This window comes from Zingiber officinale, chromosome 3B, assembly GCF_018446385.1.
Source record: "Zingiber officinale cultivar Zhangliang chromosome 3B, Zo_v1.1, whole genome shotgun sequence".
Classification (NCBI taxonomy): Eukaryota; Viridiplantae; Streptophyta; class Magnoliopsida; order Zingiberales; family Zingiberaceae; genus Zingiber; species Zingiber officinale.
The window spans coordinates 3776441-3895880 of NC_055991.1; the positions used below are offsets into that span (position 1 = coordinate 3776441).

General features: G+C 41.6%; 12 protein-coding genes and 1 pseudogene across 18 annotated transcripts; 7 read left to right on the plus strand and 6 right to left on the minus strand.

Moving 5' to 3' along the window:
* The first annotated feature begins 39599 nt into the window (after positions 1-39599).
* Positions 39600-45725, plus strand: LOC122055540 (uroporphyrinogen decarboxylase 1, chloroplastic-like). Of its 2 annotated transcripts, none has more exons than XM_042617016.1 (6): positions 39600-39780; positions 39882-40006; positions 41179-41561; positions 42896-43180; positions 43412-43647; positions 45382-45725. In XM_042617016.1, exons 1-6 carry the CDS (start codon positions 39752-39754, stop codon positions 45557-45559), a joined length of 1236 nt encoding a protein of 411 aa, XP_042472950.1. In that variant the 5' UTR covers positions 39600-39751; the 3' UTR covers positions 45560-45725. The 2 variants fall into 2 exon arrangements, with proteins under 2 accessions (XP_042472950.1, XP_042472951.1); XM_042617017.1 differs by having other exon boundaries at positions 39882-39990.
* A 2413-nt stretch (positions 45726-48138) lies between these two features.
* Positions 48139-50510, plus strand: LOC121968021 (aluminum-activated malate transporter 9-like). 3 transcript variants are annotated; one of them, XM_042518544.1, is made up of 7 exons: positions 48139-48276; positions 48378-48674; positions 48771-48911; positions 49006-49275; positions 49356-49495; positions 49558-49704; positions 49897-50510. In XM_042518544.1, exons 2-7 carry the CDS (start codon positions 48437-48439, stop codon positions 50473-50475), a joined length of 1515 nt encoding a protein of 504 aa, XP_042374478.1. In that variant the 5' UTR covers positions 48139-48276; positions 48378-48436; the 3' UTR covers positions 50476-50510. The 3 variants fall into 3 exon arrangements, with proteins under 3 accessions (XP_042374478.1, XP_042374477.1, XP_042374476.1); XM_042518543.1 differs by having other exon boundaries at positions 48211-48276; positions 48374-48674; XM_042518542.1 differs by lacking the exon at positions 48139-48276 and having other exon boundaries at positions 48362-48674.
* A 123-nt stretch (positions 50511-50633) lies between these two features.
* Positions 50634-52320, plus strand: LOC122055542 (magnesium-chelatase subunit ChlI, chloroplastic-like). Of its 2 annotated transcripts, none has more exons than XM_042617018.1 (3): positions 50634-50815; positions 50887-50999; positions 51051-52320. In XM_042617018.1, exons 1-3 carry the CDS (start codon positions 50698-50700, stop codon positions 52110-52112), a joined length of 1293 nt encoding a protein of 430 aa, XP_042472952.1. In that variant the 5' UTR covers positions 50634-50697; the 3' UTR covers positions 52113-52320. The 2 variants fall into 2 exon arrangements, with proteins under 2 accessions (XP_042472952.1, XP_042472953.1); XM_042617019.1 differs by having other exon boundaries at positions 50635-50815; positions 51063-52320.
* A 7187-nt stretch (positions 52321-59507) lies between these two features.
* Positions 59508-60132, plus strand: LOC121968023 (RING-H2 finger protein ATL70-like). Its single transcript, XM_042518545.1, has one exon. It carries the CDS (start codon positions 59533-59535, stop codon positions 60052-60054), a length of 522 nt encoding a protein of 173 aa, XP_042374479.1. The 5' UTR covers positions 59508-59532; the 3' UTR covers positions 60055-60132.
* Positions 60133-64306: 4174 nt separating this feature from the next.
* Positions 64307-64831, plus strand: LOC121967963 (RING-H2 finger protein ATL70-like). The gene has a single exon (XM_042518495.1). The coding sequence runs from the start codon at positions 64307-64309 to the stop codon at positions 64829-64831; it is 525 nt and encodes a 174-aa protein (XP_042374429.1).
* A 607-nt stretch (positions 64832-65438) lies between these two features.
* LOC122055543 lies at positions 65439-67804 on the minus strand. The gene has a single exon (XM_042617020.1). The coding sequence runs from the start codon at positions 67698-67700 to the stop codon at positions 65580-65582; it is 2121 nt and encodes a 706-aa protein (XP_042472954.1). The 5' UTR covers positions 67701-67804; the 3' UTR covers positions 65439-65579.
* Positions 67805-68954: 1150 nt separating this feature from the next.
* LOC122055545 (sodium/calcium exchanger NCL1-like) lies at positions 68955-73229 on the minus strand. The gene is made up of 7 exons (XM_042617023.1): positions 72751-73229; positions 71387-71575; positions 70484-70665; positions 70211-70356; positions 69864-70131; positions 69476-69778; positions 68955-69398 (listed from the first exon to the last, which is right to left on the minus strand). The coding sequence occupies exons 1-7, from the start codon at positions 73166-73168 to the stop codon at positions 69150-69152; spliced, it is 1755 nt and encodes a 584-aa protein (XP_042472957.1). The 5' UTR covers positions 73169-73229; the 3' UTR covers positions 68955-69149.
* Positions 73230-73851: 622 nt separating this feature from the next.
* On the minus strand, positions 73852-78401 carry LOC122055544 (putative pentatricopeptide repeat-containing protein At1g74580). 3 transcript variants are annotated; one of them, XR_006132896.1, is made up of 3 exons: positions 78128-78401; positions 74970-77611; positions 73852-74240 (listed from the first exon to the last, which is right to left on the minus strand). XR_006132896.1 is itself a non-coding variant. In XM_042617022.1 (2 exons), exon 2 carries the CDS (start codon positions 77529-77531, stop codon positions 75240-75242), a length of 2292 nt encoding a protein of 763 aa, XP_042472956.1. In that variant the 5' UTR covers positions 77532-77681; positions 78298-78401; the 3' UTR covers positions 73852-75239. The 3 variants fall into 3 exon arrangements, 1 of the variants encoding a protein (XP_042472956.1); XR_006132897.1 differs by having other exon boundaries at positions 73852-74448; XM_042617022.1 differs by having other exon boundaries at positions 73852-77681; positions 78298-78401.
* Positions 78402-83516: 5115 nt separating this feature from the next.
* Positions 83517-85006, plus strand: LOC121967965 (mitogen-activated protein kinase kinase kinase 17-like). The gene has a single exon (XM_042518496.1). It carries the CDS (start codon positions 83517-83519, stop codon positions 84537-84539), a length of 1023 nt encoding a protein of 340 aa, XP_042374430.1. The 3' UTR covers positions 84540-85006.
* A 1590-nt stretch (positions 85007-86596) lies between these two features.
* On the minus strand, positions 86597-87913 carry LOC122055546 (ribosomal L1 domain-containing protein 1-like). Its single transcript, XM_042617024.1, has one exon. The coding sequence runs from the start codon at positions 87885-87887 to the stop codon at positions 86916-86918; it is 972 nt and encodes a 323-aa protein (XP_042472958.1). The 5' UTR covers positions 87888-87913; the 3' UTR covers positions 86597-86915.
* Positions 87914-91188: 3275 nt separating this feature from the next.
* On the minus strand, positions 91189-102561 carry LOC122055547 (pyruvate kinase 1, cytosolic-like). Its single transcript, XM_042617025.1, has 16 exons — positions 102337-102561; positions 102159-102255; positions 101975-102072; positions 101156-101311; positions 100069-100146; positions 99780-99911; positions 99007-99087; positions 98784-98855; positions 98611-98700; positions 98198-98342; positions 97725-97813; positions 96884-96979; positions 94588-94655; positions 94384-94483; positions 94086-94145; positions 91189-91562 (listed from the first exon to the last, which is right to left on the minus strand). The coding sequence occupies exons 1-16, from the start codon at positions 102403-102405 to the stop codon at positions 91410-91412; spliced, it is 1584 nt and encodes a 527-aa protein (XP_042472959.1). The 5' UTR covers positions 102406-102561; the 3' UTR covers positions 91189-91409.
* Positions 102562-104267: 1706 nt separating this feature from the next.
* LOC121968024 (metallothionein-like protein 2C) lies at positions 104268-104961 on the plus strand. The gene is made up of 3 exons (XM_042518546.1): positions 104268-104406; positions 104489-104560; positions 104665-104961. The coding sequence occupies exons 1-3, from the start codon at positions 104342-104344 to the stop codon at positions 104774-104776; spliced, it is 249 nt and encodes an 82-aa protein (XP_042374480.1). The 5' UTR covers positions 104268-104341; the 3' UTR covers positions 104777-104961.
* A 9861-nt stretch (positions 104962-114822) lies between these two features.
* Positions 114823-118872, minus strand: LOC121967966 (annotated as a pseudogene).
* Positions 118873-119440: the final 568 nt, after the last annotated feature.

Sequence of the window (119440 nt, forward strand, 5' to 3'; positions counted from 1 at the left end):
TGTATTTGTATAATGATATTGTCGCATGTGCTGCTGACATTTCATGTATAACATTTATTGTAGAGTTAGCCCGTATACCACAAGGCGTGTTGGGATTTCGAGGCCAACCTCACATAAATATCTATTTTGACAGGATGTTCAGTCTAGAGGGTGACATATTTATTATAATGGAGCAAGAGATTAATTTTTAGTGGACCCATGTCACAAAAAAAAACTCTCTTACCCCCTAGCTAATTTAGCGGTCAACTATAAGTTAACCATGTAATTTACCTCCTGATCCGGCGGTAAGAATCTGGAATCCCATAAGGAGGGGTCAACGCCACGGGGAGGTCAAAGGGTCCAGTGGCTCGCCGGAAAGGGACGAGCCGACCGGACTCGGAAGAAAGGGAAATCTGATAGTAAAAGGCACCCTGGTAGGGACCAGGGTTCCGACGCTCAAATGAAGCAGTACATAATGACTGAGCGGAAGGACGTGCCTCCCGGCCGGCGCAAGGAATTAAGGCCGTCCGGACGCCGTTCTTCGCCCGCCCGGCCGACCGGACGTTCCGGTCAGGCGGTGGGTAAAAGACGGGAACATCTTCTGACAGCCGTCAAGTCGTATGACTACGCCATACTCCTAGTCTGACAACGGGGGGTCCTGTTGTCCCATCGAAGAACATGCTCGGACTGTAGCAGTATGGTGTCAGGTAAGCTCTCTGACAAGTGCATACCGGGGTATGGGTTGCTGACACGTATGCACCTCGGTGGACGTTCATTAGTTCCTTCTCCGTCCTATATAAAGAGCCTATTAATCCGCCAAAGGTACGCATAATACAAGCTTGGCAGCCACTTTTTCCACCACTTACCTGACTTGAGCGTCGGAGGGTCGCCGCCGGGAATCCCTTCCCGGCTCGACTTTGGTGCAGGATCGCCGGAGCTTCGTTTGACCAGCCGGAGATCCAGTCCATCGACTAGGAGCGCGCCACGTGCCCAGCGTCCTTTGGTTCAGCGATTCGGACAGGATCAATTTGGCGCCGTCCGCGCCGTCGAGCTCCGACGTTAAAGATCGAGAGACGAGCTGGCGTCTACAAACATCCGAGCGAAAGGCCGACGAGCCCCGTCGTTAAAGATCGAGAGCCGCGCCGACCGACTATAAATATCCGCGCCATCGAGCTCCGACGTTAAAGATCGATCTATAAACATCCGCGCCGACGAGCCCGTCGTTAAAGATCGAGAGCGACCGGCTATAAATATCCGCGCGAAAGATCGGCGAGCACCATCGTTACGCGCCGACGAGCCCGTCGTTAAAGATCGAGCCGACTATAAATATCCGCGTCGAGCTCGGCGTTAAAGATCGAGGCGTCTATAAACATCCGGCGAAGGCCGGAGCCCGTCGTTAAAGATCGAGAGCCGGCTATAAATATCCGCCGTCGAGCTCGGCGTTAAAGATCGATCTATAAACATCCGGCGAAAGGCCGGCGAGCCCGTCGTTAAAGATCGAGAGCCGCGCTGTCCCCGCGCCGTCGAGCTCCGGCGTTAAAGATCGAGAGACGAGCCGGCATCTAGACGAGGCCCGTCGTTAAAGATCGAGAGCCCGCCGGCTATAAATATCCGCGCCGTCGAGCTCCGGCGTTAAAGATCGAGAGCAGCGCCTCGGCTATAAACATCCGCGCCGGCGAGGCCCGTCGTTAAAGATCGAGCCGCCCGGCTATAAATATCCGCGCCGTCGAGCTCAGACGTTAAAGATCGAGGCGAGGCGGCGTCTATAAACATCCGGACGAAGGCCGACGAGCCCGTCGTTAAAGATCGAGAGCCGCGCCGGCTATAAATATCCGCGCCGTCGAGCTCAGACGTTAAAGATCGACGAGCCGGCGGCTATAAACATCCGAGCGGAAGGCCGACGAGCCCGTCGTTAAAGATCGAGAGCCGCGACCGGCTATAAATATCCGCGCCGTCGAGCTCCGGCGTTAAAGATCGAGAGCGAGCCGGCGTCTATAAACATCCGAGCGAGGCCGACGAGCCCGTCGTTAAAGATCGAGCCGGCGCCGGCTATAAATATCCGCGCCGTCGAGCTCCGGCGTTAAAGATCGAGAGCCGCCGGCGTCTATAAACATCCGAGCGAAGGCCGACGAGCCCGTCGTTAAAGATCGAGAGCCGCCCGGCTATAAATATCCGCGCCGAGCTCCGGCGTTAAAGATCGAGAGACCGGCGTCTATAAACATCCGAGCGAAGGCCGACGAGCCCGTCGTTAAAGATCGAGGCCGGCCGGCTATAAATATCCGCGTCGAGCTCCGGCGTTAAAGATCGAGAGACGAGCCGGCGTCTAAACATCCGCGCCGACGAGCCCGTCGTTAAAGATCGAGAGCGCGCCGGGCTATAAATATCCGCGTCGTCGAGCTCAGACGTTAAAGATCGAGAGCAGGCGTCTATAAACATCCGAGCGAAGGCCGACGAGCCCGTCGTTAAAGATCGAGAAGCCGGCTATAAATATCCGCGTCGTCGAGCTCCGGCGTTAAAGATCGAGGCGAGCCGGCGTCTATAAACATCCGAGCGAAAGGACGAGGCCCGTCGTTAAAGATCGAGACCGCCGGCTATAAATATCCGCGCCGTCGAGCTCGGACGTTAAAGATCGAGGCGAGCCGGCGTCTATAAACATCCGAGCGAAAGGACGAGCCCGTCGTTAAAGATCGAGCCGCCGACCGGCTATAAATATCCGCCGTCGAGCTCCGGCGTTAAAGATCGAGGGAGCAGGCGTCTATAAACATCCGAGCGAAGGCCGACGAGCCCGTCGTTAAAGATCGAGACGCGACCGGCTATAAATATCCGCGTCGAGCTCCGGCGTTAAAGATCGAGGCGAGCCGGCGTCTATAAACATCCGGGCGAAGGCCGACGAGCCCGTCGTTAAAGATCGAGAGCCGCGGCCGGCTATGAATACCCTCGCCGTCGCGCTCCGACGTTAAAGATCGAGGGACGAGCCGGCGTCCCCGCGCCGACGAGCCCGTCGTTAAAGATCGAGCCGCGCCGACCGGCTATAAATATCCGCCGTCGAGCTCCGGCGTTAAAGATCGAGGGACGATAAACATCCGCGCCGACGAGCCTTGTCGTTAAAGATCAAGAGCGCCCGGCTATAAATATCCGCACCGTCGAGCTCCGGCGTTAAAGATCGAGAGGCGAGCCGCTCCGAGCGAAGGCCGACGAGCCCGTCGTTAAAGATCGAGCGCCGCCCGACTATAAATATCCGCGCGTCGAGCTCCGGCGTTAAAGATCGAGAGACGCGCCGATCGCTATAAACAAGGTCGACGAGCCCGTCGTTAAAGATCGAGCCGCGTCGACCGACTATAAATATCCGCGCCGACGAGCTCCGTTAAAGACGAGCCGGCGTCTATAAACATCCGAGCGAAAGGCCGACGAGCCCCGTCGTTAAAGATCGAGAGCCGCGCCGACCGGCTATAAATATCCGCGCCGTCGAGCTCCGACGTTAAAGATCGAGAGACGAGCCGGCGTCTATAAACATCCGAGCGAAAGGCCGACGAGCCCCGTCGTTAAAGATCGAGAGCCGCGCCGACCGGCTATAAATATCCGCGCCGTCGAGCTCCGACGTTAAACATCCGAGCGAAAGGTCGACGAGCCCCGTCGTTAAAGATCGAGAGCCGCGCCGACCGGCTATAAATATCCGCGCCGTCGAGCTCCGACATTAAAGATCGAGAGATGAGCCGGCGTCTATAAACATCCGAGCGAAAGGCCGACAAGCCCCGTCGTTAAAGATCGAGAGCCGCGCCGTCGAGCTCCGACGTTAAAGATCGAGAGACGACCCGGCGTCTATAAACATCCGAGCGGAAGGCCTTGCGAAAATCCAGCAAAAACCCCTTTGAGGCGAGGCGCGAAGCAAAAGATGGTTAATCGGAATTAAAAATGCGAGCAAGTGAACGAGCGCCGTCCGTGCGCCGAGCGGCTGCTTAGTCGCATGATGAAAGACATTAAAGACAATTCGCTTATCTGGCATAGCGTGGTGCCAAGCGGAATAGTTTTAAAAAAACACTTAAAGTTGGGACGAGGGAAAAATTTCTTGCCAAAATAGAAAGTGAAAGGAACAGAAGATTATCTAATATGCAAGCCAAAAAAGTCATTACAGAGATAAGCGGGGCCGAACGGCGGGAATTCAAAAAAGTTTACAGAAACGCTCCTCACACATCAAAATCAAAAAGAGCGTCGGGGATGGTGTCCATCACGCTCGCTAAATCCTCGGGGGGGATGGTCAGCTCGGCAGACAGGTGGCCTTTGGTCTTCAGATAGCCCACCGCCGCCTTGATCGCCTCCTCGAAAGTGAGGGATATCTTGTCGGTAAACTTCTCTCCGAAGTTTTCCGAACGGAGGAACGCCTTCCTCACTTCATCCGAGCGGGCCGACTCCCCCTCTTGGTATTCCTTGAGCGCGGAGTGGGCGGCATCACTGGCAGCTTGAAGCTCCTTCAAGTCCCCATCAAATCTATGGAGATCAGCCGAGCGGCTCTCCTTCTCGGTGGTCAGCAGGGCGTCCAAGTCTTTGATGCGTTGCTCCAGCCCCCGGATCTCCACCTTCATGCGGTCCATATCATTGATGGCTTGTTGCTTACGAGTGGTCGCCGTCTTGATCTCCTTGTCTCGTTGTTTAATCATTGTTTCAAGCCGAACGACCTTGCTCGCCAGATCGGACACCCATTTCCGCTCGGCATCCAGCAGTTTTTGGGACTTCTCCAGAGCGGCCGTCGACTGCCTGGCCTCCCCCGTCGCTTTCTGTTTCTTCAGTTCATCCTCCAGTTCGACCAACCGATCGCTAATGGCGATCTGCTCCACCCAGTTCTGCTAGCAAACGGGGGCAGGTTAAAAACTTAATTCAAATATACGAAAAAAAAGGAGGGGGGAGAGCATACCCCTGTGGCTGACTGAAGGTTGCTGTCGTCGAGCTGCCCGAGAGTTAGCGCGGCTATTCGTCGCCGAGCATCCAACCAAGCTTGGGCGAGAGGGCCCGTCAGGGTGATCATCTGCTCAGGAAACACTGGCCGATCAGCAGCAGCCATGTACTCCTCCGAAGGAAGGCGCAGAACAGTTTTAAGTAAATTCTGGCCGCTCGGTTCGCTCTGAGACGGCCCACCAACAGACGAGGAGGGTAGCTCGCCTAAACGCCTGATACGGCTCAAAGTTCTTGGAGGGATGGAAGACGACACCTCCGAACTGGCCCTCGGAGAACCCTGAGGGGTCGGGGTACTCTCGAGGGAAACCGTCCCAGACTGCACCGGTGCATCCGCGCCTCGCTCGGGTTGTGACTCATCAAGTGTATAGGCAGGGGCGGATTCCGGTCGTCGGCGTTTCCTAGTGCGTAGCGGCACATCATCGGCCGAACGACCCTCCACCTCAGTTTCGGTAGGAGGTTCTATGTCGCCCACGGCCTCATCATGAGGAGTTGGGGCGTCTGAGGCTTCGGGGACAGTTGGCATCCCCTCACCTTCTTCGCCTGCCGGATCAGCCGGAGCAAGGCCCCGTTCGGCGGCCTCCTTGTTCGTCACCGCCTCAATCTGAGCGGCCTTCAGTTTGAGCTTCTCGGTAGCTTTGGCGCGCCACATGACTTCAGCTGCAGGAGCAAAAAATAAATCAGTTAGAACAAAACAAATGGGAAGATAAGGAAACTTACTCATGCTGCAGGGCAGATCGGCTGTGGTAGAGGACAAGCCGAATATGTGCATTACTCCCGGGAGGAGTAGTTTGTCAATATGATAGCGCTGGCCAACTAGCCGTTCGGCTGCATGAAGGTAGGCCGCGTTACCTTTAAATTTGCCGAGCTCCGGTTGCGATGGCATCGCCGTCTACCACTTGGTGCGAAAAGTTGGCCGGTCGGGAAAACGTATATAGAAAAAATGCTCCTTCCAATGTTTGTTGGAGCTCGGCATATTATCGAAAAGGACGAAGCCTATCCTAGAATGGAAAACAAAAGTGCCCCACTCGGCTTGCTTGGGATAGTAGAAGTAGTGGAATATTTTTGGGGTTAAGGGAACGCCGTTCAGTTTGAACAAAACTATCACTCCGCTCAGCAACCTAATAGAGTTGGGAACTACCTGGCCGAGCGGAATGCGGAAATAATTGCAAACTTCTAAGAAAAACTTGTGGGGTGGAAAACGTAGGCCGGCCAGAAATTGGTCCCGGAAGAAAACAACAGTGCCGGGCGGCGGATCGTGAGGCCGATCGGACGGTGTGGCTAACACTATTTGGTGGTCGATCGGTAGGTCATATGCTCGAGTGAGGCGCAAAGCGTCTTCCTCGTCGAACCGGCTTTCCATGTTCGAGTACCAAAGACCCGGAGTACCGCCGGTCGACTGCGAGGTACTGGTCATGATCGAAAGGCCAGAATGCGGGATAGAAGAGGAGGGTTCAAGCAATGGAGGAAAACCGACTGAAAAAGATGATTAACAGAAAGAAGAAAGCGTCGGGAGCGAGAAAAAGGTCTTACAAGCGAGGAAGATGATCGGAAGAAGCCGTATGGTCGTCGGAAAGACTGAGCACAAGGTCGCCGACAAAAGGAGGAACGACGGGGGTCTGGAAACGAAGATGGTGAAATGCGGCTGAAATGGAGTCAAGGGCTTTATATCGCCGCCCGGGAGCGATCTCCACCATCCGATCCAGGTCGTTGACATCGAGGTTGTCATCTAGCCGTCCATTTCAAACGGCGGCTGTCCCATCGGAAGTGATGCAACCGCCATACGCTGACAAATGCACGATCGCCACGCGTCAGCCGGTTACTAGTCGCATTTAATGAGCTCCCCTTACCGTGCACAGAGCACGTGATGGGTAGCATGGGAGAACAACGGGCGTGGATTCCAAGAAAACACAAGGCATGGACAAAATATCGCCGAACGGACAGATACCGCCGCACGGATAAGCATCCTTATGTCTGGCCGAGCGGCCTAATACAATGATCATTGCTCAGGCAGATCGGCAGTCCAGTCAGTCGGACTTTGCCTCCTTCGACTAGACTCGAGAGGAAGGCAAGTGATCCGGCGGTAAGAATCTGGAACCCCATAAGGAGGGGTCAACGCCACGGGGAGGTCAAAGGGTCCAGTGGCTCGCCGGAAAGGGACGAGCCGACCGGACTCGGAAGAAAGGGAAATCTGATAGTAAAAGGCACCCTGGTAGGGACCAGGGTTCCGACGCTCAAATGAAGAAGTACATAATGACCGAGCGGAAGGACGTGCCTCCCGGCCGGCGCAAGGAATTAAGGTCGTCCGGACGCCGTTCTTCGCCCGCCCGCCCGGCCGGACGTTCCGGTCAGGCGGTGGGTAAAAGACGGGAACATCTTCTGACAGTCGATTACGCCATACTCCTAGTCTGACAACGGGGGGTCCTGTTGTCCCATCGAAGAACATGCTCGGACTGTAGCAGTATGATGTCAGGTAAGCTCTCTGACAAGTGCATACCGGGGTATGGGTTGCTGACACGTATGCACCTCGGTGGACGTTCATTAGTTCCTTCTCCGTCCTATATAAAGAGCCTATTAATCCGCCAAAGGTACGCATAATACAATCTTGGCAGCCACTTTTTCCACCACTTACCTGACTTGAGCGTCGGAGGGTCGCCGCCGGGAATCCCTTCCCGGCTCGACTTTGGTGCAGGATCGCCGGAGCTTCGTTTGACCAGCCGGAGATCCACTTCATCGACTAGGAGCGCGCCACGTGCCCAGCGTCCTTTGGTTCAGCGATTCGGACAGGATCACGTCCCTTCACATAATCTGGGAACGGACTGTGAAGGGTGTTTGAGGTGAGCGTAATCACCTTTGCTACAATAGATTTTAAGATAAGATTGTGTATAATAAAATTTTATTATTGATCTTATTTGAAATCAGTGAAAATGGGACTATCAATGAGCTTGTAGAAATTAAGAGAAGGAAAAAACTAACCATATTATTGGATCTTAAAATTGATATAGAGTATAAGGTCTTATATAGTTAAGTTAAGAAACCCTAAACTCTATAAAAAAAGGAAAAGGTTCAAATTGCCCTAAAAACTATAAAAAAATAAATATATAATCTAACATCCCCCATCAAACTCACGATGCTACAGTTAGAAGCATTGAGAGCTTGTCAAATAAGAAATGAAAACGTGAAGCGGAATGTGCCTTGGTAAACATATCAGCAATATGTAGCTTTGAAGGAACAAAAGGCAATGTGATAGTGTCAATCTGAAGATGGTGACGAATAATGAGATAATCAATTTCAATATATTTCGTCCGCTCATAAAAAACTGAATTGCGTGTAATTTAAATAACACTATGATTATCATAATATAATGGAGTAGGTTGATGAAGAAAGATACTCATATCCGCAAGCAACCAGCGCAATCAAACTATCTCACAAGTAGTTGAGGTCATGACACGATACTCAGCTTCTGTGGAAGATTTTGAAATAACATATTACTTTTTACTCTTCTAAGAAATGAGGGAATCACAAAAAAAATGCAGAAGCCAGTGGTAGATTTACGATCCATAGGATCACCAGCCCAATCTGTATCAGAGTATGCGCGCAACTCAAGAGATGAAGTAGAAGGAAATAAAAGACTTTGAAGTTGAGTGCCCCGAAGATACCTGAGAATACGAAGAACAACAACCCAATGAACTGTGGTTGGTGCAACAACAAATTGACTAACCACATGAACAACATACGCAATATCTGGACGAGTCACGATGAGATAAACCAAGCTTTCAACAACAGTTCTGTACAAACTATGATCCGTCAAAGGTGAGCCATCAGATAGAGAATATCGAGCATTAGTCTCAATAGGAGTATCAACAATTCTATTATCAGTAAGACGAGTATGTTCAAATAGATTAGATATATACTTTGACTGAGATAAAAGATAATCTTTCGAGGAATAAGCAATCTCAATGCCCATAAAGTAGCGTAGTATATCCAAGTCTTTCGTACCAAAACAATGAGCCAACTCAGACTTCAAGGAAGCAATTCCATCAGAATCATCACCAGTAATAATTGTTGGTTGCTACTCGGAAAACCAAATGTTTCCACTGTACAAAAATTTTGTACAAAGGTCTGAATCTTTTCCTAGCTACCATTTGTTCTTTTAAATTAAACTCGGATCGTCTGCGGAACTTAACACGTTTGATCCTAAGTTTAATTTATTTGTTCTTTTAGGTTTAGACTTGGATCTCCTGCGGAACTTAACACTTTCGATCCAAATCACCTAGGTTATTAATTCTATTAAATATTAATTTCCAAAATTGGCTTCCAGTACTAACGTGGCGAGGCACATGACCTTCTTGGATATGGGAGCAACCATCACCGACTAGACAAAGCCTTTTAAGGAAAGCTAATATTTAATTTCCTTAAATAACTTTAGGTCAACCGAAAAGAATAATCAAATCACAAGGAAAAGAAAAAATAAAAGAACACAACATCGAAAATAAATTTGAAATACTAGAATCGCATGCCTCTTGTATTTGGTATTTTACAAAGAAATAAAACTAGCATGATGCGGAAAAACATTACTAGTTATACCTTTCTTTAGAAGACAAAGACCTCTTGATCTTCTACCGTATTCCTCTTCTAACCTCGGACGTTGTGTGGGCAATGATCTTCCGAGATGAGAACCACCTTTCCACCTTCCTTCTTTCTTCTAGATTTCGGCCACAATAAATTTCTTCAAGAATGAAGAATTTCGGCCACCACCAATGCTCCAAGGGATGCTAAAGACGAGGCTTGCTTTCTCTTCTTCTTCTCCTTCCTTGATCCGGCCACAAACAAGAGCTCCACCAAGAAGATAGGTTTCAGCCAACAAGAGGAGAGGAGAGAAATAGGGCCGGCCACCAAAACCAAGGAAGAGAGGGAGGAAAAGAATAGAGGTTGTTCACCCATGAAGGCTCCTCCACCTCCTCTTTTATAATCCTCGGTCTTGGCAAATAAGGAAATTTTAATAAAAACTTCCTTAATTCTTTTACCATGAAAAGGAAAAATTAATTTAATTAAAAATAATTTTTCTTCTCATTATTATAATGGTCGTCCACACCAAATCTCCAAGCAAATAAAAATTTTAAACACAAATTAAAACTTCCTTATTTGCTTCCGGAAATTTTATAAAAAATTTCTCCAATAATTTTATCCCTTCATGATTGGTTAATAAAAAGGAAATTTTATAAATTAAATCTTTCTTTAAACATGTGGATAATTTCCGGAAAGTTATCTCTAAAAATTAAAATCTTCTTTCAATCTACAAATAAGGAAAGTTATCAAATCTTTTCTTAATCTTTTGTAGAATCTTATAAAAGGAAAGATTTAAATTTTTAAACTCTCTTTTAAATCATGTTATCCACATAAGAAAAATTTAAAAAATAAAAATCCTTTTAATTTGGGCCGGCCACACCAAGCTTGAACCCAAGCTAGGGCCGGCCACCTTGAAGCACCCATGAACCAATACTTTGGCCGGCCCTTGCTTGGTCTCCAAGCTAGCTTGGTCGGCCCCTATGGGATGGGTAAGAAGGTGGGTATAGGTGGGTATAGTACTCTATAATTAAGAGGCTACGATAGGGACCGAGAGGAGGAATTGGTTTTGGTCTCCCGATAAAATTAAGCATCCCGTGTTCGCCCCGAACACACAACTTAATTTTATCAATAATAATTCATTCCACTAGAGAACTATTATTGAACTACCGCACCAATCCCAAATTACATTTTGGGCTCCTTCTTATTATGAGTGTATTAGTCTCCCTGTGTTTAAGATAACAAATGTCCACTAATTAAGTAAGTTACTGACAACTCACTTAATTAATATCTAGCTCCAAGAGTAGTACCACTCAACTTCATCGTCATGTCGGACTAAGTCCACCTGCAGGGTTTAACATGACAATCCTTATGAGCTCCTCTTGGGGACATTCTCAACCTAGATCACTAGGACACAGTTTCCTTCTATAATCAACAACACACAGTATAAGTGATATCATTTCCCAACTTATCGGGCTTATTGATTTATCGAACTAAATCTCACCCATTGATAAATGAAATAAATAAATATCAAATATATGCGCTTGTTATTATATTAGGATTAAGAGCACACACTTCCATAATAACTGAGGTCTTTGTTCATTCATAAAGTCAGTATAAAAGGAACGACCTCAAATGGTCCTACTCAATACACTCTAAGTGTACTAGTGTAATTATATAGTTAAGATAAACTAATACCTAATTACACTACGACCTTCCAATGGTTTTGTTCCTTTCCATCTTAATCAACAACACACACTATAAGTGATATCATTTCCCAACTTATCGGGCTTATTGATTTATCGAACTAAATCTCACTCATTGATAAATTAAAGAAATAAATATCAAATATATGCGCTTGTTATTATATTATGATTAAGAGCACACACTTCCATAATAATTGAGGTCTTTGTTCCTTCATAAAGTCAGTATAAAAGGAACGACCTCAAATGGTCCTACTCAATACACTCTAAATGTACTAGTGTAATTATATAGTTAAGATAAACTAATACCTAATTACACTACGACCTTCCAATGGTTTTGTTCTTTTCCATCTTAGTCGTGAGCTACTGTTTATAATTTATAAGGAACCGATAACATGATCTTCTGTGTGTGACACCACACACCATGTTATCTACAATATAAATTAATTGAACAATTATATTTATCATAAATGTAGACATTTTACCAATGTGATTCTTATTTATAGATAAATGTTTATACCAAAAGCTAGGCTTTTAGTATACATCTTAACAATCTCCCACTTATACTAAAAGACTAAGCTGCCACATCTGCTATCATACATCTGATTCCCAACCCTTCATCATGCCCATCAAAAGCTCTTGCCTTAAGGACCTTAGTGAAAGGATCTATAGGTCATCTCATGATGCAATCTAGGTAGCAACAACTTATCCTCGTTTATACGATTTCTCGTATTGGGTGGTACTTGCGCTCTATTGTGTTTACTTGCCTTATAGACTCATGGTTTCTTCGAGTTTGCTACTGCACCACTATTATTATAATACATTGTAATAATCTTTTGACAAACCAGAAATCATATCTGATCCGGTTGTGTAAGGGGCAGAGAAGGAATTAGGAGGAAAGTGGAGGGCATTTTAGACATTTGGGATCAAATTAGGTTTTGGGCTTGAAAGGGAGATCACGGTTCATGAGGAGAAGGGGGGCTGGGTTCGTGGGAGAGAGCCGCCGCCGCCAAACGGAGCAAGGACAGAAGCATTTTCTCCCCTTCTCGCTTCTCGCCGGCGCCGGCCACCACTGCCTTCCTCTCCTCCTGGCGATTCCGACCACAACCCTCCTTTCTCCTCACGGCATCACCCGACAGACCCGGTGGACGGCGACGAGGAGCACCACCACTGCTGCCGTCAGCGAGCACCGCTGCCGCCAGTGAGCGCCGTTGCCACCAGAACGCGCCGCCGCCCCCGACAGGCGCTGCTTCCGCCTCCTGCCACCAGCGCGCACCGCTGCCGCCAGTGAGCGCCGTTGCCACCAGCGACCATGGACACCTCTCCCATACTGCCGGCAGTGAGTGCCTCCGCCGGCCGTGACTTCCAATGGCCGTCAGCGCCTCCCTCCGGCCATGTGCCTCCTCCATAGGCTGCCGCTACCGGTATCTCCTGCGGTAGCCACTGCCACAGCGCCTTTGGCAGCCCGCGTCTTCGGCAGCCAGCGCCTCCGGCGTCTAGCGCCGTCACCTCCGGCCTCAGGTTTGCGTATTTAGGCCTTCGCGCCAAGATTATGTTCGGCTTGTGAGCCGATGTGGATCCGACCATCGTGCCGTTGTACTTCATTCTTCGTACCATTGTTGTTATCCGGCCTGTGTGCCGTGTGTCGGCCTATGAGTCGCTGTATTGTTCCACCAACTCATCCATCCATCCGAGGGCGCCCTGGGCCAGGGTACGTTCTCGTACCTTCTTTGCATTTATTTCAATATTCTATTATTATCCGGATATTTATGCATATGGGATTACCGAGCACGGGTACCGAGACCGGGGAACCCGCCGGATCTGTACTGACCTAAGAGGACTTCGACGATCCGTCAACGAACGGATGCATCATCCAGGTCATGGGGATGCGGTCAACCTTCCAAACACGCCACACCGGCAGTTCGTTTTCTCGCTTCGAGACGGATCAAAATGGCGCCGTGCAGTGGGAACGCTACCGATCCGAACGTGAAGATGAACGACGCCGGTTCTGCCATCCTCATGATCACGGTCGGTTTTTCCGGTATTTATCCCGCCGGTTATATGATCCGTATTAGTCCGAAGGCCCCGGCCGATCGGGGAGGTTTATATTCGAGCCGGGGCTCGGCAAAACCCGAGCCGACGGGAGGTTTATATCGAGCTGTGGGCTCGAACTCAAGGCCCCCGAGATCGCCGAGGTTTATATCCGAGCCAGGCGCGCGAGGCCCCCGAGCCGATCGGTAGGGAGGTTTATATCCGAGCCGGGGGCTCGAACCCGCGACCCGATCGGGAGGTTTATATCCGAGCCTCGAGTCAAGGCCCCCGAGCCGATCGGCCGAGGGGTTTATATCCGAGCCAGGGCTCGAACGAAGGCCCCGAGCCGATCGGCCGAGGTTTATATCCGAGCCAGGCGCTCGAAGCCGAGCCTCGGTAGTTATATGATCTGTATTAGTTCTTCGAGTCAAGGCCCCCGAGCCGATCGGCCGGGAGGTTTATATCCGAGCCAGGGGCTCGAACCCGAAGGCCCCCGAGCCGATCGGCCGGGAGGTTTATATCCGAGCCAGGGGCTCGAAGCCGAAGGCCCCCGAGCCGATCGGCCGGGAGGTTTATATCCGAGCCAGGGGCTCGAAGCCGAAGGCCCCCGAGCCGATCGGCCGGGAGGTTTATATCCGAGCCAGGGGCTCGAGGCCGAAGGCCCCCGAGCCGATCGGCCGGGAGGCCGGTTATGGTATCCGAGCCCAGCGCTCGATGTGAAGGCCCGAGCCGTTCGGCCGGGTATATGGTATCCGAGCCCAGCGCTCGATGTGAAGGCCCGAGCCGTTCGGCCGGGTATATGGTATATAGTCTCACTTGAAGACCGACGAGCACCGTCGTTAAAAATCGAGAGCCGCGCCGACCGGCTATAAATATCCGCGCCGACGAGCACCGTCGTTAAAAATCGAGAGCCGCGCCGACCGGCTATAAATATCCGCGCCGACGAGCACCGTCGTTAAAAATCGAGAGCCGCGCCGACCGGCTATAAATATCCGCGCCGACGAGCACCGTCGTTAAAAATCGAGAGCCGCCCCGACCGGCTATAAATATCCGCGCCGACGAGCACCGTCGTTAAAAATCGAGAGCCGCGCCGACCGGCTATAAATATCCGCGCCGACGAGCACCGTCGTTAAAAATCAAGAGTCGGACCGGCGACTATAAACCTCCCGGGCGACCGACCAAGAGTCGGGCCGCAGTCGGACCGGCGACTATAAACCTCCCGGGCGACCGACCAAGAGTCGGGCCGCAGTCGGACCGGCGACTATAAACCTCCCGGGCGACCGACCAAGAGTCGGGCCGCAGACGGACCGGTGTGAATCCCCCGGGCTGAAGACCTCTGCACGGACCAGCATATCATATATTCTATCTCCCCCGTTTGGGGTCGAGTAGCCGTCGCGAGCATCTATCTCCCCCGTTCGGGGTCGAGCGGCATCGTCCGCCCAGCATCTATCTGACCGATCGACGTCACCACGGTCGCACGTGCGGTATCGTCCGCCCAGCATTTATCCGACCGATCGCCATCATTCCGGTCGCACGCGCGGCATCGCCCGCCCCGCATGTATCCGACCGATTGACATTCCGGTCGCACGCACGACAGCGTCCTTCTAGCATCTATCCATCCGATCGGCATCATTTCGATCGCTCGCACGACAGCATTCGTCTAACATCTATTCATCCGATCGATAGCACTTCGATCGTCCGGTCGGTATCTTCGCGGATGCGCACTCGGCATTGGTTCGATTACAGACTTGGTCCGCTCGGTATCGTTACCGTCTCCTACGACACTATTATCATAGCGATCGCTCGAGTGACATTATATTATCGGTTCAGCGATTCGGCTTTGACATCGAGAGCGGTTCAGCTCTTTGCGATAGACTGTCCAATCAGTCGGACTCACGCCTCCTTCGACTAGACTTGAAGGGGAGGCTTGTGATCCGGTTGTGTAAGGGGCAGAGAAGGAATTAGGAGGAAAGTGGAGGGCATTTTAGACATTTGGGATCAAATTAGGTTTTGGGCTTGAAAGGGAGATCACGGTTCATGAGGAGAAGGGGGGCTGGGTTCGTGGGAGAGAGCCGCCGCCGCCAAACGGAGCAAGGACAGAAGCATTTTCTCCCCTTCTCGCTTCTCGCCGGCGCCGGCCACCACTGCCTTCCTCTCCTCCTGGCGATTCCGACCACAACCCTCCTTTCTCCTCACGGCATCACCCGACAGACCCGATGGACGGCGACGAGGAGCACCACCACTGCTGCCGTCAGCGAGTGCCGTTGCCGCCCGTGAGCGCCGTTGCCACCAGAACGCGCCGCCGCCCCCGACAGGCGCTGCTTCCGCCTCCGGCGACTACAGCTGCCGATTCCGGTGGCCGCCGTCAGCATGCGCCGCTGTCACCAGCGCGCACCGCTGCCGCCAGTGAGCGTCGTTGCCACCAGCGACCATGGACACCTCTCCCATACTGCCGGCAGTGAGTGCCTCCGCCGGCAGTGACTTCCAGTGGCCGTCAGCGCCTCCCGCCGGCCATGTGCCTCCTCCAGAGGCTGCCGCTACCGGCATCTCCTGCGGTAGCCACTGCCACAGCGCCTTTGGCAGCCCGCGTCTTCGGCAGCCAGCGCCTCCGGCGTTTAGCGCCGTCATACGACGGGCTCAGGTTTGCGTATTTAGGCCTTCGCGCCAAGATTATGTTCGGCTTGTGAGCCGATGTGGATCCGGCCATCGTGCCGTTGTACTTCATTCTTCGTACCATTGTTGTTATCCGGCCTGTGTGCCGTGTGCCGGCCTATGAGCCACTGTATTGTTCCGGGTCGCTACGACTCGATTGGCGACACGACCAGCTCATCCATCCATCCGAGGGCGCCCCCCTGGGCCAGGGTACGTTCTCGTACCTTCTTTGCATTTATTTCAATATTCTATTATTATCCGGATATTTATGCATATGTGGGATTCGCCTCGAGCACCGAGGTACCAGAGACCGGGGGAACCCGGTCGCTGGATACAGGTACAGTTGACCGGAAGAGGACTTCTGACGATCTGGTCAACGTAACGGACAGATCATCCACCGGGTCATGGGGATGCGGTCAACCTTCCAGACACGTCACACCGGCAGGTTCGTTTTCTCAGCTTCCAGACAGGATCAATATCTAAGTCTATCTTGAGGTTATTGAGTCATTCAGCTTTTATGACTACCTCAAATGTTTGCCATATACTCAGCTTCTATGGTGGAGTCCGAAAAGCACCTATGCTTATCACTCTTCTATAGTTATGACTTTACCTCCTAAAATAAACACAAAACCCCGAGGTTAACTTACTATTGTCCCTATCCGATTGGAAGTCAAAATCCGTGCAACCCACAGGGACCAAATTAACTGCCTTGTAAGCTAGCATATAATCTATAGTGCCTCTAAGGTACTTCAATATATGCTTTACTACAATCCAATGTCCTTGTCTAGGATTACTTTGATATCTGCTAACTATGCCCTTGGCAAAACAGATTTCTGATCTCGTGCATAGCATACATTAGGCTTCTGACAGCCGAAGCATAAAGAACTGCCTTCATATCCTCTATCTCCTTTGATGTCTACGGAGACATTTCTTTAGATAAAGTTACTCCATGCTAAAAAGGTAAGAAACCTTTCTTGGAGTTTTGCATGCTTAAAACGAGCAAGGATTATTTTCGATATATGAAGTTTGAGATAAATACAATATTCTTTTCTTGCGATCCCTTATTACTTTGATCCCAAGAATATATTCATTCTCCCAAGTCCTTCATATCGAATTGTTTGGACAACCATACCCTTACTTCTGACAATATTTTGATATTATTTCTAATTACCAAAAATGTTATCTACGTATAGTACAAGAAATACCACCACGTTTCCATCACACTTTTTGTATACACAAGACTTATCCGGTTACTAAATAAATCCACAGGTCTGGATTACTTTGATAAACCGGATATTCCAAGACCTTGAAGCTTTGCCTCAGTCCATAGACTGATTGAGCTTGCACACAAGATGCTCTTTGCCCTTTGTAATGAACCATTATGGTTGCTTTATATGGATGCTTTCTTCAAGACTTCCATTAAGGAAAGCTGTCTTGATATCCACTTGCTAAAAAGAAACTGGATAGACTTTAGCATGACTACCGATAAAAGATTTCCCCTTTTTCAACAAGCCTTGCTTTGAAAGTATACACTTTCCCGTCTATCCTTCCTTTTATATTGTAGACCTATTTAACACCCAATGACTTTTACACCATCTGGTGGTTCTACAAGCTTCTAGATTTTATTATAATACATATATTCTAATTCTGTTATTCATTACTCTTTGCCAAGATGCTGCATCTTTATCTTTGAGTGCTTCATCATATGTCCGGGATCAGGCTCATGTTCATTTGGAATCAAGTCCAAAGACTCTCCCAAAACATGAATCTCTTAGGTTGCTTGACAACCCTCCCACTACGATGATGCATTGTGTATCAATTGTGATACGTGTTGCAGTTTCTTGTGATATTTCATCTTGTACAGTTGGTTCTAGATTAGACGTGTCTTTTATTAAGAACAAATTTACTTATGGGCTTGTGGTTCATTATATAGTCCTCTTCTAAAAATCAGTCATTGATGCTAACAATGACCTTCTGATTTTTAAGACTATAAACATACTTTCGTTTCTCTAGGATAACCCACAAACAAGTGAATTCCTATCCAACTTATCATTGTCTCTCTTCAGCATATGTGTTGAACTACCCGAATCTGAATATGCTTCAAAATAGGCTTACGCCTATTCAACAATTCTATATGAGTAGAGAGTTCTGACTTTGGAAGGTACTATGTTCACTTTCTTTTTCAAAGTATATCCTTAAAACGAACTTGGTAATTTTCTGAATAACTCATCATCAATCTAATTATTTCCATAAGAGTCCTATACCTTCTTTCTACTACATCATTATGTTGGGGTGTACCAGGTGCAGTTAGTTGAGATTGAATCCCTACTTTTGATAAGTGACTCCTAAATTGTCCCAAGAGGTACTTGCCACTACGATCTTACTATAGTGACTTGATACTTTTACTTTAACGTTTCTCCGCATCAGCCGTGTACTCTTTGAACTAATCAAAGCACTTAGTCTTGCGGCACATTAAGTAAATGTATTTGTATCTTGAATAGTTGTCGAAATATTCGATACTACCTCTTGTCTGGATAGTATAGGATCGCACAAATCAGTATGAACCAATTCCAATGTATCTTTGGCTCCATACCCCTTATACTTAAAAGCTTATCGGTTATTTTTCCTTCCAAGTAAGACTCGCAGGTTGGAAAGATTTCCACTACTAATGAACCCAAAAGTTCATCAGCTACCAATGAATCCTACTCAAGTTAATATAACTTAGCCTTAGAAGCCAAAGATATAATTGGTTCATTTCCGAAGGTTGCTTTCTCTTAAAGTTAGAAGATGTGTTACTAATTTCCATTTGTTGCATCGTGAGAGTTATTGGATTTATAAATTGTCAACCAACGTACCAGAACATATAACTTCCCTCTTTTTCTTGATAACAACTTTATTAAAAGAGGCAGAATATCAAGTTTTTTGAATAGTTTAGAAACTGAAAACTAGTTCTTTCTAAACTTGGTACGTAAAGATAATTACTTAAAATCCATGTTTTATTCTTATCAAAGGATAAACATCTCCCACTGCAACTGCTGCCACTTTTACAGTAGTGGCCATGTGGACGGTGTTTTTATTTTCATTTAGTTGTCGGGTTTCCTAGAACCCTGCAATGAATTGCGGACATTATTAATGACATCTGTATCTACACTTCAGGTTCTGGTAGATAACACCACTAAACATGTTGCAACTAATGAATTAAATACACATATATTGTTCTTAGTTCTAAGAAGACAGTCTACCTTAATGTCCAAGTCCTATTTCCAATCATTACAATTGGGACTACTAAGTCTTTTCTATAGTATAACAACTAGGGAATTAACAAACATTTTAAATCCTAAGAATCACAAAAATATTTGGTCAAGATCAATTCTTTAAAATCCCCATGAATTTGTATGCCACGATAGTGTGGACGTATACAAAATCAAAGAGGAGATTTTATCCATTAATTTTATTATCTCGTCAACTTTACTTTATGACGAATAAAATTAATAGTTGATCTGTCTTTGATCAAATATTTGGTCAAAACTTTTTGAATTTAAAATAACATTGATTCCTCAAATAATATTATTTAAATTCACCAACACCTCAAACACCGTGAATTTTGCATGCCACGATATTGTGGACGTATACAAAATTTAAACATTTGTAAGAGGAGGATTTTACCCATTAATTATCTTGTCAATAAATCTTTATGACAAAATAAAATTACCTCAAACACCGTGAATTTTGTATGCCACGATAGTGTGGACGTATACAAAATCAAACATTTGTAAGAGGAGTTTTTAATTTTATTATCTTGTCAACCTATTTATTTGACAAATTAATAGTTGGTTTTCTTCGGTCACACAAATAATAGCAGTGCCTCCGATGGGGAGGATACTATTAGACGTGCCTAAGTGTATATCATTACTTGACACTAAGTCCATTAATAAGATTGTGCCCCTTCCGATGGGAAAGATCACACGCTCTTAATTAACTTCCTATAGTCATCCAAAATGGAAGTTTAAGCTAGTGATCCGCAAACAAGCTCATCCGATATGGAGGAAGGCACTAAGAGCCAACGCGCAAGCTTGTTGCATCACTTATAAACCAGTAATGGAGACCGTGGAATTTATTTAAAAATTAAATCTCTCTCCCACTTAGTTATTTAAAGTGAGGAATTTTGACTATGCTAGCCTACTTAGCATGCATACTAACAAGCACACACAACACAGCATAAAAAGTAATAAATAGAAAAACTAATTTTCAACTATTATGACTATTATCTATTGCTGTCCTCCGTGTGTCGCCAACCATAGCTGTTGCCTTCTTTGGCCACCGCCACCGGGTCTAGTTGTCGCATCCATCTTGCTCCTTGTTCCGCTGCGCCTCTGGTCCTTAAAAGGTTCCATGCCTTGCAAGATTCGATCCGCGACATAAATAGAATTTTATATTTTTCGATCCTATATTCCTTGAAGGAATGTACATGTAAAATAGATCGAACATAAAATAAAATTTACATCCATCGATCATATATTCCATAAAAGGAATGTACATGTAACTAGATCAAAAAAATAAAATCCTAATAAAACTAAATACATCTCCTGCTGTATTTTATAATACAATCATGAACACACAATAAAATTCCCTTGACATGTCCAAGGGTCCAATCACACACACAATATCTATAAGCCATAATAGTTGGATTCTGCATCCACAAAGTTAGCACATCCTACTATTATCCTGCCTAAATTATGTATGACATGTGCATAATTAAACTAATACCAAATACACAGAGGCAAAACCCTAGCTCTGATACCAATTGTTGGTTGCTACTCGGAAAACCTAATGGTTCCACTGTACAAAAATTTTTTACAAAGGTTTGAACCTTTTCCTAGCTACCATGTGTTCTTTTAAATTAAACTCGGATCGCCTGCGGAACTTAACACGTTTGATTCTAAGTTTAATTTATTTGTTCTTTTAGGTTTAGACTTGAATCTCCTGCGGAACTTAACACTTTCGATCCAAATCACCTAGGTTATTAATTCTATTAAATATTAATTTCCAAAATTGGCTTCCAGTACTAACGTGGCGAGGCACATGGCCTTCTTGGATATGGGAGCAACCACCACCCACTAGACAAAGCCTTTTAAGGAAAGCTAATATTTAATTTCCTTAAATAACTTTAGGTCAACCGAAAAGAACAATCAAATCACAAGGAAAAGAAAAAACAAAAGAACACAACATCGAAAATAAATTCGAAATACTAGAATCGCATGCCTCTTGTATTTGGTATTTTACAAAGAAATAAAACTAGCATGATGCGGAAAAACATTACTAGTTATACATTTCTTTTGAAGACAAAGACCTCTTGATCTTCTACCGTATTCCTCTTCTAACCTCGGACGTTGTGTGGGCAACGATCTTTCGAGATGAGAACCACCTTTCCACCTTCCTTCTTTCTTCTAGATTTCGACCACAATAAATTTCTTCAAGGATGAAGAATTTCGGCCACCACCAATGCTCCAAGGGATGCTAGAGACGAGGCTTGCTTTCTCTTCTTCTTCTCCTTCCTTGATCCGGCCACAAACAAGAGCTCCACCAAGAAGAAAGGTTTCGACCAACAAGAGGAGAGGAGAGAAATAGGGGCGGCCGGCAAAACCAAGGAAGAGAGGGAGGAAAAGAATAGAGGTTGTTCACCCATGAAGGCTCCTCCACCTCCTCTTTTATAATCCTTGGTCTTGACAAATAAGAAAATTTTAATAAAAACTTCCTTAATTCTTTTGCCATGAAAAGGAAAAATTAATTTAATTAAAAATAATTTTTTTTCTCATTATTATAATGGCCGGCCACACCAAATCTCCAAGCAAATAAAAATTTTAAACACAAATTAAAACTTCCTTATTTGCTTCCGGAAATTTTATAAAAAATTTCTCCAATAATTTTATCCCTTCATGATTGGTTAATAAAAAGGAAATTTTATAAATTAAATCTTTCTTTAAACATGTGGATAATTTCCGGAAAGTTATCTTTAAAAATTAAAATCTCCTTTCAATCTACAAATAAGGAAAGATATCAAATCATTTATTAATCTTTTGTAGACACTAATAAAAGAGAATTATTAATTTTAAACTTTCTTTTAAATCATGAACATGGTTAAAAGGAAAATTTTTACCAAAATTAAAATAAACCTTTTAATCTACAAATAAGGAAAGAGATTTAGTTCTTTTCTTAATCTTTTGTAGAATCTTATAAAAGGAAAGATTTAAATTTTTAAACTCTCTTTTAAATCATGTTATCCACATAAGAAAATTTTAAAAAATAAAAATCCTTTTAATTTGGGTCGGCCACACCAAGCTTGAACCCAAGCTAGGGCCGACCACCTTGAAGCACCCATGAACCAATACTTTGGCCAGCCCTTGCTTGGTCTCCAAGCTAGCTTGGCCGACCCCTATGGGATGGGTAAGAAGGTGGGTATAGTATTCTATAATTAAGAGGCTACGATAGGGACCGAGAGGAGGAATTGGTTTTGGTCTCCCGATAAAATTAAGCATCCCGTGTTCGCCCCGAACACACAACTTAATTTTATCAATAATAATTCATTCCACTAGAGAACTATTATTGAACTACCGCACCAATCCCAAATTACATTTTGGGCTCCTTCTTATTATGAGTGTGTTAGTCTCCCTGTGTTTAAGATAACAAATGTCTACTAATTAAGTAAGTTACTGACAACTTACTTAATTAATATCTAGCTCCAAGAGTAGTACCACTCAACTTCATCGTCATGTCGGACTAAGTCCATCTGCAGGGTTTAACATGACAATCCTTATGAGCTCCTCTTGGGGGCATTCTCAACCTAGATCACTAGGACACAGTTTCCTTCTATAATCAACAACACACACTATAAGTGATATCATTTCCCAACTTATCGGGCTTATTGATTTATCGAACTAAATCTCACCCATTGATAAATTAAAGAAATAAATATCAAATATATGTGCTTGTTATTATATTAGGATTAAGAGCACACACTTTCATAATAACTGAGGTCTTTGTTTCTTCATAAAGTCAGTATAAAAGGAACGACCTCAAATGGTCCTACTCAATACACTCTAAGTGTACTAGTGTAATTATATAGTTAAGATAAACTAATACCTAATTACACTATGACCTTCCAATGGTTTATTCATTTTCATCTTAGTCGTGAGCTACTGTTTATAATTTATAAGGAACCGATAACATGATCTTCTATGTGTGACACCACACACCATGTTATCTATAATATAAATTAATTGAACAATTATATTTATCATAAATATAGATATTTGATCAATGTGATTCTTATTTCTAGATAAATGTTTATACCAAAAGCTAGGCTTTTAGTATACATCCTATCGAGCATTAGTCTCAATAGGAGTATCAACAATTCTATTATCAGTAAGACGAGTATGTTCAAACAGATTAGATATATACTTTGACTGAGATAAAAGATAACCTTTCGGGGAATAAGCAATCTCAATGTCCATAAAGTAGCGTAGTATATCCAAGTCTTTCGTAGCAAAACAATCAGCCAACTCAAATTCAAGGAAGCAATTCCATCAGAATCATCACCGGTAATAATCATGTCATCAACATATAATGATATAAGAATATGACCTATACTCGTGCATTTGACAAACAATGTTGAATCATGATTACTAGGATAAAACCAAACGAAATAATCACTATAGAGAACTTCTCAAACCAAGCACGAGGTGCTTGTTTGAGACCATAAAGCGCTTTACGAAGCCTGTAAACTTCACCAGATTTGTGTGAAATGTCAGGAGGAGGTGTCATATAAACTTCTTCATGAAGATCACTGATCCTGTCCGAAAGTCGATGAGATGGATGCTAGGGATGTGGCGCTTCTGCTGACCTCCTGCGGACTTCTCTCCGGTCCTACAAAACAAGCAGTGTCGGTGCCGAGCCAGGGAAGGGGTCCCCGACGATGGCCCTTCAACGCTCAAGTCAGTCTCCGGCGAAGCAAGAAGAAAAAGAAGAAATGAGAGCTGTAGTGTAACAGTAAAAATCGCATGTAACGCATACCTCCGTCGATGCTTGGACCCCCTTTATATAGAGTTCCTGTAGCGCGAGTGCACGCTCCCCCAGGAGGGCATGCATCTCAAAGCTTTTCTTGAAAATGCGTGTCAGTAAAGTATCCCTGACACAGTATCTTAACGGGCCGAGCATATCTCTGAAGTGACAGTGAAAGCTTCCGTCGTACGATCTTCTGTCTGACCATGCCGCCTGTTAGCGACACTAGCTCCCAAAAGGTTGTCAAAAGATATCCCGCTGTTTTTGTTGCTGGGCCGAGCGGAATAGACGCTCAGTTAAAATTCGGCTGCCCACATGATGTTTGTTGTCGAGTCGAGCGGGATGACCGCTTGGCCGGAAGTCCACTCTCTGAGTGTTGTCTTTCACCGAACCGATCGGGATAGGTGCTTGGCCGGGAGCCCAATGTCCACGTGCTTGGCTGACGTCAAGTCTGCTGCTAGGCCGAGCGGAATAGCCGGTCGGTCAAAGTTGAACTCTATCGGTGCCAGGCCTCATTGCCTGGCCGATCGGGGTAGCCACTCGGCTTGACTTCTGCATATCGTCCCTTGAGCATCGTGTTTGAAATGCTCATGTCGAAGACGGTGGGTCGGAACTTAATCCCAGGCCAGAGTGTGATTCGCCCGACCAGCCGATACCGTCTACCGATTGACCGTCTTGACTTTGACCTCCATTGTGACAGCGGGGTGGGACCCTTCATCATCACCGCATCAATTACCATTTAGAAATGTATTCTTGACATCCATCTGAGATATTCTCCATCGATAAACAGAAACAACATCAATCAGAGTACGAACAATTATCATTTTTGCAATATGAGCAAATGTTTCTTCATAATCCATGTCATTCTCCTAAAATTAACCTTTAGCAACAAGACGAGCTTTGTATCGTTCGATAGATCCATCAGATTTAATTTTGATCTTATATACCCAACGAGAACCAATAGTATGTTTTCCTGGTGGCAATGGAACCAAATCTCATGTATGACTCTGATGCAAAGTGGTTAGTTTCTCAGCCATATCACTCTGCTAAAGTGAATTACAAACAACTTCTATATAGGATTCAAGCTCAGAGAGACAATGAATAGATGCAACAAATGAAGCAAAAGAACGAGAATAACAAGAGTAAGCAAAATCTGGTAGTTTAGTAGATGATCCGGCGATAAGAATAGGGGACCCCCTTTCCGGGGAGTCAACGCCACGTGTAAGTCTGAGGGCCAGGTGGTCGATCGGATAAGGGTGGACCGACCTGACGACCGAGAAAAGGTGGGATGGATCGGCCGACCGGAGAAGGGGGGCTGACCACCCGGCCGACCTACCGGTGTCTAACTGATGACAAAAGGTGCCCCGGCGGGAGTCGGGGTTCCGGCGCTCGTTGAACAGGATCGAAGGGCCGAGCGGATGGAACGCTCGGCCGAAGACATAAGATGGCATACTGCGGACAATCTCCATAGAGCACGTTACCGAGAATCTCCCAAGTAGACCACTATATATGACCGGCCGGACGTAAGGCGCGTGCTGGCCGACCGGACGCCCGACAGGGAATAAGGAGAAAAGGACAAGGGGCATCTTCTGACAGTGGGCATGCTCTATAATCCGGCCATACTCCAAATCTTACGACAAGGAGTTCCGCTGTCCCATCGAAGACGTGCTTGGACTGTAGCAGTATGATGTCAGGTAAGCTTGCTGACAAGCCCTTACTAAGGTATGGGCTGGGGACACGTATTCACCTCGGTATGTGTGCATGGACTCCTTCCCAGCTCTATATAAGGAGCCTCGCACTTCACCGGAGGTACGCATTCTTTGATACTTGGAGCCACTTCTTCGTTGTTCACTTACCTGACTTGGGCGTCGGAGGGTCGTCGCCGGGAACCCCTTCCCGGTCCGACTTCTGTGCAGGTTCGCCGGAGGTCCGTGCAGACAGTCAAGAGATCTGCGTCAGCCGCTTGGAGAGCGCCACGTGCCCAGTGTCCGTTGATTCAGATTTCGGACAGGATCAATTTGGCGTCGTTTGTGGGAACGCTCCTGCATCCGATCGGAAGCAATGGACGAAGCTGGACGACCGCATACAGTGACGCTCTCCACGAAGGAACTCGACGCTCTGATTGAGTCGAGGGCCGCTAAGCTTGTGGAACAAAAACAGAAGGCACAAGCCGAGCGGCTTGAGCAGCAAGCGACATCAGTATCAGGTGGCCGAGCGGAAGCACCTCAGGCCACGGTTCCGTTTCACCGAGCCCTATTCCGCACACCTCCAGAAGCAGCAGCAGTTAATCGTGATCGAGGATCTTCATCGGACGAAGTGCCAATACGAGACAATAGAAAAAGCAAAGCCCCCCGAGCGGACGCTTCTCCCGAGCGCATCAACCGTCAGTTTTCGGAGGCCATCTTGCGGGACCCTCTGCCAAAGCACTATGTGCCTCCGGCGATCGGTGAATACAATGGAGCCACCGACCCGGACGATCATTTGGGTAAGTTCGACAACACTGCTACTCTTCATCAGTACACAGATGGGGTGAAGTGTCGAGTTTTCCTTACCACCCTCTCGGGATCGGCTCAACGGTGGTTTTGGAGGCTTCCGGACGGATCCATCACAAGTTTCAAAGACTTCCGAACGACCTTCCTCCACCATTTTACAAGCAGTCGGTGCTACCAGAAGACTAGTGTGAGCTTATTCGCCATCAAGCAAGAGCCCAGAGAGTCGCTCAGAGCTTATATCCAGCGATTCAACCAGGTGGCCATGGACATTCCAACGGCCACCTCCGAGTCGATGATGAACGCATTTATGCAAGGCCTCGTGGACGGGGATTTCTTCCGCTCGCTCATTCGGAAGCCGCCCCGAGACTATGATCATATGCTACACCGGGCTAATGAATATATCAATGTGGAGGAAGCTCAGGCGACCCTGAGGAAGGAAGCTCCGACTGAGCGTCCACCACCTTCCGAGCGGAAGCCGCACACTGCTCATCACCCGCCCAGAGGACCTAGGGCCGAAGCAATCCGCTCCCCCCATACTAGGTCCCAGGTGCAAGAGGTAGCTGCCGAACGACCCAAGCAAAAGAAGAGATGGACTCCAATGTTCTGCTCATTCCACCGGACGGACACGCATAACACCAGAGATTGCCGAAGTCTTCCTCTAATCGCCCACCCCGTTCCCCGGAGTGGCGGTCGTCTATCGCCATCATCCAATAGGCGACAAAGACCTCGTGAAGCCGAGCGGATGAAACTCGACAAGCGACAAAGACAGACTCCCGAGCGGCGTCATACTCCGAGGTGTGAAGACAATCCCCGGAGGTCTAGGGAGCTGCCAAGGCCATCCGCTCGGGAAGAAGAAAATAGAAGCAACACTTCCCGAGGCGAAATCAACATTATTGCTGGGGGGCCGACCGGGGGCGATTCCAATCGAGCAAGGAAAGCGAGCGTAAGACAGCTCCAGATCCATGCGGTTGGCTGCAGTCAGGAACGGGCGAGCGGACCTGAAATCAGCTTCGGGCCCAAGGACTTGGAGGGAGTCGAAGTGCCGCATGACGATGCTCTCCTCATCAAAGCGGTAATAGCCAACTACACTATTCACCGCGTTTTCATTGATATAGGAAGTTCGGTCAATATCATATTCAAAAAGGCTTTCGACCAACTACAAATTGATCGAGCCGAGCTACTGCCCATGACAACCCCCCTTTATGGGTTTACGGGCAACGAAGTTCTGCCGGTCGGACAGATCCGGCTGGCGATTTCGCTGGGAGAGGAGCCACTCAGAAGGACGAGGACAGCAAATTTCGTCGTGGTCGACTCTCCTTCAGCATACAACGTCATTTTGGGGCGACCGGCGCTCAGCGAGTTCCGAGCGGCCGTCTCCACCTTCCACCAGAAAATCAAGTTCCCTGTTGAAGACAAAGTGGGAGAAGTACGAGGAGATCAACTGGCAGCTCGGCGATACTACGTCGAGATGGTACGAGAAGAAGCCAATTCTGCTCGGAAGGCGCCCCGGATTGAGGTAAACGCCATAACTGAAAAACCTCCCTCTTTGGTGTATGAAGAAAAAGAGGAAGTGCAGATTCACCCGACCCAATCGGAGGCCACCACGTTCGTTGCGGCCGATCTGGAGGCGAGTCGGAAAGACGAAGTGATCAAATGCCTCCAGAGAAATTGTGATGTCTTCGTCTGGTCGACGCATGAGCTGCCCGGAATTTCATCGAGCATAGTGCAGCACGAGCTACATGTCCGACCGGACGCTCGGCCGGTGAAGCAGAGAAAAAGGGATTTCAGCGCTGAACAGAATGCCATCATCCGAGCGGAGGTTGAGAAGAACAGCCGACAGCACCTATTGCTATAAGGTGATGCCGTTCGGACTGAAGAACGCGGGAGCCACTTATCAGCGCTTAATGAACAAAGTGTTCAGGGAGCAGATCGGGCGAAACCTCGAAGTATATGTGGATGACATTCTCATCAAGTCAGTCCGAGTGGCCGATCTCTTCGAAGACATGGAGGAAACTTTCCGAACGCTACGGAAATATGGAGTTAAGCTAAACCCTCAGAAGTGCCTGTTCGGAGCCAAAGGCGAGCGTTTCTTGGGATACATAGTGACCGAGCGGGGGCATCGAGGCAAATCCCAGCAAAGTGAAAGCGTTACAAGATATGGCGCCCCCAAGAAATCTGAGGGAAGTGCAGCGCTTGACCGGTCGGATAACTGCTTTGTCCAGATTCATCTCCAAGACCGCCGACCGGAACCTACCTTTTTTTAAAATATTGTGCAAAGCCACTAAGTTTCACTGGGACGCAGAATGCGATCGGGCGTTCTAAGAACTGAAGGCATATCTGAATTCTCTGCCTGTGCTAGCCAAGCCAGCCGTAGGTGAGTCGCTTTGTATCTATTTATCTTCAAATGAGCAAGCAGTCGGCTCGGCACTAGTGAGGGCGAGCGGAGAAGAGCCTGTATATTTTCTGAGTCATATTTTAAAAGATGCTGAATCTTGCTACACCGGGCTCAAGAAGCTGGCTTTTGCTTTGGTCCTCGCCGCTCGGCGCCTCCGTCCCTATTTCTTGGCTCATACTATCATCGTCCGGACGAATAGCCCATTGGGAAGAGTGCTGTTGAATCCAGAAGCGTCCGGGCGGCTCATCAAATGGACAACGGAGTTGAGCGAATTCGACATTCAATACCAGCCCCGATCGGCGATAAAAGCTCAGTCCTTGGCAGATTTTATCACCGAAGTGCAAAGGCTAGAGCACGAAGCCATGTGGAAGATATTTGTGGACGGATCATCCACCCGGCTCGGTAGCGGGATTGACGTGCTATTACTCTCCCCACAAGAAGAAAAGATGCACTTATCCGTCCGGCTGGATTATAGAGCTACAAACAATGAAGCGGAGTATGAAGCCCTCATAGCCAGCTTGCAGGCAGCTCGACATGTTGGGGCCGGTCGGGTAACGCTCCATTCGGATTCGCAGTTGGCTGCTCAGCAGCTCTCTGGTACTTTTGAGATTAACAACGCTCGGCTCAAACTCCATGCTGAGGCCTTTGAAAAGCTCAAGGCCAATTTCAGAGAAGTCATTATCCAGAAGATACCCCGAGCGGAAAACCAGGCTGTAGATGAGTTAGCCAAACTCGCAAGTTCAATAACGCCGGTCGTCATCCAGCAGCCAATTGAGCAAGTACTTTGGTGGCACACGTTGACCGGATGGAGGGCCTCGACTTTCCGAGCGACGGGAGAACAACCATCATGGAGTTTCTTCGATCGGGGACAACACCATCCGATCGGGACGAAGCCCAGCTGATGAGGAGGAGAGCCAGTCGGTTCACACTCATTGGAGACCAACTCTACAATAAGGCTTTCTCCCGCCCGCTTTTGAAATGCGTGAGCTCGGAAGATGCAGCGTACATCCTCCAAGAAGTGCATCAAGGATCGTGCGGAGGACATCCGGGCGGACGATCGCTGGCTAAGAAGATCCTGCTGGCCGGATACTTTTGGCCCACCCTGCAAGCAGACGCCGCTCGGACCGTCGCGACGTGCCTTTCTTGCCAAAAGTACCATAACTTCTCCCACCGACCGGCGGAGGAAATGAAAGCAGCCACCGTGTCCTGTCCGTTCGACCAATGGGGAATGGATATTGTGGGTCCGTTTCCTATGGCGACCGGGCAGCGGAAATTTCTACTAGTGGCGGTCGATTACTTTTCTAAATGGGTGGAAGCCGAGCCGCTAGCCAGAATCACCGAGCAGATGGTCAAGAAGTTTATCTGGCAGCACATCATCTGCCGATTTGGCATCCCTCGTCGACTTGTTTCCGATAACGGGCGGCAGTTCGCGGGAAAGTTGCTCGAAGATTGGTGCAAAAGCTATGGCATCGAGCAACACTTCACGTCCGTGGCGTACCCCCAAAGCAATGGTCAAGCCGAAGTAGCCAATCGGGAAATTCTTCGCATTCTGCGCGCTCGGCTCGACCATTTAGGAGGAAGCTGGGTGGATGAAGTGCCGGGCGTCCTATGGGCCATCCGAACGACCCCGAAGGAGGGAATGGGCGTCACACCATTTCACTTGGTGTATGGTGGCGAAGCAGTGATCCCGGTTGAAGTTGGGATCGAGTCCGTCCGAGTCCAGAATTATGACGATGATAACGCCGAGCGTAGGAACATGGAGCTTGATTTGGTCGACGAGGAGCGAGCCAAGGCGTTCGTCCGGCTGATGGCGTACCGGCAAAGAATGAAGCAGAATTACAACCGGCGCGTAATCCCTAGAGCATTCCAAGTTTGCGATCTTGTCTGGAAGAAAATAAAGTCGGTCGGCGATGTCGACAAACTGGAGGCTCCTTGGGCGGGCCCCTTCAAAGTCATTGAAAAACTCCGCTCGGGTGCTTACTACTTAGAGGATGAAGACGGACGGCGGCTAGATCGACCATGGAGCGCGAATCATCTCCAGCCGTACCGGGCTGGGTGAGAGGTGCGCTGATGTAATTTTATATATGTTTTGGTCGCCTATGTCCTTGTAATGCAGGAAGCAGAAATGATAAAAGGATGGAAAACAGACTCGCCGAACGGCTGTGTTAAAATTAGCTTTGAAGACCATCGAGCTCCGACGTTAAAAATCGAGAGACGAGTCGGCGTCTATAAACCCTCCGAGCGGAAGGCCGTCGAGCTCTGACGTTAAAAATCGAGAGACGAGCCTGCGTCTATAAACCCTCCGAGCGGAAGACTGTCGAGCTGCGACGTTAAAAATCGAGAGACGAACCGGCGTCTATAAACCCTCCGAGCGGAAGACCGTCGAGCTCCGACGTTAAAAATCGAGAGACGAGCCGGCGTCTATAAACCCTCCGAGCGGAAGACCGTCGAGCTCCGACGTTAAAAATCGAGAGATGAGCCTGCGTCTATAAACCCTCCGAGCGGAAGGCCGTCGAGCTCTGACGTTAAAAATCAAGAGACGAGCCGGCGTCTATAAACCCTCCGAGCGGAAGACCGTCGAGCTCCGACGTTAAAAATCGAGAGACGAGCCGGCGTCTATAAACTCTCCGAGCGGAAGACCATCGAGCTCCGACGTTAAAAATCGAGAGACGAGCCGACGTCTATAAACCCTCTGAGCTGAAGACCGTCGAGCTCCGACGTTAAAAATCGAAAGACGTGCCGGCATCTATAAACCCTCCGAGAGGAATAATGCGATCAAGAAGACTTGTACTCGCTGTCAACATCGCTTGACCACCTATGCGTTCCGCTCGGCCCAGTACCCAAAGGTACTTTATCAATATTCAGTGAATAACCTCTTCTGTTGAAGCAGGACATATTCGTCCGAGCGGAAATGTATCGCAAAATACTTCGTAAAAATACCTATCAAGCATGGGAGGTGTGATAGGAGGTGAGCGGACAACACACACATTGACTAGCAAAAGGACAAAGCAAACGAAAGGAAAGCGTTGCATTAAAAATAAAACTTTAGGCCGAGCGACCTAATTACAAAAAGGATCATTTTCTGGCCGAGCGGCCGAATTACATATAAAATGTCTACTCAATATAATCGTAAAGGTCCTTGGGGATGTTGTCCAGGAGCGCCACTTGATCTCCGGCCGGGATAGTAGTGGAATCCGGAAGAAGACCCTTAGACTTCAAATACGCTGTGGTGGCGGTCATAGCAAGGTCGAAGGCTGTGTACATACGCTCGCAAACTTTCTCCGAAAATTCGGGCGAGCGGATGTAATTCTGTCTCAGAGCAGCAACCCGGCTTGGCTCGGCCTCTTGGTATTCTTTGAAGGCCAATTGGGATGCGGCGAGGGACTCCTGCAGAGTTTTCAGCTCGTCTGCATGCTTGAGCGCGTCAGCCGAGTGACCCGTTTTCTCGCCATCGAGCTGGTCCATTAGCTCCTTTACTTTCTGCTCTAGGCCCCGAGCCTCCACATTCTTTTTCTCCAGGTCGGAGATAGCAGTATTCTTCCGCTCGGTCGCCAAGCTTATCTTGTGATCCAGAGATTTTTTCACTCGCTCGAGCTCGGCCAGATGGTGAGCCTGGTCGGCCGTCTTCTTCTGCTCGGCCGCCAGCAAATCCTGAGCCTTCTTAAGCTCCTTTTGCAGCTCAGAGTATGATGGGCCTCGAGAGCCGGACGGACCGACTGCCGCCTTCAGTTGCCTTAGTTCTTCATCCACCATGGCCAGGCGGTTGGAGACAGCAATCTCCTCCACCCATCTCTGACAAAAGAAATTAAAAGTTGTTAGTGGCCGATCGGAAAGAAGGCATACAAAACTTCGGAGAAAATAAACTTACCCCCGTGGCCTCCTGCATATGGCTATTGGCCAAATTTCGGAGGGGGATCAGCGCGACGCGCGCCCGAGCGTCGGCCCACATCTCAGCTAGGGGCCCCTTCAAGGTGATGGTATGCTCGGGCGCGGTTGGTCGGTCGGCCTCTGGCAGCAGCTCTTCAGTTGGGAGATGCAGAGTGACCCGTACAGTGCGGCCATGACCGGGGTCGTCTGACCGGTGGTCGGGAGAGGATCAGAGGTCGGCACCGAAAACTGAGATCGAATGGTTGAACGCTGGACTGGTTGAGTAGCAGGCGGAAGGGTGCTGACCGGAATAGCCTCAATAGGGGCTGCCAGCTCGTCCCATTCAGAGGGAGTCCGGTCGGACAAAATAGCTTCGACCTCTGGAGCCTTGCTGCGAGCACTTGTAGTGGCTCGAGCGGACGGTTGAACCGCAGACGTAGCTGATCGGAGGGGAGTCTCCACTCGGCGCCTTTTTTGTTGGAGATGCCGCTCTTCTTCCGGAGCGGAGCCCTTATCCCGAGCGGAAGGCTCTTGGCTGATAGTTGCTCCAGCCGTTGGCTCTTGGAGAGAAGCCTGAGCGACCGACTTCCCAGCATGTGTCCCCCTCTCTTCTTCGTTTGAGCCGACTGGCTGGATGCCGAGCGTCTCCATTTCTTTGGCTGCCGCGGCTTCGAGCGCCGCCGCCTTTCTCTTCAGAATACCAGCCATCACCGACTTCATGATAATATTCGCTGCAAAGGAAAAAAGGACAAAAATCAATTAGCAAGCAAGGCAAAGATACAAAGTGAAAATCTTACCGAAGCCGCTCGGGAGAGGTGTTCTGATCGGACTCAACCCGAATATATACATAACACCTTCTAGAAGAAATTTATTGATATCAAACCGCAGCCCGACGAGCATGCTGGCGGTGTGGAGATAATCCGGCCGGGTCTTGAACCTTTTGAGCTCTGGAGAGAGAGGAAGGCCGACGTGCCATTGGGTTCGGAAGGTAGGCCGTTCGGGAAGGCGAATGTAGAAGTAGAATTCCTTCCAATGCTTATTGGAGGAAGGCAGTTTATTGAAGAAGACCAAGCCGGGCCGAGCTTGGAACATATAGGTGCCCGACTCAGATTGTTTAGGGTAATAGAAGTAGTAGAAGACCTCCGGCCGGAGGGGAATGTATTGGGGACTAGGCTTCCGAGCGGAATGCCGAAAAAGTCGTAAACTTCTACAAAGAAGGGATGAATGGGGAGTCGCAGACCGGCTATGAACTGGTCGTGGAAAACACAAAACGCTCCGCGCGGCGGTTTGTGTGGCCGAGCGGAGTCTGTCGGTATGATGATTTCAAGGTTGGAAGAGATCCCAAAAGTATTAATTAGAAGGTCGGCGTCACGCCGATCGAATCGCGACTCTATGGTAGTGTACCATGGGTCGAGGGTTTGGTCTTGGGATTGAGAAGATTGGGCCATTGTCCGAGCGGATGAAAACAAAAGAGACGATAAAAAAGGATGGCAACAAAACAGTACCCCGAGGACTAGAACTTGGGAAAGAAATGCAAAGAAAACACCGGAAACAAAGAAGGAAAGAAATAGAACCTTACAACGACGAGGAGGATCGAAAAAGGAGCACCGGGGATCGCCGAAACCAGAGGAGCGAGATCGCCGGAAAGCTGGAACGCGAGAAGCTGGAAGGCACGCAAGAGCAAGTGTGCGGCGAAGGAAGAAAACAAAGATTTTATAGGGGGAGGCCGAGCGGCCTCCACCGTTGGATCCAGGTCACGGGAATCAAAGCGCGCATCGCGCCGTCCATTTCGAACCGCCTCGATCCCATCAGAGCACCACGCCGCCGTCGTACGATTACGACAGCTCCGCCACGTGGCAGTCAGCCGCTGGAACGCATTTAATGGGCACGTGCTCGACCTTAATGATAGAGATTGGCGAAAACTTCGAAGAGGCACCGAGTAAGGCGACCGTTGACTGGCGTTTTAGCTGCCCCCTGTGTTTCCGATCGGACTGTGGTTGCAGTAGGGCACTCGGTTAAACTAATGGTCCAATCAATCGGACTAATCGCCTCCTTCGACTAGACTTGAAGGGGAGGCAAGTGATCCGGCGATAAGAATAGGGGACCCCCTTTCCGGGGAGTCAACGCCACGTGGAAGTCTGAGGGCCAGGTGATCGATCGGATAAGGGTGGACCGACCTAACGATCGAGAAAAGGTGGGATGGATCGGCCGGCCGGAGAAGAGGGGCTGACCACCCGGCCGGCTGACCAGTGTCTAACTGATGGCAAAAGGCGTCCCGGCGGGAGTCGGGGTTCCGACGCTCGTTGAACAGGATCGAAGGGCCGAGCGGATTGAACGCTCGGCCGAAGACATAAGGTGACATACTGCGGACAATCTCCATAGAGCACGTTACCGAGAATCTCCCAAGTAGACCACTATATATGATCGCCCGGACATAAGGCGCGTGCTGGCCAACCGGACGCTCGGCAGGGAATAAGGAGAAAAGGACAAGGGACATCTTCTGACAGTGGGCATGCTCTATAATCCGGCCATACTCCAAATCTTACGACAAGGAGTTCCGCTGTCTCATCGAAGACGTGCTTGGACTGTAGCAGTATGGTGTCAGGTAAACTTGCTGACAAGCCCTTACTGAGGTATGGGCTGAGGACACGTATTCGCCTCGGTATGTGTGCATGGACTCCTTCCCAACTCTATATAAGGAGCCTCGCACTTCACCGGAGGTACACATTCTTTGATACTTGGAGCCACTTCTTCGTTGTTCACTTACCTGACTTGGGCGTCGGAGGGTCGTCGTCGGGAACCCCTTCCCGGCCTGACTTCTGTGCAGGTTCGCCGGAGGTCCGTGCGGACAGTCAAGAGATCTGCGTCAGCCGCTTGGAGAGCGCCACGTGCCCAGTGTCCGTTGATTCAGCTTTCGGACAGGATCAGTAGACTTACGAACACGAGTGGATTGACGACGGTGGATAGAAGAATCATCCGCAACCTCAAGAGATAATTAGGTAGTGGCAGAAGGAGGAACATGTAGAGCGGATATTTCGGAACCAAAGTACCATATTCAGTTGAACTACCAGTAGAATTTGTGGGTAAATCTTCCTCAGTATCAGTATTGAAAGGATCAATGCAAAGTAGATATGACTTTATCATATTATGTGAACTAGTCAAAATATAAAAGAATGGAATATGCTCAAGAAACACAACATGACGAGAGACATACAATTTTTGACTAACATGATCAAAGCAACGATATCATTTTTGACTAACACCATAATCCAGAAAGACAAAAAGAGCAAACCGAGAGGCTAACTTATTACGCTCTGCATGTGGACGAAGGGCAAAGTAAGTACAACAAAAAATACGCAAAGAGGAATAAACAAGAGCATACCCGTATAATTTTTCAAAAGGTGACAAATCTAAATTGTGTGAGGTTAAAATTCTATTAATGACATGAGCAGCAGTAAGGATTGCTTACCCCTAAAAGGCACTAGGAACATTGGTAGATAATAAAAATGAACGGGATGTTTCAACAAGATGTTTATGTTTCCGTTCAGCTACGCCATTTTGTTCAGGAGTATTTGTACACGAGGTTTAATGAATAGTGCCATCAGAAGCAAGTAAATATAAAAATTGATTCGAAGTGTATTTACTCCCAAATCACAACGAAAATACTTTATGACACTAGAATGTTGAGTTTTCACAAGAGCTCTAAAGTTATTGAAAATTATAAGATAATCATGCCTGTGTTTCATAAGATAGACCCAAGAGTAATGAGTGCAATCATAAATAAATGAAACATAATACCTTAACCCCCCTTTTGTAGGAATAGTAGAGGGTCCCCACACATCATAATGGATAAGATCAAATGGAGTAGAAGAAAAAGTAAGACTTTTAGAAGATGGTAAGACATAAAATTTGGCCAGTTTACAACCAATACAATCAGAAATATCAGAACTTTTTAAAGGTTCTAATGCTCTTGTAGAGGCTAAAAACTACAAACGATGCGCTGAAACATGACTTAAGCGAGAGTGTCACAAATAAAAATTAGAAGATGAACGACTCAGATGAAAATACGATAAATCCACACTCGAAGTTACAACTTCTGGTAATTTGAGTTGATCTAAAACATAGAGTCCTCCTTGCTTATGACCTGTCCCAATTAGCCTCTAAGATTGCGGGTCATGAACATAACAATTGAATGAAGAAAAAAAAACTAAGTATCCAGACTCACAAAATTGACTAATAGAAACAAGATTTAATGTAAGACTCGGAATATAATAAACATTAGTAAGAGATAAAAAAGATCTAATAATTGAATCAACACCTACTAATGACATAGAAATACCATCAGCAGTCATAATAGATATAGATGAATTGGGAGAAAAAGAAATAAAAATGACAAATTTGATGACATATGATGAGAGGCACCAGAGTCCAAAATCCACAAAGATGAAGATATACATGAAATACCAGACGACGACAAACCTATATGAGAGGAAGCTGACATGGCAGAGGGTTGTGAAGTAAAGAACTGTTGAAACTGCTCAAGCATATATGAATCAGATTTCCATGAAGTATCTGCATGACCAGACATGATGACAGAACGAATAATTATCAAAATAACCAAACTGTAAAGATACACATTTGTATGATTCGCAAAAACTGATGTCAGGACGACCCGTGGTTACACAAAGAATCTGAGGCAGAAAAAGATGTCAAATGTAGAAATCAGTAGCACAGAGCGTTAGTGTCAAAATTAGTAGAAAAGGACGTCAGTGCCAAAATTGACAACATAGGGCTTCAGCACAGAAATCGATAGAAAAGAGCGACAGGTGTAGAAATTGACAACACAGGACGTCGGTGCCGAAATCGACAGAAAATAGCGTCGGCATTGAAATCGACAGAAAATAATGTCGCGACGAAATCAACAGCAACATGACAGAAAATATATGTCGGCGTCGAAATCAATAGTAGCAGTAGGAGACGACAGTGACAACAAGAAGCAATAACATGCGACGGTAGAAAATATTAGGTCAGAGAAGGAGAACCGCTCTGATACCATATAGAAATTAAGAGAAGGAAAAAACTAACTATATTATTAGATCTTAAAATTGATACAGAGTATAAAGTCTTATATAGTTAAGTTAAGAAATACTAAACTCTATAAAAAAAGGGAAAAAAATCCAAATTACCCTAAAAGTTATAAACAAATAAATATATAATCTAACATAGCTAACTTCAAAGTTGACTTGGAAAAAGACATTGAAATAGGAATACCTGGAAATTCATAAGAGAAAGGAGTGTTGGCAAGTAGGCTAGGAGGTTTCTAACGCAGCTACTCTGATGCTCAAGTCAGTAAAGTGGATGAGATTTAGAAGATGAACAATAGTAAAAATATGAGATACATGCATAGTAAAAAGTGTACCTATATTAGTGGAGAAAGATTATTTTTATAATACCTTTGTAATCTCTCTCATTAATTAGACATCATATCATGTTAAGAAAAATGTTACATCATTGTATTTTTACTATATTGATAAAGCTCATTGTTGATATCTTGTATTTGTATAATGATACTTTTGCATGTGCTATCGACATTTTATGTATAACATTTATTATAGAGTTAGCCCGTATATCGTATACCATAAGGCATGTTGGGATTTAGAGGTCAAGCCCACATAAGAGAAGTTTTAGTGGAGGCAAGTGAGATGATACAATATATAAGGGCAGGAGCTCTGATCTAAAGCGAAATGATCTGATTTATAAGTTTGTTCATCTATTAGAGATAGAGAGGAGTTAAGTCCCTAGAGTTGGTGGAAATTGTTAGGGATGTAAACGAGTTGAATCAAGTTGAACAATATTAGGTTCGAGCTCGACTCGTTTAAGTTATATTCAGGCTCAAGCTTGAATCGAGCTTTTATCACAAAGCTCGAGCTCGGCTCGTTTTAGAATTATCAAGTTCGCGAACAGTTCGAGCTCGGCTCGTTATTAGCTCGATTATCAAAGTTAACGAGCCTAACTCGTTAAACGAGCTCGGGTTCGTTTTCGAGCTCGTTTAGAGCTCGTTTTTGGCTTGTTTTAGAGCTCATTTTTGACTCATTTTAAAGCTCATTTTAAGGCTCGTTTTTTTGATTCGTTTTAGAGCTCATTTTTTGGCTCGATTTAAGGCTCGTTTTTTTTTTGGCTCGCGAGCCTATAAACGAACATGTTCGTGAGCTTACGAGTCGAATATCCTTAAGCTCGAGCTCGGCTCGATAAAACCGTCGAGTTCGAAATCGAGCTTGAGCTTGGCTCGATAAGATACACGAATGAACTCGAACAAGTTTTTTATCAAATCAAATTTCGAATAATTCACGAATCATTTAGTTCATTTACATCCCTAAAAATCGCTAGTATAGTCAAGTACATGCGAAGGAAAGCTAAGTCCGAGATGAGTAGAATCTGACCAGCTGATAAATTCAAAATGACCTCTATCATCAATCATCTCAATGGACCCCAAAGGACTTTGACCCATTCTGTGAAGCTTTCTATATTCCCGACATTAGTGATTTTAAAAATTTAACCAATTTAAATTTATCGAATAGTAAAATTTCTAGGTAAAATCTACTAGGAAATTAAGACTAGAGTATAAAATGGCAAAAGATTTAAAAAGCAACTTCTTCTCAGATAATTCGAATTCTTATTAGCACCTGAGGGCTAATTTACATATTTGACACATGTAAAATGGTGTTAGTGGTTAATTTAAATTAATAATTTTTAAATAAAAATCTCATGATAGTATTATTTTTTAAAGTTTAGAAAGAAAAAAATCAATATTTATAATATTTAAAAAATATTTTAGGATGGTATTTGGAGAATTTACATGTATTAAAAGGGGACTAGAAGGTATATCGATAAGTTTGAGGATAATAATGCAATTTGTAGACCACTAGAACAGCGAGAAAAGAGATCCATCTGGATAAGAGAGGGAGGAGTCTAGGAGAACGCCAAAGGGCAAGCTTTCTCCTCTCGATTTCCTCGATTTCTCTGGTTACATCGAGCTCCGTGTCATACTTCGAAGAAGTGAAATGCATCTGAGCTCTATACCCATGAGAAGGTTCGTTTTCTCGCTTTCTCGCTTTCTCCTCACCATGTTGATGCACCAGGCGAAAATTTTTCGAATTTTTGTACCTAAAATTTCAATTACAAAATGGGCAGTGGCTTCTTGATCTCTCCGAGTTATCCCGACTGCTTCCGTCTCGGCTTCCTTCCGAATGGGAAGACACGAAGCGTCGGGGTCGTATCGAGAAGGCGAAGATCTCCTAGGGCAAGTCTCTCTTCCGGTATTCCTTCGTAATTTCTTACCAATTTGGTTCTTTTACTAATTTAGCTACTTTTAGCAATTTAACATTATCATTCCTCTTAATTATTTAGTAGTTTAAACAATTTGGTCTCAAGTTTTGTTCTAAGTAATATTAGAGGTATGACGGAACTAAAGTTTAGTACATGTTATAAAAGTAGAAAAATACAAATTGAACGCATTAGTTCAGTTTTTTTTTTTTGGATAGAATCATTGTACCATGCATCATATAACATTTTTGTGGATTGAATACAATATACGATATTATGTCTCTGCAAACGTCAGAAATTAAACTCAAATCCATATTAAACTCATCAAAATAATCGGTTGAACCCAACCACTTAAAAGTAGCATTGTACCAACAAAACTTCAGTATTTCACAATGACAATATTATGAAATAAGACTATGACTAAGAATAGAAAAATGATTATTAAATGGGAATAAAAGTATAAAAGCAATACATCAACAAACATTTTAGCATGATGGTAGCTTGCATATGCTCCAGTCAGATTAAACTATTATCCAAAAGATTTGTAGTTTTGTACTTCACTTAAAGTGCACATTTATCATTTCTAGGGCTTCCTTACCAAGTTATTTATCCTTATTTCTTAGACTTGCTACTATCTGTGGTCTACATCTTATATTTACTTGAAAGTTGAAACATGGCCATGCGCATATGACCTGTGTACCTGCATGAACCTCCCTCCATATCCGTGGGGCCGGCACTAGGGGGGCCGCTAAGGTAGCGGATCTACCTTTTTTGAAAGTTGAAACATGGTTGGATCTATATGATTTGTGTTATATTATCCTCTTCTGTAATGGTGGAGTATGAATACACTACTCTTATTAAAGTTCCTTTTTTTTTATCAAACATTTTGATAGTGGTTAATTTCCTAGCCTTTATTGACATTTCGTTAATTATTTCAATCTCAAGCATGGATGACTATATTAACTGGAAATTTGACTAAGAGATACTTAAGGTATATTGTTTGAATTGACATTGTTGCAGAAGCTTTCTCTTTTTTATTTAGCAAAAAAATTATTTCATTACAATCTTTTACTGATTCACACATAATAACATAAATGTATTTTTTTTCCTTTTGATAAGCAAAAGAAGCATAGTTTTTCACTGACATGATTTTTTTTTTTTTCAGATCCACTTCTGATCCAGGCCGCTAGAGAAAATCCAGTAAGTCGGCCTCCAGCATGGATGATGCGCCAAGCAGGAAGGTATATGGCTGTTTATAGAAAGCTCGCCGAGAAATATCCATCCTTTCGACAGAGGTCTGAGACAATTGACCTCATAGTAGAAATTTCTTTGCAGCCATGGCGAGCTTTTCGGCCTGATGGAGTTATTATTTTTTCTGACATACTTACACCTTTACCTGCATTTGGCGTTCCTTTTGATATACATGAAGTACGAGGCCCTATTATTCAATCTCCCATTTGTGATGAGGAAGGGCTTAAATGTTTGCACCCCATTGACCTAGACAAACTTCAATTTGTAGGGGAATCTCTAAAGATCTTGCATGGAGAGGTATATGGCAGTTTTATAATTTTTTCACAAGATTCAGATTCAGAAGAGTTAATATTTAATTGTCTTATTTGGGTTGTAATTTGTCATCGGAAATTGTACTCGTCTATTTCAATCAAAAATTCACACAAACAACCCTGAAGATGGGTGAGTCATTAGGGTTGTTAGTTGCTTACTAGTTAGATACATATAGTATTTGACGAAAGTAGTCTCTTTCTTGGCGTTTAAATGCCCAATGGTTTGCAAATTGTAAACCATTTTCATGTAAGCTCTAAAATCTGCAAATTTGATGTCACTACATATTATCATAATCCACATTTGTAGCTTGGAATTAACATGAAAAACACATTTTAGAGATAAAATGATAAAACTAGTAAGCTCAAAAAAATAATGCACAATATAACAATAACATGTTTTAACAGCTTTCTTTAGTTTTAAATATATTAAGTCAACAGTAGAACATTATGTCTATTAAAATTATGATAAAATTTAAAAACTGTAATAACTAAAAGTTTTTTTTATGATGATAAAAATTAGCTAGTCAAAAATTAATTATTTTATACTCATGTTAAAATAAGTGATTCATAAATGCATAAAATTTATGTAAAATATCAACTTAATGTCATATAGAAACAATTTTGTTTTGTAAGTGGAACTGTTACAATTTTCTGTGGTTGCTTAAAGAACTATCACTACCCCTAGGGCGTAGCGTAGATGGTGGGTGCATGACATCTTTGGCGTAATGGTCAGGGATCGATTCGAACTGACGACCTGAGGTCTACCCCACCATGCGCCTATGGCCTGTGTACCTGCATTCACCTCCTTCCATATCTGTGGGGCCAACATTAGGGGACTGTTAAGATAGCAGATCTACCTTTTTTTTTAAGAACTATCACTGACTCACAAAAATCCAAGTATTTACAGGTCCAAATATTCTGTAGATTTGCACTTGTCTAAAATGGTTATTTGCAGGTATCACTTTGTACATTTTTTTTTCTGCAGTAGTCAATATATACCTTAAAAAAGATGTGCATAATGTATATTTGCATGCATTCCGGGAGACTAAGATTTGATACATCAAAATAGCTCCTTTATCTATAAAGATAAAGTATGCACAAAGCCCTATTAGTCATCATTCTTGCTATATAATGCAAGGTGTGGTGACAGTCAATAATGTAATATTATCATTGTTCAGTCTTTCTTTTTTAATATCATGTTGCTTTTGACATTTTAGTTAAATATTGGCCTTCTATCTGGAGTGTATGCATGGAGTTGGCCTATTGACTTATTATTTGTCTCTCCTTCGTTTCAGTTTTAACATTTCCTTTTTGACATAGGTTGGCAACAAAGCTGCAGTACTTGGTTTTGTAGGGGCACCATGGACAATTGCCACTTACATTGTTGAAGGTGGCACGACACGTACATATACAACTATAAAAAGGATGTGCCATACCGCACCACATGTTCTGAAGGCTCTTCTTTTGCATTTGACACAAGCAATATCCGACTATATCATTTTTCAAGTGAAATCAGGAGCTCAGTGCGTACAGATTTTTGATTCTTGGGGTGGACAGTTGCCGCCTAATGTTTGGGAGCAATGGTCAAAACCATATATTAAACAGGTTATGAACTCAAAATTTTCTCTTTTCTACTTTTCTTACTGTTTTTTTTACTGTTGACGCTTATGTTTCCTCAAGCTGTAATTTTTGTTTAGAGGTCAATAGGTGACCTTCTTGATTTGATTTTTCAATCTTGGTAATTTCTATTTTAATTTGAATGAGATAATTCTGACATCAAGAACACATCACTTCAATTTCCAACTTCGCCCTCTGATAGTACCTTTACGAATGTAGATAGTGAGTTCAGTGAGAAAAGAGTGCCCTCAGACACCGCTTGTGTTGTACATCAATGGTAATGGTGGTTTACTTGAGCGCATGACAGAAACTGGAGTTGATGTGATTGGTCTAGATTGGACAGTGGATATGGCAGATGCAAGACGACGTCTCGGAAGTAGTGTTAATGTGCAAGGAAATGTCGACCCAGCTTATCTCTTCTCTCCACATTCAGTTTTGACTGATGAAATACATAGGTCAGTGGCATTTGTTTTTAGTTGTCTAATTGCTGTCGTTATTCTTTTATAATTTACAGCCAAAATTTTTCTTGTATGTGCTGTTAGTATTCTGAAATCTGAACATTCCAGAGATGGAGGCTAACATTGTAGGTTAAATTTGTAAAAATAGTATACTCAATTTATTTTCCCAAACATAATTGAAAGGTGTATATCTCTGTTTCTGAGAAAAAAATTGGAGAATTTGGTAAGTAAAATAATTAAGACACTTTAAAACAAATTAAAAAATCATAAAATATTTTACTTTGTTTCTATGGAAACATTATCCTGGGAAAATATTTTTTTGAATTTTATAATGTTTGTAGCAATAGAAAATCATGGTTAATGGAATTTTTTTAGTCAATGGAAATATATATATATATATATATATATATATATATATATATATATATATTTGAGGAAAGTGGCTTCCTTTGCAAAGAATGGAAGTTATTTTGTTAAAAATATAGGCATTCAAAAATCTAGAACATTGGGTTGATGACTGACGTTTAGGATTAAGAAAGAGGAATTTTCAAAATGCATCCTGAAGTTTAGTTATGTCATAACATGGACTATTTGCACATTGCTCTAGGACTGTACCTTTTTGTTGGGATAGTTTCCTTTGAGATCGCCATGTCTTGACTTGATTACTGAACATCCTTAAGTTACTTAGATTTGTATCTAAATTTTTAATGTAATCTTGCTTTGACGGTTACCAATTCTTGCTCCCTACTTATATAACAAGTTGATTTCAACCTGAAATAAAGACTTCTTACTTTTACCAATGTATGCATTTGTTTCATTTTTTCGCCTCTTGTAGAAGTCACTTTCTTTTTCCATCCAAGAGTGTCACTACAAGTGTATCAAATGTGTCAGACAACCAAAGTTTTAAACTTGTATCAAATCATCACATTGCACGCTCTCATTTTATTTCACCTGGCTGATTCACAATGCCTCATCTATTTTGATTCACATTGTCATCAACTGTGTATAGATTTTGCAACCTTTTTCAGGGCTAGACCTTATACTAACACCACTCGTTATGTAAATCTACACCAATCTTTCTATGACCTTGTGCTGCAGTCTCAGTGACTGGAACTGCTTCATCTTCTTCAAGTTGTCCTTGATAATATATGACGATTGCTCTTTTCTTTTCCTATAAACCTAGAATACCCTTACAAAAGATATTTTTATCTTTTATAAAAAAATAATTCCACCGTGCCAAATACATGAATTTATTTTCAATGGTTCTCAATCATCCAAAGATGACTTCTTAACTGTCATATAGCATTAGGGAGTGACTTTCCAAACTTTCCTGATATTGTGAACTTATTCTGAACCAAGCATAAGAGAGTAGCTTGATTTTCAATAATTGTAATTCAGAGTAACAACAGGTAGATGCAACACTTGGCACCATTGACTTAAATTCATGTATTTTAACTATACTATAGTCTGTAGGAACTACATGGACAATCTGATAAATGAATTACATTATAAACGCTAATGTTCATATATCATAACGACCATGATAGATTGCTAGCATTCAGTGCTCTGGCTTTTGGATTGAATATGTAATCAGGAAATTATTAGAATATTCCTATACTACCTGTTGAAAGGAAAATGTTGTATGATTCTAACTAAAAGCTATCTTTGGATAATTTTTTCCAATTAAAATGACCACCAAAAAGCAGTACATGACCAATTGTTCATTTGCAGGGTTGTGAAATGTGCCGGTCGAAAGGGCCATATTCTTAATCTGGGCCATGGTGTTCTTGTGAATACCCCAGAAGAGGCTGTTGCTCATTTCTTTGATGTTGTGAGAAGCTTGAGCTATGATACACTTTTTGAAGATGACATGGCCACCAAAGAATTAGAGCCCCTAAGTACATTGTAAAATTTATGAGCCAAACTAGCCTTCCATTTTTCCCTATTACTTGAGGGTGCTGTAATTCGGTAATCAGTGGGGAATATTATCCATGCTAAATTCTGTCAAAAACTGTCATGTGAGAATATTTTTCTTCTTATCACTTTTATGCAAATTTAGTACTCTTTTCTGCAAACGCTTATCTTTCCCATACAAGGTCATCGTCACAGCATGGAAGTTTGTAAAACTGAGGAAAACTGCAAACTAGTGCATTAATCTAACTCAGTATTTTGTATCAATAGCTATCTGAGTATGTAGAAACATTTTTCTGGTTCTTTCAGTGTCTTATGCGATATACATGTTTTAAATTTTTAAATATTTAGTTGATGTCTTTTTCATTCTTCTGTGAAGGAGCAATTATATGATTCTTGTGTTCATGATCTGTGCTGATTAAACTTGATTGGCCTAAACCACATGGCCAAATTGCCTAGATCCAATTATTGATCGTAGGCACTGAAACTAATCAAGCATATTGACCAACACGAATAGTCTCTTAAAATGCTTCCTGCACTAGTCTCCAGTTGACATGGTTGGCAGTATAACATATTTGGGATGGGCACTATTCTTTGTTAAACGTCTTCTTTTACATTTTTGTTACTGCTTTTCACTCACTGGTTGTCTTGTTCTTATGGTCTAGCTTGACATGGATTAATTTGGTTTTACATTCCTCAACATGGTTTTAAATTAGGAAAGAATCATGTGCGATTTTTTTTTTTAAAAATTTAACACTGTTGTATTTGTCCGTGGATTAACACATGCTAGTTAATCACGCTTACTTTGAAATGCATCAACAATATTCTTCTCTTGCAATTTGCAAATAATGCAAGAGATGCTTATAAAGCTTCTCATAATATTTCACATGTACATTTCAATTTTTTCCCCTTAGCAAATTGCTGTGTTGGAGACAATTTATTGCCATTCTTTTGTGAGCATATGCCTATCCTGCAAATTCTCATTGGAACATTCTGCTTCAGAAGCAAAAGTAGAACTACTATGCCTTCCCCAGTTAAGGTTTCTTCTAATTGGCCTTTTTTCTATAATCAATTTTTTAAATTAAATATCTGGTGTTGGAATCTGTAATTATTACCTTTTCAAGAATACAGATAGATATTTGCTTAATTTGGCCTTAAACAAGAGAGGAATATTTGAAACTCACAAAGTTCTGATGCTTCAAAAAAATGCTTACATAAACTAATGAAGTGCTTGTGTCAATTTGATTTATTATGTTCACAGCCCAAGATGAATGTGCAGTGGCATAATCCAATTGTAAACTGCAGCAAGTGCAACTATCAAATTTGTGATGTTTCTGTGTGGTTGGCTTCCATTCTGAGAATTGTGACAATGAGTTTTCCTTTCAAATCATGAAAGGGAAGTCCATTTATTTTATTTTTTATAAAAAAGCATCCCATTTTATTGTTCAACTATGTATAATTACATAATCCCCTCTAGTACTATTCAATAATGTTTAGTAATATTATCTCCTGTTTAAATCTCCTTCTAAACTGATCTGGTGCCCTATAGCTGATAGGCAACTATAGTTGTTAAATATGTTGTAGTAATTATGATTTTATAATTGTTACAATATAAATGCTATATGAATAAATTAAATTCGTATTGTAGTAATTATAGTTTCGTAATTACTACAATAGTTGTAGTAGTTATGATTTTATATCTGCTACAACTAGATGAGTAAGTTGAATCCGTATTGTAACAATTATAATTTCTTATCAATGTTGAATGATTTAAGTATGTATTTTAGCAGTTATGAAATCATAACGCTGCTATAATATATGAGTAGTAAAACAATTGTAGCTATTATAACGTCACGCATCCGACTCACTCAAGATTTTGATGGGAAATATAATATTAAAGTACAGTTAAATCATTATACATGATTGAATAATAGGATGAAGTATTATTTTAATAAAAACAAATTTAAGTCGGACGTCTCTTTAATGATTTAGCAAAAACAAAGGTTTTGTTTTACTTTTGCTCCATAGGAGATGAATCTTTTCGGTAGGAATCTTACTATTTTACACAACGTGGATACAAAAAGTTTTCTATTATCATGTTGTGCACACACTTTTACTCTCATGTTCATTTAAATATTGTATTAGGTGTTATGGATGAATTGTTTAAGGTTCTTGAGAACCTATAATATAAAAGTTTGGGCACAAGATGTACTTATTCCCTGTAAAATAAATGGTAGATGCTGAAAATTTTAGTGTTTTTCAGTAGGATCATATCCAGTTTTCAAATTTACTTATTCTAGATATAAATACTGTTTGTCTTATTCTTCCACATACTTTGAGGAGGCAGAGTGATGGAACCATGCCGAGCAAAAGGTGACCAGCTAATTAATGTTTCGTCAATGGCAAACCACGTATTCATTATTCTAATTCTCTATGTGTAATACATTATTTTGTTCTCAAGCATCCATGATCACATCATCAAATTATCTCTATGCATGTTTACTAAATGCATCTTTCTTTCTATTATTAATAGGTATCATTCTCCACATTAAGCTAAAATTTAGCCACTACCCCACTATTTCATCCACTTGCATCAACATGATCTCATCTACCAATGCTCTTTAAATGCTCTCCAATGTCGATCTCTCCATTCACTCATTTCAGCACCAACAAAGAGCTAGTTTCATTTACATCAACAATCACCCTATTCTTCAAGTAAGATATATAGATAAACTTTTATTTTTTAAATGTTTTTGTATACATGTGCTATCCATGTTGTTTTCTTACATGTAAAACTACAATGAACGGAAAGAAAGGTAGTAGTATTCGGATCGACATTTGCTTGCCGCCAAGCACAACACCTCAATCAGAAACCATGAAGAAATCTACGAATAATCATAATGGCAAAGCCGCGATACCAATGAGGAAATTGATGATGGAAGTGTTGGAGTTTGCCAGAGAGGACACAAACAGGGTGACCTTTTCCCTCAAGGTCGGCTTGGCTTGCCTCCTCGTCTCCCTTCTCATTCTCATCCAGAAACCCTATCAAGTCTTCGGCACCAACATCATTTGGTCGATCCTCACCGTCGCCATCATGTTCGAGTACACAGTTGGTAAAACCTTAATCACACACCATCCTATCAGTTAACTAGTCAGTCTATATATAAATATAATCACTGACTTGTTATTCCCTACTTAATTAATTATAGGCGCCACCTTTAATCGAGGGTTCAATCGAGCATTGGGAAGTTTACTTGCCGGAATCTTTGCCATTGTAGTGATCCAAGTAGCGATGTCCAGTGGCCACATTGCAGAGCCTTATGTCATCGGTCTCAGCATCTTCCTCATCGGTATAGATTACTAGCTAGCTCCTTAATTAATTGCACCAGTGACGTGAATTCGTTATATATATATGCCTGCATTATAATTAACGTACGCTTGCAGGATCGGTAGCCTCGTTCATGAAGCTGTGGCCGTCGCTGGTGCCGTACGAGTACGGGTTCAGGGTCATCCTCTTCACCTACTGCCTCATCATCGTGTCGGGCTACCGGATGGGGAACCCCGTGAGGACGGCGATGGACCGGCTCTACTCCATCGCCATCGGCGCCATCGTCGCCGTCCTCGTCAACGTCCTCATCTTCCCCATTTGGGCCGGCGAGCAGCTCCACAAGGAGCTCGTCAGCCATTTCAACGCCGTCGCCGATTCCCTCGAAGGTATTAATATACACATGCTGCTGCTGCTGCTGCTGATGATGATCACTTAGCTAATTCCTAGCTAGTTCAAAATATTACAGAGTGTGTGAGGAAATATCTGAGCGACGACGGATCGAACCACCCGGAATTCTCGAGCACAGTGATGGACGACTTCCAAGACGAGCCTGCGTATCGCAAGTGTCGAGCCACCTTAAACTCCTCTGCCAAGCTTGATTCATTGGTAATTAATGGATCGATTGAGATTTAATTTGTACCAAATTAACCAATTCTAATTATATGCAGGCGAGCTCTGCAAAATGGGAGCCTCCTCATGGAAGATTCATGCAGATGTTCTATCCGTGGGGGGAGTACGTGAAAGTTGGAGCCGTGCTTCGCCATTGCGCTTACGAGGTCATGGCCCTGCATGGCTGCCTCCACTCCGAGATACAGGTACCTCTTTAATTTGACATCGAATCAGAATTAAGGCAGCTAATTAATTAATTGGAATAGCATCATATGCTGTGAAATTCATCTCGAATTTAGCATCTGAATCCGATTCCATGAAACCTTAATGGAACGTCGACGCCCATTGTATTGTAAGAACACTAGCTAGCTCTTTGGTTTTCTCTCTTTCTAATTCAGGCGGCTTACAATCTGAGGTGCACGTTCCGCACGGAGATTCTCGACGCCACCGACCAGGCGGCGGAGCTCCTCCGCCGCTTGGCCAAGGACATCAACAACATGAAGCACAACGTGCAAACGAGCCTCCTCAAGCACGTCCACGGCTCGTCGGAGCGCCTCCAACGCTCTGTCGACGTGCATTCCTATCTCTTCACCTTGGGCGGCCACCAAGACGCCTCCCCCCCTTCCAAACCACCCTCCGCCAGGCTCTCCAATACCTTCTCATTTAACAACAACAACAGTAACAATGACGGCGAGGAGACAACAGCGGTGCAAACTGAGTCATACCATGAGATGATGAGGAGACAGCAGCGGCGGCTCCACTCGTGGCCGTCGAGGGAGGTGGACGGCTTCGAGGAGGATGCCGCCGCCGGGGCCGACTCGTTCCCGAGGATGCGCGCGCTGGAGAGCACCGCCGCCTTGTCGTTGGTCACCTTCACTTCCTTGCTCATCGAGTTCGTAGCTCGGCTCGATCACTTGGTCGAGGCCGTGGCTGAGCTTGCCAAGTTAGCCAACTTCAGGCAGGACGTGGCATGCTAAACCCGAAATGTAACACAATAAGTTGATTTCATGTATACATTTGTATTCCAGAGGGATATTAACACTAGACTTAAAACGCGCACATAAATGGGCCTTTATTTGGGCCTTTCAGGCCCAAATTCCAGATAAGCGTAAGGGGAATCTGCCTGTGCAATCCGCTGCTTCTCTGTCTATCCTCTTATCCGACCGTCAGGTGGGCGACCTTCTCACTTCGCTCCTCTCATGGCGGGTCTCCTCGCTCCCTCTTCCTCCTCCGCCGCCGGCGCCGGCGGCCTCTATGGATCCACGCGTCGAACTCCATCCCTCTCCGTCGCTCCTCTCTTTCCGACTTCGCTTCCCGGTGAGACGGTTTAGTACCATCACGGCTTAGTTCTGACTCGTAACGCTCTTCTCGCTCGATTCACTTCGCAGTTTATCACCGGAGAGGTCTCGACGGAGGAGGACGAGTTGGGTTTAAGAACCGCACCCGCCGCCTCGTGACCCCCAAAGCCGTCGCCGCCACTGAGCTCGCCTCCACCGACGAGGTAATGCCTTTTGTGCGCTGAGATCCTTCTTCGATGTGTGATTGCGATTAGGGATTTTGGCAGGGGAAGACGCTGGCGAGCGAAAGCCAGCGGCCGGTCTACCCTTTCTCGGCCATAGTGGGGCAGGACGAGATGAAGCTGTCTCTACTCCTCAACGTGATCGACCCCAAGATCGGAGGCGTCATGATCATGGGCGACCGCGGCACCGGCAAGTCCACCACCGTCCGCTCGCTGGTCGACCTTCTCCCCGAGATTCAGGTGGTCGTGGGCGACCCCTTCAACTCTGACCCCGAGGACCCCGAATCCATGGGCATGGACGTCCGTGAGCGTCTCGTCCGCGGAGAGCGGCTCTCTGTCGCCTCCACCAAGATCACCATGGTCGATCTCCCTCTCGGTGCCACCGAGGACCGCGTCTGCGGTACCATCGACATAGAGAAGGCGCTCACCGAGGGCGTCAAGGCCTTCGAGCCCGGCCTGCTCGCCAAGGCTAACAGGGGCATCCTCTACGTAGACGAGGTGAATCTTTTGGACGACCACCTGGTGGACGTGCTCCTTGACTCCGCTGCCTCCGGATGGAACACCGTGGAGAGGGAGGGAATCTCCATTTCTCACCCCGCTCGCTTCATTCTAATCGGTTCCGGCAACCCCGAGGAGGGTGAGCTCCGGCCGCAGCTCCTCGACCGGTTCGGAATGCATGCCCAAGTCGGCACCGTGCGGGATGCAGAGCTGAGAGTCAAGATCGTCGAGGAGAGAGCTCGGTTTGACAGTGACCCCAAGGGGTTCAGAGAAACATACCAGGCTGAGCAAGAGAAGCTACAGCAGCAGATTGCCTCGGCACGCAGCTCGCTTCCTTCGGTGCAAATCGACCGTGATCTTCGTGTGAAGATATCGAAAGTCTGCGCAGAGCTCAATGTGGATGGTCTGAGAGGGGACATCGTCACCAACAGGGCTGCCAAGGCCTTGGCTGCATTGAAAGGCAGGGATAAGGTGAGTGTGGAAGACATAGCCACAGTCATTCCCAACAGCTTGAGGCACCGGCTTCGGAAAGATCCTCTCGAATCCATCGACTCAGGCGTGCTCGTCATCGAGAAGTTCTATGAGGTCTTTGGATGAGCAACTCTACGAGGTAAAATTTTCAAGAATTCCAAGAACCATTTGGATGTTTTTTAGATCATTGTCACATTGATTTCTTAAGCTCTGCAATTTTAAGCTGTTATATGTTGTTGAGAGCGTGATGGTAGAAGAATTCCAAGAATCAATTGAATGTCTTATAGATCATTGTCACATAGATTTCTTAAGCTCTACAATTTTAAGTTGTTTATTTTGTAGAGTGTTATGGTCTGAGAATACTCATGAAGTTCATATTTTCTGAAAGATTAAATATTTTGTGGTAAAAATGATAGTGTTCATCTCATCCGATAGATATAGGCAGGTAAAGCAAATTTATTTAGTTTTATTTTTAAAATTAATTTTGTTTATTATTTTTTTATCAATTTTTTTATTTCTTTTATTTTATATAATTTTTAATATAGGTGAGAATCTTTTATTTCCTTTAAATTACCTTAATTACTTTCTTAATTTGACATTTAAATTATCATCATCTAACTCGTGATATGTGTTAGAACCTTCTATCCTTTTAAATCATCTCTCCTTCTAACCTTTGACACATAATAAATGTCAGAATCTTTCTCTTTTTAAATTACCCATCCTCCAACCATTGTCACATGTTAAAATACCCTCTCCCTTTAAATTATCCTCTTCAATGCTTGACATATGCTAGAACCTCCTCTCCCTTTAAATTACTCCCCTTCCAACTCTTGACATATGTCAAAATCTCTCATCCTTTTAAATTACCTCATTATAACCCTTGACACATGTCAAAATTTCTCATCACTATAAATTACCTCCTTCCCAACATTGACACATGTCAAAATCTCTCATCTCTTTAAATTACACCCCACTTTCAACCCTTGACACATGTCAGAATTTCTCACTCTCTTTAAATTACCCATCCTCCCATCCTTGACACATGTCAAAACACCCATTTCCCTTTAAATTACTCTCTTCAACCCTTGACACATGTCAGAACTTCTCCTCCCCTTAAATGACTCACCCTTCAACTCTTGACACATGTCAAAACCTCTCCTATTAAATCCTCCTCTCACATTTCATTTTTAGTCACTCTTCAGTCACACCTCCCTCCACTGCTATCTTCCACTCAATCTCTCATTCTCTCTTCCTAAAACATAGTTATCTTCTTAGTCATTACTTTTAGTAATTTATGGAAGAAAACTATGGATGACTAATTTGGATTTATTTTCAGATAGTGGGTCAATTAAGAATGATGTTTCTAGTGGAGAGAGTATCTCCAACAACAGTTGCGATTATACAGTCAAATTTACCACATATTAGGTTAGTTATTATCATTATTTTACGCATATTCGTTATTTATTTTATAAGTAGAGAAATTATATTAAGATTAGATAATGTCATACTTATACATTTTGTTGTATTTTTTATATAGATATTTAAAAGTAGAGAAGATATGATAAATTGGATAAAGATAGTTGGTATTGTAGTGGTTATTAAAAATTCTGCTAATTTAAAAGGTGACAAACTACCAAAGTACCATCTTATGTGTGAAAGAAATGGAAAGTACAAATCGTTACGATATCTAGTTGATGGACAATCCTTAAAAAGAAATACTGGACTAAAAAATATAAATGTCCATTTAAGCTGCGAGGTATACCAATACCTTCAGATGATGTGATGTGGAGTTTAAGGGTTGTTTGTGACTTTCATAATCATCAATTAATAGAATATATTGATGTCCATGAGTACTAGAGTAGGTTAAAACCAATAGAGAAAGAATTTATGCTCGACATGGCCAACAACACCACACCTTGTGAAATTCTTAGTATTTGGAAGAAAAGAGATTCATCAAACACTATGGGGATCAAAAACATTTACAATGTCATTTTCACAGATAAATTCACTAAACGAGGCGACCTAAATTCTATTCAGTATATCTTGGACCAATTAATCAAGAATAAATACCTTCATAATTATCGTACAAATCCAGACACCAACGAAATCACAGATATTCTTTGGGTTCATCCAAAAAGTCTAGAGTTGTCTGTCAACGTTTTGTCTGTGTTGATCATTGATACCACATATAAGACCAATGAGTATCGGATACCACTATTGGAGGTTGTGGGTATCACATCCACAATGCGAACTTACTTACTTATGTTCGCATATCTTAGTAATGAGAGAACAGAGCAACTGACATAGGCATTAGATACTTTAAAGAAGTGGATGCTTGAAAAAAAGACATCGTTGCCATTGATGTTTATTTCAGATCGGGATTTGATGTTTATTAATGCCATTGAAACATGTTTTCTCAATGCACATAACATCTTTTATATTTGGTACATAAACCAGTGCGTAATGAAGAAATGCACTCCTATGCTTATTCTGAAGTGACAACATTTTTATACATCATGACGCTCACTCATTAATTCATCGACATAATGGTCTTATTAGCAAAAGTGGGATGTCATGCACAAGGAGTATCAACGATTCGAGGATGTTTTAAATTACCTTTGGGATACATGGTTACACCCTTACAAAGAGCGATTTGTTTGAGCATGGGTTGATACATGTATGCACCTTGGGAGCAATTCAAATAAAAGGTATGGTCACTTTATAGTCTTATTATTTAAATTTTGTTCATTATTATACTATTTCAATTTTTTCGATATTAAAACGCAATGTATTTTTTTTATTACAGGCAGAGTTTGCGTATGCAAGACTGAAGTTATATTTGGGAGATACCGTGTCATCCCTATAAACATCTTTTGAAAAAATACACAAGATGTTGAGAATTCAGTTCGGGGATATTAAGAAGTTGTTCGAGAGATCTCTCAACATTCTACGCCATCAACATTTACATGGTAACATTTTCAGTCAAATAAGGTGTCAGATTTTTATTAGGATGTATACTAAAAGCTTAGCTTTTTGTATGAACATTTATATTTTGAAATGAGAATCACTTTGGTCAAATGTTACATTTTATATGTTAATGCAGTTGTCCATTTAATTTATATTGTAGATAACATGGTGTGTGGTGCCACACAGAAGATCATATTATCAATTCCTTATAAATTATGAATAGTAGCTCACGACCGAGATGGATAGGGACAAACCATTGGAACGGTTGTAATGTAATTTGGTATTAGTCTGTCTTGACTATAAAATTACACTAGTACACTATGTGTGCATTGAGCAGGACCATTGAAGTTTGTTCGATTTATACTGACTGCATAAAAGAACAGAACCTCTGTTATTTTGGATGTGCGTTCTCTTAATTCTGATATAATAACAAACACGTATACTTAGTATTTATTTCTTTAATTTATCAAAGGGTGAAATTTATTCAGTTAAATCAATAGGCCCAATAAGTTGGAAAATAATATTATTTATATGGTGTGTTGTTGATTATAAAAGGGAATTGTGTCCTAGTAATCTAGGTTGATGATGTCCCCTTGAGGAGTTCATAAGGATTATCATTTAAACCCTACAGGTGGACTTAGTCTGACATGATAATAAAGTTGAGTGGTACTACTCTTAGAGCTAGATGTTAATTAAGTGAGTTGTTAGTAACTCATTTAATTAACGGACATACGATATCTTAAACACAGGGAGACTAATACACTCATGATAAGTAGGAGCCCATATTGTAATATGAGATTGGTGCGGTAGTTCAATAATAACTTTTTAGTGATATGAGTTATTATTCATGAACTTGTGTTGGGTGTTCGGGTCGAACACAAGAAGCTCAAGTCCATCAGGAGGTCAAAATCAATTCCTCCTCTTGGTCCCTGTTGTAGTCTCTATAAAGCATCGCATTCATCCATTTTAGTTTTGCTTCCTACCCAAGAAAGGGGTCGGCCGCATCCTTGCTTGGTGCCCAAGCAAGGGGTCGGCCAAACCTTGCTTTCTACCCAAGAAAGGGGCCGGCCAAGCCTTGCTTGGTGCCTAAGCAAGGGGTCGACCAAACCAAAAGAAAAGAAAAAGAAAAGAAAAAAAAGGAGATTTTTTCTCAACAGAATTAGAGATTTTTCTAAAAAGAATTACGTTGATTCTTTCTTAGAAATTTTCTAAAAAGAATTATCTTAATTCTTTCCTAAGAAATTTTTCTAAAAAGAATTATGTTAATTCTTTCCTAGAGATTTTTCTAAAATGAATTACATTTTTCTAAAAAGAATTATGTTAATTCTTATAGAAATTTTTTTCTAAACAAAAATCTATTACTTTTTCTCCTTTTTTATCTTGGGCAAAGAGTTATAAAAGAAGAGGAGTTTGTGTCACAAAAATCAATAATTCAATTAAGAATTGATAAGTTTCTCTCCTTTCCATTAAGGTCGGCGCCGCACTTCTTTTCTTCTTCCCTTTTCTTCCCTCTAGGGTCGACACCCTATTTCTTTTCTTCTTCCCTTTTCTTCCCTTTAGGGTCGGCGCCCCATCTTCTCTTGGTGGCCGGAGCTTGGAGGAAAAGAAAACGAAAAGACGAAGCACCTTGATGGCTGACGGTTTGGAGGAGAAGAAGAAGAAGGAGGCGTTCCTTCCTTTGCATCTTTTGGTGGTAGGCGGCTTGGAAACAAAAGGGGTTCGGGTGTTTTTGTCTTGGTAGATCGTCACCCATACGACGTCCAAGAAGAGGAAAGGAATACGACAGAAGATCAAGAGGTCTTTGTCCATGAAGAAAGGTACAACTAGTTATTTATTCCGCTGCGCAACTAGTTGTTGTTTTCTTTGTATGGATCATGAAATATCAACACAAGAAGCTAGCGATTTTGTGTTTTCGTTTTTGTTCTTCGATTTTGTGTTTCGACCTTGTGCTTTGATTAAGGTCTCTGTAGTTAAACCTAAGGTTACTGTGAGAAGTTTAAATATTTAATTTCTTTGAAAAGCTTTGTCTAGGAAGTGGTGGATGATCCCATAACCAAGAAGGCCTAGTGCCTCGCCAACGACCTGGAAGTCAATCATTGAAATAAATATTTAATCAAGTTCTGTAATATGATTTAACTTTTGAAGAACACAAGGGTTGAACTTGGAGTAAAAATGTTAAGTTTCGTTTCCAATCCAAATTTAACTTTGAAGAACGAACTTGGAGTAAAAATGTTATGTTTCGTTTCTAATCCAAGTTTAACGTCTGAAGAGCACATGGGTTGCGAGAAAAAGTTCTATGCTTGTACAAATTTTTGTACAGGGGAAACAGAATGGTATTCCAAGTAATGACCAACAATTTCATTAGAGGCAATGAAGTTTATTTCTGGTTAGCTAAAATGTATTGAGGAAGCATCTCACCAGCTAGTCGGTAGATACAACTGTTCTATCAAAATTGTATACGGATTTGTCATGCAAGCATGATCTTGCACATTACCGTTACTTTTCCATTCCAATTCCGCTTCAGAGTATCAACGCTCATTGGAGGATATTATCGATGCACGTACATCAATTTAATGATGAGGGAGCACAACCTAACAGGACATCCCACGTTGTTGAGATATTAGATGGGATGGATCTGCATATGTGAGAGCATATAATATACAAGTTTTTCGATATGATAGATTCATCTCAAAGTACAGTTCGAGCCCCTTCATATAACACATAACATAGAGGTCGACCTACAAGTAGAGATGAGCAAAGTAGGTGTCGCATACCTTCTTTTGCAAATGCATCCACTTCAGGATCTAGGGCCTCTCAACCGACTGTAACATCTCGAGGGAGAGGAAGACGTGGAAGGGGGTCGAAGGTTCACAATATTCAAACGACCCATGATCACTCTCCAGTTCCACTCATCCATGATGCTTATATTGAAAAATTACCTATGCCTCTGTAGCGTTATATTTCTCACACTGTTGATGTTCAACCTGATGATCATTATGGATTCAGGACAATAGCTGCACTAATTGGGTATGATGAACAAGATTGGTTTCAAATACGATTCGAGCTTGTAGAAGAGATTCAACAAAATAAGGATCTATATGATCAACTTTATCCAGATTGAAATTTGGTAACCAATCTATTATTCTCATTGAATTGGTTCGAGCCATGGGCACCAAAAATGTATTGGATGGACTTTATGTCTTTGGGAATTGTCATCGCATCAAGGTACATCTTGTACTGCATACATTTGATGAGAATGTTGGGAGTTGTTTTACTTGCTTGCCATTAAGAACTCTAGTTCAAAACCAAGAACGTCGAGAAATAACTATTGCTCATGTTGGCAATCACTTCGTATAAGTTTTTTTACATCCTCATTACCTTGTACCACCCATTCCAACGTGGTGGTGACAACATTCATCATATGAAGCTAAAAGATGAGTCACTCGTTATAGGACACATATTCATTTGTGGTACGAAATAATAGGTACACCACCACAAAACGTGTTAGGAGCAGAATTTGGAGGTAATATTAATTAAAATTTCTAGTTTTATATATTTCTGTGTTTTTTTGTATTATCACATGTATTATTCATTTGAAAAAATATTTATTTCTAAGTTATGAATGTGTTCACTATTAATTATTAGTATTTTTATTAATTTTAAATATATAATTTTTATTTTGATCGATATTTTTTAAATTTTTTACAAATAATAACTCCTAAAATTTATAACTAAAAATAAACAAAACATTATAAACATATAAAAAATATATATATTCAACCAAAATAAAACTGATAAAAAAATTCATAAAAAAATTAATTAACAAAAAAGTAAAATCAATAAAAAAATAAAATTTTAAAAAATAATAAATTGAAAAATACAAGTATTTTGAAAAAAAATAATAAATAAAATTAATTAAAAAATAAAATTAAATAAAATTTAAAAATAAAGTATTGATAAAAATAATAAATAAAATCGATTAAAAAATAAAACTAAATAAAATTTATATAAAATTGTAAAAATAAAGTATTGATTAAAAAATAAAAAATAAAATTAATTTAAAAATAAAAATAAATAAAATTTGAAAAAATATTGTATTGATAAAAAAATAGTAAATTAAATTAATTAAAAAATAAACTAAATAAAATTAAAAATGTACAAATTTGAGAGCTATTTTAAAACAAAATTAATTAAAAAAATAAAAGTAAATGAAAAATAAATAAAATAAAAAATAATAAAAAGAACGCAGGTAAATTATAGAAGAGAGGACTTTGTCCAATAGTAGTGCATGAACCATCTGTGTCTACTTAACGGATTTATAAAATTGCTAGTGTCTTCTTCTGATATTTCCACATGAGTTGGCTACGTTGTCAAATAAAATAACAAATTTTCCACCACGCTTTGCCCCTAATGCTACGTAAACAAACTAGATGAATATAATTTTTTTTAGTGGAAGGGATCAAAACAGAGAAAAAAGAGGGGATTTTCTGGCCTTTGAACTATAAACTCCGACTAGTTGTTGAGGCACGTTGAAGTGAATCAACAAATGGCTATGCAACTGATAGTCTGTACTGCAACCATGTCCACAGATGCAGAGCAACAGCATAGGGACGAGATCATGAGCATCTCTGTTTTCTTTGCCATCGGCATTCTTCTCTTGGTCGCTGTCTGCGTCATCTGCAGCAAGCACCACCCCCGCATCGCCATCCCACCCGTCGTCCCCCGCCGCGATCCTCAACAGCACCACGATATACCACTAACTTTGCATGCTGGACTCACCAAGGTCGAGATTGCCTTGATCCCCACCTTCACCTACAAAAGCCCCACCACGGCCATGAATTCCTCGGGCTCACCGGCGGCGGTGGTTCCGAACTGTGCAGTGTGTCTGAGCCCTGTGGCGGATGGGGAGATGGTGAGGCAGTTGCTGGCCTGCAACCATTTGTTTCATGTTGAGTGTGTGGATATGTGGTTGTTCTCAAACCCCACGTGCCCGCTTTGCCGAACGAATGCTAAAGCACCGGCGGCGGATCTGCCAGAGAAGGCAGAGGATACATTGCCTTCACCGGTGCTCATCCAGAACTCACCAAGTTTAGCTGTTTGAGTTGCTAAGATTGTCTGCTAGTCCAAGATTAGTTGCCAATGTAGCTTAGTAAAGAAACTAAATTGAAAGCCAAATCATATGGAGACTCTTAAGTATTCCTAAGTGTAAGTTTTTTTTCCCATTTGAGATGTTTTTATACATGTTTACTTACAATTTGTATGCGAAATTGCACAAACTAAACTTTGAACAAGTTAGGAACAAGCTTTTTCGAATCAAGCTGCAAGTCGAGTAGACACGAGGGATCTGGGATAGAGCATTAGTTATTTGAAGCTTGCAACTGCATCCAGTCAACATCAGAGTAGAGTGTCCAGCTAGCTATCTTCCTAGCTTTCGGATAAGATCATATTTAGCGCTATTTGTGGGAACTTAACTGCATCCGAGACGTGAAGATTGACGAGATCAGACGGCTTACCAAGTACCTTGACACAAGAAGAGTTGGAGATGTTGATAGAAGTGTGGGCTTCTAGAATGGTACAACAATGGCAAGTCCCAACCAAGTGCCATCTGCCGAAAGACCCCGCAGTATCCGCAACCGGCCAACATGTTGAACACTGAATCTGAGTCGAGGGTTGGACCGGGTTCCAACCAACTCAACCTCCTTCGGCTGACTTTCCTCGAGTAACCGTTCCGCCAATCAGCTTGCCGCTGGTGCCACCTTCACCGATTGCATATCACATGGCGTTGTTCCGAACACCCCTAGAAGATATGGGCTGAGCGGAAAGGACATAGAGATCGTCTTCCGAAATGCCCTGCTAGGGATATTTGTAAGGGAAAGGCTCCTGTGATGATCGAGTCCCCCGAGTGGATCAGCACGCTATTCTCCAAAGAGATATTGGAGGACAAACTTCCAAAACATTATCAATCCATGTCGATTGGGGAGTATTCAAGAGTTATCGATTTTGAAGACCATTTACTAAAATTTGAAAATGTGGCATACTCCACTAATACACGGATGACGGATGGAGTCAAGTGTCGCGTATTCCTTACTACTTTGGCAGGTTCAGCGCAGAGATGGTTCAAGCGACTACCTGCTGAGTCCATCTGTAGTTTAAAGGACTTCTGAATGGCATTCCTTCGCCACTTTGCCAGCAGTCATCGTTACCACAAGATGATGGTAAATTTATTCTCACTCAAGCAAGGGCTCATGGAGACGCTGAGGGCCTACATTAAGCGATTTAATTAAGTCATCATGGATGCCCACGCGGCCACTCTAGAAATTTTGATAAGTGCCTTTTTTCAGGGACTTACGAATAATGACTTTTTCTGATTCCTTATTAGGAAGTCTTCGAAGGATTTCGGCCATCTGCTCGGGCGAGCCACCAAATACATCGATGTTGAAAAGGCTCAGTTCACTCGAAAAAAAGTAGTCCCTGAATAGGGCGTCGTTCTTGAGCATCAATCGACCCACAATAATGTGACTTCAAAAGGGCCCCAATCGGGCCCTTCGCCATAGCAACATGAAACAAGTTCGTACGCGGTCCAACATGTGGAAGTCGATCAGTCGCGAATCCCCAAGTCTTGACTGTGGACTCCAATGTTTTGCCCCTATCACCGCTCGGGGACCCATGACACAAAGGATTGCTACCATGCACTTTAATCTAGGCCGACGCCGATCGGCATATCAAGAATTTCGTCGGCGATCTCGTTCTCCAAGCCGCCAAAATTACCACCGATCGGATAAACCCCTGGTCGAAACAACACATTAGTCGATCGGACCCAGCAATTGCCCCAACAAAGGAACAACCAGAGACGTGCAAGAGCATCAGCCAAACGATCGCAACGCCAATCAACTTGGGAGGAAGAAAATCAGGGCAATGTCGACCGCTTCATTTGATCTACTTTATCTCCATTGAAGACGGATGAAGTAGAGGTGCACCACAATCCGGGAATGGAAGGAGGAGGAGCAGGCAAGGAAGCCATCGAAAGAGAATATCGAAGATTGAAGAAAAGAAGAAAAGAAGAAAAGTGAGATACTGAATACTAATTATCGACGACAAGCAGAAGACGAAGGAGAAAAAGATGAAGAGGAGGAGAGAAGGTGTTACAGTGCAGCGAAGAAGGGAGACTTTAAAAACGCTAGTGTTAGTTATTGGCAGTCGTCTGATCCAGAGATTAAAAAGGGGATATTTAATTTGGACAGTCAAATTTGAAAAAGTTAGCTATCACATCAAATCACAACAGTGGCCTATCACATCGGATATTCTCCTGTGTAGGCGTGCAACACATGTCAGCGTAATACAAGTCGCATTAACGAGGGATGAGAGGCAATAAATAAGCTTATGATGAAAAGTTGTGCTCGACATGCTTTACATTAATGGTAGGTGATTTGCTCGATTTCTAAGAAGTCAAGATAACATCAGCTCAATCCGAGCAAATGTTATAAATGAATGCCCGATTGGAGGTATTTCGTCAGACGAAGCCACTCGATGATGCTGGACTAGTCAACCGAACATCAAGAATATCATAGGTAAGAATGATACGTTAAGTATAATATTTGTTCTAGCCAATCGGCGGTACAACATAAAAACACCTGATCAGAGGATAAGAGGATCAGACAAACATCAGAGTCCAGTCAATTAAATTTATAGTTTCTTTCGACTAGACTTGAAGGGAAGACTTGTGATACGATGTTTAAGATGGGCCCCTTTTAGGGAGGTTAAAATCCAAGAGGTTAGCTAACGTGGAAGTTAAAGTCAAGGTCAAGGTCAAAGGGTGGTCGGCATCATTTAGAACAAAAGAAAGCTCGACTAGACCTCCATGCCGGGCAGACCGCGAGTGTTAAACCAAGGGTATGCCCGATCAAACCCTTTGGTTGGGACGACCTCAAAATCTGAGTTCATAATCAACGATGAAGTACGAGGAAGTATGTAGTCAAACATCCATTATTCTGACCGAGTGCCCCTGCCGATTGGATGTAGGATTCGATCGGATAGACTAGACACCTGGTTAAGTACATTCAAAGTAAAGAGTAAAGAAGTTGAGTGAAAACCGAGTCACTGACTGCATACATAAACATGGACCAAGAACTCCTCAGTAGTCACAGTCGTTCGGACTATATCAATGATGTGATTGGTTGGTCAAAGTAGCCTATGGCAAGTCCCACAACCCAATAAATTAATACATTTTTTTTTACCTTTTGCGCCACAAAGGACAAGGGATATTCTGTAGGCAAATCGCACTTTAGAAATTTCCAACCTGTCCAATTATAGAAATTTGCGGGTTCATTTTAGAAAAGATGTTAGAGTCACTTTATGACTTAATCCATATAGATAGGAATAACCATAAATGGACAAAATGAGGCAATTTGGTTGGAAGCTTTGAGTATTTAAGCATCTGATGTCACTGATTTTTCAAACCTTTCCTTCAAAAGTTTGATCTTTACTTGAAGTTCCATGATCCGCCTGAACAGAGTCAGAAGTGATGAGGCAGAACGTTCGAGCTTAAGCATCCATTCATTCTCAAAACCATTAACCATGCTATTGTGGCACAACGAAGTTTGCTCTCTTTCTCCAAACGTCGCCTCTCCAACTCATTTGTGCTCAGAACCAAACCACCAGAATTGATAACATCCTTGTAGAGAGGTTCTTGGCCCTGTGGGTACATCTTTCTATATTCTGTAAAAGCTCTACGTGATTCATTCAATGCCCTCCTACAGCCAATCATTAAGTTACCTAACAAATAGATCTCTTGCTCGTACGACATACGCAGGATCTCCCGGACCACAAAAAGTGATCCAAGGGATGTGTCAGTCGTATTTGCAGCCGGATCGTGACCACGATCTGATCGTAAATGGTTGCAATTTCTTCCTGGTTCATCATCCCCATCAGATTATAATTTTTATTTGAAGTGACCACCGGCCGCCCGGAGGATACCCTCGCTCGGCGCCAAGTAATCTGACCACTTATCCACCACCGGAGGCATTGAATACAGCATTGCCTTTATATATTCAATACTACATAAGGAAAGGATTTGACCTGGAAACTTTGAAGACAGCATTGCTAGTGTCTTCTTCTGATATTTCACATAAGTCGGCTACGTCGTCAAATAAAATAACAAATAATTCCACCATGATTTGCCGCAAATGCTACGTAAACAAGCTAGATAAATAGAAATACTTTAGTGGAAGGGATCAAAACAGAGAAAAAAGAGGGGATTTTCTGGCCTTTAAACTATAAACACTCACCAACTAGTTCTTGAGGGCGTTGAAGTGAATCAACAAATGGCCATGCAACTGATAGTCTGGACTGCAACCATGCCCACAGATGCTGAGCAACAGCATAAGGACCAGATCACGACCATCTCCATCTTCATTGGCATTGGCATTGGCATTCTTCTCTTGGTCGCTGTCTGCATCATCTGCAGCAAGCACCACCACCGCATCGCCATCCCACTCGTCATCCCCCACCGGAATCACCAGCACCATCACGGTACACCACTACCTTCGCATGCTGGACTCAGCAAGGTAGAGATCGCCCTCATCCCCACCTTCACCTACAAAAGCCCCACCACTGCCATGAATTCCTTAGGCTCACCGGCAGTGGTTCCGAACTGTGCAGTGTGTCTGAGCCCTGTGGCGGAGGGGGAGATGGTGAGGCAGTTGCTTGTCTGCAACCATTTGTTTCATGTTGAGTGTGTGGATTTGTGGTTGTTCTCAAACCCCACGTGCCCGCTTTGCCGAACGAATGCTAAAGCACCGGCGGCGGATCTGCCAGAGAAGGCAGAGGATACATTGCCTTCGCCGGTGCTCATCCAGAATTCACCAAGTTTAGCTGTTTGAGTTGCTAAGATTGTCTGCTAGTCCAAGATTAGTTGCCAATGAAGCGAAGTAAAGAAACTAAATTGAAAGCCAAATCAAATGGAGACTCACAACTATTCCTAAGTGTAAGTTTTTTACCCTTTTGAAATGTTTTTATTTATGTTTACTTACATTTTGTATGCTAAATTGCACAAACTAAACTTAGAACAAGATAGGAACAAGCTCTTTAGAATCGAGTTGCAAACAAATGGTATCTTCGTTTAAATTCTTAGCTATTGACTCACAGTGCAGGCCTGACATGAACTTGAAGAGATCCACATCGAAAATGTTTGCCGCGCAAATTAATATCTGGGACAGACTTCTACTTGTATAATCCAAATTGAGCACCTATCAAGAGCTAACAAATATCAAGAGCATAACAGTTCTTTAATGTTGCAGATTTAATGTACAAGTATCTGTATGGTTCTATCATAAAGACATCTAGCTGGCTGCTGACCGTCTCCCACAAGTTCATAAACGAACTATTTTATGACATAGATGCTATCTTTAAGCAAAGTTAGATCAAATTGTGCACCAAAACATCTTTTAAAACATGTACAAAAGAAGCCATCACTTTGTTCAGGCATGCGGTATATGATCTGTCAGATTAACTTAGAATCGCATAATCAAACGTCTAAAAAGTTGCAAAACTACTAAACCATATAGATAGTAATAACCGTAAATGGATAAAATGAGGCAATTTGATTGGAAGCTTCGTCTCTGCGAGTATTTAAGCATCTGATGTCACTGATTTTTCAAACCTTTCCTTCAAAAGTTTGATCTTTACTTGAAGTTCCATGATCCGCCTGCACAGAGTCAGAAGTGATGAGGCAGAACGTTCAAGCTTAAGCATCCATTCCTTCTCAAAACTATTAACTATGTTCATTGTGGCACAACGAAGTTCGTTCTGTTTCCCCAAACGTCGCCTCTCCAACTCATTTGTGCTGAGAACCAAACCACCAGAACCGATAACATCCTTGTAGAGAGGCTCTTCGCCCTGTGGGTACTTCTTTCTATATTCTGTAAAAGCTCTACGTGATTCATTCAATGCCCTCCTACAACCAATCATCAAGTTACCTAACAAATAGATCTCTTGCTCATAACGACAAGCCTCCATGCGCCACTTCTGTTGCTCCTCCACCCTTGTCTTCTCCAAGGACTGAATGACCCTATCCTTCTGCTGAAGAATCTCATTCAAATACTTCAACTGTAACTGGGTATCGATGCATGCTTTCTTTTTTTCTGCAGAAAGCAGTATAGCTTTTCCCGCATACAATTGGGTTTGCTCCATGATAGAATCAAATCCTGATGGGGGACTCTCCCAAACTGTGCTGCTCCTCGGCCTTTTTTGTTGATAACTCTGCTCCCTTGCCTGTGTTTCTTCATCCTCCTCATCTTCTTCTTCGTCGTCTATCTCACAAATCTTTCTTTTTCCATTATCAGCAGAAAAATAAGCCCTATCATTCTCATGGTCTAGAGGCATGGTCTTATGCCCATCACTCATCATCAAAAATACGCCATCTTGATCCACAACCAGGTCAGTTGATGTTAGCCTATCAAACGAACCCATCCTATCCAAGAAATCATATTTTCCTGAGAACTCTTCGCCAAAGTCCTCTTCTTTCCAACCATCCCCATCTCCAATACATAGATTCTCAAACTCCATATTTCTCGTCCAATGTGAATTGCAAAGCTTCAAACAATGTTCTGTACCTCCATTGTTTTCCACCTCTATATGCTGCTTCTTTCCCTCCTTGAACCGTTCAAAGCTATCTGCCATATCAGAATCACCTCCCAGTTCTGAAGATAACACAGGCACACACTTCTCTTCAATGGAAACACCAAAATCATCTGAGCTTCTAGCCCTTGAAGCAGCATACTCAGTGGCATCTTCGGCATCATCGTCTTCTTCCATTTCTACATCCGTGGAGTTCTCAACTTCACACTCAACCTCAGGAGTAGGCTCAATCTTACATTCAGATTCCAAAAACAATCTCGGCTGTTGGTATTTTATCAAGCACTGGAGATGCGAGGCATAGTGGTAAACCCCTGAGTTGGGGACGTCGAGCAATTCCTTCTCCACAAACATCCACAACAACCCAGCCCAATCGACCTTGTGCAGCAGCCCTTCCTTCACCATCCGGTGCGCTGTAACAACCTCAGTGGGCAATATGCATGCATCATCCTGGAATTGGAAAAGCAAGAAGACCGACATGAAGTCCACAACGGCGGAAATCGAGTCCTCCCTGGAGAACAAATCGTGGATGTTGTCCTCAGCACGAGGCTCAGGGCAGCCAGACTTATCCTTCGTGACGGGGAGCATCAGAGCGCGCGCGAGGTCCGGATGGCTGATCGAGACGCGTAGGCCACCGACGAAGCTGCGGCGTTTTGTGGGTTCATAGTTGGCGATGAGGGGTACGAGCAGGTCGGAACGGATGCCGCGGTCCAATGGGAGACGAGCAAAGTCCCAGAGGCCGAGCGCGCGGAAGAGGGTCTCGTGGGCCGCGATATTGAGGGTGGCTAGCGCGTCATCAGGGGAGAAAGGAACTGGGCGGAAAGAGGCGGTGCGTAGCGCCAACTTCTGCTTGGCGGAAGGTGGCTTTTTGCGATTGAAGGAGGAATCGCGGCGGAGCTCCGGCGATGGGGGAGGTGGTGCTGGTGGCTCCTCACGGAGATCGGGGATGACGACGTCGGGGGTTGGGGAAACGGTTGCGTCTTCTTCTGAGGCGGCTTCAGGATCCCGCCTTGCTTCCGCCGCCGCCGCCGCCGCCGCGGGCGTAGGCGGTGGAGGCGGGCGGGAGTTATCGTGGGGCGAAGAGGGAAGGTCAAGAGGGAGATGGGGGAGGAGCATGGGGTTGGTCGGCTAAGATCGGGCATCCGCCATTGAAGAAGAAGACGAGGGCGAGGGTTTGAGAGCTGCGTTCTGCGTTTTCGTCGTTTCGCATCACATATCTTTTCCTTTTATAGAAAATCTTTACGAGCAATTTTTAATTATATCTGATAAAAAGACGTTTTGGAGGATTTTTCTTTTATTCCTAAAAAGTTGTTTGATCGAGACCCTTCTTTACTAATAAGAAAAAATTGAGAAGCATTTTTTTTTAAAAAAAAATAATTAAGGAAACATGACATTGCAAATCTTGAGAAGCATTAATTCTATAAAAATTGTATAGCTAATTTTGATGCTTAATTATAAATACAAAAAAAAAATAACATTGCAAATCTGTTGTAAAAGATATTAAAAATTTTGAAGTATAATGAAACTAATTTGTGATAAAATTTAGCATAAAAAAGTTTAGAAAATTAAGATTTATGATGTTGTTTATAAGGATTATATAATTTATTATGACTTACTTAATATAATTGAATCCTGATTTAGGAATAATACTGTGTAAATTTTTAATGAGTATTAAAATACTAAATTTATCACTAACATGCTTTATATAGGGTCAAAATTTAGTATAAAAAAAATCTAAAAAATGATTGAGTTCTAAAAATGGTAAAAGAATCTACAAAAATTATTATATGTGTTATAGTTATTTGAGACTCATTTATAAATATTAGCTAAAAATCAAAAGAACAACCTTCATCATCATCATTATTATTATTATCAAAAGGTGTCCCAATTTTTAAAAATATCAAAATAATACTTCATCTTATTTTTTATTCCAAAAATATAGTAATTTTGACTAAAAGTATTATAATGTAAAATAAAATTAATCTTACTTAATCAAAATCATTGGACATAGAATATTGATATATAAAACATTCTTTTCTTAGTCAAAATTGTTCTAATTTAATATAAATTAATTAGGAAGAATCTCTGATGTTCAAATCAAGCATGTGATTCAAATTTAGTACGCAATTTAAATTAATTAGGAAGTAAAATAATGTCAAATTGACAAGATTAAGCCTGCGTTTAGTTGGTAAATGGAGCATCATGAATCATTTGATAAGAAGAGATTCATCCAAATTATGGGATATAATAAGGTTTCAAGGAGGCCTGAGGAGAGAAGAAGCTGAGGGAAGGAGAGTAGACCTGATGTGCTAGTTGATCAAGTATTGTAATGTATTGGCTAACCAAACTGACTTGTGACAACCACCAATATTTGGAAGAACTGGATCAGGGCTCGCAATTGATGACAATATCCTTCAGACCATACACTTTCAAAATTACACAATTCCAAAAGCTATAGGAAATTTAAACCACAGAGGCCGATGTAGCACTCGCGATGTTAAATAGCAAAGAACAGGGTAGAAATATCTCACAAAAGCTTCTTCGTCCAAAAGGATTATGACCAGCCTATGACCACCCGAAGACAAAGTCGAGCAGATATACAAGTCCCAATGAGAAGGGGTAGAGCAAGAACGCGACAAAGCAAGTCCACAGAGCAAAGGTCGTCCGGAAACTGGCGAAGTGGCCCATCACCACACAGACAATCAAAATGATCAAAACCTCAGCTGAGAAGTCCCATGTTAGGCCTCTAAAGTAAACTAGAGCCAAGAAGACAGCCAAGCAAAGTGTGTTGTTCATAGTGACTCCTCCGTAGATCTGTACAAGAAAATTTTGGGTTATAAGTTGCAAAGTAACAAAAGGAGAAGCGAGATGATTTGAATCGGGAAACAAACCTCTGAGAAAGTGAGTGAAGAAGTTCTTTGCTTTTTTCGGCGGGCAAAAATGATTGAAGAGACAGCCTCACTGGAGTTGGTAGCCAAAGGCATGGCAATGAACGATATGAAGAATGAAGGTATGCTTGTAGCGAGAGAGAAGTTGTCGACAGCGTCCACAAGTGGGTCAGCAAAAATTGCAGCAAGAAGAGTTCCAAGGAGCAAGAGTAAGATGGCTTTGAAAATTATCAAACCGGGATTATCAACGCTTTCTACAACTTCATCACTCTGATCAATCAATGTGTCGTGATCCTCCCTTGTTTTCTGCATAAATTATAAAGTTATATTTCATCATCCGGTTCGCATAGTATTATTGTAAGTTAAGGTAGCTTAGAGAACACAAATTTACCGAGTGAAACTCGTCCATGAATTTTTTTGAGTAAGAACTAGTATTTCCAACATAATGTCTGGCCTCGGTAAGCCATTTTGAGATTCCCACAACAAACTCTTGTTCTTCGATTGTTGAATTTCGTGACGTATCAAAATCATCCATGATTTTTTTAACAGCATCATCCATATCCAAATTTATTTCATCAATTTGGAGACCTATGATCAGAGCTCTTAACTCAGCATGTGATAGTGATCCATCTGAATTCTCATCTAGTTTATGGAACAACCTGTAAACCAACAGCCTCACTGGAGTAACTAAAAACCAGTAAACATCTTACAATTAGTCAGTAAGATATAGATACCTACATTTTAAGAACATCTGGGTTAGGTGTTCCCTCCTTATCCATGAGTCGTCCGAGGGCTTGCATCTGAGCATGTCTTAGAATTCCTGATATTACATGCTTGTGCTTTGCATAAGCTAATCTTCTCCTCTGAATCCAAGGTTGAAATATCTGATTCATGATACAGAAAAAAAAATCAAAAAAATCAAAGGTCAGTTTCTCAGATGGTAACTGAAATCATTATGGAAAGAAAAATCAATTATTATAACTGAAATCATTATGGAAAGAAAAATGTTACCTGATAGACACAATATGAAACCAAGAGCGCAACTGCAACAATAAGAGAAATCAAAACAGCTAGACGCTGTCCAGAGGGAAAATTGAAAACTCGTGGCAGTTGCACTACCACAAATGGGATGATAGATATTGCCATGATTCTTGCTGCATAGCTTGTTTGAATATCAGTGGAAACACCAGAACCTTAAAATATACAAAAAGGACAATCAGCCAGCAGATTCGATAATAAACAAATTGTTGAAAGTTAATGCCCATATGATGATTAACCATTTTTTTACATGAATTCAATATTAAATTAGGACAGTTTATAGCAGCAAATTTATAATGTTAGTAAGGATGAGCAGCAAATCATGCTGGTCTAGCTGATGGATCTAGTTGACCTTGTTCATAAGTTAGGGAAGTGAAGAAACTGAAGACAGATAAGAGTCACATGCAAGGATAAACTAGCTCAACTTTTGCAATGTTAGAATGGGTTCCTAACCATGTCTTGCAAATGCCTGATAATGCAACTGTACATTTAACAATTAGAAGTTGCCTTAACTTTGTTATGCCCTAAGTTATGTTTCATGTACTAGAAAGGATGGGAAGGAAGTCATGCTGGTCTAGCTGGTGAGTCTAGTTGACCTTGTTCATAAGTTACAAGTTCCAATCTTTGAAACATTTGAAATGTTCGAAGGTTTTATCACTACATTGAAAGGTTACAGAAGAAACAAGAAAACAAGGTTACAAAAATGGTAAACATACTAAAAGCTTTAGTTAATGCCATCAACTCTAAATTTCAGAAAGTTTAATACAATTGAGTAATATAATATTTAACAAACTAGATTATTTCAGCTTCGGGAAAAACAAGGAAATTGAGGCCGTTCAGAATAATGACATGCTTTAGTTATTAAACTCTACTCACCAAATAGACTGAATAAATGTGTATCTTGTGAATCAATTGAGGTTAAATTCTCTGAAAGATCAGTCTTTCCCACAATAATACAAGATCCCCATAGTACTGTAAGCAGCATCACAGTCGATCCAGCAAGTAAACCCATTCCAATCAACACCTGATTTTGAGCAGTTTCTTTACTCCCAGATAGCCCAGATACTGGAGAAAATTGTTAAATTTATGGTTAGAATAGGCATCAAAATAACTAATAGAAATGCTAAAAAAAAACTTTGTTCTATTCAATTCTGTAAACTGAATTATACAATTTCTTAGGATAAATCATAAATAATTGCTTGCTTACCTCAGAGATGTAAAATCAATTTAACACATGGTGATATGAGTGTAATTTATTCACATTCCCAATTCAAAACAACTAACATATCTATTACCACGATATGCTTCATCACCTAATCACAAGAATGTGTAGAACTATGGGCAACCCCTTTAGTGTATATTATAAGTTGAAAATAAATAGAAGGATTCTCACGCATTCTTCCAAAAAGAATTAGATATTACTAAAAGAATAGATGAAATAATGAAAATTTGATTTTCAAATGAAACCATCTGTCAATTGAATTTTCTTTACTTTGCATTACTTTTTTCTACAAAACGAAATTGAGGAAGTGATTTATCAATACCCACCGGAACAATACAAAACAAAAAATTGGAAGTTTTCAACGGTTTTGTTAGGTGAGTATCGACATAAAAAGGCCCAATTGGCTTGTTACCTACTGAGATGCTACCAGTTGACTTGGATATTTGTAGTTTTAGATCATCAAAAATATTTTGTTATTTGTTCGGAAGCGTCCAAAATTCAAATTCAAAGGCATGTGATACAGAACGGCGACCCTTTCAGTTGTGGAATAAACTAAAAAGAGGTCCAATCCGGATCATACGGCCCTTAATGCGCAAGAGACGAGTCAAAGCACGTCAGCAGTACGTTAGTTGTTTAAAAAAAAATAAAAATAAAACGAAAACGACGTCCGCCTTCTCTATCCAATTTTGCCGGGCCTTCATCTTCTTTCCTGTCCTTCCGCATCCTCCAAAAAATAAACCCCCAACCTCACTAAAATCTAAATCTGATCGCATCGATAAACTCGAAGAACAAAACCAAGACCGACGACTCCATTAATATATCTAAAAAAACAATCAGAAGCCAATTTCTCACAACAAATTTCACAAACTCCAAAATACAACACAAATGTCATTAGATGATAGATCCGATGCGACCAACCAATCCTTATCTTGTATAAAGAAAGAAAGCTCAATTCCCTTTTCCAGAGAAAAGGAAACAAGAATTTTCACTACAAGCGATGCGAAGAGATAAGACATACCTAATATTAGCATTGCGTCAGGGAGAGCCCCAAGAATCGGAAGGAAAAGCCCCCCGACAATACCCGGGCCCATGATTTCGAGGAGGAGCTCGCTCCCGGAGGAGAGATACGTCGCCGCCTTGTACATCAGGAACCCGTACACAACGATGAGGAACATGTTCCCCACCACTGTGGTGGTGCAGGGGAGGAACCCGTACGTCTGCTCGCACTGCTCCCCGGAGAAAAGACGCGCGATGGCCGGACGGCGGAGGGAGGGAAGGATCAGGGTTCGGCCATCCGAGTAAGAGCGGGAGGTGATACCGTCCGAGATCGGCAGATCGGCGTCCGCCTCGTCAGCCGGCGCCGAGATGGAGCGGCTGACGGCGAGGAGGGGGGAGAGACCGAGGAGCAGGAAGAGGAGGAGCTGAGGCGACCGCATCGGTTCCTGCTGCCACTGAATCGACGCCGAGGAAGAGGAGGAAAAGTGGAAGGAGAGTTAACGCCTCGCTGTGCCTTTTATAGTGGTAATTCGAGCCAGGACAGATCTTTCCATTTTATCCTATTCAAGGGGAACTTTCCAGAAAAACCCACGATATTTATTATATTTATTGTCCCATTTGTTTCCTTATAATTTATGGGAGCGCAGTTTGGTGCGTGTTGGGTTGATAGGCCGCTTGGCAATTTGACAAACACATCCACGCTTTCCCGCATACTCGTCTGGGACGCTGGTTTAACGCGGCTAGGAGGAAAAAAGCGGATGCCGACTAGATCGGTTAGAGATCTGGATCAAGTTAGACGGTTTGCGACCTGACCAAACTAAACCTAGGCTCAGTTGCGCCCGACATGGCCTGATAGATTTAAATATTCCTCGGGTGGAGCCAGGTAGGGACAGCTCGACCCACAGGCTGAACCAGACACGGCCTGCTCCTGGGCCATGCCAAGCATGGCAAAAATCCTGTCTTTAGCATTTCTACAAACACACGGAGAGCATGTGAGCTTCATTTCAAAAGATACCTCTGGTACCTGTAATCGCACGAGCTCCTGTGTTTATTTTCGCTTACCTTGCAACCAGGGTCATATGCACAAGCTTATAGATAACAAATTATACAGGAACACACGAGATGAAGGTTTCAAAGCATACCGATGTATGAAATGCTTGCAAGCCGCTCTTATGCGTATCGTGTACAATGTATTTTGTAGCTATGAGTGAAATGGGCAATTGAAGTGTCAGCTATGAGTGAAATGGGCGATTGAAGTGTCGACCCTTTGAATTGGAAATAGAACTGCATGTACTCCGAGCACGATGAAAACAAGTGAGTGATAATATTCCTCACTTTACTGTGCAAATTTAGTTCTGGTCTTCTATCATGGTTGATTCGATTGCACCGACACTTGGCTTATATCCAGAATATGTTTGCAAACGATTCCAGCAGCTTGAATTTCTTGGCATGCTTCTCTGCTCATTCCAAGCCGCTTCTATGGGTCCTCTACATGAATCCTAGCAAGGACGGCTGAAATAACAAGCATCAAAATTTCGTGGAAGAGCACACGTATTATGCACTAAAAGTGTAGTTTATAGAGTGAGCAGCAATATGAACAAGCTGATAGAACCCACATTGATTGGTTGATTTGGATAGACTCTACCTGTTTAACAGGTGGGGTCCATCTAAATCAACCAATCACCATTTATGGTCCATCCTCTGGTCCGCAAGATCCCACCTGCACTTGTGGGAGCCATTAGTAATAAGTAGCCTCGGGAAAAAAATACTGGTTAGCACCATCAACTTGTTAAAATGTAATGATGCTTCAACTTGCTAAAGATCCATAATTTAGCCTTAACAGTCAAGAGTATAAATAAACAAGATCCATTAAGGAGAAATAATCACATAATAATTCTGTAAATAAATGTACAGTGCAGTAGTGTGAGAGCCAATCATTATTAAAAAAAAAATAGTCAAAGAATAGGAGTAAATGTAAGTACATAGTTTGATTGTTTTCAGCATAACATATGACATATTTATCAGAATTTCACTAAATTTCTGAAGAGTACACGACGTGTTCAATATAGCTTAGATAGTTGTTCAGTATTTGTGCATTTGCTAACCAAATTTCCACCATGACTTGAATCAACATAATTATAACAGAAGCATGGAGTAATTGTAATTGTTAATAAGAAATCAGTGCTATGGAAGTAGCATTACAAATTTAGAGGCTTAGAGTAAATAGATTATCGAGATTACCTCCTTGATTAACTGCAATCTGAGTGAGCACCAATGGGACCGATGGATAACACACTGTAACAGCATCTTGATTCAATTAATTGCATCAAAGAAGGTTTGCATTCCCAAAAATTTGCTTTCTGCAGTACTGATATTGCAGTGTTAGCATCTTGCAAGTTGATCTCTTGTTTTCTTTTTCTTGTGAATAGTCTATTGGTTATTATGTGAAGATGTCAACTTCACGATAGCAATTCCAATAGTGTATATATCAGTTCTTCGGAAGGTCAGAGCTTATGTTTTTACAAGTTTCATCTTGCCCCTTCTTCTTGATAGTTTCTTATCTCTAATCCCATCATAAAGAAGTTCATATGCATAATAAGTAATGTGACCCTTCTTCAGAAGTTCCTCCACCAGGATCTTTGGCGCTGCTATCTCCCTCTTATCAGTACTGAGTATGGTATGGACGACCTCTGGAACTACACCTTTGCTGACCATAGTGTGAATGAGACCAACAGCTTCATAAGCCCTGTGTTTTACAGAAAGGCAGTTTATGACCTGTCCAAATGTTGCCATTGTTGGAACAAATCCTTTATTAAGCATGTCAGTAAGATATTTGTAAGCAAAGTCAATATTTCCAGTCTTGCAAAATCCATTGACTAGAACACGATAAGTATATCCATTCGGCAGCAACCCTTTGCTTATCATCTCATTAAAAAATTTCACAGCCATATGAATATTCAGCTTCTCAGAAAATGCACCAATCATAATGTTATATGTATCAGTTGTTGGAAAGAACCGGTCCTCCAATTTTTTGAAGAGGTCATAGGCTCCATCAAGATCAGTGTTCCTGCAGAATCCATGAATCAATGTGCTAAAACTGATGGTGTCTGGAGTTAATCCTTCATTTACCATCTTCACAAGCAATTCAGATGCTTCTTGTATTTTATTGGCCTTGCAAAGGTTTTCTATGAGTATATTGTATGTGATTACATTTGGACGGCATCCTCTCTTTACCATCCCTGAGAAAGTTTCAATTACATCAGTGGTTTTCCCAGCTTTGCAAAGGCCATTCAGAACAGAATTATATGTGATAACATCTGGTACAAGACCATGGGTCCACATTCTGTCAACAATTTCCAAAGCTTGATCCAGCTTCAGTTGCTTGCAATAGCCATCAATTAATGTGTTGAAAGTAAAAACATCAGGAAGGTAGCGTTTTGCTATAGCATCATTGAGAACAATACAAGCATAAGAAACATTCCCCATCTTGCATAAGCCATTTATGATAATGTTATATGTACATATATCGGGATTGAAACCATTTTCTATCATCTCATCATTCATGACATCCAATGCTTGCAATATAAGGCCTTGTTGAGAAAGCCCTTTGATTAGTGAATTATATATCTCAGTATTAGGCTTCAACCCCTTTCTTTGAGACTCATCAAACAATTCAAATGCTCTGTCTGTCTCGCCTTCCTCACAGAGTCCATTAATCAAAGAGCAGTAAGTTACATGGTCAGGAACAAACCCCTTGAACTCTGCATCTTTAAGAAGATTGCACGCATCATGAACCTGACCTAATTTGCAGTATCCATTAATAATGGTATTATATGTAAAATCATTTGGAATGCAACCTTCATTTGTCATCTTATGAAGATAGTGCGCTGCTTCAACTAATTTAGAATGTTTGCATAAACCAGAGATAAGTGTATTATAGGAGACCACATCTGGAGCCAAATCATCACCAATATGATGGAACAAGGAAATAGCATCAGATACCTTGCTGTCTTTGCACAATCCTTGAATCAGTATATTGTATGTGAACAGGTTCAGAGATGTGCCCCTCTTCAAAATCTTGGCAACAAGCTTGTAGCTCTCCACAACTTCGCCTTTTTGACAAAGAACATTGATAAGCTTGTTAAATGTAAGTATATCAGGATATAGTTTTCTGCTGAGCATTTCATCAAACAGATTGCAGGCCTCACAGTGACAGTTCTCCTCGTAGAGACCAGAAACAACAGTGCAATATGCAACTGCATTGGCAGGGCATCCTCTATGTGACAGATTCCTCAAAAGCCTTAAAGCTACATGCGGTCTCTGCGTTCTACAAAATGACTTTATCCTAATTGTAAAAGTGTAGATGTCAGGAACAATTCCTTTATCAAGCATCCTTAGGTACACTTTATGTGCTTGATCATAGTGCATGAATTCGACCAAGATGTTCATAATAGTATTGTAGGATACAACAGTCAGCTCACAACCATAGAAATCCATCCTCTCAAATGTATTGACCGCATCCTGGACCATGCCTCTTTTACCATAGCTCTTCATGGAGCTAACATATACGCCTTCAAGCAATGAATTATCAAGGTTAATCCTCATTTCGGAGATAATATCCTCCATGGCCTTAAACTTGCCATGAGATCCAAGCTTGTCCACCATACACTTATAGGTGAAGAGATTATGCTTGAAGCCATCATCTCTTGCTGCAGAATTGAACATCTCAAGAGCGCGGAGTGGATCCTTTTGGTACTTGATTACAGCAACTACATGTTTTGGGAGCAAGGTGCGAAGGCTCATCAGAAACTACCGATATCAGTTGCTACCAGTTCCAGACACATATATGCTCATTCTTCAACTTAAATGGAAATCACAGAGATCTGAGTTGCATGGACAGCAAAGGTGAGTACTCAAATATCAGTACCTTGGAAGAATCTCGAAATTCCTATTCTAATTTGAGAATTGCAAAATCATAAAGGAAAAAATTTGTATTTCTCGATCAGGGGAAAAGTAGATACTAGAAATTACATTCATGGCATATTTGGTTCATCGACTAGAATTGAGGAGTAAATAATTCCTCTTATATTCGGTTTGCAGGACTAGGTATAGATCAGTAATAAGGAATAGCTCCAAAAGGCTAAAAAAAACCCTAAATTTATATCACACTGACACAAGTGTTGATCTAATTCATTGAGATCACATAGCACCGCGAGACATTGAAGGGTATACTAAAAAATCGCATAGTACCAAAAATTTGAAGTCTTTGTTCTCCTCAGATTTGATTTCATTTGATTTAGCAGCTAGGACAAAAGAAAATAAAAACGAAGCATCCAACTCAAAACGTCGATCAAACGAACTAAACAGTGTAGCACGAAACCATTTGCCCAGAAACTTACTTCTGAAATAGCAGGAAATCACCACACCAAAGTGCAACGAGAAGAAACGAATAAGAACAGAAATACGAGGTGAAGAAGTTTCCCCCGAGCGAGGCAAGTAATGAACACCAAGAGGCGGCGTGATCGAGGAAGAGAAGGAAACAGAAAGAGCTTAGGGATTGTTAGGATACGCGAAGAGGGTAGAAGGGAAACGTCCACATTGATTAGAGCTCCTCCACTCCTTCGTCACTCGAGCTTCACCGCCGTCTGTTTCGCCGCCTCCTCTTCGCTTGTGCTGATGCAACATGGCGAGCGAGGTGAGCCCGTCGGATTATTCATTATAGCAATGACAGAGCCCGTCCATTGTGACCAAGACAGATCCGGTCCGTTGGATGATCTCGATTTTGGGAGCATACCATCCGGCCCATTAGCACAAAATTATTGTTATTTATAGTGTAAAAATCAAAAGGCACCGTTTTATCTTTATTTTTATTAAAAAAATATGAAAATGATTGCTGGTGTTTTATCTTATTTTTTATTTAAAAAATATCCTACAACATGATTATAACTATTTTCATCAAAACTACTATATCATCCATTTTAATCAAAACTAATATAAACAATACGATTTTAAATTCTAAATCATAAACTTTAAAATTATTCTAATATCATTGATTAAAATTATTTTAATTTATTCAAAATTACTCCAATAATAATTTTGATAAAAAATATTATAATGTATCATAATTTTAAATAAAATTACTATATTATAGTATTGAAGTAATTTCAACCTTGTTAAATAATTTAAATCTAATATATTTTAACTAATATTAAAATAATTTTAGGATTTTAACTAAAATTACTACAATACTACTATATAATAGTTTAAATAACTTCTAGTAATTTATAGTTGATATTTTATATATGTTATTATTATAATAAGTTATAAAATTGATTTTCGGTATAAAATGTATTATCAGTTGATCCAGGCTTCTTTTAATAATAATTAAGAGAAATGGTTCTTTCTTAGATCTTTTCTCAGATATTCTGATGTGGACCATGTGCTGAGAGAAAGGCAGGAGTTCCCTCCCATCCTTTATTAAATATCAGAGTCTCAGGGAGCAATATCCTATAAAGGGATTTGATTCCTTTTTTTTTTTTTAAATTTAAATGTTTTCCAAAATTTTATTTTATTTTTTAAAAATAAAATATTTAAAATAATCAATAATAGTTTTTATTTAATTAATCAATAATTTTAAAATTAAAATAATTTATTAATTATGATATATTTAATTATTTTGTCAAAAGAGATAAAAGGACTCACTACTTTCTGAGAATATTTTATTTTTAACATTACTATAATAACTATGACAAACTAATAGATAGTTAATTAGTATGGGGCATAATTACTATTATCCTAAGGTTCGAATGTCAATAAAGTCAGAAAAAAAAAATCCTTCTCATATTCTTCCACCTTTTACTACCATACAATATAAAAAAATTAATTCTTTTAATAAAAATTATTATACATAAAATATTGTTATACCAAAATATTATTTAATAGTGGGTCAAAATCATTTTAAAATAGTTATAGAAACTACTATAGTCATAAAAGTTACTAAATAACCATTATACATTTATATTTATATTTATATTTATAGCTAAAGTTTAAATTTTAAATTCTAAATTTTAAAATCTTAATTCCGGAACATTATTATACAAAAATACTTTTGATAAATTTGATCACTAATTATTTAAACTTTATTAAAAATATTATAAATTTAGAGTATAATACGGAGAATATGAAGAGTGGTCATGAGGGCTACAAAAGTTAAATTGATAGATGAATTGTGATAAGGTCAAAGGAGGTCAATGATCATCTTTCCCGACTGACCGAACAAGTCGATCTGGCATCCTGACCGATCAATCCTTCTTCCTGACCGACCCTCCACTCTTTCTAGCTGATTTGCCACTCTAGCCGATGTGTCACTCAGGGCGATCCACCACTCTTCTTGGTTGATCTACCACTATGGCCAATCCACCACTCAATTTGCCCCGACCCCCCCACTCTTCTTGGTTGATTCGCTACTTTGGTCGATCCACCACTCTTGCTAGTCAATCGGTCAATCTTCTCGGTTGATCCGCCAATCATCCAGGCTGACCCACCACTCTGGTCGATCCACCACTCTTCATGGTCGATCCACCACTCATCTTGGCCGACACACCACTCTTCCTAGCAGATCCGTCACTCTTCTAGGCCGATTCGCCACTCTTCTTGGTTGATTCGCCACTCTGGCAGATCCACCACTCTTGCTAGCCGATTCCTCACTTTTTTTGGTTGATCCGCCATTCATCCCGGTCAACCCACCACTCTAGCGGATCCATCACTCTTCTTGATCATCCGCCACTTATCCTAGCCGACCGATCACTCTTCCTAATAGATTTGTCACTATTCTAAGCCGATCCGCCACTTTTCCTGGTCGATATGCTACTCTAGCCGATCCACCGCTCTTCTTGGTCGATTCGTCACTCTGACCAATCCGCCACTCTTCTTGGCAGCCCCACCACGTATTGTGGCCGATCCGAGTCCTTATAGAGGGCGAGTCCTTAGGATGGTCAATATTCTTTAACCGAGTTGACCCCATCCAAGAACGAGGTCAGACTGTATGCTAGAGGGGACTCAACCGACTCATTCTCATAGCGTATTAATGATCCATCAGCTCAACATTCCTCGTTTGACATTTTGTGTCACGAAAGACAGAGAATATTCTGCATGCAACCTATATATTAAAATCTCCCTATCTGCCAAATGCAGAGATTGCATGTCCATTTTAAGAAAGGTATTAGAGTATCTTTATGGTCTATCATTTTCTGAAGGTACTTTGAGATTCGTGCACATATAAATAATGATGCTATAAAATAGATCTCACGTAGATATGCAATGCTACATAATTTTACACATTCCTAGCTACTATTCATTTACTTGACTTGATCACTGACTTGAGCATTAGAAGACGTACGTCAGGGATCTTTTCCCTATCACGGTTGCTAACACTTCTTGTGACATGAAGGATAATGAAGAGTCTTCATTTGGTCAATATCAGTCATCTTTTCAACTTTTAGACAAGATCAACATAGATACTATTAAGTAGTTGTTATGCAGTTGTAGAAATGATTAAGCAGTTGCTACATAATTATAAGTAAATCTTAAATCCTAAAATTTTAAAATTTAAATCCTCAATACTATTATCTTAAAATATTATTTATCAAAATTATTTAAATTTCATAAAATTAATTTTAAAATAGTTATAAAAATGATTAAGTATTTATTTATAATTGAAAAAACTACTAAATAGTCGCTATAATTTTGTTTTGGCCCAAAAAGTTTTTCTTAAAAATTTGAGGAGCTAGGAAGAACTGGACTCTCCATGTCGAAGATGCAATGATTGCAGCTCCTATGGCTGCCACCATCTATATGGTTGTCTGTTGGCTGGCGCCACCTGCCCTGCACAGTGGGGGCACCAAACAGCCGCATGCAGCATCGGAAGCGCCCTTGATGACTTGGAATTTGGACGTTCCAGCTTCCTCCTCCTCCTCCTCCTCCCCTACAAACGAAACGTGCCTCATGTGTCAGTCCGCACCGTCCACATGCTTTTCACCTCTCAACGTGGTCCATCACCATCCTCATTCCCCTTCTCATTCCCTCACCTAACTCAACACTTTCATCCTCCCTTTACTCACAAAATATCCATCCCTGATTCCCTTCTCTTCCCTTCCCTTCTATAACGCATGCATTGCTCGATGCAAAAAGCGTGGCATTGTCGTTCCGGTAAAAACTGATGGGCGGGGCCTGATTTGGTACGAGCAGTGCCAGTCGGTTCGCTCAACAAGAATGAAACGGCAGCAACTGAAGCGGGCCCAACCAACCATGCGCAGTTGGTGTGCCAATGATGAGGCTTAGCGAAGCTCTTCCTGCAGCCCACTGCCAGTTTATTGATTTTTTTTTTTCTTAAGATTTGTCTAAAGCGCAGTTACTGCTTGAGTGTTAATTTCTATCTTCGTCCACGGTGGGTAAGTCATCCGATCTCACACAAATTTATCATTAACCATTGGATAAATTTGAAAAGTGAATATGAATCACAAAAGATGATCCAACATCACAAGTGATTCAAACACTAAGCAATATAATCATCGTTGTTTGGAAAACTTGTTCGCCTGTTTACCATCGCATCAAGTCTTAGGGCTTATTTTTAGATTTGTTCTATGATCCTGTTCGAAAAACAGTGAGAATAGTTGGTTGGGAACATGACTCTAGCGTTGATTGGATAGAGATTCCTCGCTATCTTGTGTAACATAGAGAATGTTAATGACTGGTGGACTAGGAAAGAGGTCCCCGGTCTTACATTCCGACATTCAAATCAGTGATTGATTTTTGGAGAAGAATCGTGAAAGAAACGGTAACAATGAGTGTGTAAAACTATGTAAGGTCATGTATCTGTGCTTGTGGATGAAGATCTCTTTTTATAATGTCACTGTTGTGCTTATGTACAAATCTTGAAGCGCTTTCAAAAAAAAGCAAATCATATAATGACTCTGACACATTTTTTTAAAATAAACTTCTAAATCTTTACAATTTGACAGACTGAAAGTTTCAAAAGTACGATTTACTTCAGAATATTCTCTGTATTAATCGGTTGGATTGCAAGGTCTGCACTAGATTATGTTGACCAACTAATCAAATTACTGATATAATCTGACTGATCCTTACTCCCGAGAGGTACTTGGTTGGCGTTTATGAATGCAGTCGACGACCTGACCTTCATTCAACCTCTTCACTAGAACACAAAATGATCCCATTAAACCATCCACTGTATCCGATCGGAACATATATCCGATAGACTAGAGCACTTGGTTGGGCTAATTGGCATTTGGCTCAAAAGGAAGGTCTATTTTAACCACCGTAGCTTTCTACTTCTACAAAAAGTCATAAACTAACCCCTAGATATCCCACACGGTCAACCCACGATCATTTATAAAGAGATAAATTAAAAAATCAAATAGGCAATCACATTAGAAGATATTTATCTCGGCTTCATAAAAATTGATCCTTACTTTATTCTATGACTCTATCCTAGGGCATTGTTTTTAGATTTGTGAAGGAACGTGAGATGAGCTCATGACTCATGCGCCGCTCCTTTCCATGTTAAATTAGTCGCTCAGCCGCCGATGGCCCCGGTATGGCAGTAACTTATTCGGCTTTCCAGTTTTATATATAAATCTATCTCCACTTCGGACTTCGTCTTCGCCCTCGCCCTTGGCGTTGCTCTCCTTAACGACCCAAACCGTCAGTTCTTTCCCACTCCGTTGATTTCCCCTACCTCGGATTCCTCTCTGTTCCTTGAATTGCGGGATGAGGATTGGCAGGTGGAGCCGAGGTCCGGTCATCGGCCGCGGCTCCTCCGCCGCTGTCTCTATAGCCACCGACATTGCGTCCGGCGACGTCTTCGCCGTCAAGTCCGCTGAGCTCTCGCGCTCCGCCTCCCTGCAGCGGGAGCAGAGGATCCTGTCTTCGCTCGATTCGCCTTACGTCGTCTCTTGCTTTGGCTCCGAAGTGATCTCGGATTCGCCGTCGGGAGGTTGCAGCTACAACCTTTTCTTGGAGTACGCCGTGAGGGGGTCGCTGGCGGACGACGTGGCGAAGCACGGCGGGCGGCTGGATGAGGCGGCGATTCGGTCCGAGACCGGCGACATCCTCCGGGGCTTGGCTTACCTCCACTCCAGCGGCGTCGTCCACTGCGACGTCAAGGGCCGCAATGTCCTCGTTGGCTCCGATGGCACCGCCAAGCTCGCCGACCTGGGCTGTGCCCGCCGGATTGGCGAAGAACGCTGTGAAACAAGGGGCACGCCCATGTTCATGGCTCCGGAAGTGGCCCGCGGGGAAGAGCAGGGGCCGCCGGCCGACATGTGGGCCCTCGGCTGCACCGTGATCGAGATGGCCACCGGCCGGGGGCCATGGCCGGACGTCTCCGACCTCGCCGCGGCGCTTCACCGGATCGCCTTCTCGCCGGAAGTGCCGGAGCCGCCCAGCTGGCTCTCCCGCGAGGGGAAAGACTTCTTGAGCAAGTGCTTGGTGAGGGATCCCAGAAAGCGGTGGACTGCGGAGCAGCTCCTGGAGCACGAGTTCGTGAGCTCCTCGCCGAAATCCAGCGCCGAGCAGCGGTGGGAGTCCCCAAAGAGCGTTCTCGACCAGACACTCTGGGAATCGCTGCTGGAAACCGACGAATGTCAGTCGCCCGATGATCCATCGATGAGAATGGAGCAGTTAATCGGCGTCGGCATTCCCCGCTGGAGATGGGACGACGACTGGGTGACAATCAGAAGCAACAACGGCGCCGTCGCCGCCCAATCCAATTCTCTGAAGAATTCACATTAGCGACCGACATCGATGATGCAAATACTGTTTTTGTGATAATATATTTAATTGTTCCAGTTCCAAGGAAACAACACGAAGAAAAATCCAAATTGAGATTTTATCAATTTGGGGAAAGGTAAAGGCGGGCAGTGGCTGGATGGTTAGGCATAAAGCGAGGAGGAGGAGTCAGATGTTGGCAATGGTTGCTTCGTCGTTTTGAGTCTGAGCTGGGACGGTGGCCACTTTCTTGGCAGTGGAGATTGGTAAAGAATCTGAATCGGAGGTGAGGTGGGGGATCTGATCACAGGACAAAAATCTGTCTGGCTGGAATAAATGTGGAGGCGTTGAAGATCTTCTGAATCCAAAAATGTGGCTGCAGGAACATATTTTCAATGCGTCAATCCATGTAGATATGCAGTCTGGCCAGCAAGGGTTCCATCATGGAAGGGCTTTACAACCAGCGGTCCAAACTGCTTGCTTGGGACTAGAGGCTAGAGCTATTGTTAAAGCTAGAACCAGTACAGTGGTCGAATATTTTTATACGTGGTCTCTTTCTCAACAGCTGGTCATTTTACAAGGACACCTTGTGAACCAGTTGGATAGTGAATAAATATTCTGATTAGTCTTTCAATACAACATGTCTAATTCTAAAGTCAAACAACGTATATAATTTGAGATCAACAACAAATCAACTATACAAAAATAACTTGGAATTCTATTAGTGTTTTGCAACTTCTCTCTTAATTATTCTTTTTCCATTTTACAGGAACTTTTTCAAACGTCCACCGACTTCTTTCATTCACATAAAAAAAAGTATATTGGGACGCATATAAAAAATATAAATATCTAGTTGGCATTTAAGCATCATCAAATCCAATGTCAAAAATCAACAACTTGCAAGACTACAAATCATAACAATTTCTATTTATCAAATTAAACAGATTCATCACTTGCATCAAAACAAGCAACACACAAATATAGTCGAGTATTTACTTCATTGAAGCAGTCACTCATTTAATTCATGATCTAATCAACAACTGCATTGCACAAATTAATTTTATAATGACTTAAAATTGTGATCCCTTCTTACTTATGTCTTACACTTCAATTCTATCTAAACTTATCATCCACAATTGACACATCAGTTATGTTAGGCCAACCTAACTTTCAAACAAATTGTTCAGGTCACTAAAGGCCATTTTGGGCCTACCAAAAGGCTTTCCTAGGTTGACACATCCTGGGCTCAACCTACCAAAACACTTTGGTGATCTAACCCTTCATCATCTCAAAGGTTAGGGCTTCCAATCGAGGGTATCCAAGTCCTAGGTCACCTTAGTACTAGGATGAAGAACCCTAGATAACAATGCCTACCTAGAAGCCAAATCTCTAAGATTATAATATTCAACATATAATCTTTGGGTTCTCCAAGTTTGATGGTTATCCACAAGTTCAAAGCTACTCGTGGCTCCATTAAGTCTATCATCTAAGATAGACCGCTTCAATCTTTAAAACATATCTTGCACTCTTGATGCACATGATCAAACATGGGTTAGGAACATAGAGATTTTGTGGCCCCCAAAAAACCTTGAAGATCCAACTCCAGAAAACCCAACATGTTTCTTTGGGCATCTAGATCTAAAAATGCATAATGTAAATAGCTTTAATGCACAGCAATTAGATAAATGCATTCAAAATGAATGAGAATGAACGTATCATGGCATCAAGAGAATTAACAAAATGGCAGTAGATCTAGGAATAATTGAAAAAGAAGATTTTAGTGATAGAAACTGTTACACAGCCTCCATGATATTCAAAAATCACCTAGGCAGTTGCTGGAAATCAACAATGAAGAGGTGACCAAAAAAAAAAGAGGAGAAAATCACAAACTGGGTCGGTTGAAACCTAAGGTTTCTTATATAATCTCTTCACCTCCAATCATAAATGATTCCAATTGACTGGGCAGAAATCGAATCAACTTTTAGTCGACTAGATAGTATCAAGTTGACTGCTAATTCAACTGTTCATGGCTAATGTAGTGTTTGGATGAAGACCAAGAAGTAATTGAAATATCCTGTATAAAGTCATCTAACATTCAGTTTATTCGACATTTCATTGCATCAATTTAATGAGTTACAAGAATGCAATTGGAATGATGATAACAATAAATAGGACTCTCCTTAAGATATTGTAAATAGAGAAATTTTTTAATACAAAAATGTTCCCTTCTTGATCTTCACACATGCAAAAGAGTAATTTGAGCAAGGCATGATTAAAACACAGAAAAAGAGAGAGTATAACAAGAACAACCGACCTAGGTGTGTACCATATTTGTTGATCGCATTCCGAGCTCACTGACATTTAAAACTTGTAGCACTTGATAATATAGTAAGCAATCAATTAATCCAAGGAAATTTTCCTTCTCTTAATTTCTTTTGCATCAGTATTCTCTGTGTGCTCCAAAATATTTTCGTGCTTACCTCTAAGGTAATTTATCAACTTCTTGAATTTGTCCTGTGCATCCACATCACTTTCAGACTCTACCTCATCAGCAATTTCAACCATTTCCTCGACTTGTGATTGAGCTTCGCTGCCTTGTTTTTTTTCTTCAACATTGCTCGACCTTGAGGAACTCTCAATTTTGGCACAAGTCTCCATTGAATCATAGAGTGGCAATGCTAACGAATTGGTTGCCTTGAGATGAAGAGACCTCACATTCTTCCACTTCTTTGGCACATTCAGAACGACTCCCTCGATGGCAGCCATCACATTGTCGATCAGCTCATCCCTTCCCTGGGAAACCCGCCCCACCTTGATCTCGCTACTTGTGTTCGGGCCAAGATGGAACTTGGTCGAACCGCATGCCCGCCGGAGATCCTCCGGCCACGAAGGGATGGAAAGATCGAGCGGCACGGGAGTTCTGTGGTTCCCCTTCTTCTTCTTACTGAAGAAAGGATCGCCGAGGAGGGAAGGTAGGAGGGGAATGAGGTGGCGGTCGGCCAGGAAAAGGTCGTGGGAGGCGGCGAGGGAGCGGCGAGCCTCGGGGGTGCGACAGCGAGAGCGGATCTCAGAGAGGGTAAGGACGTCGGACAAGGGGAGGGCGAGGTGACGGACCGCGTCGCGGGCGGCGGATGGAGCGAGGGAGGACCTGGGGCGGTCGTCGACGAAGAGGCAGCAGGAGGAGTAAAGGCGATGGGGGAGGGGTACACGGAAGTTGTTGGGGCGGACGCCGCGAGGGACCTTCTTGGTGGTGAGGACCAGGTGGAGGAAGTCATCGCCGGGATGGCGCCGGAGCCACTTGAGGAGAGCGTCCACCGATCGGGCGACGACGTCCCGCTTCGCCCTGGAGGTCGATAAGGACGGCAGCAGCATTTTCTCGTAATCGCTAAAACCCTAACAACTGCGGGTTCATTGATATAATAAGTAAACTTAATCAAGGGCAATTTGCAAAAGGATGCTTTATTTTATTTTATTTTATTGGACAATAATTACATAGAAAGCAAATAATAAAATATTTTTGCAACAATAAACAATCTACTAAAAGTAAGGATGATAATTTTACCTGAATTTGATGGAGGAGATATCCGATCCGAATGAAGAAAGGTATAGAGGGATTATGAATACCTGAGATATTAATACCTGATTAAATAATATATATACATATATTAAAGAATATTTTTTTTTAAAATCGTTATTTCTGTTGATATTAGGAGGAGACTATATAGATGTTTAATATATTTTTTAATTATATATATTTTTTAATAGGATGTTAATTTTAATATATTTTTATTGAATAATAATAATTGGATAGAAAGAAGAAAAAATTAAAACTATAGAAGATATCCGATCCTTTAATGGATATGGGTGTACCCATCGGAGATCCTATACCTAATGGGCATGGAGACGAAGAATATAAAATCCGACTTGAATCCGATCCATTATCACCCCTAACTAAAAGTCTTATCAGAAATAAGCTTAGTTAAAAAAAAATAAGTTTAAAAGCACTCTATCAGACATTTTATTTCAAAAATATACTTGTTTCAATATAAAAAAAAAAAAAAACTACTCTGTAACTAGGGGAGAAACTACTGTATAACTACTCTAACACGTTTAAGATTTAATTCGATTAAAATGAAAATTTTATTTTTATATTATAACAGCCCTCGACCAATTACAACATAATTGTAGCTAAACAAAATTTAAATTTTAAACATTATCATATCAAAATTCTCTTCCTCATTAAAATTATTTTAAAATTTATTAAAAATCATTTTAAATTAATGAAAATTACTTTAAAATAATTATATAAACTATTAAATAATTATTACAATCCTACAACGATATTATATTAAATGACACATGATAAGAAATGTTATGAGCAGACCAGAGATGACGTGCTACTCAAAGACAAGAATAGATGATAGTCAAAGTCAAAAGGATGTGGTAGTCAGTATATTACTCTCCATAGGATTTCACTATTCACCCAGTACTAAGTACTAAGACCTTCAATATGAGGACGACCAGCCTAAGGGTCGGGTGGACTCGAGGGACTTAGTGATTCACTCCACCTTGTATGTATGCGGTTAGCTGAAAATTCGATTGGGTTTAAGAGATGGCCGGTCTGCCACAAAGACGGTCGGTCATGTATTTGGCCGGAGTTAGGGCCCCAACTTTCCATTCTCAGAGTACAGCTCTCAGCATATGGACGTTCGACCAAATGATTGGTTAGACCATCGAGGTTAGTACCAATCGAGCACAATGCTGGTTGAGTTTACAAGGATCAGCGTCTCCGCTTCCTACGCAAGGTCGATATGTAAGGCAACTCAGTATGGGCCCAGTCGAACTTCCAGATCCCATATTACATAGGGGCAAACCTCCTAACATAAGAACAATCATTTTAAAGTACCAATCGGATCTCTCGAGACTCAGTTTCTTATCCTTCAAAGACAAATATCTCAGTATATGACTGGTCAGTCATAGAACCGATTGAGCCTATGAGACTTGGCTCCTTGTTGCTTCAATATCAGATCTTCGGTATCACAATATACAACCTAGCGACATAGGGACTAGCCGTCCTTATGGGACTCGACACCCTGCTTACATATTGATCTACCAGTATAATAAACAGTTGGTCGACTAAATATCCATCCGAGATATATTCAAGGGGCAACATTGTCAAAGAATCACAATAACTTATCAAAGAGTAACAATCATTTATCATATATATTCTTTTATTACAAACATATGCATTCAAAGGAACCTTCTTCGAAGGTACTATACACCTTCCGTTAACATATTCCCTTAACCACCTCATTAATGGTGCAAGTTATAAAAGCGGTGCCCATGCGGGTAACGGAAGATTCCTTAGACAGTGACTGTGCATCTCCTAGGCTACACATCTTCCTGTACTTAACAACTTCTGACACTTGACATTCTAGCCATCTCATGATTGTGGAGGTTATGAGAGGTGATATATAAAGGGGGTCTTCTTCGTTGACTAGGGGTGCTCATACGACGCTTATGCAAAAACACATAGTAACTACTCATCTTCTCCATTTTTTCACTCAGTCACCTTACTAACTTGAGCATCGAAGAACCTACGTCAGGGATTTCTTCCCTGATTCTTGCTCTAACGTTTTGTTGACTTTCTTCTTTGGTGTGCATAGAGAGGAAGGGAGCATTCAGAGCCCCTTTTTTTGCTCCAACTCATCAATTTTTTCTCTAATTCGAGGTCTTTTCCCCGTCAATCGTAGAGTCACTTACCCAACACATTATCTCCGCAGCTTTTAGACATAATCATCACACATTATAACAGTTACGTATTATAACAACTAATCACAACTACTACAATAACACCAAAAATAAAGAATAACATTGTAGCAACTATTCAATAACTTCTATTTGATAACTTATATATATATAACAACTACTCATAGCTACTATAATAACATTGAGCCCTCGGGGCTATGGTATAGTGACAGGGAAAAAATATATAATAACATTGAAACAGGGCAAGGTTGAGTTGGCTAGTGTGAATAGAGTTGCTACAATAGGGCAAGGGTTCGAATCTCGACAAAGTCGAGGAAAAAGTCCTCCCTTGCACTAGTCACCTATAGCTTCCTAATTTACCTCCTCATAGATGGTTGTAGAACCGACCGTATGGGGCCACTGGGGTGGCGGATTCCACCTTTTTGCTACAATATAATAACATTGAAATGTCCCCTAAGGGCAGTACAGTGGTTAAGATATTGAGTGTTATCAAATTGGGTTAAAACTCTGGGCATACCTTCCACATGCCTTAGACCGTGTACTAATTAATGGCTAATAATCATCCATAATTTATCTCATTAGTATTAACCTAGGGATGAATTGATAGAAGTGCTAGGATGAGCGAATCGTCTTTTGCCACATAATAACATTGAAATACCATAGTGCATTTGTAGAAATTTTTTCTCCAAATTAAAAACATAAGTGCAACCAAGGGATACTGAGTTTCTGGGCCACTCATCACGAGTACTTCCTAATTTATCCTGATGAATGATAAAAAAAAATTTTATAAGCCCAGATCGATCAGAAAAGACTAGCTGAGTTTATTATTTTATAATAACATTGAAATAAGCAGTATCCTCGAAATAAAAATATCTGATAGAGAAAAAGAGGCCATTTTTGATGATTTACATAATTTGGGGCACTCCTTTAATTTTTGCGCATTCACCTTTATCACAAGAAACCAGGAAACCAAATTTTCAATAACAGCAACAAAATCTACCTCACATTTTCTCAGATACCGTGCAATCTTAACAAGCTTAGTTATTCAGAACTTCACCAGTTCAGATTTAGATTTCTGAACAATGCTTTATTTGATAAAGTTAACTAAAAGAGAAGGTTACTCCTTCAGTCCTCCAATTCGATGATCTTCACCACCGAATCATCACCTACTTTCTGGCAGACGACGACTCGGTCATGAGACTTGATCAAACCAGAAGCCTTTCCATGATCAAGAGCAACCTTCAGAACTGACTCGTTGGTCGCACTAGTTGACTCAGCCTGCAGTCGGAGACAATTCATTGCTTAGTATCAAACTATGGGCAAGACCATTTTATGCTTACTTGAACAAGAAGAAGGTCAACGACAAAAAAGTACCAAGGTTTGAATTTACAGAACAGAAACCACAAGAACAGAATTTAAAGAACATTAATTAAATTTAATATCAAATTAAATCACCAAAATCCCTAATTCTCTTCCCAAGTTCCCCCATGTCTCTATGTCACCGGATTCCACTGGTTTGAGGCTCCATAGAATGTGTAGAGTTCCACCATCCTCTAATCCTAAGGTGAAGTGATTTCCTTCACTGGTTCAATTGTCATTGAAAGAGTCACATGTAGGTCAAGGAGATATCAGTGAGGTCATGGCAATTACGCTACTGAACAAGGAAAACATAAATGATCTTATTGTGAAAAACTTTGACACGTCAGTGTCAGCTACGGTCTCCATGGCTATTCATTGATCATCCTTTCCAAAGAACTCATGTGGCTCAATCAGAACCTACTTCCCAAGAGAGTCCATCATCCAATATTACAATGTCCAACAAGAGCATTCACATTTCGTCCGGCTCCAAGTTGCAACCAATGCCTCATTTCAGTCAGTTACCTCTTTGGTAGATACATCTACTACTTGTTTATTGATGATCTGGATTCTAGAATCAAAAACCTCTTAGCACATTTCAACCAACACTTGTTTATCATCTATCATGCCACCACCAATGTACTCTATCAACATCACAATTGCAAATAGGTCAGACTCATAGATTAAGGGCACTGGAAATTTCTCTTTCACCTTTGTAGTATTTATCTTATATGTTTTCTATCGCTAAATTTCCACTAAGTTTATTATCTATTAGTACACTCATAAAATGCTTGACTTGTTCTATGACATAAGATGCAACTTTCATTTTCATCCAAGATGTGAGGATATGTAAAGTGATTAACGTATGACATAAGTTTTGCAGACTGTGCCAACTGAATGTGCCTTCATCATCCTCTATTTTTCTAGAGTCTCCATCACTTCATTAGATATATATTTGTCTTGGTTATCCTAGTTTCCAACATTAAAAAAACTGAACGATCTGATCCAAATGTATTGTTCCACTAGATTACGAAAAGTTTACATTAACTGACACAAGCAATCCTCTTGTATAGTTTGTGCTGATCATTGTCGATAAGTCTCATATCATGTCACTAGTTGACATACCATGGCACGCTAAGGCATGCAACAAGATGAATTCAAGCAATACTAGTTAACTTCTATAATTTATTCCTCTTAACTATTACTTAATCACTATAATTTTATGTTTTGTATATAGCAAGTGGCAGAAGAATGCATGTGTAACTTATATTAATTTATCCCAACATGCATTGAAGTAAATAAAAATAAGTAGAATTATTTTTAATTCAATTGCTAATATATATAGGTTGACTATTATAACAAAATTTAAACTAATTCATTATGGAAATCTTATCAAAATTCATCTTGGTGTAAAGCACATGATAAAATGGGATGAATATTATAAAAAAATTTAATCCAATTGACTAATTAATTATAAATTATGCTAAAAAATATTAAAGTAATAAATCATCTGAATTTATGTCATCTTCTTCAATGCATGTCAAAGTTTGCTAAGTGTAAGCATAACACGGTACTTAAGTACCATTTCGGGTATAAAATGACTTTAATATTTTCCCCAAAGTTTTGTTTTGTTTTTTTTCTTATTCATCTATTTTCTCCCATCACCTCCAATACTTTACTGATGTCATATGTCAGCAATCCAAGCTGGTATTGTAACCGTCTCGTTCTGGTCAACCACCAAAACTTGACTCAAATAAAATTTTAATCCTTGGTGTGCTTATCAATCACAATGATAATTTTGTTTGAAGAGTAATCTACCCATGCTTTCATAGCAATTAGCAACAAAGTGTAGCAATTCAAGTGAGGGATGCAAGCTCTCCCTATCTCTCTCTCTCCCTTTGCTACCATTCAAGCTGGGATGATTAAGAAATTGCTTAGATCAACCTAGATTTCTAAAATCACTCTAGGCTGATGTAACCAATTTCATCTTTTTTTCATTCTCAATTTGATTGGATTTGATACGATTTTAAACATGTATAGTATGTTGTATCTAATTACTAGATAATTTCAACAAATCTCTAGTTCTTTAAGCTTGTGTCAACCTCTGTAATATGCACAATTCCATATAAAATACTGAATTAGCCTTCACCAATATCAATTCAAGTTAGGTGATAACCATGTACTTTGCATATATACTAGTATATTTAAGAGCGGATGGATCCAAAAGATGTTGACTAGTGTTGGCTGCTGCTGAGAGACAAGACACATAGGAAAAAAAGAGAATAGCATATTAGTATTTTGTTTGATATAAAAAGTGTTCTTGAACAGTCATAAACCTCTTATAAAGATTTTAGAATCCAATAAAATTAATCTTGTCTATTTATGATCTGGACAGACAAAACAATGAATAGAACAAATAGTACATTCAATAACAGAAACACTTACAGGATGGCGAGGGTCAGCAAGCATGGGGAAGAGGCCTCTAACTACGAGTGACTGTCTTGCCTGCCAATAATGTTTACTTTAATTAGCATAACTCATTTTTTGCATTACCAATAGTTAATGGACTGTACTAATGACTGACAAAAGTGATGAGTAATGGGAATAATTCCAAGAAAAAATATACTAATGATTACTGAAATGAAATGCAAATCTTAGCTATAGTCGCCGGAAACAATAAAACAGAATGAAACAAGATACTAATATTCACTAGAGCATATAAGATGATTAGCTGACCACTTACTTCAAAAGCACCACTGAAACTCCAGCGAAGTTGGTTTGTCTTGAGTCGAGGAACGACCACAGATAATACAGGCATTGTGGGCCTATACTTAGCAATCAACCTAAACAAACAATGAAAGGAACCACATGGATGTCAGGAATTTTCACAATGCACAGGTAAACACTACAATGATAAGTATTTTAAAGAATTTTACTAAATTAGCACCTTGCAGCTCTTCCAGATGAAGTGAAACAAACAATCACAGAAGCTTTAACTTTGATAGCAGCACGCACCTAAAGTTGATCAATACCAAACACTTTTATAATCCACTTTGTTCCAAATTTAGGACGAGTTCATTACTTTTATTAAAATCTAGATTTTTCCCTATTGATTATGAATATCCTCTTTACAATTAATTAAAATTGTTGTATTTGCTCCGGGCAATGGTGCAGCGGCAATGCGCCTTTTCAGTTTTCAGGCATCTAAGGATCAGATCCAGTCTCAGCGAATTAACAAATGAATTTCCCTTAATGGACGGTTGACCAAAGAACACTGGCTGATAGGCCGCTCGTTGTGAACGTTTTCCGATTTAGCCAGTGGAAAACTTCCGTGGGGCTCGCCAGTCACCCCCAGGATTAGTCGGTGTAAGCTAGATACCTGATGCCAACTAAAACAAAAATTGTTGTATTTGACGAAGACTTGTGTTGTTTAGGCTAGTTTGAGCATTGTTTGGGATGTCAAATTGAGTAAGAAACTCCTAGAAATAAGGATGTAATCGTAGGATGGGAAGAGATTGAGTTGGATTTGATTTGGGTTTTGAATTGAAATTGGTTGGACCATTATTGGGCTGAGTTCAGTTTAAGTTCAAGGAGTTTGAATTCGATTTGGTAGTAAAGGGATCAGGTTTAGTTGTTTGGGAGAGGATAACTTGTAGGAAAAAGGAATCACAACTGCCATCCCTATCCATCTGCGCGAGAGATTGACTTGTTTTAGAAAAGGTGATGATCTCCTTATTTCCTACTCTCAAAATCCCAAAACTTGTTATCCAACTTACAAATCCTCGTCTCCATCAAATTCCCTGCTCTAAACGCTCCCACCTGCTACAATTTATGTGCCAACTACAGCAGCAAGGAATGCTGCAAGAAGATTGTTGTCCTCTTTTTTCCAACGCCCAAAAAATTGAGTTAAGACCTTTTCAAATCATCTCAACCCTCCGGTGTGTAGCAATGACTTGTTTTTCTTTGATTTAGAATAGATTTAGGTCTCCTTAAAATTTTGCCCACTGCTTAGGATAGCCCCTTTGTTGTAGGTTTCCGAACCATTGGCTAGGGAAAAGATTGAGAATCAAACTTATTGTTTCCTTGTTATCTTTAATGAATTTAATTGCTGGGATTTCTGTATAAATTGCATAAAACCATGGGTTAGAAAGTAGATGACTTCTATTAAGTTAGTTTGATAAAAAGGAGAGTTTCCCAACTATCAAGAGCATTTTTCACGCCAGTGAATTGATACTAGGGTCATTTTTAAGGTTGGTGATTTAGTGCTTATTTCTTTTCTCTGCGAATAAGCATAAAAATTTTGATATCTTTATTGAATATGTAATTGATGTTCATTATTGTTAATTGGTGTTAAAATTATGATTGCTTAATCTTTAAGTGTTGAAAATAAAGAGAAAATCTTTGGAACATCTAACCATCCAACCTAAAGCTAAATTTGGATCAAAGAGAGGTTTAATATGGTGAAATAAGGATAACAAGTGCAAGATTTCATGATTCCTTTGCTTGTTGAAACTACATACTCTTGGTAGTAGAACATCCTTTTAATACCAAAATGTTGTTCTATACCCAAATGACTAAACTTGAGAGGAGAACATCCTTTTAATACATAGACAAAATAGATTACCACACTTGTTTGTATGAGATCAACATCCTAACTTAAACACTCCCTTATGCCCATCATTACTCAAAGGTAATAGTCCTAGTTCTGTAGTTATCAAAACATATTGAGTTGGGTGGAGTTCGTTCCATCTCAAAATGACTAGTCACATAAGAGTGACATCCTTTTATGGTCTGGAGCATCCAAGCTTCAATAAAAATGATGGATGATTGGTTATTATAATATAGTTACTAGGTTAAATCATAATGTTATGATAATTTATATTAATTTTTATTTAGCATTTATCTATGTATGTTCTTCATTATACCAGCTAAGAATATTTGTTCTCACCCTCATTTTGTAAGCCTGTAGACTCATAGGTATAGCAGACTTGGAGATTGCATCATATTAGTTTATTTAGGTGTTGCTGAGAAATTTTTATTATAGAATTATGTAATTGCCTTTCTAAGTTGAATTTTTAGTTACTGTGTGGTATTGTGCCTGGTTGTGATGCCTAGTTGTTTTTAGGGATAAATTGTTGAGACAATAGGGGTGTTGTTCCCTCCTTGAAAAAGGAAGGGATCCTCGGATCATAACATTTATTGCTTTATCAAATTGGATTGGGCAAACGAAACTAAGATCATACAGCTGATGAAGCAATAGACTCCAAGTGGCTCATTGGTTCCCCAACATAAGTCACGGTCTTCTTGAAGTACAAATCCTGGTTGAAAACTTTCTCTGCCTGCAAAAGTTATTTCTATGGTTAGAGCAATATAAAAGTAAGAGAAGAGGAAAGGACATTTAGGAAAGGATGAGAATCAATATACAGAAAACCACATGTTTGCTATATATGAAGGATACAACAGAATCCAAGTTACCTGCTACTAAGATAACCTGATATTAAAATAATTGTCCTCATTGCCCTACCCCCGATTATCCTCTCTGTTGAGATTTAGCACTCAACCTCAACAATGTCTTATAAATTTCTACACAATCAGCTAACATGAAACTCCACTTTTCTGACTGTAACAAAGCACACACAGCAGAATCCTCCAGACTCATGATTACCAGAATCCTCAAGCTTCATGAACACCATAACTTAGCATTAAGTTTTATGTCATCTCAACAGAATAATGTTATTCATCCAGCTATCCCTTGTGCCATGAGCATCCAAAACATTATCTTCCCATTGGCAAAATTTGAATAAACAAGCTTTCCATAATGAAATATATAAAAGTCACTCTGCATTAGTGGCAAGAGTTGAATATGTTGCCCATTTCCTGGTCAAGAAAATCTATTCAAGTGAAAAAAAAAACATAAAATTTTCTAGTGTACATGTCAATATGGAAGTTTCAAATAATTTGCATATGTAACCGCTGTAGAAGTAGGTAAAGAAAGCATAAGAAAAAAGTTCACATGGAAAACATCTCAAGACATTCAATCTTTTCCATGCATTTTATTATGAATACAAGGTACAGAAAGCTCACCTCATAACAAATTCTACCCACAGTGGAAATGGTCTCAACAGGATACAATCCTCGAAGAGTTTCAGCACCCAAAAGGATTGCATCACTTCCTGGGAAAAGTAGACAGTTGAAAGTTTAACAAAATAAAATAAGACACTGATGTATGCAGCATATAACAACAATAACACTTGTCCCATTGGAGTTGGACTATTTGAGATTGGCAAATGGATAAAAAAAGGACAGTTCGGTGCACGAAGCTCCCGTCATGCGGGGTCCCGGGGAAAGATCCATTGTACGCAGCCTTACCCTGAGGCTGTTTCCAGGATTCGAACCCGTGATCTTTTGGTCACATTGCAACAACTTTACCGTTGCGCCAAGGCTCCCCTTCCGATTGGCAAATGGATCAAATACATTAATCATGATATGTGAAATTGGAGATGTTAAAGATAGCAATATTGACTTTAAACAAGTTTCTCCATAGAAACAGAAAATACCATCGAGTATTGCATTGGCCACATCAGTTGCTTCAGCTCGTGTAGGTCTCAGATTGTCAGTCATGCTATCAACCACACGTGTGATGACTGCTGGTTTTCCAGCCATGTTACACTTATATACAGCAGCCTTTTGGAACAAAAATACCTATAGACAAAATTATGTGACTAAGTGATAAGTTATCAATCACATTAGCTGCAGCAGGAAAAAAAATCAAGTTAGAAAATCCTTGAAAGAAGAAAGGAAAATTTTTAACAAATAACTCATCAATTGAACTCAGGCTTGGAAAATAGATATATGTTTACTATGCTTTAAAATGAGCATTTATTTGCATCTTGTTTTATGCCAATGAGTATTTCAGCTGCATGGTTGTTATGTCTTCATCAAAAAAGAGAGGAAATAAAGTAATACTGGCCTTCTCAGGTGGGAGATCTATTCCAAGATTCCCACGAGAAAGAATAATTCCATCTGCTTCTTGCAGAATCTCATCAAAATGTGTAAGTCCCTGAAAAAAATTGAGCAGTGGAAACCATGACTATAAAGATCTAAAACAGATGTTTTCTATAGTCAATTCACATTTCAGCAAACCTCTATGCTCTCAATTTTTGCAAATATCTGAGTTTGGTAAAGATCACCTAATTTTGACAGGAAATTCCGGGCCTGCATGCAGTGGGAGCATAAGAAGTCATCTTTTGAACAATACTTAACAAACATACCTACCTTGTGAAATAACTATTGAAAGGACAAAGACAAGACAAGATACTTGTCAGACAGTTAAGCAGAACTAATGAGTATACATAAAATAGCATACTTGTCGGACATCTTCCACATGCCTTGTATAAGACAATGATAGGAAATCAATTTTGTTTTGCACACCCCATGTACTTATAACCTGAAATGTAGATAACAACAAGATTTTAGTCAAATAAGTTTGAGACTTTTTTGAGGTAATACAGAAACAAAATCCAGTATCAACAAGACAAAATTGATAACTAAAATAAAAAAATTGGGATTGTAAGAGGGACTAGGAAAAATATGAAACGAAGGCTCAATGTGGTGTGGTTGTTGACAATAGAAAATGCATCATAAGGAATTCAAAATGATTATAAGATTTTATGAAAACAACAAAAATAATTGTAAAGACTGTCTCAACTGAAGGAGTGCAGCTAGTGATGATGTAATCTACAGAAAATTAGAAATGAGGATATTATGCAGCCAAAACAAATGATAGCAAATGATAAGACAGCTATGAACTGTAGATTCCATTTAAGTATCATGAAAAACACATACCAATAGGGGAAAATATCAATAATAGCAACATTAGTTATATAGCAGAAGAAGTTTTTCTTGAAATCATAGTCTCAACAGCCATTTCCCCCATGGGAGCATATTCTCTCTTCTATAGATGCATCTTTTGTGGGAAAGATTCACTACTACTGCATATATAGTGAATCTATGATGCACGCTAAAGTTTATGAAGGAGAAACAACATGGTCAAGGGTTCTTAAAATCACATATTTAAGTTAACCATTAAGCTTAAAGAAAAGTTTTGATTGGTGTTACATCATGCAAAGTGTTGCTTACATTTTTGTCAGATTCAGTAAGTGTTGGCAAGTCAATTCGGATTTGGGATACATGGAGAGTGAACAATGACCCAGACAGAGTAGCAGAGTTCTTTATTATGCAGACTACATCTTCCCCTTTCAACTCAGCAACCTGCATTGATAAATTGTTACAGAAAAAGCTTGGCAATGCCTTGATAACTCAAAAAAGATTAATAATACAGTAAATTCTTACAGCTAGTTTTCTTTCAACATTCAAGATAAATTGTTTTAGGAAAAGTTAGTTTTTGAGTCACTCGCAAAAACCATACCTCTAACCAAACAGAAGTAGTTTCACTCCCAGTAAACAAGTATTGGCCAATAAATATTGTGTCTCCTAGCTTCACAGCCTGCAAATGCAAAAGAAGAATAAACTCAGTTCTAGATATTATAAAGTAATTCTATCTGCAACACCAGAATAGAAAATAGTTACATACAGCCCTTTGTTGGGTTTGAGGCTGCACCGGCTCTATTTAAACACTACCAAGAAACTGCTAATATGATCAAATATGGAAGCGAGCCATAAGAAAGCTACAGTTCAAATATTTTTTGGTCTAAAACCAGCTTGAATACCACGATGAAGCTAACAATAACCTCCTCAAAAAGAAGAAGATGGTGGCCAATACACAACAACATGAGTAAGAGAGAGATATAACATAACATCCACAAAAAAAAAATGCTTATGATATGAGAGCAAGTATAAAAAAAAGAAGGCAAACCACTTCCTACACAATGTACAAAAAAACTCTCAATCGTCCCACACTCCACTCTCAATATCAATGGAGAAATACAACCCAGATTATCTCCATGAGTCCTGAGATTTTAAAACCTCTCCTTAATGAAAAACCTCCCTAACAAGATTTTTGGTCAACAATAGGTGATGCATGATTAAGGTTTTACAACACAATGCATTAGACCCAGGTGAGATACCCTTTAAATGAGGTGTTGGGATCAAATCTCAGTGGAAGTCATCAAGAAACAAACCAGGGGAATCTGATTGTTGGATGCAAAGTGGTGTATATTCTCATTAGAGACCTCTTGTGGATCTCACATTGGGGCACAGGTGTGAAGGTCTGAACCAAGTACAAACAAAGTCCTAGCCATCAAAAGAACAGATAAAAAAAATATAACCCAACATTGTACAAATACCATTGGAATTCCTCAAACAATGCTCCCACCAAGAAATAAATGAAGTCACCTCAACTTTCTAGGTGTATGTTTACTAGCCTGAAACAGTCATGTTTTAGGTTGCAAAATAGTGAGAGAAGCAAAAGGGTAGAAGATTGATCAAGAAATAACATATTCGCATAGACAAGTATGCTTTTTTTATAAGGATAGATAAAAGAAGATAATGCTTGCCTTTGATAGATTTGTGAAGTTTATAGGCAACAACTCAGAAGTAGCTTCCTTCTCCTGATCTGGTGTCAAAACAACATACGCATTCGCTTCAAGGGAAATGGCCTTCTCACTTTTGTTGACAACCTGCAACTCTGGACCCACTGTATCTAACATGACCTGGAACAAGACAATTTTATGTTATTAAAGTCCAATCAACAAAAAAGAAACTTAGAACTAGAAAATGGTCACTAGAACCCTGATTTTGTGGATAACGTTGCCATGAGAAAAAGTGAAAAGGAGAATAAATGCCAGGTAGAAACATAAATGGAACCATTATGAGAGTTATTTGTGTCCATGGTAGATGAACGCAAGTGCGCACTCACAAGTTGAACATAAGTTAAGCTCAAACTCCAAGCAAAAGCAGTAGCGGAGAGATTTGATAGCAAGCAAACGAGTGAAACTTAAATCGAGCTCGAACTCCATAGAATAGACGAGAAAATAAAGGAAGGAAGAATATTAAAATAAAACAATGGTAGCAAGCGAGATGAACAACAATTTGCAACCTGAGAAAGCAGTCAAACGAGCGAAATATGAATAAAACTCAAAACCATAGATCCAAGGAGAAAAACGAAAGAGAGAAAGAAAGAACATGAGTTAGCAATCAATGTTAGCGACAATTTCCAATTAAAAAAAAAGGTAAATTTTGCTGAAACTCGGTAAGACTGATGGGGGGACCAACGTATGAATATAGTAGGGAACTGTGATAGCACGACAAAGCCGAGCAACAAGAGAAAAGAACTTCGTCAACTTAAAGTGGCTGATAACCAAGACTACACTTACTGCGCACAACTTTTGGGTGCTCCTGATAGCTGCCTTGAGATTGTCGAGAGTCTCCTGGTGATAGCCAGCGTCTCCCCAAGAGAAGTCAAAGCGTGCCACTGCCACCACATAATACCCAGTAAATCTCCCATCATCCACGAAAGAAAGCACCAATGACAGCCCGCTGCAGTAAAACAAGGCGTACCGGACATGCCAGCCTTGAGGCAGGCGGCGATCACCTCCACCGACCTGGATTTGGGGCCGAGCGTGCCCACGATCTTGGTCATTGCCGGGAAGAAACTCTGCAAAACAGCAATGTGGCCCAGCAATCAGAAGATCCAAATCGTCTGCTTCTCAACCAAGATCCAGTAGAAGAAACATACCGGCTTTGATGGCTCGAGGATGGAGGCCATCCTGATGGGTTCCTCGAGGAGAAGGTGAGTGGAATGCATTCTGAGAGCTGCCGAGAACAAAAAAGTGAGCGAATTGGAGATGGAGGAGAGACCGCTCGGAGTGGAAGTGGAAGCGGAAGCAGATCGCTACAGCACTACTCTAGTCTACTCCCCCAATTGATGCTCCATCGTCCTTTTTTTCACGTTCTGTTATAATTGACCAGAGGCGGAAAGCGGTGGTTGGGTTGCCCGTGATACGGTCCGGTTTAACCAATCCCCAAAATGTGGGCCGTAGCCATACTAGGCCCAGCCCATACGAGGTCTCTTTTGCCATCCGTTTCAAAATCTACCGTGACATTTGGTATATGAGCATGAAAGTAGGGAATTGAATTTATTCTCAAATTTTATTTTTGGTTGATGGTAATATAATTAAGATTTTGGAATGGAATTTAAAAATTTTGTATTAATAAAAGTCATCACCTTTGGATTTTGATGTGAATCTGCACCTTTGGATTTTGATGAAAATGAGAATGGGAAATAAATTTTAAATTAAAATATTCTTAATATATTTGTTCAATTTTTATTTCATATCATTTTCTATCTTCTTATTCTCTTTTCTCATTATCTCATCATACTTTCTTTCATCATATTTTTCTCTTCTCATTTTCTCTCATCACATCTTCTCTATCATTTTCTTTCTTATCACGTATTCTTTCTCATCACACACATCCTCTACTCATTTTTTCTTATCTAGGGGTGATCATGAATCGAGTTGGTTCGGTTATTGGAGTAAAAAACTATCCGACCCTACTAGATTAGATAATGCAATATCAAGACCTACATCGGGCCTTATATCCAACAATTCTTATATGTATCAGATATCTGATGGATTGTCAGTTATTTGGATATATAACCTTATATCCAATGAAATATAAAATATAAATACAACAAAAAAATAAAATATTTTAAAATGATAATAGACATTACTCATTACACGTATAGCAGCTAATCGACAATAGCTGCTACAACGTGTAGCAGCTTATCGACAATAACTACTATAATGTGTAACAACTTATCGATAGTAGTTGTTATAAGTACGGATGATCACATATCAGGTTAGTTCGATTATTGGGGTAAAAAACTATCCGACCTTACTAGATCGGATAATGTAATATCAGGACCTTATATTCGACGAATTTTTTTCTGTTCGGTTTGGATCGGTATTAGCGGATTAATCGATTTACACTCACACACTCTCTCTCCCCCGTCACACTCTTTTTAGTACTCATTTTCTCTCATTACACTTTTCTTTTCCTCATTCTCTCTTATCACACTCTTTCTTTACTCATTTTTTCATTTTCTCTTATCGTACTTTCTTTCTCATCATATTTTTCTCTCACATTCAATTTTTTCTCTCTCCTCATTTTAACTTATAAAATAAACAATATTTAACTAATTAAATATTATTTTTAAAAATAATATTTCATACTGATATCTATAACTCTTATTTTTATTCTGATCTGTAAGCAAGAACCGAACACCATCTTCGAATCTCTTTCCTCTCTCTGTTAGATTTTGCCATCCGTCTCCAAATCTCTTTCCTCTCTTCGTTAGATTTTGCCATCCGTTTCAAAATCCTCTGTGACCGACTGTAAAGCAAATGCTTCTGCCACATACGTCAAATTGCAGCACAGAGTCGAGTTGATGCCGATGCACGCAAGCCAGCCGTTCAAAGTGATGAGCTTCTCTCATTGACATGACGAGGAGAATAAAGATAGAGACGATCAGGATCACTGCTTTTCCCTCTTCGATCGACTTTTGTAAAGTATCTCACTTTACGTAGACAACTACTACAAGCTAAACCTGCATATCTTCTCTCTCTTTCATATCTAATTATCAGAATTAATTCTCGCTCCACCATGGACGAGGCCTATAAATACGATGTATCTTGCTCCACCATGGATCAAGCCATCCAAATCCTCAATTAATTAAGAAGATGTCTTGCTGTGGCGGAAACTGTGGCTGCGGCTCCAGCTGCAAGTGCGGCAATGGCTGCGGAGGGTACGGCGATCATACACGATCTAGCTAGCTGTTCCTTGCACTGCTCTCTTTAATTTAATGGGTTTGACTAATTATTCTACAGGAGAAAGATGGGCCTGGACATGGCCGGGGAGACCACAGCCATGGTCGACTTTGGTGCTGGCAGCCACGAAGGGTCTGGCCTCTAGCTAGATCTCTTATATATCTAAGTAATTGCCTTTACTTTAAAGTTTAAATGCATGGTTTGATAATTTCTTGTGGATGCATGTACATATGCAGGGGCAGTGAGGGGTTCGAAATGATCTCCGGCTCGTCTGAAGGTGGAAGCTGCGACTGCACCAAATGCAAGTGCGGGAGCAGCTGCAGCTGTGCTTGTTGCAGCTGCAACTAAATTAGGCAACACTTCTCGATGCACGCTCATGCTCTCTCTCTCTATCTTTCATTCATTAACTATATATCAAATGAGATGGACGACTGAGAGAGCATGAAAATAATTAAATAAAATTACAACGAGGACGTGTATCGATCATTATCTTATAATTAATATTGTTAATCCTGCGTGGTAATTATCATTTATCATGAGTGCGTGTGACTTTGCTTAACTAATATTTGCTTACTTTATTGAACAACATCAGTATAGTAGTGTTGGATTTCAAAAAATAATAATTGTAGTGTTGGTTCTTAAAAATTAACACTACTTTGATAGTGTATATATAAATTCTAAAATCAATATTAGAATAGTGTTGTTATTTGAATGCAACACTATAATAATTGAATAATAATAATAAAATGAAAAACAAATGTGTATTTTGAGAAATCTAAAAATTCAACACGTCTTTTATAATTTCACAAGGTTAAGTATAACTTGTGGTCGTATATGAAAAGATGGTATAAGAATTTTTTTTTTTTTGGCTCAACTAATATTTGCTTATTTATGCATGTAGGGAGATATGGGGAAAAAAATAAAAAAGATTAAATATATAATATATATATAAACTAGTAGACCCAGGGCTGTCTCATAAGGTTCCATGAGGCACTAGGTAAAATAAAAAATAAAAAAATTAGGTTTTTAATATTTTTTTTAAAAAAAAATCTCTTATTTTTTTTCATTCGAACTTGGGACCGACAATAGTAAATTTAAAATTTTTTAAAAAATAAAATATTAATTTAAAATAATTTTTTATGTAAAATAAATTCTTCTATTTTTCTTTTTTTCATACGTTCCATATATCCAGAATCATATTATTTTCATAGACATATTTATATTAAAATAATAATAAAAAAGAAAATATAAATCCCTAATATTTTATCAAAATTAAATTACTTAAAATTAAATGAACAATAAAACTTGATTTACACCATGTAATTTTAATTTGATGATATTTCAAATTAATTGCTGAGTATTACCTACAAATATAATAAAAAAATATAAAATATAAAATATGATTTGAATCCATTAATTTAAGTAGTTTATATTTTATAATAAACTGTACTTAACAAATATATAATAAATCAGATATCTTACTTAAAGATTATTAAAAATATATGATTTTTTAAGTGCATATATGTAATTTGTTTGCATTGAGAGAGGAAAAATGAGAAAAAAATTTTATATATAATTGCTAATAATATATTTTTCCAACAATATTTGAGTCTATTTCATCCATAATTTATTATTTATACAGAACAATAAAGAACATTTCAAAAATTAAGAAAAGATTGAAAAAAATATTATCCGACGATTGAGGAATGCTAAGGGTGTCTTGGCGTATTTTGAGACTGAAAGAATCACTGATGAGACAATGAGGGACAAAACAATACAGATTATAAAAGATCAAAGATGAGACCAAATCAAATTATGTAGTGGTAGTTTTATATAAGATTCTAAGAGAATATAATGATTATAATTAATATATAATTAGTTGAAGTTTCTTTTCCGTCGGAATAAATGGTTGTACAGTGTGCACTACTATGCACGGAAATCGAAGTGAGTTCATGGAATAAATGGCTACAGAGTGTGCACCACTATGCACAGAAATCGAAGCGTATTCTTGAACTCGAAGCGTCAATATTGAATAGGGTTCTAATTAAAATTAACTGTCAATTATTAAATATATTTTAAATTTTTTAATACTAATGGGCCCCAATAAAATGGGGGCCCTAGGCATAGGCCTTATTGGCCTATGCCTTCAACCGGGCCTGAGTAGACCAATGGATAGGCGAACATAACTTTTAAATTTTCCAAAATGAACATTTTATTTCCCATTTTATTCATTCCATCAACCACTAACAATATTAATGTAGTGCTGGATTTTAAAAAGCAACCCATTGTAAGACCATCCACATAAGTATTCTCATCCAAAATCTAAAATTTAGGATAAAAGAACTACTTTATTAAATTTAGGTATCCATTTTTCACTATATAATATATCAGCTTTCCTATAATTTATCATATATTTATTTATTATTATTTTTTCTCTTTCTTTCGTATTTTTTTATTATTAGATGGAGGAAAGAGATGAAGGAGAGAGAAATTTTTTATTATTAGAGAAAGAAGAGAGAAATTTTTTATTGTTAGATGGAGGAGAGAGAAATAATATTTTAATGTTTAGGGAATGAAATCCATTCCCTAAATTTAAAAAATTACTATTCATAAAATGTATATTTAGGGAATGAGTAGGGTAATGCGGATGTTTTTTTAATGCAAAATATAAAATTTAAAGTAAAAATTTAATTTAGGATAACTGAAGTGAATACTCTAATGCTAATTTTAAAAAATTAACATCACAATAGTATTGATCCTGTCCGAACGCTGAATCAACTGACGCTGGGCACGTGGCGCTCTCCAAACTGCTGACGTAGATCCTCGACCGGTCGTACAAACCTCCGGCGAACCTGCAGGGAAGTCGGGCCGGGAAGTGGTTCCCGACGGCGACCCTCCGACGCTCAAGTCATGCAAGTAGACAGCAGAGAAATGGCTCCGAATATCCAAGAAGGCGTACCTCCGATGAAGTGTGAGGCTCCTTATATAGAGCGGGGAAGGAGCTCATGCACATATACCGAGGCGAATACGTGTCCCCAGCCCATACCTCAGTAAGGGCTTGTCAGAAAGCTTGCCTGACACCATACTGCTATAGTCCAAGCACGTCTTCGATGGGACAGCGGAACTCCTTGTAGTAAGATTTGGAGTATGACTTGGTCATAGAGCATGTCTGCTGTCAGAAGATGTTCCTTGTCCTTTTCTCCTTACTCCATGTTGGGCGTCCGGCCGGCAAGCACTCACCTCACGTCCAGCCGGTCATACATAGTGGTCTACTTTGGGAGATTCTCTGTAACGTGCTCTATGGAGACTGTCCGCAGTATGCCACCTTATGTCTTCGGCCGAGCGTGCCATCCGCTCGGCCCTTCGACCCTGTTCAACGAGCGCCGGAACCCCGACTCCCGCCGGGGCGCCTTTTTCCATCAGTTAGACACCGATCGGCCGGCCGGGTGGTCAGCCCCCTTTTCCGGTCGGCCGATCCATCCCACCTTTTCTCGGTCGTCAGGTCGGTCCATTCTTATCCGATCGACCACCTGACCCTCAGACTTTCACGTGGCGTTGACTCTCAGAAAAGGGGGTCCCCTATTCTTATCGCCGGATCACTTGCCTCCCCTTCAAGTCTAGTCGAAGGAGGCGCTTAGCCCGACTGACTGGACGATTGTTTAACCGAACGACATCCTTCAGCTATCATCCGCTCGGAATCAAAGGGGGTAGCCAAAACTAGAGCCGTCAATTTGGGTTGGGCCCGTCGGGTTGGCCCGTCCCGCCAAACAATTTAAGCGGGTTGGGTTAGAATGTTATCAACCCAAGTCCGCCGTGGGCTGACCCGCCTAGGCCCGCGACCCGCATGGGTCGACCCGCTCGGGCTTGGGTTGGCCCGCGGGTTGAAAAACATATGTAAGCTAAGTTTTAAGTCAATTTATTATCTTTCTTTGTTATAATTTTGAAATAAAAATAGTACTTTTCATCCAACATAAATACTCGTTTGTGTTCATTTATATTTAAAATACATGTTTATGTATACATTTAATTGTAGAAAACTTTTTCGAAGTAAAATGTTGAAGATATGAAATATTTTTTAATTTTTTTAAAAATTTTTGATGGGCCCGCGGGTTGGCCCGCCAAACCCGCAACCCGCCTTAGAATGGGTTGGGTTGAAAATTTCCCAACCCGTCAAGTTGGCGGGTTGGCCCACCCAGCCCCGCCAAATGGTTAGCCCGCCATGGGCCGACCCGCCCCGTCACGGGTTGGCCCGTCTGACAGCTCTAGCCAAAACGCCAGTCAACGGCCACATTCCTCAGCATCTCTTCGAAGTTTTCGTCAATCTCTATCATTAAGGTCGAGCATGCGCCCATTAAATGCGTTCCAGTGGCTAGCTGCCACGTGGCGATGCTGCCGTCATCGTACTGCGACAGCGTGGTGCTCTGAGGGGATCGAGGCGGTTCAAAATGAGCGGTGCGATGCGTGCTCCGATTCTCACGACCTGGATCCAACGGTGGAGGCCGCTCGAGCTCCACCCTATAAAAGCTTCGTTTTCTTTCCTTCACCTCACGTCTGCTGTCGCGTGCCTCCCAATTCCTCTTGCGTTCCAGACTTCCGGCGATCTTGCGCTTCTGTTTCCGGCGGTCTTCGGTGCTCTTCCCTCGATCCTCCTCTCTGTTGTAAGGTTCTGCTTCTTTCTCTTTGTTTCTGGCATTTCCGTTGCCTTTCTTTCCCAAGTTTTCGTTCTTGGGCTACTGTTTCTTTGCCATCTTCTTCCTTCTCTTTTGATTTCGTCCGTCCGGACCATGACCCAATCTTCGCAACCCGAAGACCAAGCCCTTGGCCCATGGTATACTACCATGGAGTCGCGATTTGATCGGCGTGACGCCGACCTTCTAATTAATACTTTTGAGATCCCCTCCAACCTTGAAATCATCTTACCCACAGATTCCGCTCGACCAAACAAACCGCCGCGCGGCGCGTTTTGTGTTTTCCGTGACCAGTTCACTGCCGGTTTGCGACTCCCCATTCATCCCTTCTTTGTAGAAGTTTACAACTTTTTCGGCATTCCGCTCGGCAGCCTGGTCCCCAATACTTTCCGCCTCTTATGCGGTGTAGTCGTCCTCTTCAAAATCCATAACATTCCCCTCCGACCGGAGGTCTTCTACTACTTCTATTACCCAAAACAATCTGAGCCGGGGACTTACATGTTCCAGGCTCGGCCTGGCTTGGTTTTCTTCAATAAACTTCCTTCTTCCAATAAGCATCGGAAAGAATTCTATTTTTATATTCGCCTTTCCGAGCGGGCTCCCTTCCGAGCCCAATGGCAGGTCGGAAATCCACTCTCCCCAGAACTCAAAAGATTCAAGACCCGACCGGATTATCTCCACGCCGCCAACATGCTATCCGGTCTGCGGCTTGATATCCACAAGTTCCTTCCAGAAGGGGTTATGTACATCTTCGGCTTGAGTCCGATCAGAGCCCCACTACCGAACGACTTCGGTAAGAATTTAACTTGGTAAATTCGCTTTAATTGCTAACTGATTTTCTCTGTTTTTTCCTTTGCAGCGAACACCGTTATGGAGTCAGTGATGGCTGGCATTCTGAAGAAAAAGGCGGCGACGCTCGAAGCCGCGGCTACAAAGGAGATGGAAGCGCTCGGCATTCAGGCGGTCGGATCGCATGAAGGGGAGAGCGGGACCCATACTGGGGATTCGGCTGCTCAAGCTTCTCTTCCAGAGCAAGTGACTGGCGCAACTGCTAGTCGGGAGCCTTCCGCTCGGGAAGAGGGCTCGGCCCAACAGGAAGAGCGACCCCTCCGACAAAAAAGACGCCGGGAGGAAACGCCACTCCGCTCGGCAGCTTCAGCTATACATCCATCCGAGCGGGTTACCGCCGCTTCTCGAGGTAAAGCTCCAGAGATTGAGGCGATTTCGTCCGATCGGACTCCCTCCCGACTTGACGCGTCCGCGGACCCTCTTGAGGCAGTTCCCGTCAGCATCCTTCCGCCCGCTCCCCATCGGGTCCATCGTTCTACAATTTTGTCCCAATTTTCTGCGCCGGGTTCCGCTCCTTCTCCGGCTTCCGCCTAGACGACCCCCAGTCGGCGCCGCACCATCCGAGTCTCACTCCATCTCCCGACCGAAGAATTGTTGCTCGAGGCCGACCGACCCACAGCACCCGAGCACATGATCACGATGAAGGGACCCTTAGCTGAAATGTGGGCCGACGCTCGGGCGCATGTGGCACTGATTCCGCTCCGCAACTTGGCCGATAGCCACATGCAACAGGCCACCGGGGTAGGTGTATTTTCTCCCAACTCCTTCGCACATTCTTTCCGATCGGCTTCTAACAAATTTTCTTTTGTCAGAGATGGGTGGAGGAGATTGTCGTTTCCAATCGGCTTGCGATGGTGGACGAGGAGCTTAAAAGGCTACGGAGCTCGGGCGGCGCTCCTCCGCAAGGCCCTTCATATGCCGAGCTTCAGAAGGAGCTCAAAAAGACTAAGGATTTGCTGGCGCCCGAGCAGAAGAAGACGACCGATCAGGCCAATGCCTTGGCCGAGTCCGAGCGGCAAGTCAAGTCGCTCGACACAAAAATAACCCTGGCCACCACTCGAAAAAACACGGCCATCTCCGATCTAGAGAAAAAAAATGTCGAGGCTCGGGGATTGGAGCAGAAAGTCAAGGAGTTGATGGAGCAGCTTGATAAAGAGAAGGCGGGCCGCTCGGCCGACGCAATCAAGAATAGGGACGAGCTGAAGACTTTGCAAGAATCCCTTGCTGCCTCCCAAGCAGTCTTCACATAATATCAGGAGGCCGAACCGAGCCGGATCGCCACTTTGAGACAAAATTACATCCGCTCGCCTGAATTTTCGGAGAAGGTTTGCGAGCGGATGTATACTGCATTTGACCTTGCCATGACTGCCACAGTGACCTATCTGCAGTCCAAGGGGCACCTTCCTGAGTCCACCATCATCCCGGCCGCAGATCAAGTGGCGCTTCTTGATAACATCCCGAAGGATCTTTACGATTATTTAGAGTAGGAAGCTTAAATGTAGTCTAGCCGCTCGGCGATAAACTATCACCTTTTGTAATTCGGCCGTTCGACCTTAGTTTCTTTAATATAATCTCCTTTTGCTTGTTTTGCCCTTTTGCTTGTCAATATGTGTGTTGTCCGCTCGCCTCTTATCACACCCCTCGTATTCGAAAGGGATTTGGACGAAGTATTTTGAGTATGTATTCCGCTCGGACGAGTATATTCTGATTCGACAAGGGATTATTCAGTGATTCAAGTACCCTTGGGTACTGGGCCGAGCGGAACGCATAGTTGATCAAATGATATTAATAGCGGTTGCAAGTCCTTTTGATCGCCTTCTTCCGCTAGGAGGGTTTATAGACGCCGGCTCGTCTCTCGATTTTTAACGTCGGAGCTCGACGGTCTTCCGCTCGGAGGGTTTATAGACGCCGGCTCGTCTCGATTTTTAACGTCGGTGATCGACGGTCTTTCGCTCGGAGGGTTTATAGTCGCCGGCTCGACTCTCGATTTTTAACGTCGGAGCTCGACGGTCTTCCGCTCGGAGTGTTTATAGTCGCCGGCTCGACTCTCGATTTTTAACGTCGGAGCTCGACGGTCTTCCGCTCGGAGTGTTTATAGTCGCCGGCTCGACTCTCGATTTTTAACGTCGAAGCTCGACGGTCTTCCGCTCGGAGGGTTTATAGACGTCGGTCCGTCTCTCGATATTTAACGTCGGAGCTCGACGGTCTTCTGACCGAGGGGTTTATAGACGCCGGTCCGTCTCTCGATATTTAACGTCGGAGCTCGACGGTCTTCCGACCGGGGGGTTTATAGGCGCCGGTCCATCTCTCGATATTTAACGTCGGAGCTCGATGGTCTTCCGACCGGGGGGTTTATAGACGCCGGTCCGTCTCTCGATATTTAACGTCGAAGCTCGACGGTCTTCTGACAGGGGGGTTTATAGACGTCGGTCCGTCTCTCGATATTTAACGTCGGAGCTCGACGGTCTTCCGACCGGGTGGTTTATAGACGCCGGTCCGTCTCTCGATATTTAACGTCGGAGCTCGACAGTCTTTTAAGTGTAATTAGGACAATATCTACCTGGCCGAACGGCGCAGGAGTTTTGGCATCGAGTTTGGCTCGTACAATATACCTCCGGCCGAATGGTCCGGGGTCTTCGAATTCGCTGATGATGCCTTATACTTGCTCTAGTCTTCCGATCTTTTATTTATGCATTTCAAGTATACAGCTGAAAAAAGTATACAAAATGATTTACATTGGCGCACCTTTCACCCAGCTCGGTACGACTGGAGGTGGTTCGCTCGGCCATCCTCTTTCCCCTTGAATGTCGACCGGATCTTTATCTCGGCCCCATGTTGAGATATTCTCCGGTCGGAACTCTGATGCCGCTCGACCTCTTGACGTTGACGTCGCTTATTGCTTGGAACGCTCAGCTTGCGCATTCTGTTTCTGTTGCTCCACGAGCTTAGCTGCTCTTGCCTCAATTAGAGCGTCGGGCCCCTCCTGGGAGAGCATCACGGTGTGCGGTCGTCCAGCTTCGTCCATTGCTTCCGGTCGGATGCAGGTGCGTTCCCACAGACGGCGCCAAATTGATCCTGTCCAAACGCTGAATCAACGGACGCTAGGCACGTGACGCTCTCCAAACTGCTGACGTAGATCCCCGACCGGTCGTACGAACCTCCGGCGAACCATCAGGGAAGTCGGGCCGGGAAGTGGTTCCTGGCGACGACCCTCCGACGCTCAAGTCAGGCAAGTAGACAGTAGAGAAATGGCTCCGAATATCCAAGAAGGCGTACCTCCGATGAAGTGCGAGGCTCCTTATATAGAGCGGGGAAGGAGCTCATGCACACATACCTAGGCAAATATGTGTCCCCAGCCCATACCTCAGTAAGGGCTTGTCAGAAAGCTTGCCTGACACCATACTGCTACAGTCCAAGCACGTCTTTGATGGGATAGCGGAACTCCTTGTCGTAAGATTTGGAGTATGGCTTGGTCATAGAGTATGCCTGCTGTCAGAAGATGTTCCTTGTCCTTTTCTCCTTACTCCATGCTGGGCGTCCGGCCGGCAAGCACTCACCTCACGTCCGGCCGGTCATACATAGTGGTCTACTTTGGGAGATTCTCTGTAACGTGCTCTATGGAGACTGTCCGCAGTATGCCACCTTATGTCTTCGGCCGAGCGTGCCATCCGCTCGGCCCTTCGACCCTGTTCAACGAGCGCCGGAACCTCGACTCCCGCCGAGGCGCCTTTTGCCATCAGTTAGACACCGGTCGGCCGGCCGAGTGGTCAACCCCCTTTTCCAATCGGCCGATCCATCCCACCTTTTCTCGGTCATTAAGTCGGTCCATTCTTATCCGATCGACCATCTGACCCTCAGACTTCCACGTGACGTTGACTCTCAGAAAAAGGGGTCCCCTATTCTTATCGCCGGATCAAGTATTATATTTTAAAAATCAACACGGCTTTGATGATGTATAAATCTTAAAATCAACCGTAATATTTATTTTTTTGAATGCAACACAATAATAGTCGATGGTATATGGTAAAATAAGAAATAAAATAAGTGTGTCCTTTTAAAAATTTGTAATGTAGGTGTGTATTTTAAGAATTCCGCAATTTTAATTGTAGCTTTTGGTCAATTATCGTATATAAAAAGATTGTATAAGATCTAATTTAATTTTTCTAAAAACTCTGAGGATTCAAGCAACTAAAGCATGAGATCCATGAAACTGAGCTAACGCATGCCGATCTTCCAGTCCTTCCCAACCGGTTTGCAACTGTATTTGGAAGGCTTCGGTCTTGGACGACGATGCTTGTGTTTCAAAGAGAACAGATTTGGGGCAGAGGAAGAAATGTACACGGTCATCACTTTCTCCTCCCAATCCAAACCTGATCACAAATGTACACGATCGCGGATCAATTGTAAGCTGAGGAACATATGGTGTTTAGTGATCGATCACTAGTGATGTGTCAGGGAAGCGAACATGGGTCGACGGTGACCATCGTCAAATGCCTGGATTCAAGGAAGGTGGCGTTCCGGTGCCGGTGTGCGCCGGCAGAGGAAGGACGACAGCTTATATTTATTTACACGCATTCAATAGAAATTAGACCCGCCCCCCTACATTAGTAGTGTTGATGAAATAGATACTAGACAATGGGTTGCTGTGTACAGAGGAAGGCTAGCATTGGATATTCTGAAAGAGCTAATTCAGAGGATTAAGTATTCCCAATTATACGGGTATATATAGTTTTCATGTGTACCTGCTAAATAAGATTAACTATTCCAGAAAGTGCAGAACAAGGGCAATTCTTTGGTAGATCAATTAAGTTTTATGAGTTGCCGTGTAAATGAAATACAATGTTTTTTTAATGCCTCAAATACAAAGAAAGTGTGATTCTGTCAAATGACAAAAAGCAGCAGGTGAAGTTTTGATGGATCCTAGAAGTTTACAATGGTACCTAGACTATGCTTTTCATATCCAAGATAAAGTCTACACAATAAAACTTAGAATTAAGTTTATTTGCAAATAATTTCCCGGCCTGTTGATGAGCGAATTTCACAATAGTTCTAACTTGCAAATATGTAGTCTCTTGATAAATGTTGTAAATAGATTAAGTAATAAATGGTTCAAATATATTGGTAGCTTACGCTGTCTTATTTGCAGCATAGAATATTGGAAGCTTTTTTGGCGCTCCTTTAAATGATCTTATTGAACTAATAACTTGCTCTGATGGGGTGCTTGCAGCTGTCAAAACAAACTGAAGAGCAACTTGCTTAAATAACCCTCTAGAAATAAACAGAATATAAACACAAGATGCAGTAATTGGCATCCGTCCAATCACTATATTGATATGATAAATAAAAATCAACTGGTTGGCTCAACTTGGGGAAAGGTAAATTAATCTTCCCCAAAACTATCCACGCAGTCAAATATCCAAACATGATACATTTGATAGTTGTAAATGGGTAAAGAAGGATTATTTTTACTAGTTCAGCGGGAAAAAAATCAATAGAAAGCACATTTTAATCGAATAAAAGGAAAATTAAATGAAAGTCAATCTAAAGATAAAGCCAGAAGCTGCACACCATGCAAGAATATCAACATACAGGAACAAAATTAGAATGACATCAAGTTCATGGATGTCTGTAACTCTTTATAGTGAAAAGTACCATGATAATTGGGCTATTAAAATTAGACCTGAATCCACATAAAAGTTTGACTATACAAGACAATGGTCATGCAAATCAATGATCTCAAATCTTTCTTGGAGGCTTCTACCAATCAAACACTGAATAATGAAAAAGTGGTAGTTCATAAAAGGTGAATAAGTAACTTTAGAAGACTTTCAGTCTGAGTCAGGTCTACCAGGAAAGTTCTAAATTATGATTATTTGTCATGACAATTCAATAGGCAGATTAGATTTTAGTGACCTATAGGTTGTTAGAGAATAAATGTTGAACAACATAGATTGACATACAAAGAATTAAGTAGCTTTAATGAGGTGGTTTTCAAAATAAAAAAATAATAAAAAATAGGGGCATACCAGCGGATAGAGAATAGCCATTACTCCATAGCTGACAAGGGGAGAAAAGAAGAAAATTGGAATAACGCATGGGCTACCTGGAACAGAAATGATACTAGCAATGTTACTCATTGAAACAGCTCATCATAAGCGAGCAGCTTCTTTAAGAGAAAGGTAGAGGTCATGAAAAAAAGTTAATTAATCCCTTAGTTACCAATGTTGAGACTTGAGCAAAGTTGAGATGCATGCCATGAAAAGACAATAAGTTAGAGGCTGAGGGAAACAAGTTTGCAGCACTGTTTTAGTTCAACCTTGTGGGAAATAAGGTAAAAAGTGCTATTAGTACTACCAAGTACCAATAATAGCAAAAACACACATGAACCAACTTAAGGACATGAATTGTGAACTCTAGTAGTTCCCACATTGTGCATCAGTAGCTATGACTTTTAGGTATTATTTATGAAGAAAATGAAGCCCAGGCGAAATTTTGATGACCTTTTGGATCATATATAGAATATTTTCTCATATTTAGTCCAAAACTAAGGAGTAAATGTGTGGAGCAAAACAAGAAAGAAATGGTGCAATATTAGTTTTATGAATAATATAGATAATGAAGAGCCACTATTAGACATAGTTCAAAAACTACTGAGGTTGGCTAAGAGAACAAACACTCGCCAAATCCTGCAAAAAATGGCCAGTTGGACTAAAAAAAAATCGAGTCTTCTATTCAAGGTTACATTAGAATAGTTCCACTTGTACCTTACATAAAAAGAACAGAATATAAATCACCATTCTCTAAACACCTAATTCTTAGGCTAAACTTATGAGAAGACTTTCTCAGTGGAGAAGGCAAATCAAACTTGATTAGTTGAGATAAAAGTAATGAATCAGATGGATAATTATAAGAACTTTCCTAGCCAAACATCTTATTTCACTGACACATACTCAAAACAGTAGTAAGCATACATCCAAGAAAGAAGCAGAAAATTAATTGCCTTGCCAAAATAAGGAATGAAACCTGTTGCAAAAACCTGCAATGCACAGTTAATTAAATATTAACGTATCACAAAAACAATAATGGAAAAAACAAAAAACAATATTGTCAAGAAAAGTTAAGGCAATAATGAATAAATGCAGTGAGCATGATTAAATCACCAAATACACCAGAAAAAAGCACACCACTTAACCTCTATGAAAAAGAAGGTCAACAAAAGGATGGAATAAATCTGTTCGCCAATTGCAAGACACACTGATGAAAAGATTTGGGCATCAAAAACAAAAAAAAAATAATGTTTACCCCAGCCAAACAATTTTATTCAATATAATTCCATGTTCTTAAGATACTTGGATATACCCTTCAAACCCCCCTGGTATCTCTGTAGTACTAGTGCTCTGGGATTCTGTTAATTCATTTTTTCCATATGCATGTGTTGTTGATTCTTTACTTTTCAGCACTTCAAAAGCATGCTTGGCAATATCATTGTACCTGGTTTAGAATCAGTAAAGAAGCCTAAATTTACGACAAAGTAGAAATTAAACAAAATAGTAACAATGATAAATCAGATCCCGAATATATATAATCTGCTGATTCTGTACAAAAAATATATATATAAAGTGAAATATGAAGTCCAGCTGTAGACAATCTACTGCCAAAATGATGCTATAATTTGATATATTTTTTTGATAGAGAAAAAAGTGAATTGCTAACATAAAGGTTTGACAATTAAGTTGCTAGTTGTTACTGCATGGCATTCATTGGATTGTTATCCTGACCATACCTGAAAATTCTTATTCAAAAGTATATTTTGGAAAAGATCAACAAAATGGCAAACTGTAGTAACAACTACAATGAAGCCTTAATTAAATTGATGATATTCTTAAGAAAGCATTGTCCTTGATTAGATCTATTGTATGGGTTCTCTATGTCTTCTTATGCCTCCAGGTTGAAGACAACTAACCACAAACATATAAATTAATAATTAATCTAATTTCTAACTTCATATGTTGTGTGGGCCGTGTACTAGAAAATCCAGTCCAAGCAATAACATCCACTGCATACACAACAATGATGGATCAAACAAGAGTCACAATTGGAACAGTTGGAGATTGAAGAATTTATCAAATTACATGGAAACTAAAAATCACAACCCACCATAACGTCCTTAGAACAAAGCTGAAGATGTGCAGATGGTAGAACCAGAAAATCTGAAGACAAACATTAGATTCCATCAGATACTGTATAACAATCTTAAAATATGTAAAATATGTAAAGCTTTGACAAAGGCAATATGTAAACAATGATAAACGGATAGATATCATGGTTCTATTCCCTTTCATGATCTGATCATATTACAAATCGATATCTTAACTTTAACAATAGAGAATTTGTAGCCATTGTAGACACCGTTTACTCTGGTATGTGCACTATGTACAGTCAGACTAAGCAGATAACAGAGAAAAGTTTGATGCATAGTTTTCAAGAAAAGAAAGAAATCACAAATTCTCCTTGCTTATTTTGAATGGGGAGCTAGTGCTCAAATCTATTCTAAAGATTATGTAGATTCACAATAAATCACCTCCCTAATATATAATTATTAGTAAATATCTGTATGTCAATATGTGTAGGCACAAACTGATTAATTACTAGAAAACTCAAACTCAAAACTCCGACAATATATGAATCAATTTGCATCATCCAGAAAAAAACTTACTTCCAACATTTCTATGAAACAGAAACCAACACATCGTAGGCACCTTACCAGGGTCCAAACAAAAATATGAGCTCAGGGGTGACTCAACAGACGAAGGACCTCGAACAGAAGCTTGCGACTCTGCGAAGGGAACAAGCTTCTTTGAATCCCGCAAGCCAAAGGAAACCCGTGGCGTGCATTGCAATAGACGACGCCATGGGGATGAACAAAGGGACCAATAAAAATAAATAAACTGACCTTTCTTATAAAAGATAAAACTTTCACTTCAACCCCTCAGAGTTTATGTAATCTTTCAATTTGTCATTTAATTTATGAAAAAAAATTAGAATAAACTGATAAAAATTACGATTGGGTTAAACAGAATGAACCAATTTTAAAATTGATTGTTTTAGAATTTTGATTTTTTTATTCCATTCAGATTGAATTTTAAAATTTTTTTATTTGATTAAATCGAAATAAAAAAATAAAGTTTCTAATTCACAGAAGAACCTTAGAGATAAGGAGGAATTTGCAGACAAGAAAATGCTGAAACTCAAAAAACAAGTTGGATTTTAAAAAAACACACCTAACTTTAGGCATCTTGTCCTTGTACAGGATTAAAAAAATTCTATTTGATTTTTTTACTTAATATTATAATTCAATCATTAAACCTTAAAAAAATTCTAAATGACTTAATCACAGGCCAAAAAAAAAAAAAACTCAGAAAAAAGAAGTGTTACAGTAAATGTCTGCACATGTCTGCATCAAAAGGTTCTAGAT

Bases quoted from the DNA above. Each gene is read 5' to 3' on its own strand.
- LOC121968024 (XM_042518546.1), top strand. From the start codon at position 104,342: ATGTCTTGCTGTGGCGGAAACTGTGGCTGCGGCTCCAGCTGCAAGTGC. The intron at 104,407-104,488 runs GTACGGCGATCA...ATTATTCTACAG, and splicing joins TGCGGCAATGGCTGCGGAGG to GAGAAAGATGGGCCTGGACA. The intron at 104,561-104,664 runs GTCTGGCCTCTA...GTACATATGCAG, and splicing joins GGTGCTGGCAGCCACGAAGG to GGGCAGTGAGGGGTTCGAAA.
- LOC122055547 (XM_042617025.1), bottom strand. From the start codon at position 102,405: ATGCATTCCACTCACCTTCTCCTCGAGGAACCCATCAGGATGGCCTCC. The intron at 101,312-101,974 runs GTAAGTGTAGTC...GTCTTGTTCCAG, and splicing joins GCACCCAAAAGTTGTGCGCA to GTCATGTTAGATACAGTGGG. The intron at 91,563-94,085 runs GTAAGTGTTTCT...CTCCGACTGCAG, and splicing joins TTGCTGACCCTCGCCATCCT to GCTGAGTCAACTAGTGCGAC.
- LOC122055546 (XM_042617024.1), bottom strand. From the start codon at position 87,887: ATGCTGCTGCCGTCCTTATCGACCTCCAGGGCGAAGCGGGACGTCGTC.
- LOC122055540 (XM_042617016.1), top strand. From the start codon at position 39,752: ATGCATCTGAGCTCTATACCCATGAGAAG. The intron at 39,781-39,881 runs GTTCGTTTTCTC...CAAAATGGGCAG, and splicing joins AGCTCTATACCCATGAGAAG to TGGCTTCTTGATCTCTCCGA. The intron at 40,007-41,178 runs GTATTCCTTCGT...TTTTTTTTTCAG, and splicing joins TAGGGCAAGTCTCTCTTCCG to ATCCACTTCTGATCCAGGCC.
- LOC122055545 (XM_042617023.1), bottom strand. From the start codon at position 73,168: ATGCGGTCGCCTCAGCTCCTCCTCTTCCTGCTCCTCGGTCTCTCCCCC. The intron at 71,576-72,750 runs GTATGTCTTATC...AATTTTCTCCAG, and splicing joins TGACGCAATGCTAATATTAG to TATCTGGGCTATCTGGGAGT. The intron at 70,132-70,210 runs GTAGGTATCTAT...GTTGGTTTACAG, and splicing joins AACCCAGATGTTCTTAAAAT to GTTGTTCCATAAACTAGATG.
- LOC122055544 (XM_042617022.1), bottom strand. From the start codon at position 77,531: ATGAGCCTTCGCACCTTGCTCCCAAAACATGTAGTTGCTGTAATCAAG.
- LOC122055542 (XM_042617018.1), top strand. From the start codon at position 50,698: ATGGCGGGTCTCCTCGCTCCCTCTTCCTCCTCCGCCGCCGGCGCCGGC. The intron at 50,816-50,886 runs GTGAGACGGTTT...TTCACTTCGCAG, and splicing joins CTTTCCGACTTCGCTTCCCG to TTTATCACCGGAGAGGTCTC. The intron at 51,000-51,050 runs GTAATGCCTTTT...GATTGCGATTAG, and splicing joins AGCTCGCCTCCACCGACGAG to GGATTTTGGCAGGGGAAGAC.
- LOC121967963 (XM_042518495.1), top strand. From the start codon at position 64,307: ATGCCCACAGATGCTGAGCAACAGCATAAGGACCAGATCACGACCATC.
- LOC121968023 (XM_042518545.1), top strand. From the start codon at position 59,533: ATGTCCACAGATGCAGAGCAACAGCATAGGGACGAGATCATGAGCATC.
- LOC122055543 (XM_042617020.1), bottom strand. From the start codon at position 67,700: ATGCTCCTCCCCCATCTCCCTCTTGACCTTCCCTCTTCGCCCCACGAT.
- LOC121967965 (XM_042518496.1), top strand. From the start codon at position 83,517: ATGAGGATTGGCAGGTGGAGCCGAGGTCCGGTCATCGGCCGCGGCTCC.
- LOC121968021 (XM_042518542.1), top strand. From the start codon at position 48,362: ATGAACGGAAAGAAAGGTAGTAGTATTCGGATCGACATTTGCTTGCCG. The intron at 48,675-48,770 runs GTAAAACCTTAA...AATTAATTATAG, and splicing joins CATGTTCGAGTACACAGTTG to GCGCCACCTTTAATCGAGGG. The intron at 48,912-49,005 runs GTATAGATTACT...GTACGCTTGCAG, and splicing joins TCTCAGCATCTTCCTCATCG to GATCGGTAGCCTCGTTCATG.